The sequence below is a fragment of the Sinohyriopsis cumingii genome, chromosome 14 (genome assembly GCF_028554795.1).
Source record: "Sinohyriopsis cumingii isolate HCF-2022 chromosome 14, ASM2855479v2, whole genome shotgun sequence".
Classification (NCBI taxonomy): domain Eukaryota; kingdom Metazoa; phylum Mollusca; class Bivalvia; order Unionida; family Unionidae; genus Sinohyriopsis; species Sinohyriopsis cumingii.
This window is the reverse complement of record NC_142974.1, coordinates 59,940,494-60,084,672: the sequence shown is the minus strand read 5'-3', so window position 1 is coordinate 60,084,672 and position 144,179 is coordinate 59,940,494. Positions and strand designations below refer to the sequence as shown.

The following is a 144,179-nucleotide window of genomic DNA, read 5'->3' as shown; positions in this document are numbered from 1 at the left end:
ACTCAAACTCCACACGCCTATTTACTCGTCGATTTGAAACCTACGACCCCCGAGGATTTGCGATTTCGTACCCACTTGTTTCACCACTGGGGCCAAGACGGAATGCCTGTCCTGTACACGTCTCCGTCCTCGACCTAACTTCATTCCACAAAAAAAATCTATAAAAACCTCAGACCCTTTTCGTCTGTCTCACACACATTTTGAACATGACGTCCCTTCAGTCGCATCTTCCCGTCAAATTGATTAGTGCCTTGTATGGCATCAGTCGAGAAAAAAATCCACAAACACGAGCTCGTGTCTTAGAAGCTAGTCTCAAAGAAGTCTTACGATGGTTCACGGTGACGGCACGTCAATTGCTACAAGGGATCATTCAGATTCCTCATCAAACCAAACGCTTTTTTGATCGAAACAAAGTCGCTTTGACCCAACTGGCATATCCCCGCATCGACACTCAACCCAAAAACAAATCATTTTGAAACATGGAGGGAGCGGTACTCTAGGAGGGTCATCATTCGCTCTCTCTTAAGATGGGATCCTAATGCCCCCAAAGTTCTCCCCAAGAAAAAAAGTCACACGAAGCTCCAAGAAGAAGAAAAAGACCAGGTCCCCAAGGAGACCCGTGTCTGCAACAACTTCTCCAGTGGCGGGACCCTCCTCTTACCAGACACCACCCCGGAAAAAGAAAAGAAGCCCCCAGAAAAAGAAACAGAGAAAAATCCCCCAGAAAAGAAAAGTCCACAGAAGAAAACTAGTCGCAAGAGAGGCACTTCGGCCAGGACGCAACCTTACACTCGCAAACCACGACCTGCCACAGCGGTGACTGCGTCTCCGGCAGCCTCAAGTTCATCCAATTCTCCGTTGATGACACCAAGAACTGAAGAGTACTTGGAGACGTTGATCACACCAAGAACTTCTCCGTTGATGACCCCAAGAACTTCCCCAGTGGCAGGACCCTCCAATTTAGTGGCAGTGGCTGCTGCTCACAAAGTACCTTCTCCCAAAATCAAAGTCCAAGAAAGATCGGGCATGTTACAAAGTTTACTGGATTTGTCCAAGCAAGAACTGGCTCCATTTAGTCCGTTACGTACCCCTGCACGACGTGTCATGCCTGTCCTCAAGTTGATACGACGTAAAGACAATCAGTGGCGACGAGTTCCAGTATAATAAAAGGTGTGTGACCAAGTAGGGTATCAGAGTTTTGGTGCTCCTGAAGATGTCACCCTCCAGAAAACATCCCTCTTCTAAACAACCCCAAGGAAAGAAAAGGAAAGGACTGCCACCACGTTTAGTTAAACATGGGGACATGTTATCTGTCCTGTCCAAAGCTTCTCCACCCCTACAAATAAAAACTCATTCAATCAGCTTCCAAAGAGGTCATCGATACCGTGTGCGAATGTTGTTTGAACGTCTTGAAAGGTACGATCCCTTTGTCCAAACACCAGAAACAATGCTTAGGCAAACATCGTCACGTTCTTCGCCAAATGGTTCAAAAAAAAATTCCCATTCGTCAAAAGAAGAAGATGTTGGTCCAACGTGGAGGCATTTTACCCCTCTTGTTAGGCCCATTGCTGAAAGGAGTCTTGGGAACCATGTTGGGAGGACTGGTGGGAGCAAGATAAAAAAGCCCTCTGAAGACCCAAGATCTCAGAATTGACCCTTGGCAACCCCATGGAACTACGAAAACTGGCTTTTGTGCCTTACAAACGATGGATGGAATACCATCGTTGGCAAGAACAACGCACCCCGCATTTACCTCCCAATCCCCATTTGAGCGAGATGTCCCAGTTACAACACGAATTGCAGTCCTTGATGGATCGCCAAGATTTGTCCGAAACAGAAAAATCGCAAAAGTACGGTCAACTCTTGCAACGACTGCAACACTTTCACCAGAAAGCTTTAGACAAAACAGCTCTACCCACTCTGAAAGATTTTAAGACCTTGATGAAAAGTCCAGCACCATCACCAATACCACCACTACCAGTGACCAAGACAGAAAAAGAAGAAGAAGAAGAAGGGTTTCAAACTCCACCAGAAAAAGTACGCAAGTTAACAACACCACCTACCTCCAGAATTGGATGGATTAAAAAGATGATGACCACTCCTTCTTCATCACAAGAGAAAACGGAGGTGAAGACAGAAGTGAAACAAGAGCCGATATCCCCTGTTCAGACGTCCTCCTCTGCGACACCTATTGCCGGTCGCACAAGCAAAGCATTGCAATCCAAGAAAGCACCCCAAGAGAAAAAGAGTAGCATCCTCCAAGAGTGGGTGCCTTATTAACACACAAACCAACAAATGGAAAAAGTCTTAGCCAGCATTTACTACGATCTGTCCCATCCTGCAGGTTACGCAGGAGTTCACAAATTGTATCGTGCTGCCAAAACTCGACTGAAAAGTCTCCGTTTACCTCAAGTGCAACGATGGTTACAAGAACATGCTATCTACACTTTACACAAACATATTCGACGCAAGTTTTCCAGAAGTCGCACCCGAGTGGAAGGCATCGATCATCAATGGCAAGCCGATTTAGCCGATGTCTCTCATTTGGCCAGCTACAATCGTGGCTACAAATATTTGTTTTGTGTCATCGACGTCTTTTCCAAATTTGCCTGGGTCGTACCCTTGACTTCCAAATCGAGCAGCGAGTTAGTGCGAGCCCTGCAACGAGTGTTGAAACAAAGCGGTCGTCACCCTCTTCGATGGCAAACGGACAAAGGCACCGAATTTCTGACCCAAGCTTTCCAAAAGAATTAAAGAAACGTGACATTCATTTTTTTACCACCGAGAATCCCGAAACCAAAGCCAGCATCGTGGAACGTTTTCAACGCACTTTGAAAGAACGCATGTGGAAATATTTTACGCATCACCACACTCTGAAGTACATCGACATCTTACCGCACCTGGTGCAAGCGTACAACCAATCTTACCATCGAAGCATCGGACGTGCCCCGCAAGAAGTGACTCCCGAGAACGAAGTGTTGGTGTTTGAGCGCCTGTTTGGTACGTCCCCGACGAGGGCTGCCCCCAAGAAAAGTGGAGTGTTGGCCGTAGGAGATTGGGTGCGCATTGGCAAAACCAAACGCACTTTCGACAAAGGTTACTTACCTAACTGGACGACCGAATTGTTTCGTGTCACTGAACGAGTGCATGGCCGTCATCCTGCCGTCTATAAATTGGAAGACATGAACGGAGAAGTGCTCAAAGGAACGTTTTACTTACCCGAGTTACAACGTGTCACCAAAAAAGAAGACGACGTGTACGACATCGAAAGCATTCTCGAACGCAGAACCCGTACAGTGGGCAAACGACGTGTCAAAGAAGTCAAAGTACGTTGGAAAGGATATCCACCCAGTTTTGATTCTTGGATCGACGTTTCGCAAGTCATCGACTATAAAAAGCAGTGACCATCATGCCCTTTCACACAGACGCAGCTACTACTGCTACTACTCCTTCACCCAGTTCTTCTCTGCAAGATCTGCAAAAACAACCCTTGTGGGTGTGGTGTGGAGAACGTGTGCCTAAAACACAAATCGTCTTTTTCTGCCAAATCTTCGTGGTGTATTGTGTCATCGGGGCAGCCATCGCCAATTTAAGTTTGCAACAAGGAGACAAACAATTGTGGACCATTTTATTGAGCAGCTGCATCGGTTACCTGCTTCCCAGTCCCTCCCTGCAATTCTCTTCCAACGGGAACCACGGGAACCTTGTGTCTAGTGCCAGTGTCAGTCACCACTCCAGTAACAATAACAACAACCCTATTTTGGGCGGAGACTCGCCTCTGACGTCCAGTAACCCCTCGGACAGCCACAGAACTCTGGAATTATGAGTCACCAAAACCAAGTTTACTTAACCTTACCCAGTGACAGTTCCATGGAGGTGTTTCCCAAGAACACGTTGTGCTGTTACACGGCCAAATTACCTCGGACCATCCCATTAGATCACGACGCCCATTGGGAAGTGGCTTTAGAAGAAATCATTCACCCGACTCAAGTCCTCAATGTCCTTCCCAATCAAAACTTTTTTGATGTGGAAGTTCATGACGAGCAAATGCAACTGTACTTGGATACCCATGGCAAATATAACATCAAAACCACTGGCACACAAAATCAAAAGTACACCACCTATCACTTGTTCGTTCCCCCAGGCTATTATTTTAGTGGTCAACATTTGGTCAGCACCATAACCTCCAGGTTTAATGTCGTGTTTCTGAAAGCTTTGGAAAGTGTCAAAAAAAAGTGTCACCATGGAATACCACAAAGCAGCTCGTCGCTTCTTGATGAAATTTGACGGGGGTAAAATCATGTCCATTTTATTTTGTCCTGAATTGTTTGACATGTTGGGCGGAGACATGGACATGAGAAAGGCCATGCTCAAGAAAAACGAATTACCAATCATTTACGACAACGAGTCTTTTAGCAAGTTATTTCGTGCCCCGGTAGAACTGAACCAAGGACTGAATTTGATGTTTGTGTACTCCGATGTGGTGGAGTATAACGTGGTGGGACACACCTCTGTCCCGTTACTGCGTGTCATTCCTTTCAAAGTGGATTCTGCCACGGTCACTGACGAGGAAGGTGGAAACACTTACCACGTTCACCGCGAATTTGTACATCCTCACTATTTGCCTGTCAGCAAGTCGTATTTGGACACGGTCAACATTGCTATAAAAGGAGATCTGGGACAAAATATTTCATTCACCAAAGGAAAAGTCACGGTGAAACTAAATTTTCGAAAACGGTTCTCTCACGATTCGTAAGTCATGTATCCAGTGTACCGAGGGGTTGCTCGACAGCGAGGACGCGGTTTAGGAGATATGTTAAAATCGGCCTTTCGTTCGGTGGCTCCGGTGTTGAAACCGATGGTGACACGCGGATTGCACGCCTTGAAAGATGCGGGACTGACACAAGGCAAAGAATTTCTCCAAAATGTCATCATCGACAAACAAAATCCTAAAGAAGCCTTCATGAGGGTAGGCAAAAATGTCTTGCTGCAAACGGGCAAAGACCTTTTGGGCCGACGAGACACACCTATAAATGCCCTGCACGCTACCGAGTCAAGCATTCGGCAAGGACAAGGCAGAAAGAGACGACGAAGAAAACACCCTTTCACCAGACTTCACACGTCTAAAGCTAGAAAGGGGAAGAAAAGAAGAACCGTTCGAGACTTAGACGTTTTCGATTATTGAGAAAGAGAAAACAATGATGCACCGAGAGTCTTGCGCTTGTTCCAAGTCGGAACTGGATCTGTTTGCCATGCCCCCCACGATGATGACGATGCAAGAATCCCAGTGGGTGGAATTTCACCCCGTCTCCTCATTGACCGATTCCGCTCCCATCGAGTTTGAAATCAAAGGACAGCCCGAAGATTACATCGATCTGAATATCAGTTACCTGTACTTGAAAGTCAAAGTGATCAAAACGGACAACACCAATCCAGGAGGCGATGCTAGAGTAGCTCCTGTCAACAATTTCATGCATTCCTTGTTCAGCGAAGTGGACTTGTACTTGAATAACAAACTGGTCAGCAGCAGCAGCATGGATACTTACCCATATCGTGCCTACCTGGAAAATCTCTTGACGTACGGAAAAGAAGCCAAGAATGCTCATCTGGATGCTTGCGTGGTATGGAAACCTGACACGGCAGGTGTAGGCACGTTTAACGACACAGTCCTAACAGAAGATGAAAATCCTTACAATGTGGGGTTTAACGACCGTCGTAAGAAAATTCTGCAAGGGCGAAGTTTAGAACTGATGGATCGTTTGCATTTGGACATGTGGTTACAAGAAAAGTATTTACTGAACGGGGTGGATATCCGTCTGAGACTGAATCGTAGCAGTGCCGCTTTCCATTTGATGGCCCATGCCAATGAATACAAAACTATCATTCAAGAAGCCCGACTTTACGTGTGTCGTGTGGAAGTGTTACCTAAAGTGGGAAACGACGTCAGTCAGACGTTGAGCAGAACAAGCGCCAAGTATCCGATACGACGCGTAGAAGTGAAAACGTTCACCATTCCCGCTACACAGCGATCTATGATCGAAGATCATCTGTTCCAAGGACAGTTACCCAAGCATTTGATTGTTGGTATCGTCAGGAATTCAGCCTTCAACGGAACCCACGATCAAAATCCTTTTGAGTTTAAACATTACAATGTGTCCAAGATCGAAGTCAGTCGCGACGGCAAGACCTTGTGTACCCGATCCTTTGATCCCAACTTTGGTGTCGCGAAGAATTATTTGAGATCGTACTTGTCCCTGTACGAAGCCACCGGACAGTTAGGAACCAACACCAGTCACGGTATTTCGTACGACGATTATGCAGGAGGCTACGCTTTGTTGGGTTTTGATTTCACTCCAGACCAAGACAGCGACGAGGGACATTTCCACCCTATAAAATCGGGTCAGATTCGTGTGGAACTTCAGTTTGCAAATCCACCTCCAGATCACACAGAGAACGTCCTCCTGTGTGCAGAATTTGACAATACCATAGAAATCAACAGTTTGAGAAAAGTCATTCTAGACTATTAGAAGCCATGGAAGACTGTTATCCCTCTTTACCTAGTGGAGAAACTTTGAAGATGGAATGTGAGGAGACCGGGGAAGAAGAATCTCAAGACAAAGACGAAGAAGTTATCATGATGAAGTCAAGATGGCCAGAACAAGAAGCCCATTTAGTCTCCTGTTTTGCCAAACACTTGGTCGAAAAAATGACGGAATTGATCAAAAAAGATTGCTATGGATGTCAAAACGATCATCCCAGTCAAATTCAACACGATAAATGCCTAATGCTGAGTCAAGAAGAAAAATTGAACGAGTATCTGGACGAAGCTTGGAGTCTCATCTCGGACGAAGTTGTGTTGCATCAGTGGTATAAAGACTTGCGTGAACATTCTTGTCCACCATTAACCACTCAAGAGATCCATCGTATCGAAGCTCTCCTGAATCAGAGTGGGGAGACGAAGCGAAGAAACGGTTATTTGTCAGACATTTTCAAGCAAAAAGTCAGGATCGAATTGACGACTTATTATTACCTGTAAAGACGAAGAAGAAAAATATACACATAAAACATGGATACCTGGGAACTTTATTACCTTTTGAACCACAGTTCGTACACAGCTTCTTGGAATCCTGTCGTATGTGCTAAAGATGAACTCCCTCATCGCAAACATCAAGACCATCTAGCTTATGTCATCAACACGGACGACAGTCATCTCCCAGGAACCCACTGGGTAGCCGTCTACTTTCCTCAAGAAGGATGTGTGGAATATTTTGATTCGTATGGATTGCCCCCTTTGGAAGAAATGCTCAGACCACCCGAATTAATAATGTGAAATTACAAGGCACAGATTCCTTGGTGTGTGGACATTACTGTGCGTATTTTCTGCATCATCGCAGTCTGGGTTATTCCTTAGAACATTTAGTGACTCATTTTGATCCTCGTTCTTCTTCTAGAAACGATGTGAAAGTAAATCAATGGTTTTGTGACCATTATGCTTATCTTTTGTCTCAAGCTAGGAAACGTAGTGTCCATCAATGGCCTAATGACTTCCAACAGTGGAAATCACAATTTCATTCACAACGTTGTCAGCCCTGTCCAAAATAATGTGTTACTTGGAAAAAATGTTTGTCATTTGAAACAAAATGTTTGATGTTATATTGTTGGATTATTGTTAAAAATGTTAGAGTTGTTTGTTAGTGTTAAGTGCTTTTGAATAAAAATGTTGTGTTTTGAAAAAATGCCTTTGTGGTTTGTTTGACTATAGAAATCTTGATTCATGCTCTTTGACTTCTTACTATCCCTCTCATGACACTCATTGAACGTTCCGGCTCGAAAACCGTAGAGGGATGTTTTCCTTCACGTCCGCGCTTTGACTTTAAACCCGGGGTAGCCTCCAGTCAAACCATCCATTGTCGACTCATCCTCCTACGAAGATGTGTTCCAAACTAGCTAAGCTAAACGAAGTCTACGTGAATTTGCACAGGGTCAGACACAGCCTGATACCGAAGCCAGAAGAGATAGAGAATGTGAGAATGCTAAAAGTCACTGAAGACCTGATAGAAGAGCTGTTCAGAGAAGAAGTGAACAGGGAGAAAGAAGAATGGACAGAGAAGTACAGACTTCAGAAACAACAGAGAGAGCAGCAACAGCAGCAACAGCAGCAGCAGCAACCTGAACCTGAAAGAGGTTTTGTCGATTGTCGTATCGACACCAAAGAGTTCTTCTTCTCTTTCCGAAAAAGCAGACCTATCGTCAGAAGTCTATCGTCAGAGGACATCGCATTCTTGGAAACTAAAAGATTGCCATAGCAAACAAAAAGAACAGCCCTTTTCAGGGCTACCCAATACTCTAGAAAAGAAATAGTAATCCATTTGCCAATGTGTGTAGGTAGAGTAGTGTGAATATAAACACTGACTCTTTTTTATAGTGTGAGTGTATGTGTTTGTGTATATGATTGTGTGTTTGTAAGTGCTCACGTACGTTTGTGTGGATAGTAGATTATGATGATTTTTTTTTTTTGCTGTTTGACGTGTGGAGAGAGTAGATGTGGGGTTTGATTGGATTGCTTTGCGTATGTGGATAGTATATTATTTGTTTAATAAAATTTTTTAGAATAGTGATGGGTAGTATAAAAAGTGAGTGAGTGAGTGTTTCTTTTAGGTCCGCGCGTTTGTTTGGTTATGATCTAGGTAAGATCAATTTTGTTTTAAGGGGATGTTTTCCATCACGTCCGCGCTTTCAGTATAAATTGAAAATCGTTCGGCAGTCTAGCTACCCTTGTTGATTGATCAACACCACCAGAATGAACACCAGACTAGCTAAACTGCTTGAACTTCATGTACACCTGGAATATGCCAGGCGTATAGTGAATGAGCTGGCTGCAGAGGCCATCGTAGACGAGGGAAGGATGAAAGAGGAGGAGAGAAGAAACAAAGAAGAGGAAGAAAAGGAGAGAGGAAATTTCAGAATCCCAGAGACAGAAGATTGGGGTTCTGAAGCCATTTATCCCGCCTCTGCTCTCCCACAAAAAAGAGTGAAAAGAGACTGGGGAAGAAGATGTGTGTGTGGTACCAGGCCAAGAAGGTGCCAGCATTAGATAGGTGCATCTGGAGTTAAAAACAAACAGCCCTTTTCAGGGCTACCCAAACCTTTAGAAAAGAAATAGTAATCGATTTGCCAATGTGTGTATGTAGAGTAGTGTGAATATAAACACTCTTCTTTTCCGTGTGTGTGTGTGTGTGTGTGTGTGTGTGTGTGTGTGTGTGTTTGTAAGCGCTCACGTGCGTTTGTGTGGATAGTAGATTATTGGGTTTCATTATAATGCTTTGCGTGTGTGGATAGTACATTTGGGGTTAGTTTATTGCTGCTTCACGTATGTGAATAGTAGATCATATGAAATGAGAAAAGTAGGGGATGTTTTCCTTCACGTCCGCGCGTTTTAAGTAATGATCTAGGTAATATCAATTTTATGTCTTAGGGGGATGTTTTCCTTCACGTCCGCACTTTCACTATAAAACTAACAGTGTTTGCCATTGGAGCCCATTCCACGGAATAAGCAAACAAGAAGATGCCAGCAGCTTCAGCTTTGTATAACAATCTTTTGGGAAGTTGGTATTGGATGGTGGATGGATTGAATGTAGCAGAAAGGCTTGAACAGGAATGGAGGCATGCAGTGACAAAAGACTTCGTCTCAAGACAAGTAACCAGCCTCCACTTAGCCATCGATATTGTGAAAGAAATGATAGAGGATGAGGAGAAGAGAATCAAAGGTTTCATTAACCCACCGTATGTGAAAGTGGGCAAGTTGAAAGAAGCCATAGTTTATGTGACGAGTGTAAGGTGTTTTATAGAAGACACTGTAGAATGGATAGATTGGTCTTTTGTGAAGTGGGGCTTAGACAAGCTTAAGAAAGGGAAGAAGTAATGAGGAATGTGCTGACCGAAGAGGTCAAGAACATCAAACAAAAGTGTTCTAAGGAAAGAAATGAAGAAGAAAATAGAAAGAGAAAAGAAAACTTCGACAAACTCAACCATAACTGGATAAGAATACAGGAGAAATTCAGAGCGCTGGGTCACCCGGACTGGATACCGGAAACAGAAAAGAAGAAGAAGAAAGGAATGATGGAAAAAATAAGGAGATGGATAAAGAAGTTAAGGAGTTAGAAGAAGAAGTAGAAACCCAAAGGCCCTTTTCAGGGCCACCCACATTTCTCGAAAAGAGATCGACTTTCAACTGCCTACCCCATCTTTTCTATTTTTTAATTTTTTTTAAAAAAATCCCATGTTCAATTCCCCTTGTCCCTAGAATTGCTTTTTTCTCCCATGTTAAATTTCCCTTGTCCCTAGACTGACCCAAAATAGATTTCCATGTTAATCTCCCTTGTCCCTAGTGTGTCCCAGCAATTTCTCCCATGTTGAATTTCCATTGCCCCAGAGTGTCCCAAGGTGTTTTTTAATGGTAAGTCCCATTGTCCCTAGGGTGTCCCCATATACTACTTATATATATATATATATATATATATATATATATATATATATATATATATATATATATATATATATATATATATATATATATATATATATATATATTGCACGTGGAAAGAGGAAGAAGGTTATATTTTGTTAACAGTTCAAAGATAAAGGACGCTATAAATGAAATAAGAAAAATGTGGTCTGCACACAAATTTCAGCCATGTTCCTTCACCAGCGTTTGTGGAATACTTATATGTTTTATAGCAGAAATACTGTTGGTGCTGGCGTCAAATGATAAAGGTCAGTATTATTCTGGCTGAGAGAAGACAATTTTTTGTTTTTTGTTTATTTGGTTATTTGTGTATAATACCTTCTGTTATTGACCTCTTACCTTGACACGAGTATGGAGGTTTCGCATCTAAAGTATAAATATAACCTACTAATTCCGGGTCAAAAGGTTAAAGATCAAAGTCATGATGACTCTAAGAAAAATGAGTTTTGTGAATAACATTTGTTCTTGAGTATGTTCCTTGACCAAACGTTTTGGATGGCTTGTAATTAGGACAGTTAAAAAAAATAAATTTAAATGTTTTGGGTCTAAACGTCATAGGTCACGATCACTTTAAGTGCGCAAGATAATATACTGTTTCTGCACATTAAATTTAGTTCAAAATGGCAACCCTTGACCAAATGTCAAAGTCAGTGAGACCCACTGGTCTACCATACCCTTGTGGTGTCTACTAATAAATACAGAGTGGGCGTGTAATGTGCCATTCCCTATATAAGTATTTACTTTTGGTCTATGTTATTTCGTACTAATTATAACAACATATTTCCCCTATTTCTATACAATACTTTCAATGCGCATTCCAATCTAATAAGAAAGTCATGTCGAGTTCCACTCGTCCTTCGATATATCTTTGTTCCAAGCAATTTGTCAGCAATTATACCGATTCATGAATCAAATGATTATACGTTTACTCATTAGAGCATGACACATGATTCAGTCAACTTTTGTAATTTAAATGTTCAGTTTCGTCTGGAATGTTTTTTTTTTTCTTCTTCTTTTGTAATTCACCAGTTGAATATGCCAAAGTTAGTTGAAACAAAATTGTGCGTGGCCATTGTTAAAGTACATACAGGTTACGAATATTTGTTAATTTAAGATGAGATTACGACACAAATATGAAACTTGAATCGTTTTAATTACTCCCTTGGCGAAATAGTTCGGTGTCATATTGAATTTAGATACGAAACCCTATGAGTGTGTCTTTGTGAACGTTTATTATTGAACTTCTGCTTGATTAAAACTGTCTTTTGTTTTTAATTCAGTACGTGGGTTTTCATCTTAAACGAGCGCCTTGTTCCTCCTCGCCATTAAAGATGAAAGTTAAATCTACATTAGGCTTATATGTATTTTGACAGACATATTGTTGCCGTTCCTTCAGGTACATGAGCGGACTTCAGTGTGTCCCAAAACAGAAGAGTAGCGATCTTCCAAGAGACGTAATGCGTCCGTCAGCTAACTCGGGAACCTCGGTACCTAGGCCCGGCCCTAGGATGCGCGGGGTCCAAGGCAGCAAGCGATGAGCGTGGGGTCCCAAGCAAACAAATTGCATTGTGGAGAGGCGCGGGGCCCAAGGCGGTTGCCTAGTTCAATTTGCCCTAGGGCCTGGCCTGGCGGTACCTCATTTGGTTGAGCGTCGGATTCGTAATTCACGTGTCGCCAAGGCCAGGTCATATCAACTGTCTCGGTTGTCATTGGGACATGCACTTTATCTCTCATTTTTGTTACATGATATAGCCAATAATGTGTTTAAAGTGCCGTTAAAAGTATACATCATCCAACCAGTCAACAAGCAAACAGTTACGTATTACACATATTGCACAATAGTTACATAATAATAATAATAATAATAATAATAATAATAATAATAATAATTAAAATGACCGCTCCGGTGGCCTAGTGGTTAAAGCGTCGTCCTCGGATGCTGGAGGTCGTGGGTTCGATCCCCGGACGACCCATACCAAAGACTTACAAAAATGGTACTAACAGCTGTCTCGCTTCGCGCTCAGCGTTACGAGGTTAGTGTTATGACTTGTCGGCCTGGTGTCAGGATAATGTGACAGGGTGGAACATCATGCTACATGTCTGTGGCATGATGCTCCAGTACTAGACATCACTATAAACTGCCACGCTGCAGACATCGTAGCGATATGACTGAAAAATTGTTAAAGCTACGTTAAAAATCCAGATCACACACACGATAATAATAATAATAATAATAATTAATAATAATAGTTTTGTTCTGGTCACCGAATACATGCATATAAAGATAACCCATATGACTAACATAAACTGACCTTTATGAGAACGTGGATAACTGATTTGTCTATAATAACAACTCTTAATAATCCCCATTTCATTGACTTTGCACAGTGACTTGTGGAATAAATTACAAGTCTATGCGTCAGAGTTCTTTAGTACATGTGGCTGTCTTAAATCTAGGTCAATTATGCACATGCACTACCTGGTGGCCACGTGATCTAAGGCGCTCACATTTACAGATCATTGACACCTCACTTCTATCTGGGCTGTAGTCTCGGGCTCGGTTATCGTTGGTATGCGAGAAAGCTTGCCAGTAGATTCCCGTGGGTAGGTGGATCTTCCTGGGGTTTTCCCGGGTTCCTACTCCAGCACATATCAAACTAAGCTACAGCGACTCGCGTTTTGTCGGATTGCTAGTTTAACAGAATATTGAAACTGATTTCAATTACGTTGGAGGTTGAATCATAAATATTAGTTCAATTCTAAGGAAGTTCCTTCCATTGTTTATAACGTTTGAAGTTTTATTATTATAGGATTTTTGCATTTGATTTGTTACAAATTTGTTTAAACTTTGGTTATGGGTTCAAACATGTAATTACCAATTTAATTCACACAGTATATACAATAACTACAGGCAATGTCACTGCATACAACGCCGAAAGATTAATTTAACTTATTCCTGTCCAATGTCGTTAAATTGAACAGTTTGTTGTAATGCCAAAGAGCGGTCACATATATGGGGTCATTTATACATTAAAGAACGAGTCACATATTAAAGGTCGTGAAAGTTTGAGCGATTGCATATCTAAAGGTTGTTGAAATTAGAGGAGTATCGCATATCAAGCATTGACATTCCAAAACAATTTAAAGGTTGTTTCTTAAAGGGAGTGGGGGAGAATGGCAATGTAATATGTCTTGACCTCAGCATACACATAAGATGCGTGCGTTACAGATACTTTTAAACGCCAATCTCTCCATTTTAACCGTTTAAATTAGTTTGCCTTTTATCGCTCTTTTATGTAATACACTGTCTGTATCAGTGTATTTTTTTTATCTCCATTTAAGCTATTCGATTACTTTGTTACCACCGTGTTTTTGTTGGCAAGTTGATTTCGAATTGCTGTTTTTCGTACGTATATTTTACAGCAGACAAGGTATTAAGAAATATTTCAAAGTTAGTTTCTCAAATAATTGTGAGTTCATGGGATTAGAATACGGCCGATCCGTGCGCACCATCGTTACTAAGTATGCGTCTCTGCCATCTGGCGATTAACTTTCCACATTTGGATATTATCTCAACGCTGACGAGCTTAACGGACGCTAATGTGTGTTAAGAGCTCAACCGAATAGTTCTCATTACATGTCCTCTTGACTTTCCTTTGTTCTGATGACTAGCTAAGATCAATGCAATGGATGTTTTGACTTGAATTTGTTTTAAGTAATTTTCTTCAAAAGTGTGGTATAATGTGATTTTGCAAACCGTGATGTTGCCGAAGCTCACTCCAACACTTGACTTGTAAAATCTTCAGTTTTGGAGGTAAGGGGACGTCCATTAATTATGTCAACAAATTTTAGGCAATTCCCCCCCCCGTCCCCCCCTTGTCAACAACTGTAAAACTTTCAGTGACCCCCCTAATAAAATTTTACCCCCCCCCCCCACAAACTAACAATATTTTATACGGCTGGCTTTTATGCTAAAATTAGAATTATGGAAATTAAATGGTCTCCAAGTAAATTTTGATACATTTTTTTTTACTTGTTTAACAGATTTCAAATTGACTATAACATTTTGAATTCATGAAAAAATCGAGAGTTTATATTCTAGCTTCTATCATCTTCCCATGGGGAAGCCAAATGTTCCTTAATTGTTATAATGGGCATAGTGGTTGATTCATTAATTTCTTGTGGAACCGATACACCCGACAAGTCAACATCATCTTCATATAACCATTCTGGGCTTAACATCTCTCCATGAGTAATATTTGCCATCAGCTCTCTCTGTCTTTTGGCAGCCACTCGTATTGGCCGAATTCTTTGCGGTTGAGGAGCATGTGGTAATTGCCTAGGCCCAAGATCGCGTTGTCGGTGCTGTTGAACATGCTTCTTCAACATGACTTGTGAAGCAACATAGAGGTGACAGATTTTGCAGATCCGTTCAAGCAACGACAACTGAATGGAAGGACAATATAGATCATATGGAAGAATTTTGAATGCCTTTGCCGATCGAGGTAGCATGTTATCAACTTTCAAAGACTGATTGAAGAACAGAGATGGAAATCTGTGCAAGTCGTTCTCAGATGTATGTGGTGCTTTAAGGCCTGTCTACAGTCTACAATCTACACTGAATAAAAACAAAATATGATGATGCAAGATTATGACTTCCTTGGCAAGAGCTCAACCGGTTTAGGATTAAACGGGTGGGCTGTTAACGGGCGAGCGAGTGTGTGCCATACCAACGCACCGACTAATTTCCTATTTTTTTTGATTTATTAAATTTATCGTAAAAAATAACATTGTTGACGTCAATTTATCTTGAACTCTCCCCTCCTCCATGTCAACAATTGTCAAACTTCTTCAACCCCCCCCCCCCCCATTTTGTTGACATAATTAATGGAGGACCCCTAAGTAGCTTCTGCACGTTGTCAAGCTTTTCAGTTTCGGAGGTAAGTAAATCTTGCTTGTAGTCTGCTATCCCATGATGCCGAAAAGGAAGTAATCGGTTTTGAAAAACAAAGTAACAGTTGAAGTTTGTACGGCCTATGTGCATGCCGTGGATGGGAACTAATGCACGCGACGCTTTTTCCGTGGAGTGCGTCAAATGATGATGTTCAAAACGAGGTCTTAAACTGTTGTTTTTTTTTAAATATTTTTTTTAAAGCCAAATGATGTTTATACAGGAAAACGTTAACCTTGTGTATTAAGGATTTCACCCTCTATCTTTTCCGTTGTTTGTGCGAATTTTCTTGGAGATTTTGTAACATATTTACCTTATGTCTTCTGTCTCGTGCTGTATACATAATATTGATTGTTTTCTATGGGATTCTGGCTAGGAGTTTGTATTTTTGTTATTTAGCTACCTAGTTTATGTTTGGTGCTATGCAGCCATTATTGTGCAGATGTACCATTAGATCATAAATGTACATGTATTGAACTCGGATTATGGACTTCGTAACTCGAAATCATGCCCAGTCTTTTATGTAAGTGAAATTATACAACGCACACAGGAAACAATAATACGTCATTTACGAAATTTTGGTAATATTTTGAATAAAGCTATTGGTAATCAATTTTGTGAAATTATGGTTCTAAATTTAGTATTTAAAAAATTGCGTGAGTGTTCTTAGGCCACGAGTCACTGGTGTCAGCAAGTTCTTTTTTGCAGATGTCTGAAGATATTTATTTTAGATTAAATGTTTCTTTTACAATTGTATGACCGAAATAAAAGTAACCAGTTTATTGTCATGTTAAAGACATCTATTTGCTTGTGACAGCGATTTTAACTCTGGATTTATTGAATATATTTTGATATACCTGGTAAATTTTATTTGTGGGAACCTCTCCGTCCTCAAACTATATAAAGCTATCGGACTTGGAGGTGTCCCCAATATGCGTCCGAAAGTGTATACATGTATTGTTGTATCCCCCCTATATCGTATAGTGCATTTATTCTTCAGTAAAATTTCAAAAAAGAATTTTTGATATATAAATTTATTAGATAAGCATTTTAATTGCTGGGTTTCCTGTTGATTCAGGAAAACAAATCTTTACATTTTTCATCAGGCTTAGAAATATGTCCCATCCAACATTCCCTTGCCTTCATAATCAGGCAGACTTAGGAATAGCTCTCTGCCTATACGATGAAATCTACGATATTCCCAATCGCAGAGTAACGTTGATCGTCGATCGACCACTGCAGAACTTCCTACTGGGGTTTGATGCTATAAATTGTCTTTATATGACGTCATTCTGAACGAAACGGAATTAGAGGGGTTTGAAAAGGGTGGGTGTGTGGTTGGTTCAGCCGAGCCCTCTTTCTCCAGTAAAAAAAAAAATAAATAAAATAGTTCCGTATTTAGTGTATAGTCATGTGTATGCAAGACATGTATTTTATGCAAAATAAAACATACCTTTTAAACTCGAACCCATTTAGAGAAATTTTGGATCGGATATTCTTCGCCCGTGACAAAGATACATTTAATGATTTCCAGTCTCCACTGTACCGTAACAAGTTTCAGATTATTTTTAATGTGCTGCCCATATTATATGTAGGATAGGGTGCTACTTTTTGGCCATATTTTACGATCTGTAACAAAGTCGTAATCTGCTATAATAAGAAAAATACCGTATGTTCCCAATAATGGAGGACAACTACTATAACGGGAGGTACATCTAACAAGAACTGAACAGTCTTATACACGGTCAGTCTTACAATAATATAAAATAAATGACCATTACTGATGTGAATATGATTTTTATGTTCATATTTCATGGTGATATATTTAAATATATTAGTGGTAGAAAAATGAAATCGCCCTAGTGGCGATAAAACTTTTGGAACTATTTAGGAAGTATATCGCCGTAGCATGTGCAATTCAGACCTGTATTTTACTTTTTTGGCCATTTTACTGTTTTGTTTCCTCTCCCTCTCTCTCTCTCTCTCTCTCTCTGAACATGTTTTAAAATGTGTCATGCATGTAGACCATCTAGTATACATGTACGTAGTCAATGAGGAAGCGCCATCAAGGAATGTCTAAACACAAACTCCAAACAGCAAAAAGAAGGCTTCAAGTCGTAGATTTTGTATACTTCGTTTTCCACACAAATCATTGAAATTGTCGTTTACTGTACTCACACGACCTGTTGCTATTCGACATTCTGTGTTACCCATAGAGCAAGGCATACCTGTAACTGTGTGACAAATAGTACCTATTTTAAGGAAAACTCTTAATAAAGTAACAAAATTATTTCAGTGTTGATTTTAACTCTCATAGCTATCATTGCCATGTTTGAAAACGACGGAGAAGTTTGACACTGATGAGTGCTGATTGCAAAACGAAAATAGTTTATAATCAAAATGTGCGCATGGCGTCTGTTAACGAAAATTGCTTCAAGATTGTCAAGGTCGCCCAATGATTCGCGTTGGAATGTATATATCTCTTGTGTAAAGATGTTACGCTCTGAAATATGTGCCTGACACTACCGCTGTAGGATATTTCCACAATGAATTCACTCGACAATGTTCACTGTATCAATGCGCGCTAGAAATGTGTTTACCAAGATAACATATCATCATTTTCATTTGGAAATAATCATTATTTTGACAAGCTGCAAATCTTTGAATCATGATATGAACAAGCTAAATATTTATTGAAGGTCACTGGCCTATAATTATTGGAAAATTTCGGGAATTGTTTTTTTTTTCTATATAGTTATGCGGCTGTTAATCGCATTGGATAGAATGGAGACAAGAATCCATGCAGATGGACTGGACTTACGTCAAAAGTATATAACAAATATATATAATAAAAATGTACGTTTTTACAAGTGTATGTGAGGCAATATTTCATTGGGGAAGTTGAAGCAGTTTGAAAACACTCGTGACAATACAATATTGCCACTTTGCTCGTGAAGTATTTCCCTATATATGCTCAAAATACTTAGATTTCCTAAATTTATAAACCAGTAAACCTCATATTGAAATCAGCTTCCCGTTGGTCAATATAACAGATTTACTGGTTCATAAAACGTCATATTTTCCGAAACAACGGTCTATAATTGTTTTATAACATGCTTGAGAGCACCATTTTTAAATTCAATTTGTTTCATTATATTTAAAAGGCCACTTCATGTGCATTAATTTACATCATGACACATGACTATGCAATATTACACAATTATCGACCTCTGTTGAAGTGAAATAAAGATTTATGAAGCAGTAATCCTATATTGACTGAAGCAAATCAAGGGTTTTTTAATTCCTTTGTTACACGCTTAAAAGAACAAAAGTGTAATTTAATTATATTTAGTGTTGTGCAAATGTAATTACAAGTACATGATGCTAAGAAATTAAAGTAAAAACGTCAGGTAAAATCAATAACGTCATGATCATAAGACATGTAGAATAATCCCAAATCACATGACGTAGTGCCATCCAATGGAAAATGCATTACTGCAATTACAAGAAATATCACATATCACATGACGTAGTGCTATTCAATACAAAATGGAATACTGCAATAACATGAATTATCACAAATCATATGAAGTTGTGTTAGCCAACAAAAACGTATATATCACACGAGTCATTTAATTACATATTTTTTATATTCTGGTTTACATGCCATAAATAGTTGACCACCATGATGCTGATAGAATCCAGAGTAAACGAGGGCAAATTGATACAGGTCGTTCAATAATGCTGGCCGATGTCAGACAAATGCTGAGTGTCCACTCGAATTTCGTAAACACCCCCATAAACACACAAATACGCACACCACCACCACCAAATCCTACTTTTGCTTGCAGGTAAATAAAATAATGTTCATATGTATGTATGTATGTATGTATGTATGTATGTATGTGTGTGTGTGTGTGTGCATGCATGCATGTCTGTCTGTCTGTCTGTCTGTATGTATATGTAGTACCTGCAAAAGAAAAACGGTTTTTAATATGTTTTTAATATGTTCATACGTAACTGAGCACAAAAGCGTTTTTAAATTATTCCCCTCCACACACACACACACACACACGCACACACACCAAAACAAAAATATTAACCCTTCAGCATATCTAGTGGATCAATGTTTCTTTTTCCTCGATTTTTCGGGGAGTGTGGGGGTAGACTTGGAATAAGTGCCAAATCCGATTGTCAAAACTTATTATTTAGCTTATACGAAACTGTCTAGTTATATTGTTGATGACACGTTCTTATCTTAAAACTAATTCCTAATATAATACACGAGCTTGTGAAAACCCATTATATTACACTCCATCTGAAAGCACATTTTCATTGCCTGAAAGCCTCAAGACCATCTGCACTGAAATAAACTACTGAGTAACGTTGAGTCACGTGTGCAGGTGTGACTTTTTGTTATTGACTTAGTTATAAATTTCTATATGAGATAGCAAAATATTCACACAAAAAATATGTTTCGGCTTTGAGTTTATGTAATATTATTTGCACCAAATCTGTATGCCGAAATAATGATTCGTATATATGTAGGAATTCGAATAAAAATAGTATACCAATCCATATGGATAGAGGGATGAATGGATGGATAGGCAGACAGACAAGCATACACACACACACACGTGTATATATGTATGTATATATATATATATATATATATATATATATATATATATATATATATATATATATATATATATATATATATATATATATATATATATAAAGAGAGAGAGAGAGAGAGATGGATGGATAGGTAGACAGTCAGGTGGATAGACAGACGACCATACATACAGATAGATATAGAGACAGATGGATGGTAAGAGAGACAGTCGGATGGATCGATGGATAAACATTAATCAGTTGAGAACATTATTTGTAAATATGCAATATAAAATAATTTTAGTTATTATTTTTGGCACCGTGTCATGAACGAAAACGTAATGGCATGGCAGCTGTCTTCAGGTCAGAAGTTTTCTCTCTTTTCACAAGGCTTCGTCACGTAAAGATCATTCCACGCCAACATTTGGTTTGTATATTTACGTGTTCGTGTTTAGTGTCAAAAATGATAATACAACTAAACAATTATGCTCGTGTAGAGTTAAAATATTCGACCCGAAAAAAAGAAACGAAAAGTCAATGAAACATCATGTCAAACATTACAAAAATCTTCACAGGCGCTAAGGAAAGAAAGCACTTATCAAATGAAAGCCTGTTAAAGCATCGCAAATGAGTCGTTTGAACCTTGCACAGCACACACACACACACACACAAAAGAACGCGTTAAATTTGTTCAAGGAACATATGCCATCATTATTGACCATAAGTACTTGTGTACAAAACACGGTTAATTTCCATTTATATACACCCTTGTGTTGTATTATGGACGTGCTTGTTTATCGTACGATGATTTATACATTCCACACGCTTAATTTCCAAATTGAATGTTTACATGATTGAGAAAGATTGTTTTGCCGGGCATGAGAGATTCCGAAGAAGAGAAATTTGTATCTTTCAATTTATCGAAATGGTTCTCAAGGACGTGTTTGAATATTATGCATTTTCTACTGTATTAAATTTTCGCCTACATGCGAAACTGTCCGGCCTCTCAGATCAGGTTGTTATCATTACTCATCAAATCTATTTCGAGACAGGTTACTCTATAAATCATAACGAGCTATATCTCGATTCAAAAGGGAAAATCACCTCACTTGGCCAAGCCCTATTACTCTGTGCGGAGCTATAAATACCATGGCCAGTTGAGCGGGTGATGTTAAAATACCAACACGTCTACATCTGCACTGAGCTTCTGTTCTGGTATTTGTGCTAGTCGGAATTCTGTTGGAAGTTTTGAGGTATGCTCTCCTTCTTTCATACGAAGACTTCATTGACGTTCTACCTGTGCATTGATTATAAGTAAAGTTGACAATATGTGTATATATGTATATTAACTATCAAGTGAAGTCTTTGTTCACAGTGGCACACAGTGCTTTGCCATTTATCTATTCATTTAAATTAGGTTTTGTCTCTGATTTATGCGAAGTTGTGGTCATCCCCATCATTCGGCTACCCCTGATTATTCGGACAAAAGTAATAATTTATAATGATGCAGGTGATGTGATATGAAACAGATTAGTAAATCGTTTATATGCTTACCTTGTTTTAAAAATTGACAAGATTAAAAGTAAATTATTTTGCCCGACGAAAATGTATTGATGCCTTTTCACCCGAGATATGCTAATTAAATGTACATAATGTTTGTTCTCTTCTAACTCCACGTTGCTTGCTTGCTAGTATTGTTGTTTGCTTGTTTGTTTTCTACAATTCCACCCTACCCACCTAGCTTAAAGAGTGGATGCATTCGATGTATTATTATTATTATCATTTATGTAAATAATATGCATTTTGCACTGACACTGTACTCTTGCTGTCAAACAGAACTGTAGCAATCAGTGAGAGTCTTGTATGGGTGACAATTGTTACAGCTCTGGTACTTTAAGGTTTTTCAGAAATAAAAATTAGCAAGAAATCAGTATTTAAATAGCTTCAGAAAAGCAACACAAAACTCAGACAGTTATTCAGAAAATAAAGGTATGAAAAAAATTTGAACATCTGAGAATGCGTAAGAAAACACACACATACACATATTTATTTATTTATTTATTTATCCGCTTGCACACGCTCAAAAAATTATGATAAAATTCTTGATTAAGTCATTATATGGTTTAAAAGCACTTAAAAGTCCGCTTGTTTCCCCTCCCCCAATGACACTTCAATTGTGTGTGTGTGTGTGTGAGAGAGAGAGAGAGAGAGAGAGAGAGAGAGAGAGAGAGAGAGAGATTTGGGTGTTTAAAAAAAATTTCAGTCATGTCGCTGCGTTGTTTGCAGTGTGGCAGTTTATAGTGTCTAACACTGTGACATCATGTTCCATCCAGTCACATTATCCTAACACCGGGCCGACCAGTCCTAACACTAACCTCTTAATGCTGATCACTTAGCGAGGTAGCCGTTAGTAACGTTTGTATATGTATTTGGTATGACTCGGCCGGGGTTAAGCCACCGGAGCGGTCACTTCAAAATGAGAATTTGTTACGTTGACATAATAAATAAAATAGTATTCGCTATTTGTTTTTTTTCTTCTTCAGGTTCCATGGCAGCAAACGAGTAACACGTTCTCCTCAAATCAAGTTCTTCATTTAAATACCAACTTCCATACCCACAAATAATGTACCGCCATAAGGGCAATAGGACTAAGGAGTTGTACGGAACTCCTATCAAACGATCTGAATATGAAGACAGTTTAATGAGAAGTAATCATAGAGAAGGGAACAGGTTAGGCAGGGAAATGCAACTTGTTAATCGAGCCCAAAAAGTCGTAATGAAGGATCTCGGGAAGGAAACCCTATTTTTGAGAAATAAATTGGAAAGCGACAGAAAGGCTATGCCCCTTAGTTTGTATGGCTCCAGAATAGGGAGCGTCTCCCCTAGACGTCAAACTTATGCGCCTTCAATGATTGAGCAACAATACAAAAATACATGGAAAACACAGTATCCTTCCACAGGAGCAAATAGTATTAAGGTAGAAAAAACAAAGATTCCAGTAGGAACAATTGTCGCTTTTGATAGGGATATTGCTATGGTAGCCTCAAAAAATGACGTAAACAACAATGCTGACAGAGAAGATACGAGTTCCTCACAAAGTTTTCCCTTGCGGATGAAGACAACATCTATGCGCTTACAGACTCCAACGTCTTTACTGCAACCGAGTGCCCGCCATTTCGCGACACCGGAAGAAGGTGCACGGAAAGGAGAGGATCCCCTTCAAATAACTGTTGAAATAAAGACAAACGATCAAGAGAGTGAGAAGTCAATTACAAAGGAGACGAAGCCAACGAAGATGAATAAATCACCCAAATCAACCAGAAGGAGTGCGAGATTGAACGCTCTCGCGCTAGCTCCAACTAATTTATTTCCCGGATAAAAAATGGTTAGGTTACTGTGTGGAGGCAAGTTTGCAACCCAACAAAGCATTACCGATAATTAAGTTTCACTTATTCGTCGGTGAGGCACGTTTAGTAACACCTAGTTGTGCCGGTATTTAGTGTCCCATCACAACCCTTTTTTGTCCAGATGTTTACAGTTGCATTTAACAAATCCACGCCTGTGGACCTTAAAACAGGTGAAATTATGAATAAGTTATGAATATTCATGCATATGTAGCAAGAGGAGGGACAAATATTATTTAAAGTTGTAATTATCTTCTAATTCTAACGAAGAAATGAAAGATAAATATTCGGAACAGCCCAGGCTGTTACAGCTTCATACTTCATCGTAGACTTTTGTCATTTATTTGTCATTTATTTTGTTGAATATTTGTGGTTTTGTTTTATTTATTTTGTTTATGTTTTTAATCGGTTGAATATCGTTTTTGCCACTATATTTAGAAAATATTGACATCGACAATTTTATTTCGCATTGTTGTTCTGAATAAAAATAAACATGTAAATGAAATTTTCCGATAAAATATGCCTTAAGGCAGTGGTTCCCATCGCACAGGTCGCGACACAGATCACGGTCGCAAAGGCCGTTCTATAGGGTCGCAAGGCTGTTCTGTAGGGTCGCAAGACCGTTCTTGTAGGATCGCCAGGATTTGTTTTTTGAGGGTGGCAAAACTTTTCAAAATGTGGAAACGGGTTTGTGAGGCTCAGAAAAACTATTTTTAGGGTCTCCACCATAACAAGTTGGCAACCACTGCTTTAAGGCAGATAAAAGAACCCAACACGTTTCCGACCAAGAACTGTTTTTCCAACAAAAACAGACATTCAAACACAATACAAAGCATTACCATTTTCTTTATGTTCAACTATTTAAATACAAAGTTAAGCATGTTCAGTCAAAGTTTAATAATTAAACACCTTTTATTATACAAAATTAGCATCACATTCTTCTGATTTGTATTGTATCGTTTAATATATTCACTGTTATTGTGTTATTGTTGTTACCGTTATTATTATTATTATTATTGTTGTTGTTGTTGTTGTTGTTATTGATATTATTCTTATTTCTGTTGTTATTGTTTTAAATTGGGGAGGATGACATTCAATAATGTCAAATTCTGGCTCACTTTTATATGTACAGCTGCCATATTGTACTCCACACAGGTCACTTTATGAATACTGAGGCTTGAAACATCTGTTATTAACCTATCTGAAAAGGATCTACCAAGAAATACCGACACGTCAGGTCAAATAGGTAAGCTCCTACGCATTTGTGTGAGTTTTGGTTTGATATAACTAAGGAAGATACAACTTCAGTTTTATGAAAAAAAACGAATTTGATAATTACATGGTTTATTTTGCTACATTTTTTCTAATGCTAAAAAGTCGGCAGTTACTATGATGACAGCTACTGTGAATGCTTAGGAATCCAAGTCTCAAAAATATAATCCGCACATGGGCAAAGCTACCAACCATGCATTAGAGGTGTTAAATTCAGAACGCCTATACATTCGTTTCTTATTGATTTATTTAATATGAAATGAATCGCACAATTTCTTACCTGACCTATGCGTTGTTTAAAGCAACGTATTCAGACAGTACATAAAGTGGTTGCGACTTTTCAATGACCAAGTTATTTCAGATCCTTTGTTGACAAAACTCCTTACCGTGATCACATTTCCTAACCCAAATATTAGTTTGTATCTGACATGCGATATTTAGTTTACTTTCACTTATTACACGCTAACCGAAACAGAATGAACAACATTAGCTATGCACAGAAACTCTTAAAACACTAAAATCTGTTTAATTAATAAACAACATTAGCTATGCACAGAAACTCTTAAAACACTAAAATCTGTTTAATTAATAAACAACATTAGCTATGCACAGAAACTCTTAAAACACTAAAATATGTTTAATTAATAAACAACATTAGCTATGCACAGAAACTCTTAAAACACTAAAATCTGTTTAATTAATAAACATTAGCTATGCACAGAAACTCTTAAAACACTAAAATCTGTTTAATTAATAAACAACATTAGCTATGCACAGAAACTCTTAAAACACTAAAATCTGTTTAATTAATAAACAACATTAGCTATGCACAGAAACTCTTAAAACACTAAAATCTGTTTAATTAATAAACAACATTAGCTATGCACAGAAACTCTTAAAACACTAAAATCTGTTTAATTAATATGAATATTAGGACTGGAATATCATGTTGACTTTGGCTGAAACATTAAGAAATACATCCTTATGGATTCTTTTTGCAAAAAAAAAAAAAAAAAAAAAAAAAAGAGAACTTATTTCGGTGGCTAAATAAAGAGCTGATAGACAGCCCAGTCTTTGTTTTGAAATGGTCGTTGTCTTTCGTATTGTTATCAGGGGACAAATTCGTTAAATTTTTAATTTTTGAATAAAAATAGTCACTAATGTAGATCGTAATCACTGGAAACCTTAATTTCCACCAATGTCCAAACCTTTCAAAGTTGCTGATATTTTTGATGGGACAAAGGTTGCCTTAGCTGATAATAACATCCGGGTATGGGCAATAGCTTTAGATTTTAACCTTGGTCAAGACAGTTCTTTTTTAATTCAAGAACAGTTTTCTGTCACCCTGTCAATACGCTATTGGTAAACAACTACAGCTTTGTCACCCTGTCAATACGCTATTGGTAAACAACTACAGCTTTCTGTCGCCCTGTCAATACGCTGTTGGTAAACAACTACAGCTTTACGTCACCCTGTCAATATTCTATTGGTACACAGCTACAGCTTTATGTCACCCTGTCAATACGCTATTGGTAAACAACTACAGCTTTCTGTCACCCTGTCAATACGCTATTGGAAAACAACTACAGCTTTCTGTCACCCTGTCAATACGCTATTGGAAAACAACTTCAGCTTTCTGACAGCTGAAATGTTTTCAGATACAAATAGCTGTATTACATTTCAGTTCGTGTTGCCTTCACATTTTCATGAATCCATCGCGTCTTTTAAGGGTTACATCATACCACTAGACTTCAATTTTCATGACCAATACTGCAGATTGGAAACGGCAACTTATAAGACGTACATACGTTTCCCTGTTCCTGAAGATGTATATAGGGTACTTTCATGAATGTTTCAAGAAGAAAACGTTATATTTTGCAGGATTTATGAAGTCATAGAACGTGGAAGTCAAGTACACACTGCATTAACGGGGCTGCGACCAAAACCGTTTATGCAAAGCTTGGAATTAATTTTCAGCTTCGTGACTACAGGAATCCTGTATTAAAAAAGATGATGTTATATAAAGAGCAACGAACATCAAGAACTAAATATGTCCATACACAAAAGAACGGCGCGTTGAATAGATACATTTTTTTTCCTTTTGTTATGAAGTAATGTTTTATAGTTTTATGCGTCACATGACACAAACAATCTAAATGATTGCTACAAAGGCTTGCTAGAAATGCGTAGCTATAATTGGCGGTTGTACTACGATTACTTCACCTTCATAGAGTTCAGAAAGAAAATTATGCTCGATGGTTATTCCGCTATAATTTTTTGCTTAAATATTGTTTGTAAAAATTGTTTAATTTTGATATGGCAGCTGTGCCTTTCTACTTTTTAGTTTGATTCATTCGAAGGGAGGATAGTGGACCCTCTAACGAATTATTGACACTAAATGAACAATGGAAGCCAGAAAGAGCTCGGTATAAAAACTTCTAAATTAGATATTGTCTGGCCTACTGGTTAGTTGAACGCAGTCAGATTCGAGAGGCCAAATATTTGAGTTACACCGTCGTCAATGTCGCCGTGCCCTTTAACAACACATCACACTTATGACAGGTTCTCCACGATTGACTTCTGACGCACCAGAAGGACGAGTTTTACTTCACTAAACAAATAATTCACAATAAAACATAAATAGCAGGTAGTAAACTCTAATTTATAAGTGGACAACTAATGTTTATTCGACTACGTACTTCAATCGTTTTGTAATGACCTGTGACCTATGAATAATCCCTATTGAAAGCAGTGTTACGTTCTACCATTACTTTTATCAAGCCGCACAATGTGAAAACATTACAGACGTACTAAAAAGCTGCATTTGTCTCTTTAAAACAACAATGTTTAGTCTGTATTTGATGTAAATATTATATAAATATGAAACCTATTTGCTTCCATCAGAGGCACACCTGCAAAATTGCATAATCTCCATATGAAAACACATTCCTCGATTCTTCTATGTATGTATGTATGTATGTGTGTGTGTGTGTGTGTGTGTGTGTGTGTGTGTGTGTAGATCCATATGCCACACTAGTGGAGAAAACATTAGTGGCGAGGTAGTGATCAATCTGACTTCAATATACCTTCATCATGCAGTCAAGGTGTGAAACGATATTTATTACAAACCAATAACCTTGTCTAAGCTATGTTGAGGAATGACGGGAGACCACATTTTTGGGATGGAGAAATCGGAATATCTGGAGGAAAGCACCGATCAATGGAGGGAAAGTTGACATTTCAGATGCATCACCTCCGCGAAGTTTCCTGGGCGCGAACCAGAGACATTAGTCTGCGGTCTAACACTGTTCACTCTGCAGCCGCTGGTTGAAGAATACGATGATTTATTACATCATTTCCATTGCAGGATACGATTCAGCACCAATTTTTTTAATTTAAAAAATCGAACACTTCACTTATCGGTGATGCGTCATCTTGTATTTCCAAAGATAGTATTTTTCTTAACCTCGTCTAAATACGGCCTTGATCTGTACCATACTATATTTTGGTACGATAGCATAGTTTACGTCGACAACGTTATCATTGTGGATTCATCTTTGATTCAAGTTTTGCTTGTAGTAAAGATAAATGGTGATCATTAACGATAGATTTGTCCAACAGTTATGGTTCGGTGGCGCTGGGGAATTGGCGGTGGTGGTGGTGGGGTATTACTATGAAGGACGTTTTGCAATATAATTCTAGCGCTTTTTCATCACTGTATATAGGAAGTCATGAGCACCGAGGCAACACACACGTATGTTCCTCATGTATTATTAATTGTTTGTTTCATCAAACTTCTTCTTCTTACTACTACTACTACAGCTAATACTACTACTAATGCGGCGGCTGCTGACATCGCATTATTTTTTGCACGGCCACATTTAAGTGCTCGTATATTGTTTCGTGCACGGGCTGAATACATCGAAATCGGTTGGTGGGTTTTTTATGGCGGTTGGGAATAGTATAATAAAAAACAAACAAACAAACAAACAAAAGAGAATAAAGTCTTATTAATGTGCTAAGGACCATACTTATTCTGTGTGTGCTGATTTAATACTTGATTTCTATTTCGTTTGAAATTATTCAATGAAATGCAAACTTTGGTATTCTGATGTTTTCAAATATGTATGAGGACTTGTTTCCTTACTTCGTTCAAAAGATTCGATGCTATAAACACTGTGGTGTCCTAAAGATTTCAAATATCTTTGACTTATTTCGTTCAAAAGATTCAATGCCATATAAATTATTATATTCTAAAGTTTTCAAATATCTATGAGGACTTATTTCGTTTAAATGATTCAGTGCAATATAAATTGTAATATTCTAAAGTTTTCAAATCTCTATGAGGATTTTAATTTAAGATTTGCTATGTCACATCCAGTCATGCTGAAAATATTGTGTACTCAGTGGCGTAAGACTTATAGCCTGCGATATTTTTTGTTATATTAGCAGAAATTTGAACAAGAAGCAACATGTTTGTATTCTTTCTTAGTCATTTATTCCACCCTAACTAGTTCAGGCACCGTTCTCCCCTCTCTTCGTTGCCTTATTGATTTTCTAAGACGGTTGTATAAACCAATAAACACATCTGTTTCCGTTCCTTTAGCCTAGTGGTTAAAGCGTCCGCCTCGGATTCGAGATGTTGTGGGTTCCAACCCCAGCCGAGTCATTCTAAAGACTTATAATAATGGTACCAACAACTGCCTCGCTTGGCGCTCAGCATTAAGAGGTCAGTGTTACGACTGGTCGGCCTGGTTTGAGGATAATGTGGCTGGCTGGGACATCATCATATATGTCTGTGGCATGATGCCCCAGTGCTAGGCATCACTATGAACTGCCACACTGAAGACATTGTCGCGATACGACTGGATAATTGTTAAAGCTACTAAAAAAAAAATCCAAATCACACACACTACTGCTACTACTGCTGTTGCCGTTGCTGCAGATGCCACAGTATCTTTTTGCACCGTGACTTCTAACTCCTTCAATATTGTTTAGCGCATGGGCTGAGGAGGTCAAAATTGGTCGTATTTTTATTTTTCGTGGTGGATGGTGTGGTATAAAAAAAACTTAATGTGAATACAGTCTGAGTAGTGTGTTAAGTGCCATAAGTAGTATGTATGTGCTGATTTACTACTTCATGTCGATTTGTTGAAATTATTCAGTGGAATGCAAATTTTGGTATTCTGGTGTTTTCAGATATCTGACGACTTGTATACTCAATGTCGTAAGACTTACAACCTGCGATCTTGTTTTTGTTATAATAGCAGAAATTTGCATAAAAGACAATATATATTTACTCTTTCTAAATCATTTACTGCATCCTAACACTAATATCATTGTCCCCTCTCTTCTTTGGCTTGGTGATTTTGTAAAACGGCTGTACAAAGCAATAAACACATCTATAATATCCCAAACGTTCATAAAGCTGAAACATCCGACCAGAAACCAGAGTGGAACCTGTTGTATGTCAAATCACCGCAAGAACACATCCGTACTACATGCTAACGGGGGGCCCCGGGTTGCCGAGTGGTCTTAGGTGCTTTCCTTTACAGACTGCTCTAATGTCAACTCGACCAACGCGGGTATGTGAGAAAGGTTACAAGGCGGTTCCCATTAAGTGGTAAGTCCATCGCAGGAGTTTTCCTGTCTATATCCTACACCAAACACAGGGGCCCCGAGTGGCCGAGTGGTCTAAAGCGCTCACCGTTACAGATCACTTCCATCTCACCTCTGTCTGCCTGGGTTCGAGTCTCGGATTCGGCCAATGTAGTTGTGTGAGAAAGGTTGCCAGTATCTTCTCGTGGGTCGTTGGTTCTTTCTGGGTTTTCCCGGGTTCTTCCTCCACCATTTATACTGGCCGCCATGTATAGCCTATTTTGTGCTGAAACATACCGTTAAACCCACAACAACAACACCAAACACACTGGTTGCATATATAGCCTATACTGTACTGAAATATATTTAACCCACCCACCCTCGCCTTCCGAAAAAAACAACAACATTTCGACGAGCCTGTGACATTTAGTCAATCGTTGAACGAGGGATAACATGAGATGTGATATATACTTCCAAATTATACTTTGTGTGGTCCAATCTGAGTTCACAATCCTGAGGTCATAGTTCGATTCCGGTCGTCTTTATCGCTGCGGTTCCCTGAGTAACGCTCTAAACCTCCATTGCTTCGTTCAACCTAACTAGAAACTTACAATATCATTAGCTGGGCGGTTAACCTCTGATGGAATGGCACCCTGTCTAGGGAATAATGCACTTCAAGTCGTTTGGTACCAAGGTAAAATGATATGAACACCACCGGGCCATTAAGAAATGAAAGACTTTTAATATTCAAATATACGTTTTATTTTTTTTTAGACTGGTCGCATAGTGGTCGATATAAAGATGATATCGCCCGCATAAGTAACGTGTTCTAAGACAGACTATATAATTCCATACTTCTAACTTCAAAGTATAACATACCAATCCAGAGTGTTTTGTTGTAAGAAACACAGTATCGGTTATAATTTCGATCTTTGATTAAAATGATATGCTATCAGTTTTTCTCCCTTTTTAATATTTGAGATAAAAGAACATAAATATCCTGCTTGGAAAGAAAACTAGAGCCCACCCACCCCCACCCCCGTTAAACCCACAACACCACACCTCAATAAATAAGTAAATGGTCGTTCCTCAGAAAGTACGTAATGTATCTAATGGAGAATGAAATGATTGAACGGGAAGGGAAGTAACTCTTTTTAATTGTCAAATGTGTTCAACATGGAAACGTCAATTACATTCACAATCTTACAAGATTTGCATCAAGATAGTTTTTTTTTCCTTCTTCTTATCTCATTTCTATTTACTATCCTTTACAAAAAATAAAATGTCAATTCAGTCAATGTTACCTGATCAAGATTTTCTTAATGTCTGCCAGCACATCTGTCTTACCATGCATAACATGATGTTCTTAAACAATGTCTACCAGCACATCTGTCTTACCATGCATAGCAAGATGTTCTTAAATAATGTCTACCAGCACATCTGTCTTACCATGCATAGCAAGATGTTTTTAAATAATGTCTACCAGCACATCTGTCTTACCATGCATAGCAAGATGTTTTTAAATAATGTCTACCAGCACATCTGTCTTACCATGCATAGCAAGATGTTCTTAAATAATGTCTACCAGCACATCTGTCTTACCATGCATAGCAAGATGTTTTTAAATAATGTCTACCAGCACATCTGTCTTACCATGCATAGCAAGATGTTTTTAAATAATGTCTACCAGCACATCTGTCTTACCATGCATAGCAAGATGTTCTTAAATAATGTCTACCAGCACATTTGTATTACCATGCATAGCAAGATTTTTAAACTGTTATTAAAGAGACGATCATTTAATTTTATTATTTTGCTGAGGTGAACGAAAACAATCTGCACTAAAGACAATATCTCTTTCCCTCTCCAAGACTACTGCGATTAAAGAATCAGAATTTGTTTTCCTAAAATCAAAGCCCCAATAAACAATTAAAAACGGTCAGACACTTACATTATTTTGTGTGTATCTGTGCGTGTGTGTGTGTGTGTATGAGAGAGAGAGAGAGAGAGAGAGAACACTTATCATATATTACTATGGTTGTAAATAAATATATTATTTTCATCTTATACCACAAGGAATTTCACAGTATTTTATGTTGGTATCCATAGTAAATCATTATTTAATTTCTTTAAGCTCAAAATATTTCTATCAGTTATTTCCTAAAGAATGTTAGAAATAGCATTGACATTCTTAATGCTGCCAGCGATATCATTAGTATTACCCATCTTATTATCATAACCCATAATACTATTATTACTCCAATAATACTTTTACTTGTCAGTGTTCTCTTTTGGTACGATTGAAAGTGCAAATGAAATAAACGTGCGTTTCTAAAGCACCACGTGACAAGATCATATTTAAAACAGAACCTAAAGATAAAAGTATAATAAAATATATAGTCATAACTTACACAAGGCCAAATAAGGGATTTATTATATTCTCTTTTTTTCTCCGTTAACTTTGCATTGTCAGAATCGTTCAGTATTTTACGATACTGAACTCGCGCGCAACTTCATATTGCACTCAAAGGAACTACTTCCTATTGTAAACAATGGACGCAGATGGCCAGCACTTTTTGTAAACAAATCATGTACACTCACATAGTAGGCGGTTTAGGTTTTGGTCGATTACATTTGTTTCTGAATGAACTAAAGCAGATGTTTCGTGTACTGTCACATTTCAGCTGCTTTGCAACATTCCGCGTTAACGTTTTTGATACAGTGTTTCGGATTTAGGCGGGAGATGCCAGATTTCATAAAATTGTTGGGAACCTACAAATAACAAGCAAGTGACAAGGCATAAATTGTCTTCTTTAGCTGGTGATGAGAATGGCAAAAATATACTTAGTTTTACATCCTGAAGTTCCTTTCTTAATTCTACAAATCCGAATTACACGAGCCATGGGTTCTCAAGCTTGAAATTGCTCAGTTATACTAGGGTCAAATAATTTTCTTTATGTTGATCTTACAAAACAAAGTTTATGTTACAACGGGCAGATTACAAATGTAACCGTCACTTACTTGTATATTACATTTCTTGTAAATTTCTTCTCAATACAATTTTTCTTCTAGTATCAATTATTCCATTTATGTAGTATATTAACGTATTGTATGTGTCTTCATCAGTAATATGTGCTGTATAAAATAAATGATTTACTCCTGGTTGCCTATACTTCTGCCTTATTAATTTACAGGTATTTATTCTCTGTTGTTGCCATTTCTGACATTGGGTTATGTTAATTTTAGAATCTGTTTTGTTGCATGGTGGGTAGGGTAGGGTGATTTTTCCTCTTAGATGCTTGTTCACCCATCCACCATGATTACTGCATATATACATAAATTCTGGCTTGTACTGCTATGCATTTGATATTATTTCACACCAATTTAGTTTTACACACTTGATATGGCGTTTGATCCATATTTTCGTATCATACCCCCAGAATCAAACTACATAGGTGCCTTCATTGACGTCCGTGTCTACAAATTTGTTAGACCAGTTCAATTGAAAGTTTATAAATCCCAGTTCGTTTTGAATTTCGTTCACGCAGTAAAGCTATTTTTATTTAGAAAGCGTAAAAACGGTGTATATAATAAACACAAAACCGCATTCCTGTTCTGTACTGAGTAGGAGAGAAGAAATCATTTGATATGGCTTATGAATACATCTCGGCCTTACGGTCTCGACGTATCCTAGTCCGACAAATCAGTCCCCCATATATGTGATCATACTGTTGGAACATGTGGGTCTGATGTCACCTGTTCATTAAAATGTGCGATTTTGCTGCATGCAGATCTTTCCGGAACAAACCTGCGTACATTTAAGATACAATCGAGTGATTAGTAACAGCATATCTGGCGCGAAATTTATAAAGGCCACAGGACAGAGGGTTGTGCTATTCCATATGGATGTACAAGTCACCAAATAGAGGATTTGCTCCGGACATATAAAAAATGTAGATGTCACCAAAAAAAACCCCAAAATTCAGCTGACGGTATCTCAACAGTCGCGAGAAATACCGGTTTAAGTGTCTAAAAGTACACTGATGTGTGCAGACAAGATTTTCTGCAAACATTTACAGATTTTATGTGTGTGTGATTTGGATTTTTAACGCAACTTTAACCATTTTTCAGTCATATCGCCATGATGTCTGCAGTGTGACAGTTTATAGTGATGTCCAGAGCTGGTGCATCAGTCCGCAAACATGTAGCATGATGTCCTACCCAGTCACATTATCCTGACACCAGGACAACCAGTCCTAACACTTGCCTCTGAATGAGGAGCGCCAAGCGAAGCAGCTGTTCGTACCATATTTTTAAAGCCTTTGGTATGACTCGGCCGGGGATCGAACCCAAGACCTCTCACATCGGAGGCGGACGCTCTGACAACTAGGTCACCAGAGCGATCAACACATTTTATTATACCCCCTAATCCGCCAATCAATATCATCACTGTTGAGGTTTTGATTTAACAGCACAGGCGTATCCCTCTCTATACCAAACTCGTTCTTTCAGCCGACTCAAAACAAAATACGTGTACAGTTTTGTGTATTTATTGAATTGTTTCCAGAAGTACGTCCAATTTATATTTGATTTTGTATTTCCAGTTATTTAATTTTTCATTTCTTGTAATAATAAAAAAAATGAAAACAATATTTGGCCATGCCCCTTCATTTTGCATGCGTGTTTGTTGGATGATAGCAAAATGGATATTTGTCCAAGTTTGCGCCGGACGGAACGACGCACTGGTTGAGTGTCGCCTTCAACTCCCCAACCCGATGGGTAAAGGATACCGAAAATATGTCCGAAATGCCCGTCTACGTACTTGGTGCCCTGAGCGGTCGTCCATATCATCTGTCCCTTAAGATGTCCTTGTGTGTTTATGTGCGTGGAATCTATATAACAATAAGGACAGTCGTTATAGTCCTTCTACCATATACTTCACATGGACCGTAAACGTGTGTGTATAGGGCTGTTCCAGCAACTATCACCTATTACCCATCATCCCTCGTCCATGTGTTGGATTGTAAAGATGTTAATATTGGATTGTAAATATAAGAAGTTGTCTTAAATTAAGTGTTTTAATGTGTCTGTGTTTATCAGTAAGAAGGTGTGTGTCCAAGTTTGTGTGTTTTCATAAAATAACAGGTGTGCCTCATAATACTACAACGCCATTACCTTACATCCACTCTTACCTGTCGGTTTCTGTGTACGAGTGTTGAACAGTAAGGATGCGGTTTGGGTACTAGAGAATTGTCAAAAATGTACCATGGTATCCTTATTAGTAAAACTAATATTCTGCAGCATTGCTGTCTATCTTTGTTTTTCTAAGTTAACTTAAGCACCCCCATCCCGTTTTAGCATCCATGTCAATATACCCATCCACGAGTGTTGAGTGTGTGTGTGATTTGGATTTTTAACGTAGCTTTAACCATTTTTCAGTCATATCGCTACGATGTCTGCAGTGTGGCAGTTTATAGTGACGCCTAGCACTGGAGCATCATGCCGCAGACATGTAGCATGATGTCCCACCCAGTCACAGGCCAACCAGTCCTAACACTAACCTCTTAATGCAGAGTGCCAAGCGAGGCAGCTGTTAGTACCATTTTTGTAAGTCTTTGGTATGACTCGACCACGGATTGAACCCCCAATCTCCCGCATCCAAGGCGGACGCTCTAACCACTAGGCCACAGGAACCGTCTACATGAGTGTGAGGGAAATCGATTTAAATGCAAAAGGTTAACATAGTTATTTAAACCCAGAAAAGTGGCAACACTGACAAAAAAGTGATATCTTTGTCTTATCTGCACAGAAAAAACCTTCAATATAATGAAAATAGATCAACATCAGAGATGCATCAAGTTTTATTAAAGTCGAGAAAAATTAAACTGTATAATTGTTAAAATATTCATTTTTAAAACATTATCTGTGCAAAAGTACTTGAATCAACTTCTAATTATTTTCAATGATCTACAATTTTTTTGTATGAATAATACATATTTTTGAACAGTATAGCTCATGTACAGAAACATTAAAAGACATCTATGAAATCACTAAAAAATGAAAGAACAAAGAAATGATTTAAAATTCACCCTGATGCAACCCATTATATTTCTAATTAACACTTAGTCTTATTACTTTAAAATATGTACCCAATGTCCTAACTTGAACATATTTTCATAATTCCCTCCATTAAGAGTTGTTTAGTCTGAAACAAGCAATTTGCATTATTGATGCAACAAATAAAAGCATGAACACAATTCCAATACATCTGTATATGTACTGGTTATGAAACAAAATTATAACATTGTAACATATCACAATGTACCAAACTTAATTAAATATTCTTTCCCCAAAGGAAAACTTACCTAATGAAATCATTCATGCATCTTAAATGTATTAGTCGAGAATCTTCAAATGTAAAACAGTACTTAGTTAATGCTGTCCTACATAATGTCAAAGAGTGACAGAAAAAGCTAGGTTTTTGCATGTAACGTGCATGCATCTGCTACAGACCAAAATGTCAGAATCCAAGGAGTTCAAAAACATCTGAAAATGTCAGTATGAAAATATAATCTAGTCATTTATTTATGCATACAAACATGCCAACAAAATTTTCATTTGTCTACAGTTTGCAATGTAGGATTTTGTCAAAAAAGTTTTCAATGTTTTTGCTTCTTAAAAATTAAAAAACCCGGATAAAATGGCTTAAAAATCGTATCAGATCATCTACGTATGAATATAAATGTGCTAGCCAACATTCATGTGTATGTATTAAGTACGTTTTCTGCAATCTTGCTAATCCAACTCCTATAATGTGAATGCAGGACAGGAACAGTACCAAATCAAGATGACCCCATTGCAAGCAGTGGCCACAAAACACCAACATCCTTTTGATTGTTACAGCGCTAATTTTGATCGATTCATCCCAGTATACTGTCAGCTAATGACCTCCTAGTATACTATTGACTAATTACACATCAAACAATATGTACAACAGTATGTATTCGCTTGCATCCTGCTTGTTATTCACTGACCTACCAATGGGATCTTGGACACCTGCTGATTTTGAATAAAAACTTGAGAAAAAAATTCCCTCAAAATTAGGTAAAACTTAAAGCATTTACTCAACATTGCTGTCAAATTGTTACATTTTTCCACCAAGATTATAACTGGTAGAAGTTATAAAGCTGGTAAGAAAATGAAAAATCATTGGTGGATGAACTGGAGTACAAAATACTGTATGCCAAACTAGCAATAAACACTGGCCAATAGATTGGCATGGATCTGTACCATGTCGACTAGTGTTGTGAATCCTGGCCATTACAGGTGAAACAATACACCACATATTGATACAATTCATGATACAAAGCCTACAATATGATACATTAATCGATACACATATCTACTTAATGGTCTTTTCATCTTTCAAAGATCTGTCAGTAATAGGGTGGTGCCATTTTATATGTGTTGACATCTTGGTTGTATTTCCAGCATGCAGACAACAGACAGACATAGTTTTGTCAGTAATAGGGTGGTGCCATTTCATATGTGTTGACATCTTGATTGTATTTCCAGCATGCAGACAGACACAGTTCTGTCAGTAATACGATGGTGACATTTTTTATGTGTTGACATGTTGGTTGTATTTCAAGCATGCTGACAACAGACAGACATAGTTCTGTCAGTAATACGGTGGTGCCATTTCATATGTGTCAACATCTTGGTTGTATTTCAAGCATGTAGACAACAGACAGACATAGATCTGTCAACATATTCATATGCCATTATCATCTTTGTCAAGAAAGAAATAAATAAAAATTACTTCCAAACAGACTAACTGTTAGCCAAGATTGAGTTTAATTCAACCTCTCAGGCCATGCCGGGCCGCTCCATTAAATCTGATGTAGATCTATTCTCTGCCACCACACCCTGGACCCTTTGTGTTGCACTGCATTAATGCTTTAAAAACTTTTTATTTCAATTTGGAAGCCAAATGGTGTTGTCTTCAAAACAAAAGAAATAGTGGTATTTCCTTATGCAAGGAAAATCTTATCTAGAACAAGTCTGAGTATGGCAACAGAAATTATTGACAACACCCACTCCCTTCTATAAATTAACAAGGAGACTATAATTAATTTTGTTTGGTATCTGCTCTTTTACCAATTCAGTGCCAAATAATATATATATATATATATATATATATATATATATATATATATATATATATATATATATATATTCCAACTTGTTCCACATGTATATAATTGCCACTTTGCGGAAGTATATTTGTTGCTTTGTATTGTATGGATCGAGTTCTAATGCAATACTTCAGGTGTTCATGTAGTGAATAACTACAGATGGTTCTGTCTGCTGGTTAATAACAACCACTAATCAGAACTGATTGTAACATATTACACTGCATGATACATTGGATGTGTAACCTTCAAATTTAACCTAAGTTGACAAGATATGAAGCAACAGATGTGCTTTGTATAAAAATGATTAAATCAGCAGTAAAAGTATTGATACCACACAACTAATAATTATTCACAGCTGCTGAAGATTAAAGTACCTTGTATATTGCATCATCTGGCACAGATTCTTCACCTCTTGTACCAATATGGAAAAGGTATTAAGTCACTGAAATATAGATTTATTTTTTCACCCCCTACTGGTCACAATACTTTGTTTTGTACCATGTCTTCTAATGTTGTGAATCCTGGCCAATTTACTGGCTTGGTTCTGCACTATACTGATCAGTGTTCGTGAATCCTCACCACTATATTAGCTTGGTTCTCTACCTAGTTTAGCGGTGTTGTGAATCCTTGCCTTGGGATTCTGCTTTAGTTCCAAGACAACTGATCAACCAAAGATTTTAATCAAGTGGAGATATTTTCCTTATTTTTCAGCAATGTCATTTTCACATCCTTGGAAATGTTTCTCTACATTGTTGAGTACACAGAATAATCACTTATACAAGAGTATTGTTGTTGTTTGGGGTTTAATGTCATTTCTCAGTGCAAGACAGGCCATACATGGAAGCCAGTTTAACTGGATGAGGAAGAACCTGGGAAAACCCTGATAAGAACCACCAACTCATGGGAAGCTAGTAGCAAGCTTTCTCACATACCCAAACTGGCTGAGCCCTGGACTTGAACTCATGCTTTAGATCACTCGGTTGAAAAATCAAACCTTTATTTGTATATTAAACTCTAGATATAAGAAACAGATTTTAATTTTGACATTCTTATGACCAGACAACTATACTATATCAACAAGTAGTGTTCAATTTTTAACCAATATGTTTTCTAACCAAAACAACTGTTGCTACACTTTTAAATATAGTATATAGTTTTAACAGCAATAAATTACAATTAATAGTTTTCTATTCTAGTCCACTTGATTTCAGTGCAACAAAGTATACAAGAATTGAAATATTTATGAAGAACTTTTCTTAAGTGGTTATGATCTGTATATATCATAGAAACAGCACGGGTGAATAGTAAGAGTTAAGTCCCTTTGTATATCATTGGCTTTCAGTTTTAGTGGAATGTATGCAATTCTGATGTACATAAATATTGTCTAGCATCACAGTTAAACGTAGACCATAGTCTGGTGTGCAGTTTAGAATATGTTTCCAATTTAAAACTTCTTGTCTGGTTTTCTGGACTGTTTTGTTTATTCCAAAGAAAATAAAACTTTCACACCTGTAAAGTTACTATTGTGCAAGGAAGGTAACCTGATTAACAAGAAGAGTGCAGTTAGTTTCTATTGTGTCATGTCAATCATTCATGACCAAAGCTAATTATATACAATTATAATTAAATAATTAAAACTTGTAATGTAAGATGTTCTACGATCAGTCATATAATTTTTACTGTATCTGCTATATTGCCATTTTACATTCAACGTAGTAACAGAAAAACTGCATCCAGTGATGACTGTGCACACTGCTTGGCATACGACCGAAGCTTGGCATACGAACGAAGCTTGGCATACGACCGAAGAGTATAAGCTTATTAATGCAATTAACAAAGTCATTTGTAAAGACTTGGTCCCCTGCAGTACAGCATCAACTGTTAAAAGCAAAACAGGGACATCATCTAATGCTGCAAAGAGCATGATGCCACTGTAATTATGAAGAACATTTCAGACAATTATTTACCCCAAGGAATTTGCCTTATTTAGTAAGAGCATGTAGCAATTATATGATTTGATAGCAATTACATTAAGCAAAGGATAAAGAAAGCGTTGTTCATTAATGGCATGTCAGATACAACATCAGCCTAAAGGGGCCATAAGTGAATGTGTGGTCTAAACTGCTTGCCTCTACTGTTCACTGCCATAGCACCTGTCCATGTGGGTCCAAGGCTTGGGCTTGAACAATGTGGGTGTGTGAGAAAGCTTACCAGTAGCATCCCATGGGTTGGTCGTTCTTACTGTAGTTTTCCAGTGTTCTTCCTCCACCAGTTATACTGGTTGCCATGTGTAGCCTATCATGCACAGAAAACTGGTGCTAAACCAAAAACAACAACATGAGACTAAACTAAATGGATACATGTAAGAGATTACTGTAGAATAAATTATCTTCACGGAAGATGTACTTAATGTAAAATTATAATAAGACCACCAATTGTCATCACAATGTTTGCATGAATTAAAATACTACTCCAACACTACTTTTTATTTTTTATTAAAAAATCCAGGATGGTTATATCAGCGAAGCAAATTTATCTCAGCCAAGCTGCATAAGGTTCGAGCAAATATATTCCAATTATTATTGGATGATCAGAGGATACTCTTTAGTTCTGATTCCTAACAACGGATCAGTGCTTACAGTAACACAACACTTCAGAATCTAATGACCATTTCTAAACCTTACAGAATAACCACTGATACTTGCTTGAAAGTCTAGACCCTTGACTGCTGCATAATACAACTGCAGATCAGGATTTTAGCTATGATGTCGTAATGGTTGAAATAACGATGTGATCCTATACCTTGCAATAGAGCAAATAAAATTACTACCAAATACAAAAACATGACTGTAGTTAAAGTCCACTATTTAAGTAGAGTTACGTTTTTCTGTAAGTTTGGCTAATTATCAAGTTATCAAATATTTTTTTCACAGATGGCTGAAGAAGTGCTGGGTGTGAATCACACCTGGCTGTTCCACTGATGCATATAGGCTTGTAATACTACCCTGTCTATAAAGCAGTAGTAACAATTAGGACCTATGTTGTGTTTTCGAAGTGATTACTCATAGGACACTGCAATGAACCAGATCTGTCATTACATCATGCGATGGCAGATCTAGGTCTGTGCAGTTTGTAGTTGGATTCAACTTATAAGCAAGTACAACTCTGTAAATCATTCAGTCCTGGGTCTGGGAAAATGTTCCTCGATCATTTTGGCAATGAAATGTTCGAAAACAATTATGATATTGTTTACTAATTCTTTCATAATATATGCGCTGAAATCCAGGTAAATACTTTATACATACCCTTCAAAATTACCTGTGTCTCTCTTTACTGTTTTTCTATTTTTTGCAAAGGCATCCAATAAAAACAGAATTTTATCTTCACCAAGTCTACCATTTGGGTATATTCTTTTTCCTGGTTCTGTGCTTCATATGTACATACATTATGCTGGAGTACATACTGCAAATGGAATTTTATACAATGAGTTAAATAATCTTCTATTTTTTTGCCAGCCATGAAGGGCAAAAGATACAACATTTTCAACATGTTTCGCATATTTAATGGGATTCAGTACATACCTATAAATCCCATGAAGAAATCATTTGACTGATTCATTAAACCACAACATCTGAAATTCATCTATATGCCTTCTGGCATTATGACTATGCTAATGCACAAAAGAATGTAACAAGATGATATTCCAAATTCCAAGGGTGCAATCTCTGAAAATTACATCACAGCCATATGGAGCCCAATATCAACTGCATCTTACAACAAACTCCATCTTTATGTAACGTGATTCTCCCCTTCAATCTGACTGTAAGCCAACATATCTTCTCCACCAAGTCCACATGAAAATCCAATTGTCTTTTTCTTTAAATTGTCCTTTTCTTCTTTGATCTTCCATTTCTTCATCCTGAACAAATAGCTTCCTCCATTCTTCATTTTGCATATCCTGAAATTTCCACCTTCAACAAATCCACAGAGCCTGAAGAGGTCTTTATCTTTCCTTTTGCCTCATGCTTCATTATCCTGAACGAATAACATTTCATTTTTGCCAAGCCCACATTCTGCAAATGAAGGGGGATCTGGTTTGTCTTGTTCTGGTTGGCATGGCAACACTCTTCGAGGAAAGTTTGTCACTATGTGAAAGTCATCAGGGCAAACATCATGACAAAATGCGTAATAATACAGATACTGAAAAAAAAGAAACAGATACAAATTAAAGGAACTAATTGTCAAAAGAAAGAAAAAAGAAGCATCAAGTATTAAAATGAAATAATGCAAGAGGAGGGATTTTTAGCTGATTTAGGACTGTATTATCCACATTACTATCGGACTATCTTGGTCCCTGCACACGGTTTGTTGTAAGTGAAGGATACAGTACCCTTGCACGGATTATCGCTTTTCTTTGTATAAATCTTCATTTCAAACAACAAGAAGAAAAAAAAAAAATTTTATTTTAAGCAGAATTATATCAATAACAAATGGATACTCAAACAGATAGTCTAGTCCAAAACACCTTATTCAATAACAAATGGATACTCAAACAGATACAGTCTAGTCCAAAACACCTTATTCAATAACAAATGGATACTCAAACAGATACAGTCTAGTCCAAAACACCTTATTCAATAACAAATGGATACTCAAACAGATACAGTCTAGTCCAAAACACCTTATTCAATAACAAATGGATACTCAAACAGATAGTCTAGTCCAAAACACCTTATTCAATAACAAATGGATACTCAAACAGATAGTCTAGTCCAAAACACCTTATTCAATAACAAATGGATACTCAAACAGATACAGTCTAGTCCAAAACACCTTATTCAATAACAAATGGATACTCAAACAGATACAGTCTAGTCCAAAACACCTTATTCAATAACAAATGGATACTCAAACAGATACAGTCTAGTCCAAAACACCTTATTCAATAACAAATGGATACTCAAACAGATACAGTCTAGTCCAAAACACCTTATTCAATATGTAAAGAAAAAAGTCAAACTAGGACAATTATACAGACACCTTTTGATGAATGTTATGTCAAAATACCTGACATGGGTCTTTGCCATGCTAAACCTTACACCAAATCTGCTTTTAATTCATGAGATCTTTTACAATTTACAAAGATGAAATAAACTGCAGGCCGAAAACACAAATCGAACTGGGCAACAAGTTTGTCAAGAGTTCCTGGAAAAAAAGCAATAATCGATCTTCATCTAGTTCATCTTAATATCAAACTCCATTTTCAACTCGTTTTCAAAAAAACCATGAATGGGTTAGACATGATAACAAAATATTTTATGAGTTACAATTTAGATATTTGATTTAGTCACTTATCAAAGAAATATAAAAAGAAATACAAAGACAGAATTATTAAAAAATTTGTCAAAGTTATTATTCAGTGACATTAAGAGTCAAACTTAAGCAATTACTGCACAGAAAACATATCAATTTTCTGCACATGAGTATAATTTCTCTCTCTGCCCCTACAATAAGTTTTTGCTGTGTTTTTAACTTACTTTAGTTGACTGTGATCGTAAAAACCGCCTTTCGAGACGAGTTCCATCTGGGACCTTAAGCACAATGCGTATTGCATCTTCATGATTTACTGGTGGCTCATCTGGGATTTCATTACGAAGTTTTTCTTTCCTTTCTCTCTTTTCCTGACAAAACATTTTAATGTTTAAATAAATATAATACAATTTCCTTAAAATATACCACATTTTATCTTATTGTTTTACTGGTGTTGGGATATTTTGTTATCAGGCAAGCTCAAATTTTCTAAGAGCGAATTCAATTTTCCAGTCAGCTTGCTCCAGGCAAACTGACTTTTTAAAATATATGGATCCCTGTTTCAAATAAAACATCGTTCCTCTGCTCTTTGTAACGGATATTTCAAATAGTAGTTCTTTAACAACTAAAATATTATTTTACAAAGTGTAAAACGTTTCATAGTGAAACGGCTTAACTTAAAAGACATACATGTTTAACGTTACTTGGACTATTACATATGTTTCAATGACAGGGTAATCTATAATATAAAAGTTGTGGAAGAAAAACAAAGAGGGAACAACGAAAAAATCTTATAATGAGAACACTACATGTCTTTTTCTTGTTCTTGTCAGACAATAAAATGTTTATATCAATAATTAAAGAGAGGGCATCTATAATTATTGTAAGGTTCAATGGTTTATCAGCATAACAAGAATCTAAGATATCTCAAGTGTTATTGCATTCATTCTCTCTCAAGTAAGTTTGTGTGCCATGTGCAAATCTTGGTACTTATGGTTTTCTACCATGCAAGAATTATAGAATTTCACTTGGTTTGGATAGCAACTTGGAAGCTCTTCCACTTCACTCGGATGCAAATAAACTAGTTAGATTACCTGCTGCAAACGGAGCTCTTCCTGCATTGCTTCCTGTTTTCTTCTTTCTTCCAGTTCTGCTTGTTCCTTTTTTTCTTGGCGTCTTCTTTCCTATAAAGTACACACAAAAGGAAAATCTCCCCAGATGAAAACCCATGAAAAAAAAATTGAGATAAAAGTAATGGATAGAATTAAATTCTTCAAATAAATAACAGTTTCATTTTTAGATAAAGTAATGAAGTTAATAAAGGCATTAGAAATGTCAAGATATTTAAGAAAACTCATAAGTAGCATGCACAGCAGTCCAATATGTAGATGCCATTTATATCTGCTGTAACAGAGTAAGTACAGTTGTTGGGTTTAATGCCTTTTTGTTGTTTTTTTTAAATGTCTTTTTTCAACTCATAATAGGCTATATAGGTAGCAAGTGTATTTTATGATGCAAGAATCCAAGAAAACAAACAAATCCACGTGAAAATACAGGCAAGTTTTCTCACATACCCATGTTGGTTGAGCTGAGAATCAAACTCATGTGAACAGAGGTCTGTAAAAGCGAGTGGTTTAGATCACTTAACCACCCGAGGCCCCTTAGAACAAGTATGGTATAGTAACCAAATCTGGAATCATGAAACAGTTATAAACAGGGGTGAAAGGATACACCTCTGCCACATATCAATATATTAGCATAGAATTGGTTTGGGGGCTAGTGAGTTGAACATCTTCTGTTAATTTAAAGAAAGTGAATGGGTGTTGTCAGGAGTGAACGAGTTTATGTACTGCTAATAGTTCCAAATTTAAAAAAGACAAACATCTAATAATTATTCAAGACTGCTGAAGATTAAAGTCACTTGTATCAATTTGTATAGATTATTCATCTCTTGTATTGATATGGTCAATATCGATATACAAAAACTAATTGTTTCACTTTATTACCTGTAATTATGCATCCTTATATTTTGTATTTCATTTCTAAAATTATATTTCAAAATATCAGCCTTTCTCTTATAAATCAATGATCCGAAAATGAAAAATAAAGAAAATAAGTCTTAAGCACGAACTGTTGGTCATGTGACTTGAATGATGACTTGATTACTTAAAATAGTTCAAAAGTCACATGATCAAGTTATTGTTATGATTTTCCCTGACTGAATGCTAAAAGTACTCTTTAAATTATTATCTGTTAAACTTTGTGGACAAACTTGTGAATTATAGCTTCTGGTTAATATAGCCCTTTTATTTTTAGTACAATGCAAGTACCAGCAAAATACGGTTAACTTTTTATGAAATAAAAACAACTTAACCAATATCAAGTGAAAATGATAAAGTCCATGAAAAACATCTCCTGATGATTACAATCAATGGTCAAATAGTTATGATGAACCAACCATCAAGTTTTAACTTTAAACCATTTCCCAAACTTAATTGTTTTTCTTAACCACTGATGCTGCTCCAGTAGCCTAAGTGGTTAGAGCAACCGCCTCAGGTGCCAGAGGTTGCAGGTTCGAACTCTGGCCAAATCATACCAAAGACTTATAAAAATGGTACTAACAACTGCCTCACTTGGGGCTCAGCATTAAGAGGTTAGTGTTAGGACTGGTCGGCCTGGTGTCAGGATAATGTGATTGGGTGGGACATCATGCTACATGTCTGCAGCATAATGCTCCAGTACCAGGCATGACTATAAACTGCCACACTGCAGACATCATAGTGATATGACTAAAATTGTTAAAGCTATGTAAAAAATCTAAATCACACACACACACAACCTTAACCATTGATGATTTTTCTCAAACATCTCTGATACTGTCCTGTACATCATTTAACAATAATGTATGACCAGTAGAACACATTTAACCTAAGTGACTTAGGACAGATTACTGAATAAAACCAACTGGAAATTCAAGTTTGTGGCTGGTTTTTTTTGTCAAGTCTTAGGCAAGCTGACCATAAGACCAACAAATAAAGTAAAAAGGTCTCTTTAATGACTATTTAGTAAAGATAAACGGTCTCCCCTTGCTCAAAAACCTGGTGGACTGAACCAATTAAAAGGTAGGGCAAAGTACAAGACATTATTTTATACACTGGTATCAAATTTTCATTCATCAATTGCAAATTCTGATTCATAAAAATACTGCAACTTGGAGAAACCAAGTTTTCTGAATAATATATATTCCCTTGGTAACAGTTACCCAATTATAATACATTAGAAGAAAACTCTTACATTGCCATATTCACTAGCCAAGGTTCTGATATGATAATCCTATCTACACATTGGTGGATCAAACATATTTTAGTCTTTGTCCTAGCGATATCTGTTAGATTTCATGAGCTGCCTCCCTTAGTATCTGATGCCAACTAACCAATGGCATTTAATAATGTTGCACTCTACATCGGCTGGAAATGGTATAAACAAGTGATTAAAAAGGATACTTTGTAAGTTTAACATCGAAAGTATGACTACGTACCAGAGGGAAGCCATTATAAGTGTATTTGAGTGAAAGGTATTTGCACAAACACGGAACGGCAGTGTAAAATTGCTTATTAATCAGTCCATTCAAGTTATGTGCTCCCAATGTCTTGATCATATAGGAACAGTGTTCAAATTTGAACAACTTAATTTTGATTGGATGCGGTGGCTTGGGTTATCATATTGAAGCCTTGGCTAGCAAAGATGATACATTGCAAATCCAGCATTCCTAAGCTAACAATTGATCTGATATAAAATTTTAAGTCACATAAAAGTGGTCGCCCTCTAGTGGAACTGCCACCAAATCCAATCAATGGATAGTTACCAATGAAGCAATTTTTCATGCCCTTCCTTGGATGTAACTGCAGGAGGACCTGGGAGGATGTGCCAATATTCTGGTTTAGCAAGTATTATCAAAAAAATATATTTGATCCAGAACTTCAAATACTTAAAATGTACAAAGACGGTTAAGAAGTGAAGGATGTTTCAACCCCTTACCACAGTTGGTCTGGTCTCTAGTCTCCCAACATGAGAAGCAGTTTCAAGTCTGATGTGAAATATGGGCTATGGTTATTCCATGCAGTGATGCAGTCTATAGATAATTTTGGGTCCCATAAATCACGCAAAGTAACAAAACCACCACTGTTACAAAGCTGCTGCCCAACAAGGAAGATAGCTGCTGTGATACTGACATAGGTTCTACCTGGTTGAAATGACTTTTGAACTAAAAGTAACTGATAATGTCTAATTGGTTTTCTTTTAAACTATTTTGTATTTAATAAAAGACCAAATGCTTAAAACATTTTGTTCAATTGTTTTAAATGATGTTTTTTTTTATTTTATGTCTGTATAAACTGCAATGAAAGATAACTATGTACAAAGTGGACATGCAGCTGCCCTACAGTCTGGTGTGTGTTATAAGTGACTGTGAACATTTTCTAAATAGCACTTTGTTTTGCTGCAAGAAACCTACTAAAAGCCAAAAACAAATTGGATAACAAGGTTTTTCCTTTTCATGCCAGTCTTCTTAATCTGCAAATCACTTACTTTCTCCTGGTCAGCTTGGAGGGACATGAGATAAGCTTGGTCCTGCTCATTCCTCAGTCTTTGGACCATAGTTCTCTCATTTCTGTAGAAAGAAATCCGACAGTTAAAAATATGTACATATGGATATTTCTGAATGAAAGATACAGATAGACAAAAGAATACCAAATTTATATGACCAAAGGTGTAGGGACTCAGAGAGCCCCAAGATATGGACATTTTATATATACATATATTCTTGTTTTACTTGAATCTTTCATTGTCAATTGCTACGTTCACCTTATTTGCTATTTAATTTCCATGTACATTTTTATGTTATATCCAAGTTACATTTCAAAGGCAATTTATTTCACAGCAATTTTTTCCCATTGTTTATAATGTGGCCCAAAGCAAATATCAAGACATCAGTTACATGACAACATATTGGAAATTTAAAGCATTTTGGTGATTCTGATGTAAAAGTAATTTAAATGATCCCAAAAGATGCTCAGACCCTCCCCCATGTAAAAAGATCCAGGCAGTGTGGGTTTTAAGAGACACAAGACATAATTACAGAAAAGTTTCACAACAAATTCCGATTTTCTTCGCAACTTAGGCATGAACAATAATTTAAAGAATGTTGCTTATAAATTTCAATTACAAATATTGTTACACCATGGTCTAAAGAGTAATCAGTAAAAGTTAGTGAGTCATTTTATCTTACTGTAGCTCTTTTACACCTTCAACAATCCTCATATGATAAGAAAATCGAACAGATTATCAAATGATAGTGTCCTGTGGTATTCTAAAGGCTTCCAAAGACTGTAAACTAGATATATTTTGCCTTGCAGTAATAGCATCAAAGAAATGAGAATACTGATGGACTGACATAATTCCCATGCTTTTCTAAAGATAAATCTCCAGTTCATTTCCTGGTTTTGTCCAGGATGAAATTCATTTTGTCAAGGTTCACACATGACAATTATTGAATTGAATCAAAGAACATTTTAGCTTACAAAACATACATATTTGAAGTCAAAAGCTGTTTCTATTTCATGCCTGTTGCAAAACAACTAAGTCAGATATATGATCATGCACTCAACCACAAAATGATCAACAAGCCACTTACCAGGGGGCATAGCGAAGTTACAGAGTCATACTAGTATGAACTCAATAGGAAAATTATTTATTTTCTCAGAATTTGCACGTATTATAATTGCTGTCTTTAATCCACCGTAGACGAGACAAAACTACAGCATTCATGAAACTAGATCTGGTACTTGCCATTTTCATTGCTAATCTCGCAACTATACAAAACTAACAACCTACGCTACCTGTAGGTCCAATAGCCAAGTGATATCAATGACAAACCCCATTAAAGCATTTCTGTACAAAAATTCAAAAGTATTTCACGAAAGTCACATAACTATTGTAAAAGACTGAAAGGACAATTCATTGCAATACGCATATTCCAAGAAAGAAATGAAACCTGTCACTGTAGCAGCAACCTGGACATAGCCAGATTCATCAAGTAGACACCATGTGTCAAGAAAGTAGTCACATGATACAAAAAAAAAAACATCACTGTCATGTGATATGTTTTATGAATCTTACACAGGTATGTGTTCTCTGAATAAATATGTAGAAAATGTTTGTGTTCTCTCTCTCACCTTGTTTAACAGTATTTAAAAATTTGTTTCATTAAAAAAAAAAATTCTACAGAACCTATGATGTCATAAACATTGTGACATTTGTGCACTCTGACTAGCAATGCAAATGGCGAGTACCAGGACAAATTTCATAAATGCTGTAGACACATCTTGACTTTCAGCAGATTAAAGACATAACAATTGAGAAACTAAATAATTTTCTTATTGATTTCATGCAGATATTACTCAAAGTAACAGTGTTTTAAATTTGTCGTAAGCAGTTCCCATATGCCACCACCATACTGACTGTGAGGTTCGACCGGTTTTCATATCTTCCATGTAAGAGATGATACAGATACCGACATCTAGCTGTCGGTGAACTAACCAGTCTACCAGATGAATGCAACTAACTATACCAATATGTTTATTGCAAATGATCGGCACCGCAATCTCTGAATATTATGGTCAGAACTCGATAAATTTAATTCCCGATCAGCTCTGTTACAACTCAATCATGTAAATGTTTCTTTTGTCCAGTCGTGGCAAAATTAACAGATTTTTCCTGACTTTCATCAATATTTGCAATATTCAAGGACTTTTCAGAGTTGGGACTCCCAGTAGTGTGGGAACCCTGGATTTAAGAGTTGAAGTGACATTAATTTACACAAAATTGGATAGAAGAACAACTTTACAGAAACTGCCATTCAGATATCTTAAAGATCATAAACATTTTGCTCTAAACAATCTTAATATTTAAAAAATGTTTTCGTTTCTTATCATTTCACAAGGCAATCTGTATGAAGATTGAAAACAGTTTTCGAGAAATTACAGTGATCTTGTGCTAAAAGCATATTCTACCCATGTTTAAAGTTATACTATCTGTGGAACAATTGCCAAGGAAAAAACCTATCATATCTAATAAGTTACTTAACTTGAGTTGCCTCCCTTGATACATTAAAATAATTTGACATACGAGATGCTGCATCTTTTTTTAATACTAAAATTAGTATGATGATAAAATTATTCATTATTATTAGTGACAAACTACAAAGTTTGAAAAAAAAAGGATACTATCACACCAAAGTATAATCAAAATTACAAAATTGGTTGTACAAGTTGCATGAAGAAATTTCTACAAGCTTTATGTCTATGGCTATCAAATCCACAGGTAAAATAAGAGCTTACCTTTCTGCTCTGGCAGCTGCTACAGTGATCTCATTTTCAGCTATCACATCATGTAATCTTTGTATAAGTTCTGATCCCTCTGAAACAGATTGGAAGGCTTCAACTTAATGTTATTAATCGTTAATGTACAAATCAGATACAAGAAACCCTGCATACGAAGTCATTGGAAAAAAATGTTCTTTAAAGTTTCCAGTCAGCTCCATATAGATGTAAATGCAAGTGTTAGATCAATTTACAATAATTGATTGTAAGAAAGGAAGACAGTCAAAGCTATATTGCACGAAGTTAATTCCACTTCCATTATGTATTTAAAACTAGAACAAATTTTTCGGTAATAGTCAGCAATGATTATTTTATGACAATTCATACTGTCCTTTGTATAAAATGATAACAGGCATTTGGGATGAAAACTATTGTCATGTTTATAGTTGCATACAAGATGAATGCAAATGTCAGCTGCACATACCCAGATCTGCACTCGTACAATGCACCGGCAAATCAGAGTTTATGCAATTCATTAGGACAAATCAGTATAACAAAATATAAAGACTCAGATCTGCTGGTGCGTTATTTGATGGCAGACCTAGGACTACTCTGTTTGCAGTCTGACATGACTTAAAATTTATTATATACAGTGTGAAAATTCAAAAGATTTTCATTGGAGTTTAATAAAAAAAATATATTATTGAGGAGTGTGTGATCTGGATTTTTAATGTAGCTTTAACAATTTTTCAGTCATATCGATATGATGTCTGCAATGTGGCAGTTTATAGCGATGTCTAGCACTGGGACATCATGCTGCAGACATGTAACAAGATATCCCACCCAGTCACATTATCCTGACACCAGGCCATAGCTGCCAACCCTCCAGGCTTGCAATTAGTAAAAATAAGGATAAAATTAGTGAATTTTGACATGAATTCATGAAGCAATCTTCGAGTCCTTTGTCAGAACAAATATTTAGCATGGTCTCCAGCTGTGTTCAACAAGAAAACTCAAAAATTATGCTTCAGCATTGTTAGCATGTAGATCTTTCATTGAGAGCTGAAATCTGCTGTGAATTCTTAATTTTCACAACCTCTATGTGCTTTTTGCTACCAATAAGCTTCCTCACATCCTCTCTGCTAAAATTTGTGGCACAGTGGGTGCAAAAAGCATGATGTATCCTGGTGTTTAATGGCTGAATGCAAGGCCAATTTTTGGTTTATTCCAAGCTGAACTTCACTTTTTGTGCAACAGATTTCTTTTTCCTTGTTGGTGAAGACATTTCCAAGATGTGGTGCCGAAAGGTAATTCAAATCAGTGTTTGTGGCGCATGATCAGAAATTCTTGTTAGGCTCCCATTTCTCTCAAAAACAACTCTTATACATATAGATTAAAATACGCTAAAATGCTTGCTACTGAGCCAACTGTACCAATCAGCTATATAGTTCCACTAATATCGCAACCAGAAGCACTGGACTGTTTTGGCAACTGCCGATATCACGACTAGCGCTTAATGGGAAATCGGTTATTTTATTATTGATTTAAAATAATTGAGAATTGGGGAATTCACGATGTTTTTGCATGCGGCATGAATCGGTGAATCGTTGAAAAAGTTGTGAATTTCATGCCAAAATTGTGAGGATTGGCAGCTATGCAAGGCCAACCAGATCTAACATTAACCTCTTAATGCTGAGCGCCAAGCAAGGCAGCTGTTAGTACCATTTTTATAAGTCCCTGGTATGACTCGGCCGGGTATCAAACCCATGATCTCCCGCATCCAAGGCGGTTGCTCTAACCACTAGGACACTAGAGCGATTTATTGAGTACTGATTTCTACAGAAGTGTCCTTTGAGGCTGGTCATACTGTCAATGTGCAGTCTCCAAAACAGTAACCATCCACTGCACAGTTAAACAGAGCAGAGGTGCAAAAAAACTCTAGTAAAATAAATGACATTTGACAAACAATTTATATCAGGGAATACCAACTTATGTTCTGACAGAATCTAGGCCACCGAAGGTTTCTATTTGTCAATCCAACCTATCTTGTGCTAACTGGTAGTGGAAAACATTGGTGCCCTGTTTATAAATGGCTCCACGAGTGAGAAACAAGTTATGTGGTTCCTCATGCAAGAATAATGGAAACCATAATTTTGATCTTCAACAGGCAAATATTGAAATTATTTGTAAAGTTTCCAAAAATTACATTTGAAATGTGCACATACGTGAGACTATATTTTGCATGACAAAAAACCCCCACAAAAACCAAGTACATTTTCAATTAAATGGCAAATTATCTAGGGGACTAGACAATTAAGCCTTTAATTTAAATGACAATCATGTCAAAATGTCACCTGTATTATCATCAAAGTATTAAAACCTGTGTGATATGAAATTAAATATAGATTGATACAACAATGTAACAGAAGCCATGTGATGAAATGAATTACCTTTCAAATTTGTCTGTACAAAAATAAATGACTTGGAAAACTGCTTCACAATTTCCAATTTTTACATTAACTGCATGCCTTTTTCTTGTCTATTCCTAGTACTACATGCCCTATTTCTAGTCAATTCCTAGTACTACATGCCCTATTTCTAGTCTATTCCTAGTACTACATGCCCTATTTCTAGTCTATTCCTAGTACTACATGCCCTATTTTTAGTCTATTCCTAGTACTACATGCCCTATTTCTAGTCTATTCATAAGATTGCATTCCTCATCATGGTACAGAAAATCATGTGTTGAAAGTACTGTAAAAAAAAAAAAACAACCAACCCACCAATCCAGTTAATTAGGCAGCTATCAGTAGGGGTCAATGAAGATTAATGCAATTCCAGACATTCTGTCTGGTAACAACACCAAGTTTTCCATAATTAATATAATGGCGTTCTGTCTTTTCTTACCTATTGGTCCCTCTATCTTAGCTATAACAGTCATGCGGTTGTTACGTAAAACAATAAGTGCTAGGAATGGATATGTGGTTTCATTCAAGACCTTGCTCACTGAAAATACAATAAAATGAGAACATTATAGTGAACTTATGACAATGCTTTATATTTGAGATATGGATCTGAGAAAAAGTTCAAATTAGCTGATGTTCAGGATAAACAAAATAGCAATGAAGTATTTTCAAATCACATAATCCAACAAAAACAACATTTATACAGATTATTTGTGCTCCACTCACCAATACTTAATTGAATTTTATGACCAAACATTAGTTCCTGCTAACTAACGATCACTTATACAAAATATTAATCTTTTCACTTTCATATTTTGCCAGTCTGGGCTAGTTTTCAAACAACCTTAAATCAGAAACAGCAGAAAATGCACAGAACTAAATTTCCACCAATAGCAATCACTGAAATTGTAACTGATTAAATAAGATCAAGTCAATTAAAGTTACAGACATTCAATCATGTCAGTTAATCAGAACAGTGTGTGATTTGGATTTTTAACATGCTTTAATTTTGTTTCCAGTCATATCGCTATGATGTTTGCAGTGTGGTAGTTTATAGTGATGTCAAAACTGGGCCATCATGTGGCAGACTTGTAGCATGATGTCTCACCCAGTCATGTTATCCTGACACTAGGCTGACCAGTCCTAACACAAACCTCTTAATGCTGAGCGCCAAGTGAGGCAACTGTTAGTACCATTTTTATAAGTCTTTGGTATGATTTGGCCAGGGTTCGAACCTGTAACCTTTGGCACCCAAGGTGGTTGCTCTAACCATTAGGCCACCGGAGCGTTCAGAGCAACACTATTATGATACATACATTAATATGCTTCACACAGTAATTAACTGAATTCACATTTGTACAAAGTGAGCTTTGTTACACTTGTATACAAAACAATGAAGATGACATACACTTGCCTTTTTATTCATTATTTTCAAATGCTCAATGACCACGAAATCATGGATTTTCCAAAAGTTCAGCTCCATGTGTCCTAAAGCACCGTGAATCACTTTAATTGATCAGAATCAAAGTTTGTGTATTGGATATTCTGTGGGTACTTAATTTGAGTGACAACGTATATACTTCTATAAAATACACCAACATTCACTGCCACATATTTTCAGCACACAGGCTTAATATCTTCTGCATTAATAATGCTGATTAGTTAAGTTGATCAGTGCTAACACGTTCGCATAAATGTAATAAAACTGAATCCAAGAAGATGCCAAAATCCTTTACATTTATATCCAAGCAAATAATTTTACTGCATCAATTAGGATGACTAATAATCTTATCAGTGTCTTTAAAGTCCACTAACAGAATTCACTTGAATTAGAAAATAAGTGCTAAAACAAAGCCAATGAGAGTAAACCAAGCTTCTATCTTTTCCATAAACAGTTCTGTTGAAATTGAGTTTCACTCTCTCAACAATATAATACCAATGATACTGTGGTCACAAAGGGGAGCATTGAAAGTAAAATGGTACCATTGTGGGTCTGTCTGATCCCACAAAATCCTCTTTCTGTCAACTAGATTCTGTAATTGTGTGAACTTTGTACTTTACTTGCTGCATCTTAGTTGGTATTATTAGAAGGTGAGTGGCACTCGATGATTTTAAAGCACACGGCTGCAATCTAACTAAGAGAAAATGACGTCAAGACATTGCTTATGCCAGCTGCATATAACCCTTAGACCTATATCTCATGGCACCAAGACTGCTCAATTAAATGAATGGAAGAACAGTGGATTTGTAATCTCAGATCAATCATGGATTAATTTGGAGACATTTCTTCTTAAGCCAATTCATGCAATGTCTATTACCGTCATACATGATAAAGTGTCATTTCGGACAAAGGTGATTAAAATTAGCTTCGACAAAGTGGAACTGAGTTGCTGTTTGTTTATTCAGCAGTTTTTTTTATGTGTATGATACATATTTAATAACAACGATGCAATCTTGAGTTCCATTTGTTCAATGGAACAGTCAACAGTACTCCTAACAATAATTAAAAATAATGTAAAATCTTTTTGTTACTTTATTAAATGACTGAATCAGACAAGCTAATTGTTTTTATAATATATTTAATTAGAAATGAACAGTGTCTAAAGTAGATAACCCAGCGATTTATCATCAACACATTTGTTCGATAATTCCATGGATAAATAGTGAATAATACGTGCTTTGAAAAGGCACAAACTGTGGTTCACATTTACTTCAACCTCAATGCTGTCACAATTCTCCAATGTTTTCCAACATCTTTGGATTGCATTACATTATACTGTGCATTGAGTATCATAAATGTATGAAATATATGCTTTGGGAGTAAAACAAGATGCATCGATTGTACTATTACAGTAGCAGATGGAGTCATTAAAGTTTAAAGCTTTCAAATTCATTAAAAATGCGAGTGAATTTAAAAAAGCAGTAAATTTCCATTGTTTTATATGTTTTGAGAAACTACCATTATAGATATTTCTGTATGCCATCAATAAACCTCTGGTATTAAAAAAATAAACAAACAGGTGATGCTGTGTATTTAATATCAGCATGGTTTATCATTGATATTTTGTTGTGTCTTTAAGCTGAAGTCAAGTTTATCCTTGAAAGAGGCAAAAACTGGCATCCCACAAATTTAAACAGAATCACAGTACTCCATTAATGTTCAGACAGGAATAAAGCCTTTTCCATTATAATACTAATGATCAAAATATGTTATGCATCACATTCAATAAGGCAGTAAAATAATTACATAAAATGCATGTTGTTGAATACAAGGGAAGGTAACTGTATCATCTATTTTGTGCATCAAAATAAAAAAGCTTAGAAAATAATGCACGTTATTTAAAAACTAATACATACCTCTGTATCCTTCAGGACGGTTTGTATTACAAGCCCAGAATAATGTATTGGTATTTATAAACTCAACCACAAGTGGGTTACACAACGTAGCTCTGCAAAGAAAAGGCCATTTCAATCAAATTTAAACTCAATACACAAACAAATGCACTTGTTAGTGAATATTTCCATATCACACAATTACGGAGAACAGCCTTTTTGGTTATTTAGTGCCAAGGCAAAAAGGGACACAACTTGGCTGACCCAGGTGGATTTGATGGTAGGATCTGAACCTATACCCTTCAGAAATTAGTTAGACATACTAAGAACTGAGACATTGCAGCTCATACATATGGCAGGTACACAAATCATAACAGGGTACTGAAATGTGGCATGTAAAATATTATAGCACATGGAATAAAATAATGTATATGATATACGATTTGCAAAATCTTTACCTTAATACTGTCAACACTACCTCCTGAAAACAATACCAATCAGGTTATGACATGTGAAACAAATGGGAACATCATAATATATAATTGATCACACCAGTTTTGTGGAATATTAAATTTTAATTTCAGCCTATCCAGTTCTGTAATTATGAACAGTGGATGTCACAATCTGAAGCCGACATAGATCATAAAATTCATGCCTCTCGCATGTCCTATCAACTTCAACATGTACTGCTTATCATTATGTAACATGGCAAAGCTAACTGTCTTCAGCAACAACAATCTTATGGAGTTAAATAGCCATGAGGTTAAGTTTAGAAAATATTAAAAAGGATTATGGCTTTGCATATGATCAGCAAGTTACCTCTGTAATTTTGACTCTCCTATCTAATGTTAATAACTGCATATATGTAAACTTACCTGCAAAAATTCTCTGTATCCTGGTGATCATCACCATGCAGATAAACCAACAAGAACTTTAACTCTTGCTTAGCATCATTTAGAGCCTGAAATTTATCATAAGATGTGATTTCTAACGACTGGGAAATAATTTTCTCTTATGCAGCAATTCTAAAATTTGACCAAAAAAATGTCAAACCTGTAAAATGCAGTCATTCATGGAATAAGGCCAAACTGGCCCCTTCCACACAAATGACCTCTGTATGCAATTTTAAACTTTTTACTAACAAATACCACACCCCAAATATGATTATCATTATTCCTGTTATTATTATTACATGAACAGATTTTGTTTAGTGCACTATTCAACAAAATCGTGAAATAGATAAACATCTTGTTCTCTCCTAAATTTGTGTAATAAGACAACTATAATCTGTAATTTTAATCTATTTTATAAATAAAATTGACACCAACTCTAAATACAAATCAGCAAAATATATTGATATAACATTTTTCTCTAAAATTACTTATATGATCACATTAATGCTAGAAAAATAAACTCTGCTGTCTCCTGAATCCAGCCCACCTAAAAAGACAATGCCAAAATGAAGAATAAAAAAACAACAGGGGCAGAAGCCCATGTAGGCAAAGGGAAAAAACTCTTACTCATTACCTCCCCATGACCACCTAACGGTCGCTTCAACTTTAGCTGAGCAATAGATTTGTAGGGTAATTAGGAGGGTTTTATTAGACTCTGTTTGAGCAAGTATTCTAGAAGAAATACAGTTTGTTTGAAATTTGCTCTTGCTTGGAAACATTTTCTTATCACATTAACACTAGGAGAATAGGTATGCGGAGGAAATGTAGAATATCTACTTCTACCAATGGCATCCTTCATGTGAAGAATAGCTGAATTACATGTGTGAAGGATAAATGACGACTATACCCAGCTTAGAAATCTTTTATCTCGTCTTGCAAATACATTTTCTGATATCTGAATATGACAAGCCACTCAGCCATGCCTGAGGGCACAGAAAGCTCATCAATAAATGTTATGAAAAGCAATCATGCAAGACTGCTTTTCATAACAATTACTGATGAGAAGGAACAGCAGTCTATTTTTGGCAGAGATGCCCACTGCAAACCAAGGAAGTTAGGGAAAAGAGGGAAAACAATTTGTGATTTTATTGGAAAATTCATCACAATGCAGCAAAAAAAATTTCCACATCGAAACCAGAAGAATGATAAAATCATTTACAAATATTACAAAACCTATGTACAGTACACAGCTCTGTGTATGCTTTTAATTGTCCTCTAAACTGCTTCTGGCTCTTTTCGGCTTTGCCAAAAGATCATTTTCCAATATCATTTCAGGATGAGCTTACAATCATTGTTCGACATTTTAAAGTCAAGGCACACATGAATGGTTTACAGATTCTAGTTCACAACTAAACACAAATGTTGTACAAATCTAATTTTTAAAAACCCAAAGAAACTAGACAGTACATCAAGAAGAAAACACAAACAAAATGAAGCATTCTGAATAATGACACTAATCATATATTATGAATTACCATTAAAGACTTGGAAGGACTGTAACAAACTGTTCTGATTTTATATAGCATATTATGTGCAGGAAACTGTTTTATGTCACAAATTACCATAAAGACAGGAAAGGATTGAAACACTCCCAATCTGTATGCCAGACACTGATGATATATTACAAACAATCGGAAAATAATTGAAGGACCAAAAATACTTGCATATGATTTCAACTCTTGCCAAATTTTTCTACTGATTTATCCTTCTTTTTTTTTAAATTCATGATTGTAATTAGTGGTGCGATTCGTGAACAAGCTCGGCAATTCAGGACATTCATGCCAAATTCAGGATAATGGCTACAAAGCTAATTATTTTATTACGGCTGTGGAACTGTTACAAAGGTGGGAATGTTTTCAAAACAATTCCAGTGTGAAGAAATTTCTGCATAAAGGCAAGAAGGAATACTAATGCTATATTATATAGGAATGCACAATTATTCATTAAATCAACCAGAACACACAGCCTAATAGACTCAAAACTTTATTCATAAGAATGGATTCTTCAGTGATAACAAGCTTTCTTGGCTCATATGTTTCCAAGATGGCTTCTCAGCTGAACCAAAGTGGTCATATTTCCAAGGTTCAATTACCTACCAGTTTTCAGGTTGTCTAACCACCAAGGTCACCTACTGCAAATATAAGAGATTAAAGAAAAGCATTTTAGAGAGTTCTTATAATCTAACAGTACCTGGCTGTAAGAGCCTCTGTAAAATACTGGATGAATTTCACCATACAGTCGTTCAAATTGAGAAATAAAAGCTTCTACATCACCAGCTGGATCTGTTACATCTGAAATGAGTGAAAAGACTTATCAAGAACACATTTTCAGGCTTTCTGTTATCTTTTCTTTGTGACTCTTTCTCGAAGACATTTTAGGCATAACATGTCAACACATAGCTGCCAACCCCCGAATACAAAAATACTGACTTCTTATGACAAAAATACTGATTTTCAGGAACAAATACTGATTTTTGAAAATTTTAATGCATATGTAACTATTTACAACATATACAACCATCAGTAAAGTAGGACAGTGCTTTACATAATTATTTAATGTCAAATATGCATGTGTTGTACCATATTCCATTTGGGTGCCCATTCAGAAGGTGCAAGAGTGCAACACACTCAGACACAGTCTTTTTATAGTAGCATTTTCCACACCTTATTTTTTTCCAATCATTATCAATTTGAATGTGTCAACTTTTAATGATGATCTCAATTCTGAGTGATTTTCTTATTGAACTGTTTTCGGTCTAGCATATGAGTAATCCTTTGCGATTTTACTGTCTGGAAAACGTGTACGAAATAAATCACCAGCAACACAAGTAACTGAAAGAGGAAGGTTAATTTCCAAAAGAAATTTACAGCAAGCTGATGTTTATTAGCTTTTTTGTGATCTTTATTTCATAGGCCCAATAGCGAAATCAAGTTATACAATTTGCAAAACGTAGAGTTTTCTCCTTTATTAGATGGTTTCACAAATCTAAACAAGACGGCACAATTGTCCTTCTAGTTCTGTTTTCTTGTCTTTCCTGGAGAAAATTCTGAATATTCTGCTTTCCTACTCAAGATTATTAGAAGCTGAATATTACAAAAATGAGATACAGTGACAGTGGTAACTGTTTGCAAAATCCAATATGGCTGATAAAAACAGGCATTGTAGCCTCGATTTTGAATGAACCAATCATATTGTAGAACTGTATTCCTATATACATGCAATACATTTCTATCAGAATGGAACGGAGTGCCCATTCTAAATTGAAAATTGAAAGGAATTTTTTAAATATTTTTTTACAAATGAAAAATGTATTTTTGCCAAAAGAACGTACACCCATATTCAGGTCCAAAATACGGGACAAATATGGGAAAAAAATGGGACACTTGGCAGCTATGTCAACATTTTCACATTATTCTCCAAAACATAAACAACAGGAATATAAGAACTTCACAGTTGACAAAAATCAATTTAAATCTGTTTTAGAAAAACAATTAGCAAGGTAAAATACAGAAGTTTTTGCAAGATTTAAAATTGTATCAATTATATCTGGACAAATAAATAAATTAAACATTCTATGTAGTTAAACCACTTTGGCGTAACGCATTTTTAGTTACACATTCCCAGAATCCATTTAAGTTCCAATTTTGGGAGTGGATAAATGTCCTTAGATCATCATCAATAAACCATTATTTAAAAAATAACCCAGTGTTTGAGTTCTCTATCTCCAATAAACCATCATACCCATACTACTCCAGGGTTTGAAGTCTCATCTCTGATAAACCATCATACCCATACTACTCCAGGGTTTGAAGTCTCATCTCTGATAAACCATCATACCCACATAAACTCAAGGGTTTGAAGTCTCCATCTCCGATAAAGCATCATACCCATACTAATCCAAGGTTTGAAGTCTCATCTCCGATAAACCATCATACCCATACTAATCCAAGGTTTGAAGTCTCATCTCCGATAAACCATCATACCCATATAAACTCAAGGGTTTGAAGTCTCCATCTTTGATAAAGCATCATACCCATACTATTCCAGGGTTTGAAGTCTCCATCTCCGATAAAGCATCATACCCATACTATTCCAGGGTTTGAAGTCTCCATCTCCGATAAAGCATCATACCCATACTATTCCAGGGTTTGAAGTCTCCATCTCCGATAAACCATCATACCCATACTATTCCAGGGTCTGAAGTCTCCATCTCTGATAAACTATCATACCCATACTATTCCAGGGTTTGAAGTCTCCATCTCTGATAAACCATCATACCCATACTATTCCAGGGTCTGAAGTCTCCATCTCTGATAAACTATCATACCCATACTATTCCAGGGTTTGAAGTCTCCATCTCTGATAAACCATCATACCCATACTATTCCAGGGTTTGAAGTCTCCATCTCTGATAAACCATCATACCCATACTATTCCAGGGTTTGAAGTCTCCATCTCTGATAAACCATCATACCCATACTATTCCAGGGTTTGAAGTCTCCATCTCTGATAAACCATCATACCCATACTATTCCAGGGTTTGAAGTCTCCATCTCTGATAAACCATCATACCCATACTATTCCAGGGTTTGAAGTCTCCATCTCTGATAAACTATCATACCCATACTATTCCAGGGTTTGAAGTCTCCATCTCTGATAAACCATCATACCCATACTATTCCAGGGTTTGAAGTCTCCATCTCTGATAAACTATCATACCCATACTATTCCAGGGTTTGAAGTCTCCATCTCTGATAAACCATCATACCCATACTATTCCAGGGTTTGAAGTCTCCATCTCCGATAAACTATCATACCCATACTATTCCAGGGTTTGAAGTCTCCATCTCTGATAAACCATCATACCCATACTATTCCAGGGTTTGAAGTCTCCATCTCTGATAAACTATCATACCCATACTATTCCAGGGTTTGAAGTCTCCATCTCTGATAAACCATCATACCCATACTATTCCAGGGTTTGAAGTCTCCATCTCCGATAAACTATCATACCCATACTATTCCAGGGTCTGAAGTCTCCATCTCCGATAAACCATCATACCCATACTATTCCAGCATTTGCAGTCTCTATTTCTAACAAACCATTAACCTCATAATATTCCAGGCTTTGAAGTCTCTAATGTCAATAATGTTGAGGGATTTGGGTAACATTATGAATGCAACTAATCTAACTTCAGTAGCCATATGACAAATCTACTTCAAAATGTTAGTTACCGTTTAAAGATTTAGGACATCATGCCTTAATAATTTTGATTTCTGTCAGCATTGAAAGCAGAAATAGAGTGGGGAATTAATAGTAGATTTAGTCAAGTTAAGGAACAATTATAAAAATGTTACTGAAAACAGAATACCCAGGTTGGTATGACAGAACTGTCAGCAGTCATTATGTGCTTCAGACTCATGCCAGGTTTTAATATTCACTATTGGGACACAGGCAGCAAAATTTTCAAGAAACCTAGTTGCCTCGCTGTACAAACAGTGAAAAATAAGTCTACTCAGAAGAAAAAAACATCTGCATGGGAGTGGATAAATCTTTATGGCAATTCCAATTTTTCAACTGTCATTCATTTACAAATGTACTGAATCTTCCTCATGGCAAACGTTCTTATAAACTATTGCCATTAAAAGTTGCTTGTTGACCATTAGGATGCCTTTGGAACACTTCAAACTGTCTTAAAAAATAGTTTCATGACTGAAATAAACAACAGATCTATCAAAGTCTACAACATGACAATGAACATTGCTATGATGTATTTCAAACACTTAACACAATCTGTATAAAATAGTTAACATACAAGGCACCTGTTAGTACCATTTTTATAAGTCTCTAGTATGACTTGGCCAGGGTTTGAACCTGCGACCTCCAGCATCTAAGGCAGACGCTCTTAACCACAAGCAGGGTTCATAATGAATTCTGAATCGTTTTCAAAGACTTTTCCCAAACTTTCAAAGACCAAAAAGATAGATTTCCAAGACCTATTCTCAATAACATTTTGCATACAAGTTATGTTAAATGAGAAAACAACGAATGCAGAATATTACAATACTGCTTAATGATGAAATTCAAACTATAATTAATTTCCTAAAATTGCTTTATAATGATCTGGAAGATAGGCTAACATTCATTGTTATTCTAGAAATATGTAACTTATGCATTAGATTTAACACAAAATGTATTGTTCTCTTAACAGACATCAGCACTGCTTTATTGTAGTTGTTGTTTTAAATCTCTGGGTTTATTTCAATTTTCAAAGACTTTTTAAAAACCTCAGGGTAATCTGCTCGATTTCCCCAAACTTTCAAGGCCTTGAAAATGCAACCTCATTTTTCCCAAACGGTCAAAGACCTTCAAAGACTAAGAACCCTGACTTGGCCACTGGAGTGTTTTTTTTTTCAGATATTGTACTTGATGAAATTGTACAAGATCTAAGCACACTGCTAACTAAAATGACTGCTCCCATGTGCTTTACAAAACAGCCTGAATTAGTCGAAAGTACATTGTCTTTAGCAGTTACTAAAATAGGGAAAAAAAAATTGCCAGACTAAACAATACCAGCTTTTGAAAGTGCAATAAATGAATTACAAACTATAAAATGTATAAAGAAAAAAGCTGAGCTCTTTTTCCTACAATTAACCTCTGAAGCCCAGGAAGTGAAAAAGACCAAGCTGAGCATGAAGTTTTGTTAAACGTGCACCTCTGCCAAGCTATATACTTTATAACCCAGGGTTTGGCAACCTACGGCATGCTTTCCATCAGGTGGCATGTCAAGGGGTTTTGTGTGGCATGTGATGGACAGCGATAAATCTTAATTTTAATAGTATTACATTCTTACTGGTGGCACATGCTTGTTCAGTTTGTAATTAATCCAGAAAAAAAGTGGCACACTATGTAAAATAGGTTGCTAACCCCGGCTATAACCCATACTATACCCATCAATCATACACCAAAATAAAGGGAATTAAAAGTTCTATGAACAATACTAAGGATATACAAGGTATTTTTTATATAGCCAGTATAACCAACGAGGAAAATTGGGGAAATCTTTTTCTCTAATAATCTAACCCTATGAAAAATATGAAACTGTAGAGCGTCACCTTTTATAAATCAAAGAGAAAACCTGAACCTGACCTGCCTCCATTGACATGGAAAAGTAAAAGGTCATTTGATATTTGCTTTCCTAATTTTATTAAGATCATCAGGTCTTAATATTGTTAATAATAAAAAATAGATTTAGCACAATAATGTTGACATTGCACCATTAGCATGGTTGAATTAAAAAAAAACCGAGTCTGAAAGTACAACCTAGGTCACCCTTTGTCATGCATGTAAGGTAATATATGGCACAGCAGTAAACAAAAACATAGGTTGCGACTTAAATAACTTTTACTTACTTTGTCTAGGATCTCGCCATATCAATCGATCTGAAATAAAGGATTGACATATTATGTTGAACTAAAAGGACATAACTTATTATTACAAAGTTGATTATTGAACAACCATACATCGCATAAATAGAAACTTTAGGCTCAAATGGCAAGCAACTATTGTAAGAATCTGCTTATATGTTCAACTGCAAACACACACACCCCCCGATGTGCTGTCACACAATGAATAAGCAGATCAGGGTCTGTCTTGTTTGTTCTAGTGATAATAATAAACTGCAGAGACCCAGATGGACCAGTGCATTATGTGATGGCAGATGTGAGTCTGTGAAGTGTGCAGCTGGACTAGACATATATGCAAGTATATGCAGTAGGTTAAAGCATTTTATAATAAAAACATATTTAACATGAAAATCAGAAAATGAAAAAAAAAATGACTATAAAACTTAAGGCAAAATCCAGTTTAGTAAGATACACAGATGAAAAGCTGGTCAGATCATGGAAAGTTCACCAGGTTAATGACTAGACATAACCGACCCAAACCTATAACAAACAATGTTTAGCTCAAAAAAGAAAGTAATGTATGAAAATAGTTTTATATTAATAGTGGCCTTAAAAAGGTCAACAAATTGCTAAGATTTCTGAACAATAACTATAAAAAATGTACAAGGAAAATGCGATGCACATTTAAAATAATTAAGCTGTATAATTTGTCATGCCTCGTCTTTGCACACATATTTACAATAGTTCTCCAAAGATAAGACAAATGCCTTACACAATCTGGCAAATATTTACTGAGGATATCTTCAGTAATAACCTCACCCCCAACTTTTTTACAAACTTGACTGAGCTGCCCCTTGTCCCCACAACCACCAGTCTCAATATGCAAGATATACAGAAAATGTAATGTAAAAAACACTGCAACAAGAAGTGGCACAATTTCAAACCATTTATTGGTGGGTTCTGTGGAGCATATCATGTTGCTTCTTAATTCTTCCAGCTACCTATATTTAGCTGTCATACAGTCCCACTGTCCTTAAATATTAACACCCGTCTATTATTACATGTGCTTGTACATTTTTTTTATGATACATCTATTTTCCGGTACTTGGCCATATTGTTTACATACGCAATATTAAATTCAGTTTCTCAATTGTATGCCAAGTTACAAAATGTACACATGCTGATTTTTTATATTCATTCTGACAGCAGACAGTTATAAAGGTAAGAGGTAATATGACTAGCTGAAAACTGCCTAGTGCTTCCGTTTCTTAGTATTGTAAGGATACTAAAACACCTAGTTATCCTCAAGTTCAAAACTCGGATCTTATTTGCATAAATCTTATTCTCATGCATGAATGTTAGGATTTCAATTTTTAATACATCTAATAAAACTGAATGAAGATAAATACTTACATGCAAATCTAAATATATCTATTAGGGTACTATACAAGAATCTAATGGGCAATGTAACGAAGAAATATCCCCACTGTATGATCCCCTGTGGTCGTCGACTGGCTACAGTATAAATTCTGAAGAAGAAAAGAAATGAACATATTTTTCAGCATGAAGAGACTGAGCGGAACTGCATCTACAAGACATGAGAGATCATATGCTATGCTCCTTTATCAGCCATGGCAGATTGGGTCATTCAAACAGTATGATGGGCCACAACAATCTACTTGTGATTTCAATGACTGGTTAACCAGATTTATGCAAATTCATTAGAACCACGGAATTCTCTGCAAATTTGGCATGGATGACAAATAAACATTGCAGCTTATCTCCCAAGGCCGGTGATAATGGAGCTGGCTCAGTTTTGAATAAATAAATCAAAATATTAAATATATATTATTTTATATAGTAAATAATTATCCCCAATATTCAAAAATCCAGATTTTAAAAAGTCCTGATATTATAAATTATGCAAGTTTCGTTACAAAATAATTAACTCTGCATTACTTACAGGCAGTGGAGTTTAGTGGTTTTTTAAAAAAAAATAGTTCATTTAATAAATCTCAATAATAAAGCTTCCTCACAGAGGGGTATCTGGGGAGGACAGGGTACAACTCCACCACCATTTGGCTGCATTGTTTCTGGTTAGTACAGAATATCATGCTCTGCAACAAAAAGGCCAGTAGCAGTATTCTTAATGATTCAAGCCTCCAATCCCAGATGCTCAATGTTAAGAAAATTTCTTTTTTCTTATCAATGGAGAAACTTTTTCCCTCTTCTACTTAACTTTCAGGGGAGGGATTGAACCTTTTGTTTTCCTGTTAATCAATGAATGACTGCTTCAGTAGACAAGTTTATTGCTCCCAAGTCCTACCTTTGGTCTGATGGCATTAAGTTCATTGCAGGTGGTCTGGGTTCTGGAGGTGGTGGTTGCGAATAAACTGAAGGAGCACCTTCTCGCTCATTAAATGTGTCCTGTACTGCTACCTGTTTGTTATAAGAATTAGGAAAATGAATTATATCCTTAATTATATTCTCTGCAAGGTCTTTTGCTGTAGTGGTCCTGCTACTATATAATTTGAACCTGCATCCCTTAAGAACCCATTCAGCACTATGCTATGCATTTGGAAATAAACAAAGTCTTTCGTACCCTTAAGAAAAAAGATGCTTTGATCCATGTCCTCTAATTTCTGACACACAAAATAAATTAATGCCATTGCTGAGAAAAATTCATAAAAGTCCCAATATCACTGTACTTGTTTCCTAAATATAGTATACAATAAAATGCAGGTGTTCCAAACATCATAGACAGATTAAATGTACAATGGTTGCAAGTGTTCTGAATTTGCTTACCAAAGCAAGGCATTTTTAACACTCACATTTACTTAATATATCTGCTCAAATGATAAGGCACTGATAATAAATTAACAAATGTTGGGATCTTCTTATATGTAAAGACCTGGCCCTTGTGACTTCACCTACTCCCCTTACAATCAGCCAGAATTGTGATGACCTGGACACCCACTCCCTTAAACTATCTGTGAATACCTGGACACCTACTCCATTTACAATCACTAAGACTCTTTGTGATGACCTGGACACCTATTAAAAATTCTTGCTTACTTAGGAATATTCATGCAAAACAAATAAATATGCATATATTTAATCAGGAGAACACTTATTTATTAACTATAGTCACAGCAATTACTTCTTATCATCAAAGGAAAGACTGTTCCTTTGTACCTGTAACCAACAATGCATCAGATTTTCTTTCTAGGCAGCAGTGACCTGTACGTATTTTGCAAAGTACTGATAAATAACGCAAAAGAAAAAGTAAAAGACAATCAAAATGAATGCATAAATTTTGAGACCTAGGTGTTAAGAAAATACTTTTTTGTAAAGTAGTTCCGTTGCATATTTTTCATGAGGAATAATTGTTAATTCATCCTTAATCATCACTTGCCACTTCATTCACCTGCTACAAATTTTCACTCACAATTTAGAGCAGGGAAAATGAAGTTTGTGCCCCTGATGTTTTAATGCTAATGTACTCAACACTCAATGTTTCTCTAATCCCAACCTCAATATCCCAATTATGTCTTTGCAGAACCTCTCTACATCGAGCAATGTCATCTATTCCTGTCAAGTCCTGAAACAGATAATGAAAAATAAACATTGTATTTCCATTGATTTATGGGAAATATAAAATATATGATCAGCAACTTGCTGAATAAATCACATTTCCACTGATTTTCTCTCAACATCAAAGCAATGCCTTTATCTTAAATTTTACTGCTGAAAAGTGATTCAGCTGAAAAACCTTTGTTTTCGCTTACTCTCCCCCTTTTAACAATTTACTTCATATAACAAATACAGCAGGCAGTGTCAGAAAAAATATTGTGCCCTGCAGCCTGGTCCAACCGAATTTTAGGTCCCAACCACCAAGCTTCTGAAAAAAAAAAAAATTGTTACACCTGATCGGATTCTATCAACCAGCATGTAATGAGTAGGTGTAAATATGTTTACCTTGATATAGGACCATAACAGTTGGTTAAAATAACTGAAAACTGTGTCACTTGTCCTTGACAAACCCATATCTGCTTATTCTAAGCAAACATCATAGCTTTGATAAACTAAGTCATTTTAACCCCTCTTCATTGAACCATGCAGCGTCACCATGAACTTTTCTGCAAACATATATATATATGCTCACTGGAATCAGCAAAAACAAAACAAATCATCAATTGTCGAAGTTTCCGACAACAACCAATTAAATTTTTTCTTCTATTCCCGTTTGGTTCAAGAACTCATTACAAGTACAAAAATGTAAACAAGCACTATCAAACAAGTACATGACACAATCAGTTTTAGCGTAGCTTAGCATGTTCACACGAGATGACTTAGGTGGGTTATATTAAAGAAAGTTGTGCCAGAAATGTGTTTTGTTTGACTCCTCTTTACCATGCAATTATCATTAATCCGTTCATCTGACCACATCAATGTCGAATGCAATGGGCTGATGACCCATGGCTAACAAATGTGTTTGAAAATGCCCATGGTATTAGCTATGTGTTTTCTTTTTTTGAAGTAGTACAAGATTGTATAACTTTGATGAATCACAGCCTAATTACAAATTAAAAATATATCACAGCCTAATTACAAATTAAAAATATGTGTTCCCTGACATGTCCTGTTATTACAGCTCCAATTTTGATGGTGGATTAGCAGCAGAGGTCTTGCTAGGATTTTAAAACTAGGAGTCCAGGAATCCCATTTTGGTAAAAATAGGAGTCCCACCATCAAAAGTTGCAGTCCCTTCTTTCCTACAGAATCAGCACAGACATGAGTGCATTAAAGCACATCTCGCGAATTCCACAACATAGCGATGTCCCATATGTTTCTGACTTACATAATTTGCATTTTAAAGTTAAATCTTTAATAAAATAATACCTTGGCTTTGCTTTCAACGATTTGTATATTTTTCTGAAAATATTTGCACGACAATTTACAAAAACAGATAATCTAATAAACTTAGTGAAGTCTGCCATTATTTCCCGTTAGGCTTACTGGTTCAGTTACAGTTTGAAACTAATTTTATGACGAAATAGTGTACAAGAGGCAGTTAATATATATCCAGATCACAGATTCTGATCTTAAAACACATGTTTGTATGTGTTATCATCAAAGTCAAAGCCTTTGAACTTGCTGCCCAGCTATTGCATCATGTTCTTTTATATGTACTCTTATAATGGCAACATGTATGTATATCAAGGGGCCTTTCATTCGCTGTATTCTGTCATTGTAAATATCAGCACAGCTAACTGATCAACACATTTTCCCACAAAGCAGGTGGCTGAAGCAGGACTGGCAAGTCTTTGAATTGTGACGCACACATATTACATGCATACGGAGGACTCTCGCCTCAGTGATTTTCTGCGTGGTAGATCAAAAATTGGCACCCAAATACGCGTAATTAAGCGTTTCCGAGATCTCTGAGCAGTGCTCAAAAATTCTGATAGCCTGACACCTGGAACCCTTATAATTTCATGTATTCTAAGTTGTCAGAAAACTTTTATTGAACTAATGCAAACTTTATTTTCAAACTGTTGCGATTAGGTAGTTATTAATATTTATCCCCATTTACCATTATGAAGATGGTCTACTTATCGTTTTACCGAATGCTGTACACTTTGTGTACAAAACAAAGCATGTGACATGTGATTTGCTAAACAGATTGTCTGTGTTGTCCATAATTACTGCTCACCTAGCTTTAACATACACGTGATTCTACTAGAGACAGAATATACCAATTTGGATATTTATGAGCAATAAAGAATATAGGAAGGACCAGTCAGGTCGGTACCAAAGCTGTTCCAGTAGTCACTGCCACTGGAGTACTGATGCATGGCTGATTAGTGGAAATAAGGTTAGCATGTATACATAACATGTTGCTGATTACTTTACTGATGTAATATGGAGAGCTTAGATTTTTTAAAAGTATTATAAGTTATAACGGGATCAGATGTGTTCTATGATGGCTTTTAAACTTTGAATAAAAATAAGCCGGAGTAGGTCAGATAAAAAGGAATGAGAGACTAAAAATGATTTCAGCCAAAAAATTGGAGTATTTTGCATCCACTAGAGTGATGCAACACTGGTTGAACATACTAAGCTGCACCTATGAACAACATCAAAAGTGTCAGGAGAAACTGTCAAAAACATTGCTTAACAAAACATTTTGAGATCTGAATTCAACAGGATTAAATATGATTTTGTTTGCATCTTTTCATATTTGAAGTGCAGCAATTGAAAACACTGTGACAAATTGCGAAAAAAAATAGGTTATTTTTGGGCATCTGGAAATTTGAATCATGGCTTGATATTTTTTAAGTCACCATCCCTGGACCTGTGTATAACAATATTTTTCTTTGCCTCTCACCTAATTGTTTACTATCTGCATTTTTATTTTTCATTTTTTAAATATCTATTCATTTTACTTTCAATGTAATTCTTTAAGGATGAGAAATAAGATTTGATTTCTTTTCATTATATTATGTGCAGGGCCCTCATCAGAATTTCAGGATGATGAGCTCAGGACTTCACTCAATGAACACAGAGTCCACAGTGAATTTCTGAGTCCCTGGCAAAAACTCAGGGAGTCCCTCACTTTCAAAAGCATAACAAAATGAAAATGCACATGCTCATTATTTTTATAATATCAGGATTGAAAACTTGTTCATAATATGACACTAAAAACAAAATATTTTTCAATAAATAGAATGTAAAGTTTAAACATTATAAATCAAATTGATTTTGTTTAACCATAAAACAAAAATAAAACAAGAAATCACAAGAATAAAATTGTCAACAATTAGTTTCAATCAAAGAATGTTCAGTTAGAATGCTGTATAGTTTTCTCTGCAAGTAAAACAGCCTTTCTATTCCTACCTCAGAAACAAACGTCTGTAGACTTTCTGATATTACACTGTATCATATGTGTCTGTATATTTACAATATGAAAAAAATGATTGAAAAATAAAAAACAGCACAAGTGCCAAAAAAACTAACTCAAAGTATGTTAATTACTAAACAGAGTTAAATGCCTTAAGAGTTGACCTTAATGAGAACAAGTTGGGATCAAATTAAAATGTGGTCTCTATATATAAAAAAATACATCTTGGTATATGTGTGGTAGCTTGAGACTACAGAGTTAAACTTGTCAAGATGAATTCAAGCAAACTTTCCGTATTGGTGCTGGTGTATTAACAGTAAAATGGAGCTTATGTCTATTGTTTTTTCCCCTCGTTTTGTAGGAATCAGAGTCATATTCAGCACTAGTCCATTTTATGAAAATTAAAACTGATTTACCTGATCGCACCCGCTTAAGATACAAAAACAATGCCCTGAATATAATAATACCTTCTCATTGGCCAGTGAAAATAAGTTATAAATAAATACAGGATGTCATTTTCTTTTAACCAATGAGAGGATAGTATTCCAGTCAGCACTTTTTTCTTGCATATTAAGGAGGCACGATCAGGTACATGTTGAGTGGTACTGTGGGAAAATGATTTGGCATTCCTTAAAAATATGATAGTATGTCAAACTTTTGTTAGGGATACACAGTCGAATGCCAGAGCTAAACATCTGTACCAAATTTATTATGCTACACAAAATGTGGCTTGAAATAACTAAGTTTATTCTTAAATGGGTCATGCGAGAAAGGAGAGAAGTATCCTCCCTTGTAGTTATTATCTAGTACATGTATGACAGGTCAATTTTAAGCAACGATACGAGCCCCCGTCTTTGTGTTGATGATTCGGGAATGACCAACATTCTGTGATAAACCACACGTGTATTTGCAATAAAAAAAAGTGGATAAAACAGTCTCCTATTACACGTGATCAGAACCTGTATGTGAATATAAACTGAAACTTGGGGGGAAAATCCATCTGAACGGTAACTCGACATGTCTAAGATAGAAAGATGGGAAAGGATTTCGCTTCTCCGGCACTTCCAATCAAAGAAATAAATATTATATGAATGACTTCACCCAAAATAAACACATAAAAAGATCAACACCTATTCTCATTGCTTAAAATACGATCCATAAGGCATTAATTTTCTTTATTATTAGTAAAGTTAATCTGTTGTAAATTCAACCAACATGTTTACCCAAACCACGCATATTGCTGACGTGTTGATAACCTCGATAATTTTAGAGCAATAAACACACCTATAGCAAGGTGAACCCCATATTCCAAAGCTAAACAGTTAATAGATATGTACATATGTACGATAACACAGGAAAATCACAAAAACCTGAAATTGAATGAGTTTTTCTGTCTGTTCCTGCGTCAAATCCTCCTGACCCTCCGCCATTTTGTTCAAACCACCAGTGAACATCCGGGAAGGGATATAACTCTCACCGCAAAGCTTCTTTGTTCGATTAAGTAGCCTTCGGCAAAATTATCAACATTTACTGGACAACATTTTAAATAGACGAAAGACTTATTTTCAAGTTTTAAAGATTCGAAATATGCTTCCATTAGGCTTCTTAATACAATTTACATAAAACTTTGGATAAACTTATACATTTTTTTTGACTCTTTGAAATGTTAAACAATTTAAACTTTAAATGGACCACAACATAAACAGCATACAGTATTATAAGGTCATAATACAAAGAACAAAAAACAAATATTTTACATTTTACAGAGGGGCCCCGAGTGGCCGAGTGGTCTAAAGCACTCACCGTTACGGATCACTGCCATCTCACCTCTGTCTGCGTGGATTCGAGTCTATGATTCGGCCAATGTGGGTATGTGAGAAAGCTTGTCAGTTGCTTCTCGAAGGTCGGTGGTTCTTTCTGGGGGTTTCCAGGTTTCTTCCTCCACCATTAATACTGGCCGCCATGTATAGCCTATCGTTTGCTGAAAAATGGCGTTAAACCCCACAACAACAACAACAATATTCCGTCTTAGTGTAAAAACAACATTTTACAGAGCATTACAAGCATGAAATATTAAATATTTCTCCATAAGTATTTTGATTTTAAAAATAAATATGCTTAATAAATATGAACTACGCATATTTTCTTGTAAGCCATTACACTAAAAGTGCATTTTGATGATGAAATCTTAATATTGGCATGTATTTTTTCGACTTAAAACAGAATGTACAGGAAGACACACACACACACACACACACACACACACACACACACATATATATATATATATATATATATATATATATATATATATATATATATATATATATATATATATATATATATATATATATCAATGGCATGTCTGTCTCCATCACCTAATCATCTTTCTCATGGAAAAACAAGTCTTGCGATAGCTTTCGTGAAGAAAAAAATATAAACATAATATCATTTTTTTCAATAATGATTTATACTGACTGTCATATACATATCAGGTACAGTAAAATATCTTCCTACACAGTAATTGCAAGGAATAATTTTTTTTAAAGATTCTTTTTACATGAACTGGGTGCCTGGAGGAAGAAAAAAAACTGCACCGCGGTGGTTACGAGCATACTGAGGTACGTACAACGATATATCAAAATTATATCAAGGATCAACATTTTGATGTTCTGAAAAGAAAATTTCCGTCTGGAAAAAATAGGTTGCTCTGATTCATGGCAAAATAACACCATGTCATATCCGTTCAATTATATGAACAAATAATTATTTTGAGAAGACAAAACACATGAAATATCTCAGCTCAAACAAAAATTACAGCCCCCCAACCCACCCCCAAACCTAAACCGTCAGTACCTTAGTGTGTTCATTGTTGTATAAAGTTTAATCTAAAAACTCAAACTAAAGTAAGTCTGATCAAGCTGAGACTCTGTAAAAGACATTGCGCCGCCATTAGAGAGCATGTTGATAAAAATAAGAATTTGGACACCGAAGCCTACAATTTACTAGACATATTTCTGATATAATAGGCAAGGAGACTTACTGGGATGGCAATACACATGCAGAGTAATTATCAGAGAGGGTCGGTAAACATACAACACGCCGGCTTCAACAAATGAAAAAATATTTAGTGGACTTGAGAATCTGAAAACAACTGTTTTCCTGAAAATCTTAGGACGAATTGTAGTCTTACAAAATACATGTCCTTAGTACTTAAACATCTGCAAAAAATAACTAATACAATGACATTTTATTTGTGTTTTTTAAATAATTCTGTCCAAAAATTGGAATTTGAACCCGATAAATTTTACGACATTCGATTAGACCACCACCTAGAATTATGAGGCGCTATCAATCGTGTGATTAGGGGCCATCCATTTAGTACGTACACAAAAATCTGGCAAAGCTTGATCCCTCTCCCTGTACACATGCGTACTTTTTTACACACACACCCCGCGTACGTATGCTTGACCCCCACCCACCCCCAGCAATCTATAGAACGGCCTATATTTAATCCACGCAGAAACAATCAAGGATTAATATTAACGTGTTTAACAAAACAGTCCACAGACGTTTAATGTCTGGCTGCATCAAAGAAATAAGCTGCGTAACTTTAAAACGTTCGTCTAGTGACCGCCAAAATGCAAACGTCCATTGAACCTGCGTACGTACATTATCAGTAGGACACTCCCCCCCACCCCATACACAAGCGTATCCGTTTGGTTAAACCCTCCCCCCTCCATGCGGATGGCCCCTTAAAGGGTCATGGATATAAATAGATTCATAATCAAAACTACTGGTTACAAATACGACTTTTTTTTTTCTTTAAAAAAATAAGTTGTCATGTTAAAGGAAAACATGCTGTTCAAGGCATGAAATTCTTAACAAAATTACTAGGGAATTTCCGTACAATCTGAACTGACGGAAACTACCGAAGTACCGCGTTACGTACATGTTTTACTGAACAAATTTACCGCGGTAAACCGGTGTACGTAGCACCACTAGTTTCAAGGTAATTAGAACAATGTAAATCACTAATTTATTGAGCTGTCCATATTTCCACATATATCCCAAACTATTACAGAACACCAAGTTCTATTTTATTTCAACTATACTGGACAAAGCACATTTGCTAGAGTCCTCCAAATTATTCCATATAACGTACCATTACTATACAGTGCTGTCGGGCATTTCTGGGCACCTAAGGTTTTGGTTTCCAATATTGAAGCAAAACGCTGACCGAATTCGAGCGATTGACAAAAAATAAAATACATTAATGCTTACCGTTTGAAAAGATGCAATTGTCACCAGAATGTTCTGTTCTAAATAATATTAATTTTGGACACAGGGGATACTACACCACCCCCACACCACCCCCACCCCGTTTTCCTGACTCGCGATATGTCGGCCTATTCTGCGGATAGCTTTGGAAAGATGCAATGTTTATCCACCGGGCTACAGAAATGAAATATATTGCTTTGGACTGTTACTGTCAGCAGTTCAGTTGAGTAATTATGTCAGGTTTATAGCTAGTTTTACAAAATTCAACGTACAAATGGCAATAAATGGCAAGAGATATTAAGCAAACTAAACTGATCTTGTAAAAAAAAAAGTTAGTAAAGTTCAACATTTTATGAAAAATAAGCTATTACGTGGAATTGAAACAACAATGTGTTTACAACGTCTTGTTGATGGGGAAAATTACTAAAGAATTTAAAAACAGACTATACGCCGGGGAATTTGTTGACAATTTATGATTTAGCGGCAAGTAGACACGTTGGGTAGCAGACGATTTTGTACGTGTGGGACAATTTTTTGCAAAATTGGAAACTTGGATTACAGTTTTGTTTTAAGGTACACATTTCCATCTTTTATATAATGTTTTTATTTCTATGATTCTAAAAGATGCATAGTAAATTGAATTTTCTGGGTTACAGGTTCAAGAAGATCATGGAGTGGGTCTTTACGTTGCCATTTAGAAATCACATTTTTATGTGCATTTCGAGTCTAAATGTGGGATATTTTTGTACACTTTATGAATATCACTTTTCTTGATTAATGTACAAGTGTTCTTTCTGGACACAAGCACGTAATCCAATGTTTACAGAAATGACGTATTGTTGCGCAGAATTACCCGACGCGCAGAATTGGCCGACATGGCGGTAGATATAAAATGCACAAGGTGGTAGAGGGTCCTGAACAATTTTTAATAGCGCCTTCCCCAAAAATATGTTGTATGATACCATTTCACAATGTTGCACCGCCTCGCCTCTACCAACACTCTGTTTCGAGCATGAACCCCGGATAAATTATATTGGCTCCAACTTTAATTCTGCTTTTAGCGTACGAAAATGTTTGACAGTATTTTACACATCTTGACAAATAAATGATACTCAATTCAAGTCTTATACTGTGGTGCATCTTTTTACTAATGTGTGTCATCATCAGTTTATTCACATACTTTAAGGATTAATGGTTGTGGTTTTATTTTATTTATCTTTTAATTAGGCAGTATTTTTTATCCGAAGAAGAGAAATTAGCAGTAATTATCAGTATAATTACATTCGTGAGCAATTATCAATAATTATCAGTATAATCGCATATACACGTAATTCTGTTTGGAGATGAAAAATTAATACTGTAAAATACATAATACAAAATTATATATTGACGATTCTTGAAATTTCGCTTTCTTTACTTCTTTAATTTAAATTATACATTTATCAGTTTCCTTATCTGTTTGTATCCTACTTTATTTTGTTCTTTACTTCCTCCTCTGGCACAGTAGTTAGCATATCGAGTTTGTGACCGAAATGGTGCTGACTCGAAGCCTACCACGTGATCATTCCGTGTCGGCTACGCAGTCGTGTCCAAGGGCTAGGCACTTCATTCCAATTGTCTCTTCACTAAATAACCTACTTGTGTTGATGTGCAATACAACACCATACAAAACAAAATTCTTTCGAGAAGGCATAGTACGAAAGTACTGCATGCTTGTTAAGTTCACCAATGCTCAAGATAAGTGAACTACATAAGTAGGTACATAGCTCGTCTATTTCGTCAACACCTCCAGGAAGGTATTGTAGGAATGCACAGAACGTTGATGGCTTTGTTGATTCGCCTGCAGCGATGTACACAACACATGATGCGATGGAAAAGTCTGACAATATTCAGATTCTTACGTTTGTCACCTTCCACCGCCATATGATTTTCAATGTCGGCGAATTACATCCGAACATTTCGGACCATCTAGGCCTTTTCTGCAAGGATGAAATATGCGTTGGATATATGTTGGCGGAATAATTACTAGAAATTTCTCTACAACAAAACAGTAAAGCCACAATCTATTCGGATAATTATATTTCAATGATTGGATTGATTAGAATGAACCGAGATGTTACAAGTGGAAAATAGTTCAATGCTTTCGCAACATACAAGTTTCGTAAATAGCTAAAGGAGAACTGAATGGCAGCTATCGGTTAAATTGAAAAAAGCCCTTGTCTTGTCCGTCACGCTAAGAAAGAAACCTCGGATATAATGTGACGCCATTGAAAATAAAATTCGAACTACTTTTTGTTCATATGACGCAATGTGGCCGCCGAAGGAGACAAAGTCCCAATATGAACATTGTTAGCGTTTCCTGTTGCAACATATGTGGCGCACTCAGCCAGAGGCTGATCACCAAACCCATAAAATTTACATGTATTTCTACAACTACATCTGAGGTTATTTATCGACTTCACTGATGTTCTCAGAGCTGTCGACCGCTCCGGTGGCCTTAGGAGTTAGAGCGTCCGCCTCGTGAACGGTAGGTCGCTTTCGAATCCAGTCCGAGTCATACCAAAGACTCACACAAATGGTACTAACAGCTGCCTCGCTTCTCGTTCAGCATTAATATTGTTGAACAATTATTATTGTTATTGTTAGGAATGGTCAGTTTGGTGTCAGGTTAATTTGACTGGGTGGGTCATGATGCTACAAGTATGCAGAATGATACCCCATTGCTAGACATCACTATAAACTACCACACTGTCGATATGACTGAAAACTAAAAATCCAACACACACACAGCTATCCACTTCCATGTGAGCATTCGAAACTTCGTCTGCCTTTTCCGTCAAGGGGACAATAACCCTCAAATTGTAATTCGCCGCCACTGAAAACTATATTTTGAACTACATTTGTTCAAATGAAACAAAATATTTGCGGAGGGCGGCAAAGTAATAACTTATTTTATTTTAATGATCTGACAGAACTGGTCGAGCGATGTTCGGATCGGCATTTAAAGTGTGATGTGTAATTGTCACCGTGGTTGGAATGAAAAGACTTGATATGTTCCGATTGATATTGTACATGCATCATATGTACGTTACCACTCCACATATTTGTACCGCATATATACGAGGAAAACGGGTCAGGCACGAGTTCTTCCAACTCAGAATAGAATAGTCTTTCCGGTAAACAATAGAAAACTCATACTGTCTCATGCATCAGGTGAAACTTACAAAGATCATAAAGATGAATTAGTGTTAAAACCGAAAATGGTCTGACGCAATCAGTATTTGAGGTGCAAGCTTAAACAGGAATAAAGAAAGGTGAGGCCATATTGGGGAATGCGACACACCCAAATACATGCAAATATGTGAACAGTCCTTGTTATTGAACTTTTTGCAGGAATTCCCGGATGAATAAATTCACTTATAACTGAAAATTGTAGTAGAAAATCTTTAAAGAATATATCTAATAAAAGTGTTAATGATTTTAAACCACGACGAGGATCTTTAGGAAAAACACATTGCGATTAAACTTTCTTGAGATCGGTTGTTAGGTCTAAATGCTAGTTGGTCTGAGATAATGGCGATCCTTATAACCATTCAATGCATTTTTGTTCATTATTCGTCTGGCTAATTAGAGGAACTATTCCATAGTAAGTTGTAATTATCTCAATATAGTTTTACTACGTATGTAATACGGACTTGAAATGTACGCAAAGGCTTATGGTAAGCTGGTTTTAAAAATGATTCAGGACGACTAGAGGACCAGGTTGTAAACAATTTCTCCTGATTAAGAGATTCACAATATAGACAAAGTTAGTGCATGATAAAATACATAAGTCTGGTAAGTCTTTCTGTCATTCAGATATTTTCTTTTACTTATCGTCAAATATACGATTTCATTCACCGACTTAAATGAGACCCGCGTTTTACCTCTCAAGTCCTGCTCTTCATATCTCCAATGCTGTTTCAGTCAACAGTAATTAGGCTCCATAGCAAGCACGCGCAACTACGACCTGGTTTTATCCAGTTACATCTGGTATCATACTGGTACAATCAAATGTTGACATGCACCCCGCGCCCTCGAGGAAGTTGCACGTGCCAAGTGAGTATCGTAAATTTGTTTGCAACAAAAAGGTGTCGACTCTATGCGCGTGCATTATCTCTAAAAAAATATGTACTTGTCAATATCAGCAGAAACTTCATTACATTGCATCTGAATATGAAAGTCATTTCATAAATTACCTCCAAGTTTTCTTTAAAAAGTTATATAAATAGACAAACTTTAGTATTTTAAAAAAATAATATGTATTTATTTCACCTGAATTAGGAAAGGTGAATCCTGAAACATATTCTAAAAATATAAATGTGGTGTGGTTTTATTTTTTTTATGGGTCTAACGCTGTTGTTTTAGCGTTAACCTATCCACGGCGGCAGGAATATTTGGAACATCACCGATCACGGTAAGCTACTGGCAAACTTTCTCACATACTCAAGGTGGCCGACACTTGAACCGCAGCAGACAGAGACGAAATGTCAGTGATCACCTTGGATAGCTCGTTCATCCAGATCTGAATGTACATTTACATCACATCTTAATTATATTGATATATTTTCCAGCTCTTGGCGACGGTCTTCGATCAGCAAAACATATTTTGGTGAATCAGACAATATAATACTTTAAAGCATATTCATGCAAGGGATTTAATTTTTTACAAATTTAAAGTCATTAGATTTCTTTTGTCATTTTACTTCAAGATGCAGCAAACGGTCTGGTGATTATATTTAAATGTTGTCACAAAACTCACCCATCTGCTCGAATATCGTGTTTTATCGTACGCCTAATTGACTGAGAATATTGGTGAAAGGCGCCGTCTAAAAATGTAAAATACAGCCTTCTCACATTGCCTCATAAACATAAAAAATTATAAAGTAAAATAAAAAGAAGAGCCCCCACCCCCGATTATCCTGTATCAAGCACTGAGTTCAATCTACTACCCATAGAGTCTGAGGTCAGACAAGAGACTGATCAACCTCATTTTAGATATTCTAGTTCGGTACGATCAAGAAACTACGGCCGTCCTTGCAGGTGTCTTCGAGCAACCTAACGACAAGAATACGTTCTCGGATGTTCCTGAAAGTACGCATCCAAACAAGCCGGGTTGATGTTGAAACAAAACGTTTACTTATTAACGACTGGCATGTTCGGCCAGTTTATTTTTTACTTCTCCCGCTTTAAAGGCGATGATGCTTCTTCGTCCGCGAACGATATTCTTGACTGATTACGATCAACGTTCCTTGTGTTACGGCGAGACGAACCACAGTAAAAAAAAATCTCGGATCAATAGCTTTGTTTTCGTGTTTCGTCCAATGTCGCCCGTTTTGATTGCTGAGGCATGTGCGGTTTCTGTGGTTTCCAATAAGGCGAATGAAGGAAAAGCGTATTACGTAATCAAAAATCAATATGTAAGAAAGATCAAACAGTAAAATGGTTCCTAGGAAAACACATTGATGAATTGCAATGTATTTCATACATTCTAACACATTCCCTCTTGAATAAGAAAGTAGAATAAATTAAAAATGAAAATTAATAACACCCGCCATCTTTAAACAACTACCGATATATAATGGACCATGGGGTGACCATACGTACGCAATTTCTAGGAGACTAGAAATCAAAATTTTCCTTTTACGTATGTAATTCTCTACAGATTTTAATTCGACTGCAATGTTTATAAATGAAACATCGTAAGCGGGTAGTGATTATATTGCGTGGAAGATACCACGATTCCGTAAATTGCCGAGTTTTTCCGAGTTTTAATGAGACGACAGATCACGTGGTACCGTGACGCTATACTAGCGAGTCCTCGAATACAAACATAAACATTGGCGAGCGAGGCAGACAGGAGACCACATTTGGGTTGCACATTCAAAAGTTGAATCTGCAGTCTGATATAATAGTTTATGTACTGTACTGATAAGTACTAAAAGAAATTTGTTAGGCACAGGCCCCGGGCTGGTGACTTAAATAAACTAAAGTCCTGAATGAAATTCCACAAGCCCGGACAGTTCATACCTGTCAACTCTCAAGCTGGGAGAAAAACCTCCCGATTTTGGGGGTATTTCCTCATCTACATCCCGATCTCGTAATATCTCTCAATTTTGCGCAGCGAAGTCCCGATTATTACATTATGTCTGTCAATTTTCATTTGTCAGAAGAAAAAACCCAACCCCAAACCATTTTTAAATATAAGGTATGCATCCACAGTCTAAACTGCCACACTGCTGACATCGTAGCGATATGACTGAAAAATTGTTAAAGCTACGTTAAAAATTCAAATCACACGCACACACGTCTAAACCCGGCACTGGACGAAATAATTAATATCATACAACAGTTTTTTTCTTTTTTTTCTTCTTCAGTAAATAGAACGTGAAGATTAAACATTATTCAAGTAAATTTCAGATTTTTTAAACAACTACAACAGTACTATAGTAAAAGAAAATAATTAAAAGAATAAAATTGTCACCAATTAGCTTAAATGAATGATCACGTTGAAATTTTCTCTGCAAACAAAATCGCATCTCCATTTCCGCCAAAGAAACTCGGCCAGTTAACACCTGACATTCCTCTACCGTATATGAAAAGTTTGATTACCATGATTAAATTACAAGGAATAAAACAAAATATACCATGCAGTATATGTGGCCCTAAAGAACTAATTCTGAATAAATATTTTAATCAGCAAACAGTGTTACATGCATTAAGACTTAAACCTAAGAAAATAAGGTGGGGCATAAAACTTGAGAAAAACAGTTGCCAGATGTACGGTAACTTGTGACTGCAGATTTGAACTGTTAAAATGAAGTCCATGGCATCGTAAGTAACAACAAAATAGGCATCGTTTATTTGGTAATCAGTTGCTGGTGCTTATACATACACACACTGTCGAACATGGCTTCTTGGAAGTATGTCCGAAGGGCAGTCCTTTTCACAAGATCAATGTAAGGATAAGGATACTTTTCATTAGTCACACAGGCTTTATTGTTTGCGTACTTAAATCAAAACTTTAGCTATTTTGCAATTTAGCCAGAACTGACCAGAGTATGCAAAAGGGGCTTGTCATGGGGGAATAATAAGGCGTATCACAGCGAGAAAAGGCACGTCAAATGGGCGGTCGCACATTGGGGCAGGGGGGGGGGGTCAATAGTCCCTCCCCCGTTCTATTGTCAGACAGTTAATGTGAAACTTTGACCTTTTTTTTTTAATCGCTCCTTTTTAAACTGCCCAAGGAATAGTTTTATATCAGTTCCAATTAATACAGATTACCGTTTATGCATACTACATGTATGCAATGCATTTTTTTTTTAAATTTAATTTTTATAAGATTACTGAAAATTGTGTTTTCTTGAAACACGACAGGTTTAGAATCTTATTTTTAGCAAAGCTTCGATTTGATTAAAATCAAATCTAAATTTCACCTACGACAGTGGTGATTTGATTTAGATTGTGCCGTGTTAAGGCATGTATGTCAACATCTTGAAAATACATTTACTCATTTCACCAGCGCGATCAAAGTTTCCTCAGGCAAACACTTTTTGTTTCGACAAGCCTGACGGGCACCTCACTTTGAATACAGGATGGGCCGGAACTAAAACCAGAAGGGGCCCAGGGTGTCGGGCTATCAGATTTGTTTTTAGCACTGCTGTTTCAGATAAAAGATATGTGGATTGATTGTTGCATTTTGTGGTCACTTACTCGTCCTTCTGCCCATTTTCGTAACTCACACGTTTAACGCTTTTCCCAGGATTTAAAATGTTCAAAGGTATGTCTGGAACAGCGCCAACTTTTAGTCTAGGCCTAGCATTTGCGTATCTTTGAGCTGCTATTTTTTCATGATCCCTCTCGTAACATTCCTTTGAGAAATGTAACGTGCACATAGTACTGTATGGTGTTGCTTTGAAATCGACTCGTTTGTAATAATGTACCCATTCTTTCATGATGCCTTTATCTTTCGGAAAAGAAAAAAAAATATGTTCACAGGCTTTTCTTAATGTTCTATTACACCCGTAAGCAACGCAAAACGGTATTGTCTTTTACTCTGGCAACTCCCACTTGGGTTGCTGGAGTCGCTACTATGACGTCACATCCCGAAAGTAACCGAATAGGCGCGGAAATTTTGCATACGAGGTCACGGAAATTCAGCTCCTAGAAGATAGGCCAATATTTAAATATTGGCATTACAGTCGCAGATGATACTTCAGAATAAGGTTTTCTGCTATAGTACTTTTATTATTATTCTATATTTCCATTGGTTTCTGGTCTCCTTTAACAATCAAACTCTAGTCGATGATCAAACGCTCCCCAAAACAATAAAGATATTAAGCATGAACGCAAACATCAGACATATGTTTCCATCAAGACCCCTGGCGATAGCTGGGGGAAATAATAATCTGCTGAAACAATGAGAGAGTATCGGAGTTGATTCAAGGGATCTCCGCTAGCCAAGGTTCCGATAACCCTTTCTACACCTTGGCATATCGAGCAGATATATTTGTATTTCGGGTCTATACATTTCATTGGATGCGGCGGAAAGCCACCGCATCCAATCAAAATTAAGTTGTTCAAATTTGAACACTATTCCTACGTAATCGAGACATGGGGAAACCACAACTTGAATGGACTGATTGCAACGATGCAAACTTATGTCGATCTATGAAGAATATATTAACTTGGGGCCAGAGAACAATTAATTAGATTTATGGGGACAGTTGTTTGTTAAATCACTATACTGCAATGATTTCTAATGTCTGTGTCGGGAGAGGAAGTGATTCTTAATTAAGCCTTCGTTTACTTAGCCGTTAGCCGACTGGAAATGGGACGGTTAACTTGGATTTTATATCGGAACTTTGAGATTTAGAAATTTTCCAGATCTGATGTTTGGAATTATATAAGTCATGCTAACCGCCGTTTTGGTACCTAGTCATAAAAAGGCGGTAAATATATGTAATCCCGACTGGTTACGCTAAATAAAGGGCATGGTCCCCACACGAAAACTCCTTGGAGTTGAATTGGCCTCATCAAAAGAAATCTAGTCAGTCTGTACAATTTTCCTGCAAGAGTGAAAATATAAGGGATTCCAAGACTGAACTTGGAAGAAATTCTCCTTTTTCGGTCAATTGCCACGACCGTTTTCGACCGATATCCAATGCACCACGCTATTGGTTAGTTGGCATTACATACTAAGGGAGGCAACACATGAAATCCAATAGATGTCGCTAGGACAAAGCACCAATATGGCTGTTCGGTCCGCCAAGGTGTATATAGGGTTATAGGAACATTGGCTAGCGAAGATGATGCATGGCAGGCCCGGTCCTATGGCAAAGCAAACAAGGCAACCGCATTGGGTCCCACGCTTTCAAGAAATCAACTCCGCAATGCATTTTGCTGCATTGTGCTCCGCATGCTGTCTTGGGCTCCAAACATCATTGGGTCTGGCCTGATACACGGGGTAGTAATGATTCTCCACCTTAATAGCGTAAATACGATAATGTAAACCAGGTGTAGTTTATAATATGCGTCACAGTGGTTTTCATTAATTATTATTTTCTCAGTCGCTGTGAGAGGCCAATTAAAAGATTATATTAACAACGCAGGATATCTTTTACACCTCGTGGAAATAAATGGCCGAACTGAAGTGTAACTATGCGTAGTGTTCACTGATGAATTGCGGAAGGAATGTCTGGTTGGTATTGAGCAGAAAACTCGGGGTTGGGGTGGACAGAGATAATGAACATACCAGCGTATGTCACTCAAGAACGCTCCGATACACGTGGACCGCGTATTACTACTAGCCAAGGTGTAACCATCACGTGATCTAAATGCACATTGTCAGATTGACTTAAATAAAAACTTCGACATTAAAGCAAAGTTGTTGTTGTTGTGGGTTTAACGCCATTTTTCAGCACACGATAGGCTATTCATGGCGGCTAGTATTAGTACTCCTTATTTCTTGTTTTATTCAGAGCTAGAAAGGAAACGTATTGATGTAATGATCAAATCCATCGAAATAAGATTGTGAATGTTTTTATTATCAATGTTGGGAGACATGACCTCGTATATTATGAATGTATTAATAATCCGAAATGGAACAAACCACATAATATAAACTTTAAAAGACCTTTATATACAACAATCGTTGGTAACCTTACCATCCAAGGGATACTTTACCATTGTTTTAAAGTAGACCTGATTTTGGAAAACTAGCTATTACAGTTGCCTAGGAGTTAATAAATGACATTGAAAAAGTGCATGTCTTTCAATTGGAGCCACCACTGAAACCAGTCGTTGGGACAACATACTGTATGAGGAAAGTAAATGTAATCATTGTGACAAAATGACATCAGGGACGAATAACATTATTTGTTTTATTTGTCCCCACTTTAACAAAGTAAGGACTATGTTCTGCAGCCGTTCTATTACCGCAAACCAACTTTTGGAAAGCTACGAACCTTATATACCACTAATAATCCCCAAATTCCCCAAAATGTTGTCAAATTTGTTACTGCAATAATGAAAACAATATCGTAAACTTGGTGCTATCTGTGGAAGCGGAAATGTTCCATACTTCACAATGATGTCATTTTATTCTCGTACAACGTTTGTACACTACAGGAGATTCATTGGATTCAACCATAATATACATACATACATACATACATACATACATACATACATAAACTCTTGGGTCGGCCCTGTGTGTGTGTGTATGTGTTCATATTACCAATCGACTTTATATACTTACGAATATTAGACACGTACATAATATACACTATATGTAAATTGTTCTTTAGGTCCTTGTCTGCTTTGTCTACAACTGCGGTAACACGGGACAGCTATCTGAATTGCATTTTCAAAAGCAATAAATTCAAGTCGAGTATTTTTTTATTGTAAAGCAAACAGACGCCACTTAATGTGTATGCAATGGCATGTTCCTATTAACAGAAATCATAATACGTGTAAAGTAGTGGGTGAAGATGTATAAAAACATTGTGGTTATAATATACAAACTTTAAGTCTATTGTCCTTGTCAATATAATTTTTAAATACTTTTGGGAAATAATACCCTGTTAATTATGATATGTTATCTATTATGTAATATCGTATTAATGATATGTATCTATTACGTAATATTGTGTGAATGATATACTATATATTATGCAGTATTGTACGAATGATAGGTTATCTATTATGTAATATTGCAAGAATGATAGGTTATCTATTATTTAATAATGTATGAACGATTTGTACATATTATGTAATATTGTATGAATGACAGGTTATCTGTTATGTAATAATATATGAACGATATGTACATATTATGTAATATTGTATGAATGATAGATTATCTATTATGTAATAATGTAAGAATGATATATACCTATTATGTACTATTGTATGAATGATTTGTTATCTCTTATGTACTATTGTATGAATGATTTGTTATCTCTTATGTAATATTGTATGAATGATATGTTCTCTATTATGTAATAATGTAAGAATGATAGGTACATATCATGTAATATCGTATGAATGATAGGTTATCAATTATGTAATAATTTATGAATGATAGGTTATCTTTTATGTAATATTGTATAAATGCTATGTGCCTACTATTTAATAGTGTATGACCGTATTGCAAGGGTCAGACTATTGGAGGTCTGTCGTACAGTTTAAAAGTGGTACTCATAATGCTAGTAATACAATTGAAAAATAATAAGTGCAAAGTAAGGAAAATTTGAAAACTTCATTCTCTTTATGCTGGATACGAACGTTTACCTAGAAAATTTAAATGGTTTAGTCGATGGCATGGAAAGGATGCGTTTTCAGTTGTTCATTGACTTAAATCGCAAAAATGACAAGACATATGTACTCGCATTTGTGTACAAATTCGATTCAAATTTTGTATGATTATCTACATTATTAACAATACACGTTATTTTCTCACTTACGCCATATTTTTAAAAGACAAAATTTATCTGCTTATGCTTCAATTTGTTTCCAGGGTTACATAAAATATTAAATGCCGAAACGTATAAATGGCACCTCTACGCAACATGCTTGGCATGTTTACAAAGCTTAGTTGAAATACTTTGAACGGCTTGAGAATTATACTCCGGAAACGAAAATTGTTTACAGACAGTCAACGGATTACGGACAGACAGCCAAACATAGAGGGGCCCCCGAGTGGCTGAGTGGTATAAGGCGCTCTCCGTTACGGATCACTGCCATCTCATCTCTGTCTGCGTGGGTTCGAGTCTAGGATTCGGCCAATGTGGGTATGTGAGAAAGGATGCCAGTAGCTTCCTGTGAGTCAGTGGTTCTTCCCGGGCTATTCCTCCACCATTAATACTGGCTGCCATGCATAGCCTATCGTTGCTGGAAAATGGCGTTAAACCCCACAACAACAACAACAACAACCAAACACAGAGACATGTTTTACCCTTAATTATATTTGGCTTGAAAGTTACAAATAAATTCTACATCTTGAGACCAATCGTTTCCATTGGATTAGCCGTCAGCATATCCGCTTATTTGACGAACCTGCAAACAGAATACCGAAAATACCGGACACATGATCAGCCTATAACTCTAGTAACTGAAACAGGATTATCGAATCAGTGCCGGATTACCCATTAAGCACAATACGCACGTGCTTAAGGCACCAGCCCAACAGGGGCAGCAGAAAAAATTAAAATTAATTGCTGATGATGACATTGAATGAATTACATACGACCATTTCGATCTGCATGTAAGGGTATTTGGATTTGAAATGATGGCAACACTGGTATTTTTCAACCTTTTTTTGTGCTTTTAATATTGTTCTTTTGAGTTTCACTTTATTATTTTTTGGGGGGCGGGGGACGAACCATAATATTTTCCGTGTTTAGGGCCCTGAAAGACCTTAATTCGGCACTATCTCGGATATGTGATTAGTACATACACAGTGATTACAGTGACCAGTTAGCAAACGATCTAGCTCTTGGACACCATATTCTGACTGAGAAGAAGAGCACGGGTAGAGTCTGCACCTTTTTCAGTAAGGAATTCAGAATTACCTTTCTCCTTACGGCCTTCACTATTGCGCTTTCAGGTGTCTTGCATTTAAGTTTTGTTTAAAAAACCCACAAAAAAGACAACACTAGCAAAAAAAAAAAAAAAAAAAAAAAACAAAAAAAAAAACCCAAACAAATATCCTGCGGTTTTATTTTGTTGAATTCTTTTTTGAAACTTTCTCATTGCCTTCCTGATAATTAATTGCAAGCAAAATCTCGGATTGTTAAGGACAAGCAACTTTACGTAAGCGTTAGTCGTTAGATATACATTGAAGGGCGTCTTAGATTCCAGTGATCTGTCTACTGTTTGATATGTTGTCTGTGGAAAATGGCATCATATCTCCAAAATGATAACGCGTAAAGAGCATTGATAAAAACAGTTTGAAAATGTACTTGGTCACCTCCCTATAACCGGGGCAGACGCCATCGTTCTCTTTTACTCTGTATTATAGTACGCGAACCTACACGACGTAATAAGATAGGTCATTCGGTTGATTAGAATGTTTTGTAACATAGAGAGTTTCCCATTACAAGACTAAATTTCACCTAGTAGTTTATAACACATAGTACCTTAACAAGTTACCGATTACGTCACTAAATAAAATATGTCAGTAGCTTCTCGTGGGTCGGTGGTTCTTTCCGAGGTTTTCCCGGGTTCTTTTTACCCCACAACAGCAACTAAATAAAATAACTAATTCATTACGTGTTTATTAATATAATGTTGATTTAGATGCGAGTCTCACTAGTAAACCTTTAATAACAAATACCCGTATGACAGTTGTCAAGCTGCAATATTGAGAAGATCCATTTAAGTTTAGGCAACCTCTAGAATGGCCTTTTTTCTTTCTTATTGTTTTTTTGTTTTATCTTCTTCTTTTTACAAATACATGGTTTTTTAAATTTTACAGATGAGTAATCTTCTGTTTTTATTCAGTAATAAATATAGATTATCTCCCTTTATTATTTTCACTTATGCTATATTTATCTATTGAGCTTCATGGTTACATACGAAGACAATCTTATTTTGTATAAACTTTATACATTTTATCAGGGCCGGCCCCAGTATATAGGTAAACTAGACGGTCGCTAATTTAAACAGAAGATAATTCTTTTTCCCATATGGGAAGGTGTTAAAGTCATAGTTCGCCTAGGGTGACATAATCTGTTGGACGCACCCTTTACTTTTTATACTACTGCTTCGTTGCCCACAAAATACCCATATCTGCACACACACACACGCGCGCGCGTACGTGCGTACGTACGTGTATGTGTGCCCGCGCGCGCGCGTGTTTGTATAAGAGAGAGAGAGAGAGAGAGAGAGAATATATACCAGTTGCATAGTTGCACGTAAAACTTAACGTGAATTATTTGGAATTGAATTGACTAATATTGTAATTGACTATACAAAAGAGTAAACCTTGTAAATTATTATAACTTTAATTGTCAAGATATACTCCTTAATGTAATGACATTTATGGTTTATCATGTGCTGACCTGTCCACATCCACGAGAGAGAGAGAGAGAGAGAGAGAGAGAGAGAGAGAGAGAGAGAGAGATTTGTGCTTGTATTTGTTGGACTTTTGATATCTTTGTTCTTTGTTTATAAGTATCAGTGCGGGACCTTACTGACCCCGCGACATTAACCTAAAGTTGTCAGAGAACATATGATTATGAAATAGACAGTGACAGAAAAGAAAGAAACTAGGTATGACAGTAATTGGACATGACAAGTACATTTGAAAATAGAACAGAGATTTTTTATGCTGTGTTCTTTATCCCAAAAATAGCAGTCTTCATGATTAGATTTACATATAAATGCACAGCAATTGTGTCACAGAGAAAACATTTTAATGCTGTTGATAAGATCGTATAGGATGAAGTCATCATATATGATGATATCAAAAAAGGAACCCAGGCACGATAATAAATATACAGGAAAATCATGCTTTTCTTTTGACTCGGTGGTGTATACTACCGGGACAAGAGATTTTTCATTAGATAAAAGAAGCATAATAAATGTCTGTCAAGAAATGTCTGTCAAGAAATATTTTGGTGTTGTTGTTATAACATCACTGTCACATAGCACAGAGTCATACACAAAAATGCCATTACATGAAGAAGAGATTTCTTTCTGTATTATAGTTTAAAAGTGCAATGACTCATAAAGTTAGGGATTTCCTTTTTGTCGTCACGCCATGTATTTGGGCCATATGCCTTCCAATAAGCACAGTAGAAACTATACAATGCAATTCTTTCTGACTGATATGATTAATTAGATTACATTATTAGAGTTGCAAAGAGTAACAATACTGAATAAACTGACAATAGAATCAGCCATTTAATTTTTGTTTACTTTGTAAATCCCTCTCTCTCTCTCTCTCTCTCTCAATATCTACCACATATGTGTGTCCCATTGTATTTCATATGTGTAATATATTCAATAAATAGTATATATTGTGGCCAGTCATAATGATAGCATTTATAAAAGCAAGTAAATCTAACTGTGTAAGGGCAGCATGTCTTGAAATGCAACCCTTTCTGTCAACAGAGACAGGTGGTCTTTAAGTGCAGGTAATCAACGTATACAAACCAGATGATCCATACATGATAAATGCAGAGTATCCTGGCAGTCTATTTCTTCCAAAATGAATAACTGTTCTTTACAATAATAATAAAAATAATTTAAAAAATCTACAAACCATAATATGATATAGGTGCTTCAAGCAGTTAGAATTGATCATAATGTATATTACCTGCTGTGCTCCTCTGATGTTATATAGCCAAGGTAAACTGTGTAATGACTACGGTGAGAACGTATACTGTAATTGGTAGCTAGCATTGAAGAAAAGTAAAATGTGTTAAAAATCTGTAATGCCGTCACCATCTCCACTACTACTACTTATACCACTACTACTACTACTACTACTACAATAAAGTCATTTTTACTAGTGCTTCTAGGACGAAATATTTATTAATTACTACTAAAGCAACAACAACTACCACCACTACTACTACCAGCCGTCACTTTAGTTATGATGTACCTCTAACCCCCGCGGCTACCAATACGCGGGACAGAACAACAAACGGAATGGACACACCGTTTATCATCTCCATCAGTGACGCAAACACTTAAAAGCTTATTCGTACCATAGTTCCCCAAATCATTCAATATATTCCATATAAACATTCAAAATCATGTCGACACCCTCATGTGACTATACCCTGACAATATCACGTGCAACTGTTGTGAGCACGAACCCAACACGTCACCATATTGTTTCACTATATACGTAAACACAGTTGATAACTTAGCAGCGTAAAATGACGTATCTCTCATTCATAAACTTAAACGAGCTAACTCATAAGCTTTATCGTGTTTCTATCTGCGGTTACATGTTTTCCTCCTAAAAAATGGGGGTGGGGGTGGCTCCACCGTTTTCGATCTGTATCGTAAAATTGTTCATTAACATCAAATCCGCGATTTTTGCATTAACAATAACAAAGTGTTATTAGCTTCGAGATAAATTCCTTCCTACTTCTGATGTTTACAAATCCGAAGTAAACCTGCACGTTACTGAGACATGATTAAACTAAGACCTAGTCTGTTTTGTATCAACAGTAAATGCACTGAGATTTAGCCTTGCAATAGGATTGGGGTGATAAGGAACCTTGTTTATGGCTTTAATGTGCTGTGTGATATTTAACGTGATTGGTTTTATTTTCTTTGTGTAAGTTTTTATTGAAAACAGACAAATTACACATAACCAGCCCAGTTTAGAAGTGAACAATGGTGGCATTTAGAAACAGGTATTTAACTAGGATGTATCTTATACAATAGGTTTTCTGTTGGACCACAAAAGGTGAAAGTGTGTGGTTTATGTGACCTCCAAAAGTGGATGTTTTGAGACATATATGTGATTGCTTCATACATTTGACCTTTAAAGCAGATTTGATTCACATTGCTGAAAATTAGAATTAATATGTCAAATAAGTTGTTGTTGTTGTGGGGTTTAACGCCATTTTTCAGCACACGATAGGCTATACATGGCGGCCAGTATTAATGGTGGAGGAAGAACCCGAGAAAACCCCGGAAAGAACCACCGACCCACGAGAAGCTACTGGCAAGCTTTCTCACATACCCACATTGGCTGAATCCTAGACTCGAACCGCCGCAGACAGAGGTGAGATGGCAGTGATCCGTAACGAAGAGCGCTTTAGACCACTCGGCCACTCGGGGCCCCTGTCAAATAAGAAACCGTTACATCCCGAATCCAGGGTGTAGATGAATGTAGCAAAACATTACAACCGAGATACTTAAACCTAAGATTCTCAACATTTTTTTTTCCAAGTCGAAATTTTAAAGTTTTGTTGCAAATGGTAATTATACTTCTGACAAAAGATAGAAATGTGGGGAAAGGTAAACATTTTATAAATACATGTATGATACACATTCAATAACTTTATAATGCACATTCTTCAATTTTCTCTCCAACACGTTAATTAACTTCTCAATTATAAAGGTCACTGACCACATATATTGTACAAACGTGTGATATTATTATAGTCATAAAAACGCATTTGTTATTTATGCACGCCACAAAAATTTAATTAGACTTAAAAAATCCGCTTTTATGGATGAAAATAATTATTCAACAATCCCCCTATACAATCGGTAGTTTCCGCGGGCCAAAAAACGGATATGACCTAAATGTAACCCTTGTATTCAACCTAGCCTCTCAAGTGTTTACTACTAAATTGACAATGCAAAATAAACAGCCTTACGTTATTTCATTATATACAGCAACCCCATTATCACGCGTACTAACGGGATATTTTTGCCTTAATTGCATGGATTCTGACACTCATTCTTGAGAGGGAAAGTCTTCCTTCCTATTGCATCCTAACCCTTACCATGGCACGAACGAAACTAACATCACAATAGTCCACAGGATTGAAGGCGGATCCATAGAATTCGTGACAACACGCAATAATAGAACATAATAGACAATTATGAAACATACAATACAGGATAATTTAAAATAACATTGGATAAAACGATTATCGTACTCCGAAAATGGAGAGAAACAGGGAACTATCAGAGCTGGAAAAATATTTTGACACGAAAAGAATAGACACAAGCGAAGGATCATTCTTACAATGTTGCTACAAAACTGTAGTTTTTCTAATTTTCTAATTCTAATTTTCAGCAATGTGAATCAAATCTGCTTTAAAGGTCTTTTGCTACAATGTTGCTACAAAACTGTAGCAACTGTACAGTCTTCGGACTTTAGACTGACCTGTCCGAATTGCTAACAGGAAGAAGACCAACGAAGTCAATGGTAATAGTCGCTCTAGATGAAAGCATCAAAGATTTTACCAAGTTAGCAGAAAGTCTGAATAGAAAAGGAGGATATAGAGGATACATCTAAAGGCCGGGAGGAGATAAACCAATTATACCATACGGGAAATTATTAATAGGAGCAGAAACAGCAACAGTCAAAGAGCCGAAACCCATTACGAGGAAAATTAAAAAGAGAACAGAAGAACTGCATATATTGGACATACCTCACGAAATCCCATTAGAAACCACAAATGATCGCTTTGAACAGAAATTCCAGACAAAAGATACAAAAAGCTAGAATGGACACCAACCCTGGGTATCCAGTAATGAATGAAATTAGACTATTAGAAATAGAAATAGAAAAACTCTTCACGACTAAAACAAGTTTTCTTTCAACATGGATTTCTGGTTATGACGTGGTACCACAGAAAATGCAACAAATGTCGGAAAGTAGGACACATGCCTAAGAAATGCCCAACACAATGAGAGCAGACGAAGCAGCAAGGGATAACTCGCATCAGTGAGCTAATAATCTTTCCCAAACAGAAAAAAGCAACAACAAACAGAGAAAGAAAATGATAAACAACAAAATCAACAGCAACTAACTCAACAAAACAAGGGAGAAACAGGAAAAGGCAAACAACAACAGAAACAGCAACAATCAAAAGAGCAACATAAAAAAGCAACAAGACAAACAACAACAACAATAAGATTAACCACAGATTCAGCGACAAAAAAGCAAGAAGTAAAAGAGCAACAAGAAGAAGAAGCTAAGAAACCACAAGTAACACAAAATACCAGAAACGATGACAACACAAGTAACACAAAATACCAGAAACGATGACAACAGAACCAAGACTGAAGAAAAAGCCAAACGAAGCTTTAAGGCACAACAGGAGGGTAGAAATTACTTCAAACTCGATCTTGACGAAGAGCTAGAGGAAGAAGAGATACATTTGATATGCAAATCTAAAATTGAATACAAACTATTTTAATTTAAAACAATATAATTACCCTTACCTAGAAATGAAACACGATTGCTAAATCGTATGACATGATATCACTGAATGTTTCACATGGTATGTATCAACTTGGAATTTGGGCCGAATCAGCCCGAAATCTGGGCCGAATCAGCCGAATCAGCCCGTAATTTGCACCGAATCAGCCGGGTCCGAGTTTGAGAATAAATACCACATTAATGAATACTGTTTAGTATAACAGATAAATAAATCAAGAAAGTTAACAGTAACATTAGCTAAAAAATCTATCTCGTGGTATTCCTGTATGTGTTGTTATAACAAAGTCTTACGAGTTTATATGACCACACAGTCTTTCAATTATAAGTGATAAAAGTGTGCTATTATGGACATCACACAAACAAGATGAATGCATGCTGGGAAGGAAGGGTTCATCATACAACTAGTGGAAAACAGTAAGTGTGGAATAACATGCATATTCATCAGCTGCAGTTACATACAAAATCAAAGTGCATAATAATTGATGCTGGAAACAATGAATGACAAAGCGTAAACACGTCTTTAAAGTTGTTTCATTTGGTAGATAATTTCTTACTTTTCAAAGATGGAGATGAAAGAGTAAATAAATGAGGGTTGTTTCAGTACCCATGTTGATATAATTTTGCAAAATAAATATCCGAGTTCAGCAACGATATAAAATGAGGATTTCAAAACGAATACTTTTTGCTACCAATATTGAACAGATTTGCCATGTAACTGTCAGAGATGGACAATGATTGAAAATAACGGCAATAGTTACCATAGTCTTCAGTATTAGAATATAAGGATATGCGCTGAACATATTCAATCAAGGAAAAGGTATTCAACGATCTATTTGAAAATATGAACCCTCTACTTACTCAGAAATGACTGACTACTTAATAGTATGTTTGATAAAAATTTTAATTACATTTATTTAAACATCAATGAATTTAAATTAGTTGAAGACGGGACTTACATAGATTTTGTCAAAATGGGTTAAGAACAAAAGTGTTTATATCAGAGTTAAAAACAATGACGACTCATGCTTTTTGTTATGCAATCAAATCATTTTCAAACACTTCCATAAATGTACTCCTGATACCAAAAATATTAATTGTTAAACAAGTGTTCCATTTGTTTACGTAGATGTCCGATGAAAAGTAGGATCTCAGCAAATTTGACAAAGAATTTGATATCACTGCATATATCTATGAACTTACCAAAATTTACCATATGACTAAACGGGATATACACTTTGATATGATGACATTTGCACCATTATGTTGGAATGGCAAAGATAATAAAACAGAATTAGAAAACAGGTGCAGCATGTACTATACAACATTTTTTCAATATTACATTGACACTTAGGTAACTAAACAAGAAACAGGAATATCACCCTGTTGCTTGAAGGCACCTGCCATTCACGCATGATGCATTATAAGGGGCAAAATGACCATGATTGTATTGCATCCAAGTTAACTATACGACGGTATCTCGCAAATAAAAACCATTATTTGAAAATACTTTCACTGTTAGTACAAATGATAGTCTTTTTGCTAGCATGGGTAACAAAAGTAATATTAAAGCAAGTCATTGCTGTGTATACTATTTGCCCTGCCAGTTTCAATGCCCGTTTGTATCAATTATAAAGAATATGGCAAACAAATTGAAGCCAGGGTGATGAATAAACACAACTGGTAGCTAGCAATAGACTCATTTATTTGAGTATAACTCCTTTTATTGCCTGTGACCTTTAAGGAAAGCGTCTAATTTTAGCAACACCAACATTTGTTTGGGGGGGGGGGGGTGTTTTAAGGAAGGCGTCTAATTTTAGAAACACCAACATTTGTTGGGGGGGTGGGAGGTATCTATGTGCGGAATTAAAGACGCAACTACTTTAGTGTCATGCTATTATTTGGTATGGTTATTTGCACGCGCACCAGAATGACTCCCCCATACAAAAAAAGAAGAAAAGTAAATGTAAAAAATACGTTTTAGTAAAGGATGCTGAATCTGATGAATCCTGAGACAGGAAACAGGGACCTGTACCCAATGTCGTAAAATCAGGGACTTGTACCCAAGGTCTGCTGACAGGGACCTGTACCCAAGGTCTTCTGACAGGGACCTGTACCCAATGTCTGCAATCAGGGACTTGTACCCAAGGTCTGCTGACATGGACCTGTACCCAATGTCTGCAATCAGGGACCTGTACCCAAGGTTTGCTGACAGGGACCTGTACCCAAGGTTTTCAAACAGGGAGTTGTACCCAAGGTCTGCAATCAGGGACCTGTACCCAAGGTTTACAAACAGGGACATGTATACAATGTCTGCAATCAGGGACTTGTACCCAAGGTCTGCTGACATGGACCTGTACCCAATGTCTGCAATCAGGTACCTGTACCCAAGGTTTGCCGACAGGGACCTGTACCCAGGGTTTGCAAACAGGAACCTTTACCCAATGTCTGCAATCCGGGGCTTGTACCCAATGTCTGCGATCAGGGACTTGTACCCAAGGTCTGCTGACAGGGACCTGTACTCAAGGTTTACAAACAGGGACCTGTACACAATGTCTGTAATCAGGGACTTGTACCCAAGGTCTGCTGACAGGGACCTGTTCACAAGGTTTGTAAGCAGGGACCTGTACCAATTTTGTACAAACAGCCTGATTTAGGAAACAGGGAACTATTTGTTGGTTGGTTGTTATGGGTTTAACACTATATTTCAGTGCATGATTGACTATTCTTTGCGGCCAGTATATGCGGTGGAAGAAGAACCCAGACAAACCCCGAGAAGTTACACCGACCCACGGGAAGCTGCTTGGAAGCTATCTCACATTCATGAACTGTAAAGATGAACGCCTTAGACCACTCTGTCACCCGGGGCCCCGAATTAGGGACCCGTACCCATGTTACTACTGACAGCTTGGGCCAGAAAACAATGATCTTTACTCAAAATAATACTGATAGCATGGATACGGAAATAAGAACATATACCCACCTAGACACTAATACACTGAACCAGGAAACAGGGGCCTGCATCCATGTTAATACTCACAGCTTGGGCCTGTAATTATGGATATGTACTCAAGGAAATACAATAGAACAGTCACATGTACCTAAGAAAATGCTGGCAGTTTTAGTCAAAAAACGGACTTTTTATCCAAGGTAATACTGACAACATGGGCAAGAAACTTTGACCTGCATCCAGGTAATACCGACGATTGTCCTTTTTATAAGTGTAAATTAGAGTGTGTTCGTTGTCTGTTTTGAATTTGTAAAGATACAACTTTATGTTTGCAAATTTGAGGACAACTGAAACATAGAAGATCATTTCGAAATTGATCTAGCTACACTTCTATACATAATTGTATTTGGCCCCGATACTGTCATGAATATTACATGGTATTCAGGGGTAAATATATACAAATGTGTTGGAGTTAACTAAAATTGGAGTGAACTAAAATAAAACTTATTTTTAAATTATAAAATTAACATCGACATAATTTATTGGCTGGTTCCTGGCATCCTAAATTTCATAATTTGCGACTTTGTTTCTTCTCCAGAAATAAATTTTGTCAATGCGACACCAGGAGAGCGGAATAAAAGTATGACGTTGCTCTTAGAACAATTTAACAAGTCTACCTCAGTTACCTCAGTTATCTAACTGACATTCTGTTTTTAGTCTTATCTCATTTCTTCTCCTTCATTGCATTTTACTACACTCTAAATATATCGCATCCGTTGTTGTTGTTGCTAGTGCTACTACTACTACTACTACTAGTATTGCTGTTACTACTAGCACCACCTCCACGGTTGCTGTCACTGTCACAAACATAACTGTAACTATTAGTCGTTTTCTCATGTCATTATTACAGCTATTGAATTTAATATTTCGATATTAAGCCATTTGTGTATGTTTGCCTTGAGGAAAACACTTAAGTACGTGTAAGTGATAGTCGATTTATGCATATTCCCTTTTCCCGAGATGAAAGTTTAATGGAAATATATTATCTCGTCAATTCTGAAATGCATATACCTGATAAAATCAACAACTAGATCGACATTAAGTGGTCTGCTTAGTATAATGCGATAAAGTTTGTAATACTTACCAGGTGTGTATACAAATTGCACGATAGCTGCTCTTTGTTTTAAGCTGACTTGTATCAGGCGTGTGGTAAACAGTTGTAACTTACTTGTATCAGGAAATGTACACTTGTATCAGGAGTGTGGTAAACAGTTGTAACTTTAGCTCATCGTTAAGATAAAGAAAATAATCACCTGGTTTTCAAAAGTATTGAAACAGGGGCAAATTGCCTTGAGATTCCAGTGAAAAGAAGTACGTTGCAATTTAATATTGTGTAGTCAGATAGACAGTGTGTGTGTGTGTGTCTGTGTGTCTGTGTGTGTGTGTGAGAGAGAGAGAGAGATTTGCATTTTTAACGTAGATTTAATACTTTCTCAGTCATATCGCTACAATGTCTGCAGTGTGGCAGTTTATAGTGATGTATAACACTAGGGCATCATGCCGCAGTAATGGATCATGATGTCCCACCAAGTCACATTATCCTGACACCAGGCCGACCAGTCCTAACACTAACCTCTTAATGCTGAGCACCAAGGGAGGCAGCTATTAGTACCATTTTTGTAAGTCTTTGGTATGACTCAGCCAGGGATCGAACCCACGACCTTCCGCATCCGAGGCGGACGCTCTAACCACTAGATCACCTGAGCTGTTTGTCATATAGACAGAGCACTTGACAACATACTAAACTTTCTCTCTCTCTCTCTCTTTATCTCTCTCTCTCTCTCTCTCTCTCTCTCTCTCTCTCTATATATATATATATATATATATATATATATATATATATATATATATAGAGAGAGAGAGAGAGAGAGAGAGAGAGAGAGAGAGATAAATGCATAGGGAGATAGACATAGAAATACACGAAACACTTAGGAAAGTACTCTTCATGTATCCTAAGGTAGATTAATAAACAGCATGAACAAAATCGTTATATACGAATATATATCTTTATCATACTAGTTATTGATTTTTAATATATGGATCTGTTAGGTTTTCATGTCGTTCGATATGGCGGAAAAAGAGATACTATCGTTTTAAATATAATGTTTTGTAAAATGTCTCACCATATCATGCAGAAGTGAAGATCATTTCATGTTAAACGCACCAAAATGTTCATGACATACAGATTTGTGGTTACTTGTTTCGGTTCGAACAGACAGTACTGAATCTGATATAATGACTGATGAATTGTGAAAGTTTCCATTCAGAAGATGCATATTTTTTACTACAGCTATTCAGTCTGTGGTGAATGAAACGGAAATGAAAATGCTACTTGACGTTGCCACTGGACATTGCCACTTGGCATAGCCACTTGACATTCGGATACTGTCAGATCCATTTACACTGTACGTTTGCGATATTCCTTGGGGTTTGACATTCATAGTAAAGACCATTGAAGGCAAGCGTAAATCAAGACTTAGAAGTGGAAACAGTTACATACAGTACTATACTTCTACCTCTAAATACATTTCACAATTAGTTAATTGTAAGTAGAGAAATGGAATTATTTGATGACTCATTGCTATGGAATGCATCTTCAATATATATGATAATAAACCTTAACAACCAAAACTTTAATTTATCCAGGATGAGTTTAAAGGATGTTTTGATAATGTGCCAAGAGAGTGGAGAAAAGTATTCAGCGATTAGTTTTTATCTCATGGAACTCTCCACTATTTTCTGTATGCAATATATTCATGGTTGGTATAAACATGCGTATGAGATACGGCACAAATTCTGCCAGGAGTTCCACTTTAAATCATCCTGATGCAACGATGTCAGTTCAGAATTATGAATTTAACTCTAGCCATATTTGTAATAGCACAAAACAATTCTCAGTGTCTAACGTAACGTTTGCAATGCAAATAGTGCGAAATACTTCACACTTTGTCAATTAACAATACAATAGTCATTTTACGTAATTGTAGTGCAGATCACATAATTTGTACGGTTGTTGAAGTATATAATAACACCAATTAAATACTGGCGATTTTCATTTATATCGCTGGGTTCTTAAAAAAAGCAAACCCTTTTCAAGTTATACGTGTATACGCATGGGTAAAATGTCTTTCTTAATTTGTTTCTTTTTCGTTGTTTACGTTCATTTGTAAAAGCTCAGGGGTTTAGCCAGCTGCTGTAATGAATATCATACGAACCGGAAGTTACTGATGCATTTCATCGTTTGTTTCACAGTGTTCATCAACATAGGTCATGAAACTCTCCGCTATAAATTAATGCTCTATCAACGTCTTTCGATATTCGATATGATTGTTGTTGTTGTTGTTGTAGGGCTTAACGCCATTTTTCAGCACGCGATTGGCTATACATGGCGGCCAGTATTAATGGTGGAGGAAGAACCCGGGAAAACCCCGGAAAGAACCACCGACCCACGAGAAGCTACTGGCAGGCTTTCTCACATACCCACATTAGCCGAATCCGAGACTCGAACCCACGCAGACAGAGGTGAGATGGCAGTGATCCGTAACGAAGAGCGCTTTAGACCACTCGGCCACTCGGGGCCCTTGATATTCGATATGACTTTTACCTCTTAATTTTATCATTTTACAAGCAATATGCTAATTGTGGCATATTTTGGGGGTCTAAAATTCAAATCGTAATCGTTTTGAGCAGCTCCTCTTTTCCTGCCTGTAAAGTGATCGAGCACGTGCACGCTATGTTTTTAAATATTCTGTTTATATATATAACATGAATTTGCTCTAGCTAAACTATTACTGGCATCTTCTGTGAGAACCATAACTTTGTTAATTATTCGGCATTAATTCGTCAGACACTAGTTTTTATATGCTACCTGACCAGTTGCAAAACACCTAAATGCAATCAATATCTCTGTCAACGATTAGTCCTTTGAATTTAGGAATTAATCAGAGGAACGCTCAAAACCCTTATGCAACGTGGGTATATGTTTGAATTTCCAATGATACGACTAAGTGCTACATATTCAATTCGGCGATATTAATAATGTACAGAGGCGCACCTATCGGCGTTGTTCTTTGCAGGAGCTGTTCTGTTTCCCCAGCTAATGATTTATTTCTCTTCCTTTTCTTTATATTGTATATGCATATTATTGACACCAATTGTTATTAGTATTTATAGGTTACTGCATTTGTATGGGAAAATATGAACGAGTTTTTGGATGGAATACTGCACGACCTTGGGAGTGAAGTATATCATTCCGGCAAAACGAGTTCATATTTTCCCATAAAAATGCAGTAACCTTTTTATTATATGCTCATTTTTTTAAAAATTATACCTAAGGTTTAATTATATAAACACAATACACTACAAGAAACAACGTAAATGAATGAATGCCGTATTCCAAACTAAATACACAAGTGCAGATTTGTTATTACACAATAACATCATTATTAATGCGCACATAATTCCGCCCAGATAAATTTGAATTTAACTTTCGAAAGAAAATGGCTTGTCTAGTTCAAATTCAAATTTTGGGTAATATTGTGAATGAATGTGCATTGCAGCAACTTTTCCATTTGATCTGGAATGAATAGATTTTAATATTTTGTCGATTCTAGGAAATTTCGTGATTATTGACTGGATTTGTATGTGACGATTCCACATGAAATACATAAGATTTAATAAGCTAGGGAGAAGCGTGTTGACATTTGCAAATGTATTTCTGTTTCTGTCATCGAATGTTTGAAATCATAATGTGGGAAAAATATGAAGTCATTCAATTGCAATTATCAAAGAGACGCTATGGAATTTAATGCTTATTTCATTTTTTGGTGCAGTAAGGAGGATGCAATTGCACTTATCATCGAAATTACAGCACAATTTCGAAATGCGTAATCCAGATTGAAAACCTATGACATGGCTCATGTAATTCGGATTTGCAGAATTAAGAAAGTACATTTTGAGGAAATTCAGGATGTAAAACTGTAAGTATATTTTATTTTGCCATTCTTATCACCAGCTAAAGAAGAGAGTATATGACTTGTCACTTGCATGTTATTTGCAAGGATCTTATCTTGCGTCTGTTATATAATGTAGCTAGACTAAATCCGTAGCATTGTATCAACGCGGAATGTGCCAAAACAGCTGGTATGTGGCAGTGCATGAAACATCTGTTTTAGTTCATTCAGAAACAAATTTAAACAACCACAACGTAAAGAGCCTCTTACGCGATTTGTACATGATTTGTGCACAAATCAAAGGTGCTGGTGTCTGCGTCCAATGTTAGTTTACAATAGAAAGTAGTTCCTTTAAGCACGTGAATGCTATATGTGTATTGTCGCGCGAGTTCAGTATCGGGTAATTACCCGATACTGAACGATTCTGACAATGTAAAGTTAACGGGGAAAAAATTAGCATATAATAAAGATTTTTTTATAGCATGATAATAGATTAGCTTGAAGTGTTTTAATATATAAAGACAATGAGGCAATTAATTTCTCTCAGTATTTTGTATTGTGCTTGGGAAAATTTAATGCACACCCCCAAAGTCACGTCAAAATAAATTACTGATTCTCCTTAAGCTGACTATTTTGCACATTATTGGCATAATTAATATTTGTATTATATAAATGGCTGATGAAATACTAAGGATCATAAATATAATTCGGCCAAACACGATACACCATTTATTGAATTTTGTGTTCGTTTTACTTGCTATATGGAGAAATCTGGTTATTAATCGGTCCAGAAAGTCGACGGTATTTTTGTTTTGCAAATATATGAGTGTTCTAGGGACTCAGATGTTCTTTTGCTTTATTTGCCCCCAAGAAATTACCATGTGGTCTGGGGGCTCCAAATTATTTTTGCTTTATAATTAATGAGTAGTTCTCGGGATTTCGGATTATTTTTATTTTGTTTACAATCAAGGTCCAGGGCGTCAGTGATATTTTTGTTTTCTTTTCCGATAAAGGTGGTTTTTTCTTTAGATATATGTGGTACAGAGACGCGAGTGTATTTTAAGTATCGTTCAACCGGACCATTGTGTGACTCCGTGAGATCTTCTTTGTATAGGGTCTGGTAAAGTTCCTATGAACACAATTGCAACACTCAAAGTAAGGCTTAAAAAACATCTGATAATTTTGCTAAAAGGTAGACATACTATTCATCGTTCGAAAATACAAAAAGAATTGGATCATATAAATGCATAATTTTCATATTTTTGGTTATCTTTTAGACTAGTGACATAAAATGTATATGTCTAATTCGACGTTTATTTTCTGCACGAAAATCTTGCACACGTTAAGACTGACATTAACTGAAAGGAATACGATTTGCTAGCTTTTGCACCAATACATTTTTATACCATCCTTAACGTATGCTTTAAACATGTTTACATCTATCAGTCATGCACAAAAAGTGCCGATGAATGCCATGGTATAGATTGCATATATTTATTGCAGAAGGAAGGAATAAAGAAAGAAAATTGAAACTGAATGACATCTATATGTAAAAATCAATTGCACAGACCCGTACCAGATTCACGGTCGGTGTAGTTATGTTGGACTCGAGTGAGATCCTGGCTGAACGAGACAAGAGTATATTTATTTTATACAGATGCTTGCTCCAGGACGCGGTGCATTTTTTTAAATTATAAAAATATGAGTGGGTCAGAAATGTTTTGGTATCCCGATATTAAATTGTAAAACACAAAAGCTGAGTTGAGTGGTCAAGCAATTTCTGAAGTAGTATGGAGACAAACATTCCGTAACGTCACCCTCTTAGTAAGAGGGGTGATTAATTGGATTTGGCTGGCGTTATCTAGAGGATGACCTCCCTTGGTATTATAGCCCGGCGTGAGTGAAAGAAGAATGGAATTTCAACAGAGAACTGAGCGAGAATACTGGGAAGAAATAAACAATACGAGTCCACTCTGACAAGAAATAACAAATTTAATCAGGATAAATAAATAATGGCACTTCCAAGGCAAGTCAGATTATATCAGTAGAAGTTAACAGAAGTTTCCGATTCGGATTCATTTCATCATCATAACGAGAGGTGAAAAAAGAGCAATGTCCAATATTGATTTGCATCACCTTCCTGTCCTGACCGTATATCAACGTCTCCTAGTTCAGTCTTCCTAAACTCTATGCTTTGCCACTTCATGGACTTCCTGGTGATTTTATTTTGACTGCGTCCTTTTCCTCGGACTTATGTTTTCAGAGTGTCCCGACTCTCTCCCAGAAAGCTGTTCCTTAAAGGACAAAATTATCCCTAGATTTCTTTATACATCATTCTCTGGACGTACATAAAATCCCATCTCGTTACTCAGAGCAAGTTGGCTATCCACACACTGCGTAAATTCTGACTCAGTACGGTAGGACATTGACCTCGCTTCCAGCGACAGGTCTTAAATTACCACGTGAGCATCTATCGAATATTACTGTAGTTTTTAACATATGCTACTATATGCGCGATAACTATTGCATGAAATTCACAATTTGTAACTTACAGCAATCCTTAACCTACAAGATTATTCAAGCATTGCAAAATCAGATAGAATTAGGTAATTATCGTTAACTCACGATAATCTGTATCGTCCTAACAAGCTAAGGAAGTTATTTCATATAACCCTTTGAAATCCTACACATGTGAACATTTGGATCAAGTGCAATCAATTCTACCAATGAACAAATAATTGTAAAATTATTAGATAAATTGCATAACAACTCTAGCTTCAACACTTCCAATGAAACTGAATAAAAATAAATTGCATAACAATTCTAGATTCAACACTTCCAATGAAATTGACTAAAATAAACTGCATAACAACTCTAGCATCAACACATTTCCATGAAATTGAATAAAATAAATTGCATAACAACTCTAGCATCAACACATTTCCATGAAATTGAATACACGATACATGATATGGAAACCTAGTCATATTAAACACATCTGCATAAAATAAACAATCAAATAATAGAATAGTACGTGAAACTCTAATTGCGTCCCTTATTGCTGTTCTCTTTCAGAACTTGTGCGTCGTAACACTAAAACCTGTCTTTATGTTTACATGAGGGCCACCTGGTCCCTTTCTTGTTTAACTAGGAAAGAACTATTCTCTTTAGGCTTCCATGAAGTAGACTACTTTTCCTCTTCCGGGAAATTTTCAGACTAAAGAATTTCGACTAAGATCGTCACTTAAAAGTCTGATTGCTTCTAAAGTGTCTGCCTTAAATTATTCTGCCCAATCGTAGGCAGAGGTCCCTAATTTTTCCCAAAGAAACAATTTCTTTCATCAGTTTTAGACAATTCAGAATCTGCGAATGACGGTGCGTAACAATTCCCTTTGGAAAAAATGATAAGTTGACATAGGTTCCTGCCAAGCGGTTAGGGTTGGTAGATCAAATGTTTACTTTCTAAGGACCGTGTTAAGATCCCCAGGTCAATTTCACTGAGTTGGAATGCTGCCCCTTTAAAGTTTACACTTACGGGGGCGGGGGGGGGGGGGAGATGAACGAAGAAAGGTCGAAGTGACCCTTCACAAAGACCTTTCTGGCTTAAATGTTATAACATTTTAATGCTCAATGCATTCAACTTTAAAGTTCACTGCATTTCAAAAATCGACACTTCATACATTCCAGGAATTATACTTTCTGAACTTATTAATTTTTGTATTTATTAAAGCCTAACAGATAAAGGATTTTACAATTTAAAAGTAATGTAAGCGCTCTAGACATTGTGTTTATATACTACATTCTCATACTAATGCTACTTTTGTCAGTGCCGGCATCAACACCACCACCACCACTACCACTACTACTGATGTTGCTATTGTCATGTTCTTTTATTTATTAAATACATGTATTCGGGTTTTGTTTTTGTGTACAGCGATACCCGAGGGCGATTTATGTATATTGTACAATGATTTCGAAATAGTGAGTTAGTTTCATCCTATGCCGCACATGCGAAGTGCTTTCGAGGGGAAGAACCGAATACTTCCAGCGCACAGGCATGGATTGTGCGATCGTCTGTGTATAAATATCTCACCGTAGGTCAGAATCTTTACATTACGGAACGTCTTGCCAGTGAACGGTCTGATTCACTCTGTCGTTCACTTGAACAGGAATAATGTCTCGAAGAAGCAAGCGAGGACATTGCGTGTGTAAGCCCGACCACGAGGCGAGAGTGAATCAGCTGGTACTTCTTAGGAAGTATTACCCATAAAACAAATCTACAATACCATGGCAACAAAACAGGAACGGATATGGACTTTGATTCATGACTATGGATTAAATCAAGGATAATAGAACTCTTGACTTGGAATTTCTAAAGAAATAAAACTGACAAAACATACCATAAAACAAATCATACTACGTAACGGCAACGGATCAGGAACAGATACGCACTTCGATTCAGGACTATGGATAATAAAATGCATGTATAACTTCAAATAGCGTACTTCTAATGAATTATTACTCTTAAAACGCGACTCTTCACTGAATCGAACCAAGAACACGATTAGTAAACCCTTGGAATATAACAGAACGGAGGTGGAAATATACATCAGTGATACAAACAGGATATAAATTATTCTAAACGAAGCGAAGAAAAAAGACCTCTGAAACAGGAAATAGAGCACCAAATTACTCAAAAGTGCTGAGACAACAGTATAACCCACACAAACGAACTTGCACAGTTTAACAACGAAACAGAAAAGGAACCAAATGAAAACAGATTTCATGCATACAGAATTACTGTAATATGCATTTTACCTTTTCTCTCACATTTTTTCTTCTGTCTTCCACACTTCTAATAATCGAATTGCAGACATGCAAACACCAAAAAAAAAAAAAAAAACCAAAATAAACAACACATGCTATTAAACACATTATTTATTACTATATAATCATTTTGTCTTTAAAATCTGCTCAGACCACTTTGTATTAATCTCAAAATTTTAATTGATATATTTACTACACTAAAGAAACCATCTTTCTCATTTTAAACAGATTATAGATATACTTTTAACTCAAACCAAGATCAACATAGTGCCAATCCGCTCACAAAACTGGGGCGTAACTCAAGAATGCAGACACACCACATAACAGAGGACAAAGTCCGACTTTGGCAAAAGTCACTAAAAGTAAATAAACCTTAATAGGGAGCGGAAACCTGATCCCTTAACGGTGACACGGGTAGGGGAGTACGAACCCAAGTTCAAACCTACAATGTCTAGGAATGGAAAATGCCCCCGGAGCTCTAAGAGAACAATCCACGAGGAATATGTCCACGGATAATTATATTCTGATTGGTTTCAGGGATTGGTTGGGAGTAAAGAGTCCTCCCAACAGGAACTCAAGCAGTATGTAAGTCAAGGGTATTGCATTCCAGCTTCTCGAATGAATCCCCAGAGAAACTTGTTTTGAGGAATTTTAGCTCCATGGGGCGTAAGTACAGACAAGGATCCAGAAGAAGGGATAACTAAAAACATTGATAGAACAGAACCAAGATCAACCCGGACAAAAACTACTTATGTAGCACAAATACTTTTTTTTTTTACATCAATTCTGCACATCTATCATGGGTCGGCAGGGAAATAATGCAAAACTCACACATTCTGAAAACCAGGGCGTCATCTTTTGACTTCAAACCAGCTTTGTGCTGGGGAGAAATGAGATGTCAACAAATACTTGCACATCTTCAGCTGTAGAGGCATATGAGTTATTTACTAATTTCTTGTGTACAAGTTATACATATTGTATCACCACGTTTATTTTTGTATATTTTTTATGTAGCTTCTGCATACGTACTATCATGCAAATATTTTCTATTCTTGTTTGTGACTTAGCAAATTGTATTTTCATCTGACCAGAGTGATCGGAGTGATCGGAGTCGTCGTGGTACAAGCTGGTAGAGCTAACCATAGGAATTGACCGTAGCTGCTGTGAAACTGAACCGTAGCAGTCGTAGAGCCGAGTAAATTGTTGCTGGTCGAGTAGCAGGAGATCGGGCGTTGCTGACAGAGATTGGTGGGCGCTGATTGCTTGATTGACCAAAATGGAATACTGACTGCTTGATTGACCAGTGTGACTGGTAGCCAGGTGTGCTGGTGACGGAATGTGTAACTCCACACATGTATTCTTCTAGTCGTGGGCTAACCTTTGGTGTTTGTAATACCCAGTGTATTTTTGGGACTGTAAATACATCTGTCCCTTTGTTTTCATTTTCACTATTTGCGTAAATACATTTTTACTATACGAGTAAAACAACCAGTTTTTACTATCTGAGTAAAAACACATCACTCTTTCGTTGTGAAATCACTGTGAATCATTTACCCCTTGTGCTTGTACTGTGTAAAGTCTTTTATTTTTATTATTTAGTTCGTGCGGAATGTTAATTGATCCAATATTTGGATATTATACGCATGTGTTAATCATAACTATTTTCTCATTCATTATGAAACACTGTATTTATATCACCATCAAAAGTGTTCTGTTATAAATCCGAAATCCAACCCGGTTATCTCTATTACTTCTATTTGACCTCAATCTCTACTTCTGCTATTGCAACAGCTGTTATTGTTCCTGACGCCGAATATGTTACAATCCTTCTGTTTGCATATATGTGAAATTATTCCTCCCTTTAGAGAGATAAGCGATTCAGATCAGATCGGTCATTTATTTATTTTTCAGACCGGTTATTTATTTATTTTTCAGATCGGTTATTTATTTATTTTTCAGACCGGTTATTTATTTATTTTTCAGACCGGTTATTTATTCATTTTTCAGATCGGTTATTTATTTTTTCAAACCGGTTATTTATTTATTTTTCAGACCGGTTATTTATTTATTTTTCAGACTGGTTATTTATTTATCTTTCTCCATATTTTCATATGACTGCAAACATTTGGATGTAAGCCGTCGATTTATTTGCAGATATAACCCATTCGAATAACGTTTGAATAAGCGCACTCTTTTGCTGAACCCAGTAAAGAATATATACCTCAGAGATCGTTAGGGTTCAGAGTGATGAAGTATAATGAGTGTGTTCCTTTCACGAAAATTGAATAATTGTCAGTAAATACACATTCAAGTGGCATATATGCATCATGTTTCCGCTTATTGGAGATAAATACAGCTTGTTGGATTCATCAAGATTTTGAGGTGTGGAAGGTTCTACTGCATACCGACACCATAGCAACAATCAGACATTCGCTTTCTTATAGACATACAAAAAGTCTGACATAAAAATTTCCTTTCTCCCCTCCTTGCTGCTACTATTCATCCAATTCATGTTACATATTCTGTTTCTACTGTTATTTTACTTATTAGTGCCGATACTACTGTTAAAACCATCATCTACACGTCCAGGACAACACCTCCACCACCCATGTAACCACAATCATCTATTCAAACATTTCATCACTAAAGCCAAGCAAGTTTATGTATTTAATCTTTTTTCTGATTTCATCCTTCGTGGAAAACTATTGTTTTTTTTTTTTTTTAAATTGCTGTTTATCTATTTTTATCTATGTATTCTTCTTTCTAGGGATACAAAATTTAACCGATTTATTTCCTTTCTAAAATTTATTTCCTTTCTAAAATCCTAAAATGTCTTTACCTGGATAAAATGAACAAATGTTGGCATTAAGGGGTCTGCTGTATATAACGTGTGTGTGATTTGGATTTTAATGTAGATTTAATGTTTCTGTCATATAGCTATGATCTCAACAGTCTGGCAGTTTATAAGTCTGTCTATTAGTTTGGCATCATCCTGCAGTCATGTGTCATGATGTCCCACCCAATCACATTATCCTGAAACCAGGTCGACCAGTCCTAACACTAACCTCTTAATGCTAAGCGCCTAGCGAGGCAGCTGATAGTACCGTTTTTATAAATTTTGGTGTGACTCGGCCGGGGTGTGAACTCTCGATTCCGAGGCCGACGCTCTAGGACTCACGGTACTAATTCAATTCCCATAGCAAACCTATGCTAACACCATGATATTAAAAATTCAATAACTTAAATGTTTCAGTGCTTATGATCAAACTTATATTTATCAGTATAGATGAGACCTGGATGTCAGCTTCTGTGTAGAGGAAAGGATATGAGAATCAGCATTTTTTGGGACCTGCATGAGTTTGAACATGTGCTTTCAATTCCTTACCTTCAGGTGCTAATTTTAGTAATGAGTGTTCCAAACTCAAGACTGTTCAAGGACTGAAATTCCATCAGTAAAACAATGTCTATTTTTTTCACTTACAACTAGGATAAGCTCTCACAAAATTATTTTTCCTACTTCATAACTTACATTATTAACCAATCCTGGTCAGCCTAACCCATATATACTCTATTTTAGGTTCAAAACATTCAAATGATCTTTCAAAATCTTGAAATATAATGTAGATAATTGTTTTGTAAGTGCCAAATATGCCAGTGCTTGAGGTATTCTTGAATCTCAAGCAAATATCAAATTTTAAATTTAAAAAAAAAGTTTATTAAAGATATCACAGTTTAAGAGTTTTGTTTTCATGCAAGTCTCTATCGCATATTCATTTGGTATTTAAAGCAACACAATTTAAACTACAGACATCAATAGTGTAAAAATATACTGCTACAGATATGGCACGTGCTGTAGATTCTATAGTTCCTGTAAACAACAAATTCATTCTCCATTGTGGCATATGTTGGTCATCTATTCTAATTACTAATTTTCAACTGACAGTGAACCCCTCTTTGTTGGATTAATTTGTACAGTGTGCATAGCATGTGGTGTGAACCGTTTCGGTTTCAGAAATATTGAACGTGCCAGTACGCATTGAAATGGGCGTGAGAATGAATTTGTTTGTTTGTTTTTTTACAGGAACTTGATTTTGTTCTTCTTCAAAAGATAGTTATACTTCGATTACCGGTGATATAACCATTAGAAAACATATCTGCTGGTTGTGGTGCCTCATGTCTCAACCAAAACATTATCTGCTTCTGTTTTTGGGCCGACTGCTGCTTCTGCTGACACTGAATATATTATAACCCACCTTAATGCACTTTAAAATCTTTGCTTCCTACAGACATGCGCAATAACCGTCTGACAAGTGACACTTATCAAACCTGATAAGATTTTGGCAGACGAACATCTGGCTAGAAGCGAAGAACTTATAATCAAATCTAGGTGTTGATTCTTTTTAACTGAATAAACAGAGAAACCCTGTTTTGACATTGACTATAACTACTGCTTACGTTGATATAGTGATGACGTCAGTGAGCTTATGTTAACTTTCTAAGCACAGATAACATGAGGGTAGTTTAAAAAAATGGCCATTATTTCCATCCAGGGTATTTTATTCCTTTTTAACATGCGATGAAAAGGTCGACTTCTTTGCGAGTATGCAAATACTTGTATGCACCTCGCAAAGGAAATAACAACAAACAATTGAACCAGCATACAAAGGTACAGACACAATTAATTCTAATGTTTTTAAATCACCGACACAATACTTCTAACCGGAACGATACAATTCGTCTGCCTTATATTGTGAGGTATTGAGCATACGACCTCCAGAGCATAAGGTACAGTGGTCTTCTTCAGAACACGAAGTAGTCAACATACGACCTCCAAAGCTAGAGTTACAGGTGTCTGTTTCAAACCACGGAGCAGTGGGCACATCAACTCCACAGCATTAGCGACAGTGGTCTTTGTTTTTCGAAACCCATCATCTCGATTTTGGCATTATGGGATTAATGACATCATGCAGGATTTGTCTACCTCTGAAATTGAAGAACATGGCAACGCAAAACGAAGAACCTCCAAAAACGAAGATTTGACAACAGATGTATTCCAATAAGCATGGGAAATTGTATGACTGTAACACGCATGTTAACACATTTTGCTTACTACGAATTAAACTTAGATTACAATCAAGAGATACATTAGGATAATCTTTGTAAGTAACAAAAATAAACAAAGCAATCTGACTAAGTGTTCGGAGCTACTGTGTTACTCTTTATATACAGACGTTGCCTCAGAGATGGTCGGCGTGGGGATACTATCATAAATTGGAGTGTAACTCACCAGATAGTAGACGCGTTTGCAAAGCAGTCATGGTGCAGAGCGTGTTTTCTTCATAGCACGAAGTAGCGAACATATGACCCCCCCCCCATGGAGTGAGTTACTGTGGTCGTCTTCGTATCACGACGTTGTTAGTGATCACAAGACCTCCACAGTGTGAGTTACTGTGGTCTTCACTGCATCGCGAAGTACACTAGTGATCATATGAACTCCACAGCATGAGTTACATTGGTTTTCTTCGTATCACGAAGTATATAGTGATCATATGACCTCCACAGCGTGACATCCACAGCGGGAGTTACAGTGGTTTTCTTCGTATCACGAAGTATATAGTGATCATATGACTTCCACAGCGTGACATCCACAGCGTGAGTTACAGTGGTCTTCTTCGTATCACGAAATATTTAGTGATCAGGTGACCTCCACAGTGTGAGTTGCAGAGCAGAAAAAAATCTAATTTAAGGAAGTTTATATGAAAAGAGGTTCGTGTTGGTCAGCATTGCTTTGAATTTTGAATCCAGCCTTGAATTGGTATGAACTAAAGTTTCAGGAGTGACATTTGTTTCAGATTTTTAAAAAAATCTAAAAGCTGATTGCTGCTAAAAGAGTACAGTTTACGTGAATATGATGCATACGAGGGTCTGAAACTTTTCTCGGTGTTAGAAATAAGGAAAGGGGTCGAAAGGAACCCGAAAACGTGTAATTCAAACATATCAACCAACTAATAAGTTTTTAATTGCTCAGGTTAATCACATAGTTTTTATTTGAAAATGCACCAGACATACTTTATCTTATTGTTTTGTTCAAGATGCAAATACTTTACTGCAATGTTTAGTGATTTTTATCATGGTCAATTCTTTATTATTGCAGACTTTGGAATACGCAAAATCTGTTAAAATTTCGATATGATGGGGAAATCTATGTGAAATTTGGTATAGAAAACCGCGAACTGAAATCAGATTAAGACTGTTAACTATTTTATGTTGCCTGCTGTGGTGGCTTAGTGGTTAGAGCATCCACTTTTGATACAAGAGGTCACGGGTAAGAACCCCGGCCGAGTCATACCAAATACTTATAAATTTTTTAATAGCAGCTGCCTCGCTTGGCGCTCATCATTAAGAGGTTAGTGTTAAGACTGGTCGGCTTGGTATCAGGATAATGTGACTGGGTGGGACATCATGCTACATGTCTGCGGCATGATGCCCCAGTACCAAGGCCGTATAGAGTGATCACGGGCCCTGGGGTAAGAAACATCCGGGCCTCTCCTAGTTATTGTTCAAGTAAAATGTTTCTTTCATACAATTAAAAAGTTGTTCGGCCCGGGCCCTGGAGATTTATCCCCGGTTGCCCCCCCCCCCCCCTTGTCGGGCCCGCCCAGTACAAGACACCACTATAAACTGTCACAATGCTGACATCGTAGCGATATCACATCAAAAACTGTTAAAGCTACGCTAAAAACCCAAATTACACATAAACATACACAAATGTGGGTTTCCCCCATGTAGTAGATACCTAACCTTTGTTCATGCTACATGTCTGCGGCATGATACCCCAGTGCTAGACATCACTATAAACTGCCACACTGCAGACATCGTAGCGATATGACTGAAAAATTGTTAAATCTACGTTAAAAATCCAAATCACACACACACACACACACAAAAAAAAACCTTTGTTTGGTATCTGTCTTCAATTTGTGACAACAGCGGTAGCATGAAGACGTTTTCTCCAAACTTAGGAACATGTAACCAAAAATTTGCTTTTGCTGCTGAATAAAGTGCCTTATTTTCTCGTCTTACACATCTTCATGATAGTGTAATGAAATTATAATTTTAAATTGAAAACAAACCCTAGTCAACTGAAAATTAAAAAAGAAATTCCTCCACTTAATTATATTTATAATAGTTCCATCCTGAAATATTCAAACTTGCGATTGTATTCAGATTTTATATAGAACATTGACACACTTGTCTTAAGTTCTTATTCTGATGTATGTATGTATGTATGTATGTATGTATGTATGTATGTATGTATGTATGTGTGTGTGTATGTATGTATGTATGTATGTATGTGTGTATGTATGTATGTATGTATGTATGTATGTATCTATGTATGTATGTATGTATGGATGCATGGATGCATGCATACATGTATGTACGTATGTATGTATGTATGTGTGTATGTATGTATGTATATATGTATGTATGTATGTATGATTGTATGTATGTATGTATGAATGTATGTATGTATGTATGTATGTATGTATGTATGTATGTATGCATGCATGTATGTATGTGCTCTCCTCAACAAAATTATAAAATTTGAACCAATTTGTTTTGTTTCTAATTTCATAAATTATGATTTTAATAGGATACAATCGACACAGAGTAGCATTAAGCATCCATTTTGTATCATGTGTTAGTCTTAATTGCGGATTATTAACCGTTTTTGCATTGTATGACATGCCGATCTTTATATTATAATTTCCAATTTTCATATGACAGTGAACGAACCGCCCTTTGTGAATTAATTGTACACGGTGTGGGGTGAACCATTCTTGTTTCTTTTCCTGAGCAAAAAGGAATGCAAATTTTGTTTCGGTTTCAGAAATACTCAAACCGTGCCAATGCATCTTGAAATTGGCGTGAGGAAGATTTTATTGCGTTTAGAGGTAATTATAAACCTAAAGCACGTGGAATGTCTGTAACAGTTTATCGATTTTTGCAGTTTCAAGTTTATTTATTGTGATATATTTATCGCACGAATACACCGTAGGGACTTACAGGAAAACACAACACTCAAACTGAAATTTTTTAGAAACTTGTTTTAAAATGTTAAATCTGTTATTTCCTTGAATGTAAGGAATCACTCGATTGCTAGTATATATTGGCAATTAAAACGACTGATTAAAATACATTTCAGGATTCTTAAAGTTTTTTTTGGATGTTTTACCATCATTTCTAGCTCTGCCTAAGGCCTCAGTATAATTGATACCGTATGGATGGTAATCGACAAAGGTCGGTTTGTGGAGAAAAGTTTCAGATTTGGCTGAAACTGGACTTACGGTTAGTTTCATGCTTTAGTTGTCTACTTATTTCGCCACAATTGAAGGCTAAAGAATTTCTGAGAATAAAATAATTGTTGCAGATTTTTTTTTTACGAATACGTGCAGAAAGTCACTAACGTTTTTTTTAATACTGATCAAGATATATAAAAGTATATTAGAAAAAAACTGGATAATTGATTTATTACCGCACATTGTAGAATTGTTTCAGTTATCTACATTCATCAGCAAAATAATCGAAAAGACGACTATATAAGAATCAAAAGAAAATGGATGGATATAAGAGCGATTAACAAACCCCGTTCTAATTTTGCTTCGGAGCAACTCTCCTATTACCGCTTAAAGTTTTGGACTTCCTCCGTACAGTAATAGGAAATATGCATTTTTGTAATAGTTCAGCGTCGCCTTTTCTGTTCAGTCCATACATCTGCTACAATTTAATGCTAGTTTCGGATTGAACAACATCATTATCAACAAAGACAACAACTGTATAGCCCATACAAGAATTAATAATTTTACAACATAAACATAAATCACTACCACTACCACTACTATATAATGATGATAAAGAAAAGGATAACACTACTTCGGTGACCAGTGCTATATCCGTATCAAAACAAAATATCTGCTGATTTTGCTGCTTTAGCTTTTACCACAAGGGCTGTTTTACGTTTTGAAAAACCACCTGTTCGCACATTTTTCTTACCAAGAATTGAACTTAGTTCTGATTACAGTCAAGAGATATATTAGAATGACCTTGTAGGGCGACTGCTGCTTATAGTGACAATTTACAAATGATCCTTCTGAAGGTACTGTTGAAATCTTTGCTTCCTACAGACATGACCGATAACGGTTTGACAAATGTTTCTTACCAAGTCTGATAAGTTCTTGGTGGACGAACATCCGGCTAGAAACGAAGAACATTCTCGGAATCAAAGTCATATGTTGAAACTTTTCAAATGAATACACGCAGATCGCATTCAGTTTACATTGCCTCAAACTATTGCTTACGTGCTATTCTCATGACTCGTCATCGACTATTTGTGACGTTTTAGCACTTATGATAACGTAATAAGAGGAGGGTAGTTCGTAATGGGCACAATTTACATTAGAGGTCGTTTTGTTTCTTTCTAGCATGCGCACATGATCTCCACAGCACGAGTTGCAGTGGTGTTCCAAGCTTCAATAGTGTTTTCAAAACCAACCGTATGCTTTTTTACCACCGAAATTTACGAGCTTAGCAACGTGCAAAACTGAGTACCTCCAAAAATGAAGATTTGACAACGGAAGTGCTCAAATAAGCATGGTAAATTTTACTTTTTGCAAAATCACATGTTAATACGTTTTACTTACTACGAATGGGAACTTAGATTATAATACAATCAAGAGATAGATCAGAATGAACGTAGGAAGTCATACAAACGAACAAAGTCATGTGGAAAATGTTTGGAACTCTTGCGGTAAAATCTCTACATACGTACGTCACCATCGATTTGGTCGGCGAGGGGATAATATCCAACATTTAATAATAACGAGCCATTTTATTATTTCCTCAAGAAAAGCATCTAGTTTTCTTTTGACAATGCACCAAATATAATTTGTCTTGGTGATATTCAAGATGCCAATACTTAACTACGATATTTAGTGATTTTATTACGGTAATTTCTTTATTTTTGCAAACTATGGAATACGCAAAATGTGTTAAAATTTCGATATGATGTGGAAGTCAGACATTCTTGATGCATTTCGATCTAGAAAACAGGGAACTGTTATCAAATTAATACTGTCCGAAACTATTATTGTTTCTACCATGCAGTAGATACCTGAGTTTTGTTTCGTATCTGTCTTGAATTTGTGACATAAAAGACGTTTTCTCCAAACTTAGGACCATGGAATCAAACGTTTGCTTTTGCTGCTAAATGAGATGGACTACCGTCCGTCATTGTTTCGATTTTGATCCACTCACAAACATTTAATGAACTTGGTATTTTTTGTATTGGAAACAGACACTAACATAGTCAGCTGTAAGTTAAAAGAGAACTCCCTCCACCTAGTTATATTTATGACTGATCCATCCTGAAATGCTAAAACTTGCGATTTTATTCCGAAACCTATATAGCCACCCTGACACATTTTCTAAAGTTTCTATTCGAATTTATGTATATTTTCCCCTCACCAAGATTATAACATTTTAACCGGTTTATATAGTTTATAAACTACTAAAATGCTTCCACCGGGATAAAATCAACCCAGGTTAGCATTAAGGGTACATTTTGTATCATATGTTGGTCTTAATATTTTTTTAACTGTGTCTGCTTTGTATTATATGTCGGTTTTCATATTATAATTATCAATTTTCAACTGACAGTGAACCGCCCTTGGTTGAATTTAATTGTAAAAGGTGTGAGGTGAGCCATTATTTTTTTTTCTCATCCTGAGCAAAATGAACGCAGACTTCGCTTCGGTTTCAGAAATATTGACATTTATTTTGTAAACAACATAATACATACCTAATATTTCTTATGATTGTGGATTAAATATTCAGATCATTATTAATTGTAAACATGTTTACTTTAGTCTGTGTTAAAGATGCAGTCTTGATTCTGACCCAAGGAACTTCCAGAAAGAATATTTCCCATTAAGTTGACAGATTATGTCGAGAAAATGGTAATTGCGACCTAAGTCATGTAGAAGTGTATAAACTTCTTATTAGGATTATTCCTTCTTTCCTTAATATCTGAAGCAGAATAAATGTTATTGTTTTGGGTTTTTTAAAATTGTGGTGGAGTTTTTTATTTATAGTATTCACTGGAATTACAAAGTGCTCAACAATATTTCTGAACTAAACGTTATTATGGAATTATTGTGAATTCAGACAAGAACATTTTGGTTTCTATTATTGAGATACATAAAAAGGCTTTAAGCACATCACCACATTCCAAACCATTGGCACATTAGCACTCTCGAGACTGCAGACACATAAACACAAAACAATATTGAATTTGTTTAGAACACCACTGGATTCCAATTAGATCTTCATTTGGATTTGTGATAGAACTTTTAGGACTATTTGGGATTTAGTTCACAATACTGTAAGAACTTTTTAAATTTTCACTTTGTATGCTGTAGATACAAATATTTGCTGACTTTTGCAAAACGTGTTGGTTTTCGCTCTATTGTGCTACTGAGTTTAAAACCATTGATCCGTAATAATCTATATATCCATCCATCTATCTATCTATCCATCTATCTATCTATCTATCTATCTATCTATCTATCTATCTATCTATCTATCTATCTCTTCAAAAGTTTCGGTGACTCATTAATTAATTTTTGGGTGGGGACCCACAAACTGCCATTTGAATATATACTAACAATAATGCAATCCTGATTGCTACGTCACGTTCAGTTGCCAACATTAAAAAGTTCGGATTCATTACGAGACCCGAAGTATCGAATCATGATCCGGATGTTCTTATGCTGATGACAAGACGTTATGTAGCAATCAAGATGGAATTAGTATGGATTGATATTTGTCTTATAATCCGATAAAGTTTCACATAAGTTAAAAAAATGCCAAAAAACGTAACAGAAAACAAAGAGAAATTGCTATTTTTGTGATACGAACTTCATTTTAATTCATAAACCGAAATTTCATTTGTATGAGCAGCTAAGAGCATAAATATAAGTTTTGTGAATGAAGCATGTATACAGTCACTCATTTTCACTACAATCACTGCTAATGACATGCATTATTCAAAGCATTCAGGCTGTAGACCCATATATGTAATTTCCAACTACTGTCACGTTTTGTATCAAGGAAAATATAACCATGTGAATCACGGTCAAAGTGTCTATCTGAAGCCAAAGTGATAGCGTTTGAATTGTTTCGGGCTGGACGTTGTAAGAATCTCCGATGGAAACGTATTATGGGAATTACAGCATTATTTGACAGTTATTTATAACGGGATTGGTCAAATGTAATGATTGAACATGATCATACAGACTCAGTAGAATGGTACTCATTTTCTTTGGCATGTGAAGTGAGGCTACGGCATTATCTTTCTGGCTCGTTTATGGTTATACAATTATTAGGCGTATAAAAAAATAGTTTTACAACGGAAACAAAAATTACCACTATTGATACTGCTATTACAAACTGACGAAGATCCCCGAGTGGCCGAGAGGTCTAAAGCGCTCTCCGTTACGGATCACTGCCATCTCACCCCTGTCTGCGTAGGTTTGAGTCTCGGATTCAGCCAATATGGGTATGTGAGAAAGCTTGCCAGAAGCTTCTCGTGGATCGGTGGTTCTTTCCGGGGTTATCCCGGGTTCTTCCTCCACCATTAATACTGACCGCCATGTATAGCCTATCGTGTGCTGAAAAATGGTGTTAAACCCTACAACAACAACAACAACAACAACAAACTGATGATAATGACAATGACAGCGATGCTTCAACCGCCAATGCTAACACCGTCGCATAACATCTGCTGGTTTTGCTGCTTCAGCTTCCACCAATACCACATCAGTTTGCTGGTAGTAGTGGGGCGAATGCATCTTCTGCTGACGCTTAAAATATTATATTTCTTCTGATTATACTGTTAAAATCTTTGCTTCCTACAGACATGCGCGATAATGGCCTGACATGTGATACTTACCAAACCTGATAAGGTTTGGCGGAAATACGTCCGGCTAGAAACGAAGAACATTCTTGGAATTACTGCTGGGTGTTGAAACTTTTCAACTGAATAAACGGATAAAGGAATTTAGTTTACAAGGCTCAACCTATTGCTTACGTTGCTCTTAGTGATGACACATTATCCAATCAATGTGACGTCAGCGATCTTACGATTATGTGATAAGAACAACAGACACGAAGAAAGTTCAAATTTCCACTATTTACATCAGCTGTCTTTTCTTTGACTTTGTTAGTATGCGGTGAAAAGATCTAGGCGGTTCCCATAACGCAAAGCATTGATATATCTCTCAACAGAAATAAAAAATAAAAGAATCAAATACGCAACAACAAAAAAATAAAAATAAACATATGAACTTATTTTTAATGTTATTTATTCGCCGACGCAATATGAGTCACCTCTTCACAGCGCAGATTAGTCAATATGTGACTACCACATCATGAATTACTGTGGTCTTCTTCATAGCACGGAGTAGTCAACATTTTGTCTATCACAGGATGAGTTACAATGATCAGTTTTAAATCATGGAGTAGTCAACATATGACCTCCACACCGTGGGTTACAATGATCAGTTTTAAATCTTGGAGTAGTCAACATATGATCTCCACAGCATGGGTTACAGTGATCAGTTATAAATCATGGAGTAGTCAACATATGACCTCCACAGCATGAGTTACAATGATCAGTTTTAAATCATGGAGTAGTCAATATATGAACTCCACAGCATGAGTTACAGTGATCAGTTTTAAATCATGGAGTAGTCAACATATGATCTCCACATCATGGGTTACAATGATCAGTTATAAATCATGGAGTAGTCAACATATGACCTCCACAGCATGGGTTACAATGATCAGTTATAAATCATGGAGTAGTCAACATATGACCTCCACAGCATGAGTTACAGTGATCAGTTTTAAATCATGGAGTTGTCAACATATGACCTCCACATCATGGGTTACAATGATCAGTTATAAATCATGGAGTAGTCAACATATGACCTCCACAGCATGAGTTACAATGATCAGTTTTAAATCATGGAGTAGTCAATATATGAATTCCACAGCATGAGTTACAGTGATCAGTTTTAAATCATGGAGTAGTCAACATATGACCTCCACATCATGGGTTACAATGATCAGTTATAAATCATGGAGTTGTCAACATATGACCTCCACAGCATGAGTTACAATGATCAGTTTTAAATCATGGAGTAGTCAATATATGAATTCCACATCATGGGTTACAATGATCAGTTATAAATCATGGAGTTGTCAACATATGACCTCCACAGCATGGGTTACAATAATCAGTTTTAAATCATGGAGTAGTCAACATGTGTCTATCACAGCATGAGTTACAATGATCAGTTTTAGATCATGGAATAATCAACAGAAGACCTCAACAGCATGAGTTACAATGATCAGTTTTAAATTAGGCAGTAGACAACATATGACCTCCACAGCATGAGCTACAGTTTGGCTGCTTCATGGTATGGTTTATTATAAAGTTGGTCACCTTTACATGACTGAGTAATAAGCATAAGACCTCCCCAGTACGGGTTACAATTGGTATGCTTCATGGCACGTAGTAGTGAACGTATGACCTCGGCATGAGTTTACAGTGACCTTCATCATATCACGTAGTAGCTAACATACGACTTCCACAGCGTGAGTTACAGTACAGAATATTTTTTTCTAACTTAAAGTGGTTTATGTGAGAAAAGGTTAAATATTAACTGGTCTGCATTACGTTAAATCGTGAATCCAGCATGGAAGTGGCATGAGCTAAAGTCGGAACAGTGAAACTCGTTTCAGATTTCACAAAAAGTTATAAATATGTATTTCTGATCAAGGTTATACACTTCACGTGCTGGTGATGTATATAATAGTCTGGACATATTCTAGGTGTTAGAAACAAGGACAACGGTCGAAACGAACCCGAAAGACTAGGGAATCAAACATACCCAGCCACCAACCCAATAAAGTCTTTTAATTCCTCACGAAAGTCATATAGTTCTCATTTGAAAATGCATTATACATAATCAGTCTTTGTGATATTCAAGATTGTCATTGATTATAGTGCGAGCTGTAATCGTTAAGCATAATAGTAATAATTGATTCCAGAAGCTCTATAATCGCAATCGTTCTAATTATCGCCCTTCATTGGCAATGTAATCGCAATCGTTCTCATTATCGCCCCACATTGGCAATGTAATCGCATAGTATAATCATGATTACAACCAAAAATCGCTAATTATATTAGTAATAATTATAATAATAATTTAAGTTGTCATAAACAAAATACCACGAATGTTGACTATTACAATAAGAAAATAGTAATTTTAGGTGGCCAATATGCAAGCTAATGTTTCCAAATATATACCGTGTCTTATAATGTTAGGTGACCATTTGTTAATTCAAATATTCGTGTTAAGTTAGTAACTCATCAGGTGTTAGTTAGCAATGAAGTAGACTTCAAATTAATGTACTTTACTTGGCTTCTAAGACGATGTCCAATTCCTAAGATGATAATAGAAGCCAGGTACGTGACTTCTGAACAGAATGCCAAGTTTAGAATGCCATTTCTGAAATGCCAAGTTTAGAATGCCATTTCTGAAATGCCAAGTATAGAATGCCATTTCTGAAATGCCAGGTTTAGGATGCCAACTGAAATGATAACTTCAGAATGCCAGCTGAAATGATAAGTTTAGAATGCCAGCTGAAATGCCAAGATTAGAATGCCAGCTGAAATGCCAAGTTTAGAATGCCAGCTGAAATGATAAGTTTAGAAGGCCCATAAAAAACAACATCTCTTTGTGGCTATTTGTCATTGTTCATTGTGAACTCACTTATTCAACATGCCTTCAGTATTTAACAACTTTGGGCTGTTAAAGTCCACAGACAAGCCAGGACTTTTTAAAACTGTTTGCAAATATTGTTCTGCAGAATCATCAGTGCCAAAAAACCTGTAGTTGTAATTGTAATAGTAATCGAGCGCCATGCAATAAATCATCTTGTTTTCATTTGACAATGAAGTATACATAATTTGTTTTTGTTCTATGCAATATGCAAGACGTTAGTGCAATATTTAGTGACCTTATTTCATTTCAATGCTATTGCTGACTAAGGAATAACCACACTATGTTATAATTCCTTAAAGAAGTCCTTGGTGAATCTTGGGTAAAATAATACCCTGATAACTGTAAGCATTTAAGACTGGTAGTTAGTTTGCTGTTCGACCTGTGCAGTAAATAACCGAGCTTTTCTTGTTGTCTGTCTTGGATAGTTTTGAAAAACGCGTTAATATGCAGTCGTTTATTTTCCAAAAATAGGAACCCTTAACCAAACATTTGTTTCTGCTACTGATCGTAGTATACTACCATACGTCATTTTCTGTTTTCATATATCTCCATCAATAATTAATAAAACAAGATTTTTAAATAGGAAACAGGCATTACCTGAGTCAACTGAAACTTAAAATAACTTCGTCTTGCCATTAACATATATAACTAATTCATCTTAAAATATTCAACTTGCGATTTCATTCATAACTTGATATGATCACTTTAACACAAAAGGATTTGATTAAACTATACTGCTTTATGTTATCGTGGGTATACAGGCTGTCTCCCTTTAAACTGCAAAACCTTACTGCTTCATTTCATTTGCCTCCTTTCTCTTATTCCTACTCATCCATTATCTGCTACCTTGTTTATGTTGGGTTTAATTTATATGGTGTAGTTACTACTAGTACAACCCTAACTAGTTCGTTACTGAAGTTAAAACTTTTTGTGCCTTTGCATTTTATATTTCTTTACATCTCATCCTTTGAGGAGAACTCTTGTTCTATTTGTTATTAATGGTACGTGCTTTACTTACCAAAATTTAAACTTTAAACCCCTATATGTTGCTTAGCCTTTACGAGGATAAAATCGACATAGATAAGCATTAAGGGCCCGCTTGGTATCACCTGGTGGTCTTGACTATATAGATTTATACAACATTTTAACTGATTCATGTTGTTTCTAAAATCCACTAAAATCCGTGACCAGGATAAATTCAGCACACAGAAAAATTAAGGGTCTGCTTTGTATCATCAGTCGGGCTTTTTACTAATTGCCAATTTTCAACTGTCAGTGAACAATTCTGTCTCAAACTGTACGGTGAAACGTTAGGTATTTCTTCCGAGTAGCATCAAAAAAGAATGTTTATCTTCGTTTTCTAAGTAACGAAGCCAGGCCAATACGTCTTGACATAGCGCTAAATGATTTTGTTACTCTTTCCAGGTTATATACAGCCCTAAGTACGTGCCATGAGTCATGAGTTGTTACTATTTCCAGTCAATATACATCCCCAAAGTACGTGTCATGAGTTGTTACTGTTTCCAGGTGGTACAGAACCCTAAGCATGTGAAGTGTGCGTAGCAGTATTCTGTCCGTAAATTCAAATAAAATCGGTAATCATATACTGTTGCATGAATACACCAACTTATTTAAAGGAGAAAAAACTCTCAAATTGTTTTATATTTGAGAAACCTTTCAAAAATATTTCAAATTTGATATTCCTTTCATTTTTATGAATCCTCAACCACTAGGATATTTCGACAGATAAAACCAATTCATAAGAGTACATTTAAGGATTTTTCGAATTTTTCCCCATCATCTCCACTGCTGCCTACGATCTTGAAAAATTGCCGTTGATATCAAAAGCATGAAAAGAAAAATTCTCAGTTTGTTGATAAACGTTTCGAATTTTTGAGAAACTGAACTTGCTTCGCTTGACCTCGTATGGCCAAACGCCTAAAAATCAACGACTTTCTGTGAATAAAATGTGATGTTTTGTTACTGATCTAAATGCACTTTAATTTCGTCATATGCTTGTTTCTAGTATTTTCCGACATTAGTCAGAAAAATAAGCGAAAGGAAGATGCTGTAGGGATAAACAGAAAAGAAATTGACTTGAAAGTGACAAAGAAACCCAGTTGTACGACTGTTTCACAATCACTCAGCTCTGGCACTTTAAACGTGCAACTCTGTCTTTACTGACTCGAAATGTGCGTCTTCCTAAAAATGTTAACATCGCCAATTTTTGTTGTTATTGTTCAGGCAAGACATCGGTTACACTTATATGCTTTAATCCAAGTTTATGATTAAATAGCATCATTATTAGCAACGTCATCACCGTTATCGCCATTACATTTCCCGCTTATTTTACAACAGAAATACTTTAATGATAATGCAAGTAACATTTCGACTATCAGTGATATTTCCATTACAAAACATTATTATCTGCTGGTTGTGATGGGTCATCTTTCGACCAATTCAACAATGGCTGTTTTTATATCGGGCCGACTGCTGATCCTGGCGATGCTTAAAATACTATAACCCTTCTGATTACACTGTTGAAACGATTGCTTCGCCCAGAGTGATGGGCGATAACGGTCTGACTGGTTAATTCATTTATTTTGTATGTGTTTTTGTAATTTTCTTTCATATACCGAAATATTTTTGTCGATGTTTGTCGTTGATTCATCTGCAAATATGATCAATTCCAAACAAACGTACGCATGCGTGCACATATTTGTTAAGCAGATCATACAGGATAGTTTGAATGGATCATGTCGCTGTAGAAGAGAAAATATAGTATCAAGTGTGTTTCTTTTGACAAAGATGTTGATCCATTTAAATACATCTTCCGGGTACGAACCTACAGAAACTGTTCGATTAACCAGGATGTCGCTTTTGGGAAAATCCTAATCATCTGATACAGATACCATAGCTGTTACCATTGTAGGTATACATCCCGGAAAGAAATTCTCATTTTCGTTCTTTTGATTGCATTATCCATTAGGAACAGGATCATCTCTTTCCGTTGTGAGTCTAATATTTCGAGTCTCAGAAAGAGACACAGAGATAATCGTAATGATACTTACCAAATTGGCAAGTGTTTGGAAGACGAACATCAGACTAGAAACGAAGAACAGAATCTCAGAATGAAAAATAGGCGTTGAAGAAGCACCTCACCACTCGCCAACTATCAACGAAATACCTGAACGTTTAATCCTAGGACTTTACAATGAAAAAAAAATATGCAGAAAGAATTCAGTTTCCTAGACGCAAAACTTATTCGATCTTTGTTATTGTTGATGACACGTCAACGAATATTTATCCTTTTAATGAGATTATTGTAACGTAATTACTATAACATAATGAATATGTGGGAGACTCAAAATGGTTACTATTTACAGCAAAACATTTTTTAGCATGCAACGGAAAAGACCGAGGTCGTTCCGATTATGCAAAGTCTTCACTGGTAATTGTCAACGTAAATAAAAGAATACTATCTTATACTTAATGTTTCTAAATGGCTGTCAAAACAAGTATGACAGGAGAGATACTATTGGTCTACGTTATATCAACACTGATGGCAGGAGAGATATTATAGGTCTACTTTATATCAACATTTATGATAAGAGAGATAATATTGGTCTACTTTATATCGAGGAATATGAAGATATGACCTTCAATCATGAGTTTCGTTATAGCAGAGACAATTGCTATTTTAAAGTGGTTTGTATTATAATAGGTTAATTGTTAACTGGTCAGTAGTACTCAAGATCTTGAATCCAGCGTGGAAAGGATAAGAGCTGAAATCTGAAAAGTAACATTCAGTCCAAATTTCACAAGTTCTCACAAAAAAACCGCCCCAGTCAGGAGAGAAAGTGTGTGTGTGTGTGTGTGTGTGTGTGTGTGTGTGTGTGTGTGTGTTGGATTTTTAACGTAGCTTTAACAATTTTCAGTCATATTGCTACGATGTCTGAAGAGTGGCAGTTTATAATGGTATCTAGCACTTGGCATCATGCTGCAGACATGTAGCATGATGTCACACCCAGTCACATTATCCTGACACCAGGCCGATCAGTCCTAACACTAACCTCTTAATGCTGAGCGCCAAGCGAGACAGCTGTTAGTACCATTTTTATGAGTATTTGGTATGACTCGGCCGGGATTCAAACTCGCGACCTCCAGCATCCAAGGCGGACGATCGCACTACTTAGCGGTCGAGTCCCAGTCAAGATTACCAATTTACGAGAAAATGTTTATTAAGGAAATAATGATAATATTCTTTAAAGTAAATATAAGTAGAATGGTGGAAAACAAACGTTAACCCAGTTGATTAATATATCTTCTCTGCCACCCCCTACACCCCGAATCTAATCATGATGCCCAAAGCCACATGTTTATTTACAGTTTATGCCATGTTTTCTCCTCACTAGAAGAATACCAATGAAACTGATATCTTTTGTTTCGAACATATTTAATAATTTTGTTTCGATAAAATCACGAAGGGTCAGACATCAAAAGTGTCATTTGTATAAGATGTGTGTCTTCATAATAGTTATCAATTTGGACTGCCAATGAACGTCTGAGTGCTGAAATGATATTTACAAGATGTGGGAATGGAAAGTGACAATGAAGTAGATTCCTTTTTGTTTACAGTAGAATTGAAACCAGGCCATTACGACTTGAAATCGGCGTGAGAATGTGTTTTACTATTAATATACAGTGAGTCCCGGGCAATTCACATGTTCACAATGCAGCTATAAAATTGCAACCTCACCCCTATTTTGTGCGTTTTAAAAGCAAGATTAGATTACGTTAAAAAGCACGTTCATGAGATCCAGTGTTAGCGAATGGCTTCTCGGTTTCAATTTCATCTTTGATGAATTATATATACGATGCTCCGACCTGGTTTAGATTTGACGATATGTGATCTTTTCCACACTAACGAGCTTCTCGTTTTGTAATTATTCCGTTTGGTTTAATCATAATTGTAAAATTCACATGGATGCAGTACATGAAAAGAAAGCGTCGCCATAATATACTTTCTTTAAAAATTAGTTTCCTTTTTTTCTCTCAAGTATATATTGAAGAATCGTTTTTTTTTTTTTAAAAAGAATCCATGGAATACTTTTTACGAATAACGATTTGTACAGTTTTTTTTCCATATTGTTTCCTCTGTCAATCATCTTTATATTGTTATTAAAATGGCACGCAAGAAAATTCAAAATGTAAAATGGGCAGAAAAGATAAGTTTAGTCAAAGTGAACCTGAATTTAGCGGTAACTTACTTTACGATAACAAATACGGCGTCTTTCCGAAAAATCTAAGAATTCTTGTTACGTACTTTTCTTAATTTATCGAACTATTTTCATGTCCCATAAATTGTTTCGATCATTATATACTTAGACAAGTCCTTTATCTCGCTTTACTTTTATACATTCCTATTACGTACATGTACATCTAATAACGGGTCTCAGATGATGTCATTCCTTAATCGGTTGTTTTGGTCAGAGGTGACTGTCACCCATGGTTTGCAATAATGCATTCAATGGTTTACAATTAGCAGTTTCCGTTTTAACACTACTGCCAGCATCCTCTTTAGATATGTCTTTTAAACATTCATTTTGTGTATATCCGGGACTAAGATGATGTCATTCATTAATCGGTTCTTTCGGTCAGAGATGAAAGACAAAACTCGTGTATAATAATGCACTAAATGATCTTCAATTAACGGTTTCCGTTGTAGCATTATACCAACATCCTGTTCAGACATGTAGATGTTTAAGGATATTCGTGAATAAGGATCACGCTCCTACGTCATCCAGAACTTAATGATTTTTGAAAAAGTCATTCAAATTTTATTAAAATATTCTTATCTTTTACAAATAATTTTCGAAAATCTACATTCAAAATGAAAATAACTAAAAAGCCATAATAAGCAAAGAGTCACAAAGTTTATCCCAGTTTTGTGTTTCTGTACATTACACTTTTAAGATGACGTTATGAAAATTTATTTACGTTAACTACTGTTTCCTTTACTATCTATACATACTAATAACACTATGTATATACTATAAATACCGTGCATACTACTAGCCTTGTCTGTACATACTACTAACACTGTCTGTACATATTACTAACACTGTCTATACATACTAATAACACTGTATGTACATACTACTAACCTTGTCTGTACATACTACTAACACTGTACATACTACTAACACTGTCTATACATACTAATAACACTGTATGTACATACTACTAACACTGTACATAATACTAACACTGTACATACTAATAACACTGTCTGTACATAGTAATAACACTGTATGTATATACTAATAACACTGTGTGTACATTTTATCAACACTGCACATACTGCTAACACTGTGTATACTATAACACTGTATGTACATACCACTAACACTGTGAATACTAATAACACTGTGTACATACTAACAACACTGTGAATACTAATAACACTGTGTGTTCATACTTCTAACACTGTCTGTACATACTACTAACACTGTATGTACATACGGCTAGCACTGTCTGTGCATAGTAATAACAATGTTTGTACATATTGCTAACACTGTCTGTACAAACAATCAAGATATAAAAATATAAATAAATTCATAGACTCAGCAGGACTTAGGAAAAAAATATAATTACTATCACACAAAACCAAAAGACCCAGTAACTAGCTAAATAAATTTAGAAGCCCCCCCATAAAAACCCATAACATATCATTCAATTTTATAAAAAATATGAATAAATAATTCAATTAAAAAGCACCTATCAAAAACTAAGGAAACTGCAAAATCGGATGTTCTAGATGTCCTTAACGAACCGAGTAATCTGCTAGGACTCCGGTCCTAGATGTCCTTAACGAACCGTGTAATCGGCTAGGACTCCGGTCTCTTGCTAAATAAAGTATAAATAACATTCAGTCTCTAAAAACATTAATAAATAAATAACTTAAAGAGGCACTATCTAAAAACTTATAAATAACATAACGTAGGAAGCACACCCTAAACACCTCGACTAGTAATACCATAATAACCTTGAAAATCTCTCTTCATACACGATTTCTACTACAACCTCTATAAACAGCATAGAACCCCGCCCCTTTTTAGAACATTTTGAAGAAAAAAAAACACCCAAACAACTGCAAGAAACACCAGGCAAATGCAACAAGAAACCAGCGATGTGAAGCAACCATGACCGTTCCCGGGCTCTCCTTCCCAATAATGGCAGCCAACCATTCCCCTGTAAGGGACCTTTATGGACCCACAGATTTAGGCCAAACTATCAGGGTTCCTTGAACCCATAAAAGCCTGGGGGAGTGGCACCATTCCATTCCCCAGGAACAACTAGCAGGCTGCGGTGCAGTCAGAAAAAAGTTGCACATGCACAATTGTGCGCACGCCACTATAATTAAACTCAACAACAACAACTGTCTATACATATTACTAACTCTGTGTATACTAGTAACACTGTATGTACATACTAACACTATATGTAGACTTCGTTAATTGTCCGACCTAGGATGGGAATAAAATAAAAGTAAAAAAAATGTATTAAAAAAATTGGCACGAGCGAGTTTAAAAGAAAGTTTGAACATAGAATACAAAAAGGTATTTTGAAAAATTGTGATGCCGCCGCGATTTTAGAACTGGCGAACTATAGTTTTGCAGCTGGGGCATACAACAAGACAAATATTGGCAGGAATTTAAAAAAATATTTTTAAAAAAGGGGATGAGCTAGTTTAAAAGAACGTTTGAACATAAAAGCAACAAAACCAAAAAAAAGGATTTGAAAAAAGCTTGTGATGCCACTGCAAGTTTCGAACTCGCGACCTCTTGTTTGGCAGCCAGGACGCACAGAAAGACAATTTTTTGTCCGTGCTATGACGGGAGTGATAAAATAAGGTTTCAACATAAAAGTTAAAAATGTAAAAAAAAATTAAATCTTGGGATGAACAAGGTTAAAAGAAGGTTTTAACCTAACCATACACAATTGTTGGGAGCCCCGGGTGGCCGAGTGGTCTAAAGTGCTCACAGAGTATATATATATATATATATATATATATATATATATATATATATATATATATATATATATATATATATATATATATATATATATATATATACTACTAACACTGTACCTACTACCTACATTGTGTGTACATATTAGTAATACTGTATGTATATAATACTAACACATCACATACTAAAAACATTGTTTGTATATATTAGTAACACTGTATGTATATACTACTGAACATACTGCAAACATTGTATGTGCTTATTAGGAACACTGTATGTACATATTAGTAGGGGCCCCGAGTGGCCGAGTGGTCTAAAGCGTGCTCCGGTACGGATCACTGCCATCTTACCTCTGTCTGCGTTGGTTTGAGCCTTGGACTCGGCTAACGTGGCTACGTGAGAAAGCTTGCCAGTAGCTTCTCTTGGGTCGGTGGGTCTTCCCGGGATTTTCAAGTGTTCTTCTTCCACCATTTATACTGGTCGCCATGTATAGCCTATCATGTGCTGAAAATGGCGTTAAACGCTACAACAACAACAACACAATTTTTTTTAAAAATATAAAACATTAGGATGTAACCGCGAGTTTCGAACTCGCGTACTCTTGTTTGGAAGCGGGACAACCAGAAGGACAGAAAAATGATAGACAAATCTGGGTGTTTATATATGATTTTAATAACACTATATACTATTAACACAGTCTGTACATACTATAACATTGTATGTACATATAGGTAATACTGTGTGTGTATACTACTAACACAGTACATATTACCAACATTGCGTGTACATAATAGCAACACTGTATGTACATACTACTAACACAGTACATACTAATAATTTTGTGTGTACATATTAGTAACACTGTATGTATGCATATACTACTAACACAGTAAAAACTAATAACATCGTATATACATATTAGTAACACTGTGTGTATATACTACTAACTACTACTAACACAGTACATACTACTAACATCCTATATACATATTAGTAACACTGTATGTATATAATACTAACACATTATATACTACCAACATTGTGTGTATATATTAGTACATACACTATATATATTTTAATAACACTATATACTATTAACACAGTCTGTACATACTATAACATTGTATGTACATATAGGTAATACTGTGTGTGTATACTACTAACACAGTACATATTACCAACATTGCGTGTACATAATAGCAACACTGTATGTACATACTACTAACACAGTACATACTAATAATTTTGTGTGTACATATTAGTAACACTGTATGTATGCATATACTACTAACACAGTAAAAACTAATAACATCGTATATACATATTAGTAACACTGTGTGTATATACTACTAACTACTACTAACACAGTACATACTACTAACATCCTATATACATATTAGTAACACTGTATGTATATAATACTAACACATTATATACTACCAACATTGTGTGTATATATTAGTACATACACTATATATATTTTAATAACACTATATACTATTAACACAGTCTGTACATACTATAACATTGTATGTACATATAGGTAATACTGTGTGTATACTACTAACACAGTACATACTACCAACATTGTCTGTACATATTAGTAACACTATATGTATATACTACCAACTCAGTACATACTACCTACATCATATGTACATATTAGTAACATGGTATTTATATACTACTAACACATTACATACTACTAACATCCTATATACATATTTGTAACACTGTATGTATATACTACTAACACAGTACATATTACCAACATTGTGTGTACATATTAGTAACACTGTATGTATATACTACTAATACAGTACATACTACTAACATCCTATATACATATTTGTAACACTGTATGTATATACTACTAACACAGTACATATTACCAACATTGTGTGTACATATTAGTAACACTGTATGTATATACTACTAATACAGTACATACTACTAACATCCTATATACATATTTGTAACACTGTATGTATATACTACTAACACAGTACATATTACCAACATTGTGTGTACATATTAGTAACACTGTATGTAAAAACTACAAACACAGTACATACTACCAACATTGTGTGTACATATTAGTAACACTGTATGTATATACTACTAATACAGTACATATTACCAACATTGTGTGTACATATTAGTAACACTGTATGTAAAAACTACAAACACAGTACATACTACCAACATTGTGTGTACATATGAGTACATGCACTGTATGTATATACTACTAACACAGTACATACTACCAACATTGTGTGTACATATTAGTAACACTGTATGTATATACTACTAATACAGTATATACTACTAACATCCTATATACATATTTGTAACACTGTATGTATATACTACTAACACATTACATATTACCAACATTGTGTGTACATATTAGTAACACTGTATGTAAAAACTACAAACACAGTACATACTACCAACATTGTGTGTACATATGAGTACATGCACTGTATGTATATGCTACTAATACAGTACATACTACTAACATCCTATATACATATTTGTAACACTGTATGTATATACTACTAACACAGTACATATTACCAACATTGTGTGTACATATTAGTAACACTGTATGTAAAAACTACAAACACAGTACATACTACCAACATTGTGTGTACATATGAGTACATGCACTGTATGTATATACTACTAACACAGTACATATTACCAACATTTTGTGTACATATTAGTAACACTGTATGTATATACTACTAATACAGTATATACTACTAACATCCTATATACATATTTGTAACACTGTATGTATATACTACTAACACAGTTCAAACCACTAACATTGCATGTACATACACTGTATGTATATACTACTAATACAGTATATACTACTAACATCCTATATACATATTTGTAACACTGTATGTATATACTACTAACACAGTACATATTACCAACATTTTGTGTACATATTAGTAACACTGTATGTATATACTACTAACACAGTACATATTACCAACATTTTGTGTACATATTAGTAACACTGTATGTATATACTACTAATACAGTACATACTACTAACATCCTATATACATATTTGTAACACTGTATGTATATACTACTAACACAGTTCAAACCACTAATATTGCATGTACATACACTGTATGTATATACTACTATCACAGTATATACTACTAACATTGTATGTACATATTGGTGACACTATATATATATATATATATATATATATATATATATATATATATATATATATATATATATATATATATATATATATATATATATATATATACTTGAATATATGCAGGTACTTTACCCAACCATTATTATTGACTACTACTACTACTACTACTACTACTTACGTTTTCCACGGATCATTTGACAGGAGTGCTCTAGAAGAGTGTTTTGTTTCAGTATCAGTAGATAGTTATAATAAATACATGTTTTGCTTTGATAGACACATTCGTCAGTTACAAGACTACTTTTTACTAAACGTTACTTATGCTATCACATGTCTGCTCTTATTAGCTATGATAATAACAGCTATGTTAGTTGTAGACTTCTCCCATTTCATATATACACTAATGTTGTCAAGTAATCCATTAAACAATTTCCGATATGTTATCGTACATATGCAGCATATCCACACTTTCCTGTGGGTAAATGTGCATAATCATTGTTACTTACACGTAAATGGGTGTTATATTTCTATCAAAGCTCCAAATTGAACGAGTTTCTGATTTTGTAAATAAAAAAGAGACCCGACCGATATTGCGAGAGAGTGCTCTATGGAAAAGTATAACGAAATCCCAGCTTGAGCTCAATTTTCCAGCGAACATTTAACAACTTTACGCTAAAGACTTTGAGAGGGTCATTCCAATTTCATCCTCGAATATAAAAATTTAATTATTCATCCGATACAACATCAGGTTTTAAAATCTGTTGCGTGTACAACAGGACATGGGCGTGTGCGACTCTACCCCAGAAGCTGTGTAAGAGAAAACACAAGTCCAACCTTTATCAACATTTCTTTTTGTGTGTGGAATGATCACACTTTACCATCGCAAAGAAAGAATCAACCCACAAAGTTATTGACTTTGACAACAATGACAACAATGACAAAGACAATAAAGACAATAATAATGATGCCGGAGGCAACAGCGAGGACACAAAGTTGGAGAATACACAATCATAGTACTCAAATTTGAACAATTGATGAAAATGAGAATAAAATAGTTGTAGTTTACTGAATCGAGTCATAGCTGCGGAGATAGAAAACGGGCGCCATTGACTTGCACGATGTCATGCAAGGGAACACGAGTCATTTTCCAGAAATGGACGTATGAGAAGGAAATATAAACCTGCTCGCTTTAATTTTCATTACATGTTGGGAAACGTGTTCATACATAGACAACAGAACTGGAGCAGCAGGGGGGGCGAACAGACCGAAACTAAAAGTAGAATAAATAGATAAAAACAGTTTCACAAATACAGGAGGGCCAAACACACAAAAACAGGTTCCCTGGCATTTGCTAGCATCGCTCGCGGGGTCCGTCATTGAAAAATCCATGATCGGCCCCCGCTGTGAGAAATCTTCGAGTTTCCAAGGAAACATTTTTATGTTAACCATATAATGTATCAAGTCCGATACGGTATCGTGTCCGCGGGTCGTGTAAATTTATTGTCACAAATCCGTGCGGGTTTCTTTGAGCGCGACTAAAGAAATTCTTAAACTTATTAATATCCATATCGCCGCTACACCAGGTTTGATGAATATTTCTCAGCGTATGAACATCAACTCCATTGAATATCGCAAGAAGATTACAGTTATCCCTGATTACTTTTGGTATTTGTGTGTAACGTTGAGTAACATAAATGACATCGGTGTTTTTATGACGACCCCGGGAAAATATTCTTGCAGGATTTTTTTGCTTGTCCAGCATCACATCATCATACACTACTAGGTTATTTATTTCCCCGTTAAGGTCTTCAACGCTGGGAGCTTCTTCGATATCAGTGATAAATTCAACTACTTCCTCGCCGTCTTCACTCAGCGCTTTTGCACTCTCATTAAAATCTTTTATAACATTATAGCATCGCTGATCATCTACAGATGGTGCTACCAAATACAGCTTATCCCACTTCATCCACTTCATTATCATGTTCAACAGCAGTTGCGTTTTACCCGATCCTGACGGTCCTATGATGATCATTCTGATAGAGTTTGGTAGCACTGAATTATGCTTGATTGGCTCCTTTCTTCGCGTCGCAGAAAAATCTGTAATTTCCATTTGTATATAAGAAATAATAATTATGGATCTATATTGTGTGAAGTGTAAGGCACGAACCCCTACAAACGACATAACAACCATTACAACAAAAAATAACAGACAAGCACTTTCTGGTACGTGTACGCGATGTGGCACAAAAAAATTTAGATTTCAAAAAAAAAGCTTAGCGGAGGTGACATCGCAGCCACCCTCGGACGACTTCCAGGTACCCCTTGGGCAAAGTATCCCGGAGAAAAGCATCTCCCAGGATACAATTACTGCGGTCCAGGGACCCGACTAGATATCAGACTTGATGAACAGTCTAAACCAAAACCGGGAGAGTATCCGATAAACGCTATCGACGCAGCGTGTCACATACATGATGTTGCTTATCGAAGTAAAGATCTACAAGACAGGCATATCGCGGATGTGAAATTAATTCATGCACTAAGCGCCATAAAAAATAAATCATTTAAGGAGTCACTCGCTAATTGGTTAATAAGATCAGCGATGAAATCTAAATTAGCATTAGGCGCTGGATAATTAATAACAATGGAAGCGATTTATTATTCCCCAATCGGATACTGGAGAGGTAACTCAGCAATTAATAAACTCGCCAACGCGGCATCAGTAACACGCGAGGTTGCCAAAAATTGGCTGTCAAAACAAGCAATATGGCAAATCTACTTACCACCACCTCGACAAATCAATTTTGCACATTTTGATGTTAGTGTGCCCAATGAAGTTCATCAGGCTGACATACTATTCCTGCCTCATGATACTGTCCGTAGAAAAACATACAAATACGCGCTAACAGTAGTTGATGTTGCTAGTAGATACAAAGAAGCAGAACCGTTAGCGACTAAAACAGCGTCCGAAGTCGCCTCTGCGTTTAAACGAATTTATCAACGAGGACCTCTAAACTGGCCACGATTATTACAAGTTGATCCTGGCAAGGAATTTCAGGGCGCGGTGTCATCACTGACAAAGCAGCATAACGTTACCATACGACGAGGACATACTGAAATTCATCGGGATCAGGCAATTGTTGAGCGATTTAATAGAACACTCGCTGAGAGATTATTCGGATACCAGTACGCGAGGGAATTCATTTACGATACGAGATCTCGTGAATGGGTTGCAAGACTGCCAAACGTGATAGCCGCACTGAATAATGAAATTACCAGAACAACAAACATGAGACCTGTAAATGCAATCACAAAAAAATATATACCCGGCGTCGAACGTGGACATATTTCAACGCAGCCAGGGACGCTAGCGTTCCCACTGCTGGGTAATGTCACCGTTAGGTATTTATACGAACCAGGCGAACTAGAAGGAGGAAAAAAAAGAGCAACCGATCCCACATGGAGTGTTACTACACATAAGATATCCAGCATAACAAGATCAACTGGGAGAAACGCAATCTACAGATTAGATTCGACTGCTCCTCAGCGTGGATTCACACGCGAGCAACTTCAGGTGATTCCCACGGATACACAATTACCACCCCGATCACTGAAGTGATTCGCACTAAAGTGATCCGCACTAAAGTGATCCGCACTAAAGTGATTCAATCATTTTAAATAACTGCAGCAACACCTCTGCGTCGGTTACACTCAAGACAGGTCAACATCACATTTTCACGTGTATGACCACGACTGCTATCTATTCTATCTACGGTAAATTGTCTTGGGTCATTTTTCGAATACTGCCACAGCAATAAACAATTACAACTCGCACAGTGATTATTCTGCTGTTGTTGTAATTGTATAATGAGTGTTTCGTCGAGATCAAACTCTCTACCATTTTTTTTGTCGCTCTGTTTGTAACCGGCTAATTTCTTTCTTATTGTATCATCAGCGATTGATCTGTTGATGCTGTCGTTGATAACATCATCTAATACAATTCTTTGTAACTGAGCTATCCTTCTTACTCTTGACACGGCTAAATAAACTAAATTTGACCACTCGATGCGATCATCAACAATCCAAACTGTTGTATCTGAAATAGTTAGTCCCTGCGAACTGTGGATGGTCATAGCGTATCCTAGCGTCCACGGGGATTTGCTCATTTTCAGTGCCTGTTCGACAGCATCAACATCAACTGTGACAATATCATTCAATACTAAATTCTGTTTCTCCACCCCCGACGCAGTCAGGCGCCCTGGAATATCAACCTCAATATTCTGCAATCGCGTATCAGCTGGTCTATAACACAACGGCACTGGCAACAGGGGAAATTTCTTCTGATGTAACTGAAATAACTGCTGCTGAAGTGTGTCCCTGACTATCTTTCTACTTGCCACTATGAGATCACTTGGTTTCCACGTTTCCCAAAAGTCGCTCAGCGAAGTCTCTGGAATTATTTCACGCATTATCTCACACTGGACTTTATTGGTTTGTAGCCTGATCAACGCCTTAAACTCTTTCAGCGTTTCATCGAGTGATCTGTGATCGTTAGTTATTTCCTCATAATAATCTACAAAAGTTTTCAGCCACTCGTGTGGAGATTCACCTGTAAATGGGGGTGGTTGACCATGATCGCCGCACATCACCACTGCGGTATTTTTCTTTAGCAACCAATCCAGAAACTGTTTTAATATATCTAACGGCACAGTGTCTATCTCATCCCAGATTATTTTCTCGGGAATATATTTCGTACCCATTCGTTCAGGTGTCCACGTGCCGCCGCTGTATTTGAAAAAACTGTGATACGTGCACGCGTTAACATCCCGTTGCCTCATCTCCCTGGCAAGTCTGTGTGTGGGAGTCAGCACGACCAAGTCAGAACCGCGAAATAATTCAATCGCCCGAGTTGTCTTACCAGAACCACCAGGCCCGTTCAGATAAACTGTTTTGTGTCTTGTAACAGGATCGTGCACCGGCGGCAGCAACGAAGTTGTCCCCGACGAAGACATTTCTGCGCTGCGATACTCATCCTTGATTTCAACGTCAGCTGATTCACAATATCCTTGTAACATTTCATTCTTTATTCTCCACGAGCCCCACGATGGATCATCCGATATAACATTATCCAACAGCGCTGAGTGTTTTTTATCGATATAAAATGAATCCGTTGCAACTCTCACTGCGATAACAGGGAATCTATTAATCATCGACAACAAATTTATGGATACATAAGCTAGCATCGAAGATCTCAAATGTGTGTACTGAGATGATTCTCCGTCGATATAACTAAAAACAGTTCCTAGTTTTTCCCCGTTTGACAGAAACACATCTTCGCGGTTACAGAACATGTTGTTCGCGGCTGCATCAGCGACAACAAGATCCAATTCAGTCTTGTCCATGATTAATCGACTGTGATGTTGTTTATGATCATACGCTCCACCTTGAGTGAATTTCCCTATTATTCTTCGTCCTAGATCTTTTGCTGTGCTTTCATCATTTCCAAGTTTGCTTTTAAGTACTTCAGGAGCTTTCTTGATGATAGCGTCGATAGAAGTTTCTGGATGTTCTCGTGACCAATCTTCGATGACTTCTTCTAACGTAACCCGCGTTGGAGTTGGCAACCAAACTTCGGTTTGACGACAATAACATATAATCGCTTCGCTGACCGTCAGCGACAACAGTATTCGACTGTCAAGCATGTATCGCAATAACACTATCGGTGCCCATCGCTTCTCAACGAAATGTCTGCCAAACCAAACATAACACACAGGATGTAAATCCTTAGCGAATTTAAACGACGACACACAAGCAAATCCTGTCAGGTCAAAATCAGGTAATGGTCCGTTTACAGCAACTCTTGTCATCGAGTTTGTAACGTGGCCAAACCGTTTAAAATATTCGCTGCATTCTCCACGCCCAAGGAAACTTCCTGGATAACACGCCGTCATGTCCACGGATATCATACCGCGGTAATCATATCGAGTATTCCACAAACCGCCGTGTCCGTATTCGACACAGCTTTGTTGGATATCCCCAAGAAAACTTTTCGGAGTTGGTCTCCATGAATTTCGTTCCCGGGCTACATGTGCGGCAACACCGGGGACAGTAAAACAGTGTGTCAGTAACGTATCAATGTCCGTCGCATGATATTTTTCTGCGAGTTTTTTCATTTCGTGCTGTAACGCCATTGTTCTGTATATTTCCCCGTCGGGTCTCACAAACTGATCATATTCTCCATCTTCGCTACTTCTGAATAACCACACAGACACCGGATCGGTTTTACTTATCTGATAAATAAAATCAAACATGGAGTGCCTCGCACTCTCCCCGTTAGCGGTTCCGTTTTGCAATTCCGGATAATACTTCACAACACGGTCTCGCGGGAATATCCTAACCGAGTCAGTCCAGGCGTGACTGTTATGATCGATAATAGTTATTGGTGCTCCACGGGAATCATATTTACACGCATACAATACCTCACCGGTTAACGATGAAACCGTTATAGGAAATTTTAGTAATCGCTCTAGCTCAGCAACATCATTTATTGACGCTCCTTTATCCGCTACTCGTGTCGCCCACGCTGTTATTTTAGTTTGTCTTAGCGGTGTTAGGCCGTTTCCTCGCATTGCATTTTTAAAATGTTCCATTACTCGCTCAGCTACACAATTCATCCTTGACTCTGACACCTTCATCGGTTTGAGTTTATCAACGCGTGGTTTCTTCATCGGATAAATTCCATAAATGACTGCGGTCACAGGATACGCTCTGGCATAATATGGTATATCAATCCCAACAAGTACTCCCGGGTTTGAGTCTTTACTTAACAGAACGGTTTTCCCCCGCCTGGCATCAAGAACAGGGTCTAGTTTGTCTCTGATAATCCACGTTTCGTCGTCTTTAACAACAAAATTTTATCTGTATGAAATATCTTCTATCGTCGAGATACCCAATTATGTTACGCGCGATTGTATCGTTCATGGTAGCATCAATGATACGGCCACGAGAAATTCCCGCGTGAGAAACGCTCGCGTTTCCGGGGATAATTTTATACGAAGACCACGTGTGTGCGGCACCATCACGACGAAACTCTTCCTTGGCATTCTTGATAACACCAAGCAGTTCCTTTAACCTTCTTCGTCGTGGATCAGCGGTTAACCGGTCAAGATCGAATCGAGAACCTGCAGGTTTTATTCTGGATAGTCTTTCAAATTCCTCCATATTATAATTAAGACAAGTATTTAAATAGACAAATATATTATATATAATGAACGGAAACTCAAAGAGTTTCTTATGCAAGTGGATCAAACTAAATTCATCAGCGCCGTGTAGCAAACCATGCAGAGGCGAATACTGTGGACAACATGCTCAACAGGTCCGCGGTGGGAGTCTAGGACCGATACCGTGTATCAGATGCGGCATTGGAGTACGAGGAAAAACGCAATTATGTTCAGCGTGTGGTGGAAAACGCTATCGAGAACTAAAACGGTATTATGATAAAAAATATCCAAACTGTGATAACACTCTCTCGGAGCGTGATTACATAAATAAGTTTTCAGGCAAATTATGAATTAGACAAATAATTTTGCTTATATTATAATGAATCAAGAATTCGTCCCCGAACAAGAATTTGTTCCACATCCAACTATTCCAAATTATGAAGCGTCACACGATGGTACAGTCAGACACTGCCGGCGACGGAAACCACTCGGTATGGTATCCAATACCGGTTATCTAAAATTCCATGCTGGAGGAAAAGATTATCTCTGTCATCGTTTCGTCTATGAATGTTTCCATGGATTGATCCCTAAGGGTCTTGTCGTTGACCACGTTGACGGGAATCCGACCAATAATGTCATAAACAATCTTCGGATGGTCACGCAACGCAAGAACTGCTTACTGGGTAACACAGGTCATTGTAAAACAGTTGGAAAACGGGCTGTTAAGTCTCGAAATACAGAGACGGGCCAAGAAATGATATTTCAATCAATGGCCGCAGCTGGCAAATATTTCGGTATTTGTCAACCTTCGGTACAACGAGTCGCAAATGGGATCTACAAAACAGCATTTTCAAAAAAGCTCAAACAATATATTTCATTTTCCTACATACAGCTTATCCTCGACGATAACTCGTAAACACTCTCATGCAATTTAAAAATATAAAAAATATAATAATATGAATCACGAA

General features: G+C 36.3%; 1 protein-coding gene across 2 annotated transcripts; it reads right to left on the bottom strand.

The window, feature by feature from the left end:
- Positions 1-36,210: 36,210 nt before the first annotated feature.
- Positions 36,211-136,341, bottom strand: LOC149783949 (FAS-associated factor 2-like). Of its 2 annotated transcripts, none has more exons than XM_089932082.1 (14): positions 136,176-136,341; positions 68,945-69,013; positions 67,739-67,851; positions 66,826-66,941; positions 65,419-65,448; positions 60,196-60,296; positions 57,928-58,013; positions 57,077-57,168; positions 54,162-54,260; positions 51,273-51,351; positions 48,463-48,544; positions 44,970-45,059; positions 44,103-44,246; positions 36,211-42,765 (listed from the first exon to the last, which is right to left on the bottom strand). In XM_089932082.1, exons 3-14 carry the CDS (start codon positions 67,762-67,764, stop codon positions 42,586-42,588), a joined length of 1,125 nt encoding a protein of 374 aa, XP_089788208.1. In that variant the 5' UTR covers positions 67,765-67,851; positions 68,945-69,013; positions 136,176-136,341; the 3' UTR covers positions 36,211-42,585. The 2 variants fall into 2 exon arrangements, with proteins under 2 accessions (XP_089788208.1, XP_089788207.1); XM_089932081.1 differs by lacking the exon at positions 136,176-136,341 and adding an exon at positions 73,687-73,809.
- Positions 136,342-144,179: the final 7,838 nt, after the last annotated feature.

Excerpts from the sequence above, each read along its gene's own strand:
- LOC149783949 (XM_089932081.1), bottom strand. The coding sequence starts at position 73,770 with ATGTTCACTGGTGGTTTGAACAAAATGGCGGAGGGTCAGGAGGATTTG. Across the intron at positions 66,942-67,738 it reads TTAATGCCATCAGACCAAAG|AATTTATACTGTAGCCAGTC; the intron begins GTAGGACTTGGG and ends TTTCTTCTTCAG. Across the intron at positions 65,449-66,825 it reads AGATATATTTAGATTTGCAT|ATCGATTGATATGGCGAGAT; the intron begins GTAAGTATTTAT and ends CCTTTATTTCAG.